A 144,179-nucleotide genomic window follows, 5' to 3' on the forward strand; every position below is an offset into this window, starting at 1 on the left:
CCTGCATACATTTTTTGTTTGATAAAAATGTAACTAATTTATAAGCAAGAGCTCTCGTCTTCTCCAAAATGAATGGATCGGGCTACGCAATCGCAAAAGTCTCTTTCAATTCGGACACTGCTATTCTTTGAGAAAGAGAATAGAGGCTTTTCGAATTTGAGCTTTCGGTTCTGATCGGCAGGATGGTATAAAAGAGGTTGTTCAAATGCTTCTGTTTCTGGGGTCAGGAAAATAAGAAGTGAGAAGCGTAGGAAAGTAAGAAATGAGAAGGGTAGGAATGCGAGAACTGTAGGAGTGGGATAATGAGTCGTCTGAGTCAACTCCAGGGCTTCTCCAGGCAGGGCCTGCCAAGCTGCGCGTTCGGCTGCTAGGCAACCATGCCTCCTTCGGGAGGGTGAAGGACCCCGAATGTAGGAGTCTAAATCGCTGCCTCTGTTTCACTCACGGTACCCTCTCGAAATTAATCAACTATGTAGCCTTTAAACGTACACTCTTCTTTCTTTGCATTCATCTTTCGTGAAGCCATAGCTGAGGCTTGTTTGCGGTGTTTTTTCTTTTTCCTGTTCTCGGGCGTGATGCAGGCGCCGCCCTGGGAAGGCCCCCTGCCCCAGCGCGTTGCCTGGCAGAGCCCGCCCCCGCCCGTTTCTCGTCCCCGCCCTACCTGGTGACTGTCGACTTCTGCTGGCCTCTCCTCCGGCTCTACGGGCTTGGAAATGGAGCCACTGCTCCTGGCCTGGAGCTATTTTAGGCGGAGGAAATTCCAGCTCTGTGCGGATTTGTGCACGCAGATGCTGGAGAAGTCCCCTTATGACCAGGTACCGGCCGGACCCGTTAGTCCAGTGGATCGCAGCGAGGACGCTGGGGGCTATCGGGCATCTTCCGGCCCTGGTGTGGGGGGTTCGGAGAGGAAGACCCAAGGCGAGAATGACCGTAGGACCTGCAAGGGTCTCTGGAACAAGACGGAGCCCTGGCTGCTGTGTTCTGGGTGGCTCACGACTGCCCTGCTAATGACCGTCCCCTTTTCAAATTTAAGCAGCCCCTTCAAGTGTCCCTAAATCTGAGTTTGCTGCGGAACTTTGATAATTCATTTATACCATGGATATGGATGGGCTCGTAAGCTTGTTGGGTGTAAATTATTAACTTCTAAAGGTTTTATGTATAAAGTCTTATAATTCCCTAACCGCTCTTAAAATCGACATCTGCCTTGTTTCTTTCGGATCAAACGTGTGATCCTCCCACCTTATCTTTTAGGCAGTTGTCCAAAAGCAAAGGAGCCTATGATTGTGGGACCTTGGGTGCAACTTGAGGCAAATATGAGAGTTAGAGGGTTGTGATTCGATGAGGGGCCAAGATACGTTATGATTAAAGGAATGGTCTGGGCAAGGGAAGCGATAATTGGGGGGTGAGGAATGGGAAGGAGAGGAACTGGAAAGAAAGTCTCCCTGGAAGAGGGATTGATGGAATTGGTTTAGACGAGAACTTAGGTAAACTGAAGTAGAATTGTGTATAGTGAGTGAAAAAGATCATGTATTATTTGTATGAGAGCTCAGTTTGACCCTTTGGAAGGGACAAAAGAGAAAATTGGAGAATAGGGGTAGAGTAGAAAACAGGTGAATCATTGGCGATTTGTTAGTGATTCTAGTAAATGCAGAATGTACCTACTTGGTTCTAGTTCCGCAGCTTTTCCTCTAGTGGTCTTGCCTTGGAGATAGAAAAAAAGAAGAGTTGAGGGGAGTTAAAGAAGCAAAGCATGAATGAGAATACTCTTAGCTAGGATCTGCCTTAGCTCCCAGGAAATGGATCAAGGAATACCTGTTGAGGTGAACATTTCGTCCTTTGGATAGCATATCCACCCTAGAAATCCCGTGTTAGCTGGCGATAATGCTAAGCTAGAATCTGTTCCTGTTAGTCAGTAGGATTTAGGATGAATTCTTTCCTGTAGAGAAGCATGTTTCAAAGTGTGTTCTTAGGCCCAGTAGTTCGTTAGAAAAATATTTCAGTATCAAATAGGTTTGGGAACCGTGACATAATAGTGACCCCTTTACATTTGTACAACAAATTTTGTTAAGAACCTAGGAGGTACCAAACAGTGTCTAGACAGAGTAGCTTGCAGGAATTTTACGTGCTCCTTCCATATTTCCATTGAGTTACAGTAGTTTCCAGTCTGCTGCACAGAACACTAGTCCCAAGAGCTGCTCAGTTAAAGAAAGTGTCCTCATTAAATGCATTTGGGAAATGTGTATACCCTTTTTAGAGATTCAGTGTGTATACAGAGCATACAGAAATCTGAGAAGTTCTGAAGGGAGAAATATGTGTAATTTTGATTAATCCAATAGTTTGGAAATTTTGGGGGGGATAGGAGGGCCATGGGGACAAATACATCTCCTTTCTTAGCATCCTAGGGAGATGTTGCCAATTTGGGAAACACTGTTATAGGCAAGGAAGCAGTATCTGTTTTGTTTACTTGTTTTTGTTTTGTTCACAATCTTCATTATAACATAAACACAAAATTTCTCATTTTTGCCACTTTCATGTGTACTGTTCAGTGATATTAATTACATTCAAAATATTGTGCTAATATCATGACTATTATCAAAAAATTATTTATTACTCCAAAGAGAAACTCTGGGCCTATTAAGCAGCCATCTCTCCACTTTCTAACCCCTATCTCTCTACCTTCTAACCCCTGGTAACCTGTAATCCCTTTGTGTCTGGCTTATTTCATTCAACAAAATGTTTTCAGGGTTCACCCATGTTACAGTATATTCCAGAACTCTGTTCCCTGTTATGGGTGAATAATATCCCATTGCGTGAATATACCACCTTTTGTCTATCCTTTCATCTACCGATGGACACTTGAGTTGCTTCTACCTTTTGGCTACTGTGCATATTGCTGCCATGAACACTGGTGTACAAATACCTGGTCAACTTCCTGTTTTCAGTTCTTTTGGGTATGTACTGGAAGTGGGATTGTTGGGTCATATGGTAGTTCTATGGTTATGTTTTTGAGGACCACTAGGCAGTTTTCCACAGTAGCTACACCATTTTACATTCCCACAGCAGTGTTTTTATTAATGACTAAGACCCTATAATCTTGAGTCTGTCGTGAGTCAATACTTCACATATGAGTTGAGATTTGGTTTGTGCTAGATACTGGGATGGGCACTTTATATATATTAAATTCAGTGACCTTTTGTTGAGTGCTTATTATATGCTAGTTATAAGTTCTGTAAAGTACATGTATTTCTAATGCTTAGAATAATCTTGCAAAGTAGGTGACAAAAATAATAGCTAATGTTTATTGAGCATTTACTATTTGTCAAGCTTGGATTGGAGGGTTTTAATTGTTGTTTTTTCATTTAATCCTTAACTATCTGTAGAAGTTGGTACTTCTATTTTCCTGGTTTTACATGAGGCACAAGGTATAGTAAATCGTCCAAAGTTGCATAGTTAGCATACCCATTCTCTTTATCTATACTGTACTACTTCTTTGGCTGTTATATAACTCAGTTTTCAAAACTGTATTTTTGTACTTTTTCTAATACATTATCCCATCTTCTGTGATTTTTTTCAAGGTTTTTTCTAAGTGTTAAAAAATTCTGACATGTAGTCCACATTCTTGGATAAAAGACTCTGAGAAGTCCTGAAGTAAAGAAATCTGCCTAATTTTTATTAATGTAGTAGGTCTGAAATTTATTTGACCACTGGATCCTTTTTTGAGGGTTATAGGATGCAGATCTCTCTCTTTTTATTCTGGTGAGAGTGTTTGTGGTTAAGAAGGGGTCATAGAGGAGACGTTCTTGACTCCTTTCCTTTTTTTTTTTTTTACCTAAACAAGTACTTTGTATAAAATCTGCCAAAACAGCAAGCAACTAAACAAGGTAAGAACTTGAGTCCTTTTATTTGGCCTTTTGTACAGTTCCCATTAGACCTTACTTGCCCTCTTGGAAGAGTAAGACTTGTTATAAAGTGTGTTTCGTGAAAATAATAATGAAGGAAAAAACTCCAGGATCATAGTGGCTAATACTGCTGTTGGTTTGCCATTGATATAGTTAAGATTGTTATGATAGTAGGCCTGGTGAGGTCCTAGCCTATTCCATTGCCCTATTTATTGTGAATTAAAAATAATACTTTGTAGTATGATATATCATTAATTCCAATACCATAGAATTTTTAAAGTGTTACTGTTCTATTGTTATGAAGAGGGGCTGATATGTTTGGCTCCTGCAAATATCAGAGTAGGCCCAGAACAATTAGGACCAGGTCTAGAAGGAATTTATGATATCCTTCTCCTTTCTAATCCTTTTTATTTGTGTTGCTGAGGTAGTTGATTTATGGGGGAAACTATATATATATATATATATATATATATATATTGCCAAAACAATGAGTAGAATTGCAGTGAGAATAGAAGTTTAACTTCCTGTTGCCTTATCAAACTGGGATTTTGATACTTGTATAGGGCACTGAAGAATTTACAACGTTTACCAATGCTAATTATTCTTTAAACCTTTAAAACCAATCTTTAAATACCATGCAATTATCATCCCATGTTTTTCGTAGCACCAGTTTATGTATTTTGTACCCAGTTGTTATTTCATTTTGGAAATATTTCTGAGTATGATTTTCCCCAGCTAGAAGAAATCCTGCCTTTTTTCTTAATTAAAAAAATTTTGTGTTAGAGTGCTTATCCAATTAATGAACAGTTTTAGGTAGTTTAAGGAGATCTCTTTAATTAAAAGTTTGAAAATTCTCTTTTCTTTCCTCTATAATGATAGGTGTGTCTGGTACTCACAGCCCCTGGCATAGAGTCTGGCACACAAGGGGGCTCTCATAGCATATTTTTTGAATGAGTGAACTGATTGTATTCAAATACATGCTTTCTGGCATTGTTCATATATATAGCTCAATTTCCCCTCTGTTGAGGAAGATCATTCTAGTTGCCTGATGATTTATTGCCTCCTACCCACCTCCATTCCTAAATTTCAGCACTGGAGGTTCCTAAAGGTGTCTTTGTACCGTTTACCTATTCAAATAAATGTAATTGTATTATGGGCATTCCTAATTCAATTATTTTTTGTTTGGAGGGTCAGTAGTTTTTTAAAAATTTAAAAAAACTTCCTGGAGAATGTTTCTAGTAGTAATCATCATTGTTACTTTTTTATGGTGCTGCCCTGTTTCAGTGGGGTAGGTTGAATGATGGAGAAACTTGCATCCTCTGAGAAGGTCACAGCCTGAGAAGGTGATCAGAGTGGAGCAGCTGGTCTTCAGTTCCACATTTAGCTGGTTTACTTCCCTGTGCTCCTTTAGTCTCATGGGCTTTATTGTCTACATTTTAAAGTAGACAACTTTTCCTCTACAGCTATTTGAATTATTATTCCTGTGTCACCAAAGTGATTTTAATATGAATGAATGATTTGAAGCTGTGCCTGGACTTAGAAGAACAAGAAAATTAAAATATTTGTTTTGAGTGCCAAATTGATTCATTTTTGCTCTTGAATAGAAAAATAGCTTTTGTTTTTAATAATGTAATTTTTCACTTTTGACTTTATTTTTGTCCCAGATGAGAGCTTCTCTAAAGTGATTTGTTATTTGTTAATCTTCTCAGAGGCTGGTCCAGGGAGCTTCGCAAAGTTAACATTTTGGTCCTTGTCATGGTTAGGTTCCTGTGTCAACTTGGCCAAGTGGTGGTACCTGTTTGTCTGGTTGGGCAAGTGCTGGCCTGTCTGTTGCGATGAGGACATTTCATAGAATTAAATCATGATCTTGTCAGCTACATCCACATCTGATTTGTAATCAGCTGAAGGGGAGTGTCTTCTGCAATGAGTAATGCTTAATCTGATCACTGGAAGCCTTTTAAGGAGGATTCAGAAGAGACAGGCTCTTCCTGTTTGGGCTGGTGAGTCTCTCCTGTGGAGTTCATCCAGACCCTCCATCGGAATTGTTGGCTTCACAGCCTGCCCTGCGGATTTTGGACTCTGCATGCCCACGGTCATGTAGAACACTTTTATAAATTTTATAGTTGCGAGTGTTCCCTGTTGATTCTGTTTCTCTAGAGAATCCTAACTAATACATCTTGGTAACAGGAGTGGTTCTTAAGAAACAGAATCTTAAAAATGGGTTTTTATGAGTGATTTTCTACTCTTACTGGACTCAAAGGCGCTAAGGACTCTGATTCCCATAATCAGAATGACCCTCCCAATCCATGGAGTGAGTTGACAAAAGAGATAGTGAAAATATCACCATTTGATTCTCCTAATGCTTCGCTTGTACAAAGCCAGGCTCTGGAGGAAAATGTTTTTGACACCTTTACAGAGTTTTGTAGAAATAAGAGGTATAGAGATTTTAGCTAGTTGTTGTTAGATACACTGGCTACATTAAGGAGTGAGAATGATGTGATAAGGATGGTCTTAAGGCTTCAAATGAGAAGCTTAAGTGCCGTCTGACATATGTAGACTTTTCTAGGAGTATTCTGAAGGAAAATCTTATTTCCTGTAGCTGTAGACTTGAGATCTCTGAAAATCAGACTCAGAATCTTATTGTTAGAGTAGCAACTTTACAACGTAAACTGAAATCTCAGTGTTGCATAGTGTCTGCCGTTAAAGTGATTGATTGGAAAGGAGTGGGACCCTGAAAAATGGGATGGTGACATATAGATTGATAATGATGTCGGGGGTGAGGTTGAAACCCTAGGTCATGATGAGTCTTCTCTAGATAACCATGTAATAATTTGCCCTGAGGATATAACCGCTCCACCTCCAGCCTGCCTTGAGGAGTTGGCCACCCAACCTCCTCCTGAAGGGGTTAGCCCTAGAGTGATTGATCCTGTTTCAACAGATGAAACTGCAAATGAATGCCCTGAAGCAAATGGCTTGGAAGATATTTCTAATTCTTTTCATGACCCACCCCCACCACCTCTCATTTCTTCCAGAGCTATAACTAGACTAAAGTCCCACCAGGCCCCTAAGGGTGAGGTACAAAGTATCACACATGAGGACGTATGTTATACTCCAAAGAACTGTGTGAGTTTTCCAATTTTATATAGACAGAAATCAGGAGAATATGTGTGGCAATGGATTTTAAGGGTATGGGATAATGATGGAAGAAATATAAGGCTGGATCAGGCTGAATTTATTGGTATGGGCCCACTAAGCAGAGATTCTGCATTCAGTGTTATAGCTTGAGGGGTTAGAAAAGGTATTAACAGTTTGTTTGGATGGTTGGTTGAAACACGAATCAAAAGGTGGTCAACATTACCTGAGGTTGAAATGCCAGAACTGCTCTGGTATAATGCAGATGAGGGGATCCAGAGGCTTAGAGAGATTGGAATGTTAGAGTGGATTTATCATGCAAAGCCTGCTCTTACACCCCAGGAATATCTGTAGGATGCACCTTTTACCAGAACAGTAAGAAATAAATTTGTGAGACTAGCACCATCATCCCTGAAGAGTTCTGTAGTTGCAGTTCTCTGTAGGTCAGATACTACTGTAGGAACTGTTGTCACTGAGCTGGAATCCTTAAACACAATGGGGATGACGGGATCCTGAGTTGGCAGAAGCCAACTTAATCGTGAAAGACAGGGTAGACGTGGCTATTATAATAGCAAACTCAAAGCAGGCGTCAAAATTATATGACTCACAGAGATTTGTGGCATTGGCTAATAAATCATGGGGTACCTAGAAATATAATAGAAGGACAGTCTACTAAATTCTTGTTTGAGCTGTATAAACAAAAGAGTTCTAGGTCAAGTGAACAGAAGGCTAACCTGAATTACAGAAACACAGAGTCACGCCCCATAATGAATTTCCAGACTTGAAACAGTTTACAGACCCAGAGCCCCTTGAATGAAGGGGAGGCCAAATCCCTTTGGGGGAGAACCCTGTTACACTTCCAGAAATTTATACTGTTAATCTTCCTCCAAGCCTTCCCCAAGGAGACCAATGGTCTTTTACCAGGGTAACTGTGCACTGAGGAAAAGGAAATGATCAGATATTTGGGGGATTATTAGGTACTGGTTCAGAAGTGACATTAATTCCAGGGGACCCAAAACATCACTCTGGTCCACCAGTCAGAGTGGGGGCTTATGGAGGCCACCTCAGTGAAATTTCTAGTGTCCAGTGGTGTGGGGCATGTCGAGATATCCCTTCTAAGGTGAAGGATAAGTTGTTGCATCTGGCCCCTCCTACGGCCAAAAAAAGAGGCACAATGCTTAGTTGGTCTCTTTGGATTTTCGTGACAGCATTTTCCTCATGTGGGTGTGCTACTCCGGCCCATTTATTGAGTGACCAGAAAAGGTGCTATTTTTAAGTGGGGACCTGAACAAGAGGTGGCTCTGTGACTGGTCCAGGCTGCTGTACAAGCTGCTCAGCCAGTTGGGCCATATGATCCAGCAGATCCGTTGGTGCTGGAAGTGTCAGTGGCAAATAGAGATGCTGTCTGGAGCCTTAGGTCACAACGCAGACCCTTAGGATTTTGGAGCAAAGCCCTACCGTCTGCTGTAGATAACTACTCTCCTTTTGAGAAACAGCTTTTCACCTGCTACTGGGCCTTAGTAGAGACTGAATGCTTAACCATGAGCCACCAAGTTACCATGAGGCCTGAGTTGCCTATCATGAGCTGGGTGTTGTCTGACCCACCAAACCATAAAGTTGGGCATGCGCAGCAGCACTCTGTTGTAAAATGGAAATGGTATATACAAGATAGAGCGAGAGCAGGTCCTGAAGGCACAAGTAAGTTAATGAGGAAGTGGCCCAAATGCCCATGGTCTCCACTCCTGCCGTATTAGCTTCTCTTTCCCAAACCAGAGCTATGGCCTCTTGGGGAATTCCTTACAGTGAATTGACTGAGGAAGAGAAAACTCGGGCCTGGTTTACAGATGGTTCAGCAGAATATGCAGGTACCACCCAAAAGTGGACAGCTGCAGCACTACATCCCCTTTCTGGATTGTCCTCGAAGGACGGTGGTGAGCAGAAATCCACCCAGTGGGCAGAACTTGGAGCCGCACACCTGGTTGTTCATTTTGTTTGGAAGGAGAACTGGCCAGAGGTGTGTTTGTATACTGACTCATGGGCTGTTGCTAATGGTTTGGCTGGGTGGTCAGGGTCTTGGAAAGACCATAATTGGGAAATTGGTGACAAAGAGGTCTGGGGAAGAAGTTTGTGGATAGACCTTTCTGAGTGGGCTAAAAACATGAACGTATTTGTGTCCCATGTGAATGCACACCAGAGAATGCCTTCAGCAGAGGAAGGTTTTAATAATCAAGTGGGTAAGATGACCCATTCTGTGGATACCAGTCAGCCTCTTTCCTCAGCATCTTCTGTCATTGTCCAAAGGGCTCACGAACAAAGTGGTCATGGGGGTAGGGATGGAAGTTATGCATGGGCTCAGCAACATGACTTCCACTCACCAAGGCTGACTTGGCTATAGCCGCTGCTGAGTGCCCAATCTGCCAGCAGCAGAGACCTACACTCAGCCCCCAATATGGCACCATTCCCTGAGGTGACCAGTCAGCTCCATGGTGGCAGGTTGATTACATTGGACCACTCCCTTCATGGAAGGGGCAGTGATTTGTTCTAACTGGAATAGACACATACTCTGGATATGGGTATGCTTTCCCTGCACTCAATGCTTCTTCCAAAACTACCATCCATGGGCTTACAGAATGCCTTATCCATCGTCATGGTATTCCACACAGTATTGCTTCTGATCAAGGAACACACTTCACAGCAAATGAAGTGTGGGAATGGGCACACGCTCATGGAATTCTCTGGTCTTACCATGTTCCCCATCATCCAGAAGCAGCTGAATTGATAGAACAGTGGAATGGCCTTTTGAAAACTCAATTATGGTGCCAACTAGGTGGCAATACCTTGAAGGGCTGGAGTAATGTTCTCCAGGAAGCTGTATATGCTCTGAATCAGCGTCTGCTGCTGTATGGTACTGTTTCTCCCATAGCCAGGATCCATGGGTCCAGGAACCAAAGAGTGGAAATAGGAGTGAGGCCACTCACTATTACCCCTAGTGATCCACTCGGAAGAGTTTTGCTTTCTGTGCCTGCGACCCTAAGCTTTGCTGGTCTACAGATTTTAGTTCCAAAACGGGGAGTGCTTCCTCCAGGAGAAACAACAACGATTCCATTAAACTGGAATCTAAGACTGCCACCTGGTCACGTTGGGCTACTTATGCCACTGGATCAACAAGCCAAGAAGGGGATTATATTATTGTCTGGGGTGATTGACCCTGACTATCAGGGGGAAGTAGGACTGCAACTACATAATGAGGGTAAAGAAGAGTTTTCTTGGAATATAGGAGATCTCCTAAGGCGTCGTTTAGTACTCCCATGCCCTGTGATTAAAATCAATGGAAAACTGCAACAATCCAATCCAGGCAAAACTACTAAGGGCTCTGAAACTTCAGGAATGAAGGTTTAGGTCACCCCACCAGGCAAAGAACCACGGCCAGCTGAAGTGCTTGCTGAGGGTAAAGAGAACATGGAATGGGTAGTGGAAGAAGGTAGAGATAAATATGAACATTGACCACATGATCAGTTACAGAAACGAGGACTGTAATGCTGTTTTGTTCATGTTATACTATTTGAGTTGTAAGATATCAAGTTTAAGAATGAATATTACCCAAGGATTTGCACCCTATTCTGGAGAGATTTAATGTGTTTCCAGTTATATGCAGAACGGTTGAGTATTGTCAGGTGAAAGAAAAAATGTGTGTTTTATTGTTTTTTTATTTAGAAATTAGTTATGGTTTAAGGTGGTATGTAGAGTTGCCAAGTTGATAATGGGTGGACTGTCATGGTTAGGTTCCTGTGTCAACTTGGCCAAGTGGTGGTACCTGTTTGATTGAGCAAGTGCTGGCCTGTCTGTTGTGATGAAGACATTTTGTAGAATTAAATCATGATCATGTCAGCTACATCCACAGCTGATTACATTTGTAATCAGCCAAAGGGAAGTGTCTTCTGCAATAAGTAATGCTTAATCTGATCACTGGAAGCCTTTTAAGGAGGATTCAGAAGAGACAGACTCTTCCTGTTTGGGCTGGTGAGCCTCTCCTTTGGAGTTCATCCAGACCCTCCATCAGAATTGTCGGCTTCACAGCCTGCCCTGCGGATTTTGGACTCTGTGTTCCAATGGTCACATGAGACACTTTTTTTTTTTTTTATTAATTAAAAAAAGAATTAACAAAACAATTAGAAATCATTCCAATCTACATGTACAATCAGCAATTCTTAATAACATCACATAGTTGCATATTCATCATTTCCTAGTACATTTGCATCGATCCAGAAAAAGAAACAAAAAGACAACAGAATAAGAATTAAAACAATAATAGAAAGAAAAAAAAAACAAAAAAAACAAAAACAAAAAACCTATACCTCACATGCAGCTTCATTCAGTGTTTTAACATAATTGCATTACAATTGGGTAGTATTGTGCTGTCCATTTCTGAGTTTTTATATCCAGTCCCGTTGTACAGTCTGTATCCCTTCAGCTCCAATTATCCCTTCTCTTTTTTTTTTTTTTTTTAATTAACGGAAAAAAAGAAATTAACCCAACATTTAGAGATCATACCATTCTACACGTGCAATCATTAATTCTTAACATCATCACATAGATGCATGATCATCATTTCTTAGTACATTTGCATTGGTTTAGAAGAACTAGCAACATAACCGAAAAAGATATAGAATGTTAATATAGAGAAAAAAATAAAAGTAATAATAGTAAAATCAAAACAAAACAAAACAAAACAAAACAAAAACCTATAGCTCAGATGCAGCTTCATTCAGTGTTTTAACATGATTACTTTACAATTAGGTATTATTGTGCTGTCCATTTTTGAGTTTTTGTATCTAGTCCTGTTGCACAGTCTGTATCCCTTCAGCTTCAATTACCCATTGTCTTACCCTGTTTCTAACTCCTGCTGAACTCTGTTACCAATGACATATTTCAAGTTTATTCTCAAATGTCCGTTCACATCAGTGGGACCATACCGTATTTGTCCTTTAGTTTTTGGCTGGATTCACTCAGCATAATATTCTCTAGGTCCATCCATGTTATTACATGGTTCATAAGTTTATCTTGTCTTAAAGCTGCATAATATTCCATCGTATGTATATACCACAGTTTGTTTAGCCACTCTTCTGTTGATGGAGATTTTGGCTGTTTCCATCTCTTTGCAATTGTAAATAATGCTGCTATAAACATTGGTGTGCAAATGTCCGTTTGTGTCTTTGCCCTTAAGTCCTTTGAGTAGATACCTAGCAATGGTATTGCTGGGTCGTATGGCAATTCTATATTCAGCTTTTTGAGGAACCGCCAAACTGCCTTCCACAGTGGTTGCACCCTTTGACATTCCCACCAACAGTGGATAAGTGTGCCTCTTTCTCCGCATCCTCTCCAGCACTTGTCATACATGAGACACTTTTATATATTTTATATTTGTGAGTGTTCCCTGTTGATCCTGTTTCTCTAGAGAACCCTAACTAATACAGTCCTGGTGTGTTAGCCTATTGGGATGTTCCTGTTTGCTAGCTGCTGGAATGCAACATACCAGAGACAGATTACTTTTGTTTTTTTTATTATTAATTAAAAAATCAACTAACACAACATTTAGAAATCATTCCATTCTACATATACAATCAGTAATTCCCAATATCCTCACATAGATGCATATTCATCATTTCTTAGTACATTTGCATCGATTTAGAAAAAGAAATAAAAAGACAACAGAAAAAGAAATAAAACGATAATAGAGAGAAAGAAATAAAAAAAAAAAAACTATACCTCAGATGCAGCTTCATTCAGTGTTTTAACATAATTACATTACAATTAGGTAGTATTGTGCTGTCCATTTCTGAGTTTTTGTATCCAGTCCTGTTGCACAGTCTGTATCCCTTCAGCTCCAATTACCCATTATCTTACCCTATTTCTATCTCCTGATGGTCTCTGTTGCCAATGACATATTCCAAGTTTATTCTCTAATGTCGGTTCACATCAGTGGGACAATACAGTATTTGTCCTTTAGTTTTTGGCTAGTCTCACTCAGCATAAAGTTCTCTAGGTCCATCCATGTTATTACATACTTCATAAGTTTATTCTGTCTTAAAGCTGCATAATATTCCATCGTATGTATATACCACAGTTTGTTTAGTCACTCGTCTGTTGATGGACATTTTGGCTGTTTCCATCTCTTTGCAATTGTAAATAATGCTGCTATAAACATTGGTGTGCAAATGTCCGTTTGTGTCTTTGCCCTTAAGTCCTCTGAGTAGATACCTAGCAATGGTATTGCTGGGTCGTATGGCAATTCTATATTCAGCTTTTAGAGGAACTGCCAAACTGCCTTCCACAGTGGTTGCACCATTTGACTTCCCACCAACAGTGGATAAGTGTGCCTCTTTCTCCACATCCTCTCCAGCACTTGTCATTTTCTGTTTTGTTGATAATGGCCATTCTGGTGGGTGTGAGATGATATCTCATTGTGGTTTTGACTTGCATTTCTCTAATGGCCAGGGACATTGAGCATCTCTTCATGTGCCTTTTGGCCATTTGTATTTCCTCTTCTGAGAGGTGTCTGTTCAAGTCTTTTTCCCATTTTGTAATTGGATTGGCTGTCTTTTTGTTGTTGAGTTGAACAATCTCTTTATAAATTCTGGATACTAGACCTTTATCTGATATGTCGTTTCCAAATATTGTCTCCCATTGTGTAGGCTGTCTTTCTACTTTCTTGATGAGGTTCTCTGATGCACAAAAGTGTTTGATTTTGAGGAGCTCCCATTTATTTATTTCTTTCTTCAGTGCTCTTGCTTTAGGTTTAAGGCCCATAAAACTGCCTCCAATTGTAAGATTCATAAGATATCTCCCTACATTTTCCTCTAACTGTTTTATGGTCTTAGACCTAATGTTTAGATCTTTGATCCATTTTGAGTTAACTTTTGTATAGGGTGTGAGATACGGGTCCTTTTTCATTCTTTTGCATATGGATATCCAGTTCTCTAGGCACCATTTATTGAAGAGACTGTTCTGTCCCAGGTGAGTTGGCTTGACTGCCTGATCAAAGATCAAATGTCCATAGATGAGAGGGTCTATATCTGAGCACTCTATTCGATTCCATTGGTCGATATACCTATCTTTATGCCAGTACCATGCTGTTTTGACCACTGTGGCTTCACAATATGCCCTAAAGTCTGGCAGCGTGAGACATCCAGCTGCGTTTTTTTCCCTCAAGATACTTTTAGCAATTCGGGACACCCTGCCCTTCCAGATAAATTTGCTTATTGGTTTTTCTATTTCTGAAAAATAAGTTGTTAGGATTTTGGTTGGTATTGCATTGAATCTGTAAATCAATTTAGGTAGAATTGACATCTTAACTATATTTAGTCTTCCAATCCATGAACACGGTATGCCCTTCCATCTATTTAGGTCTTCTGTGATTTCTTTTAACAGTTACTTGTAGTTTTCTTTGTATAGGTCTTTTGTCTCTTTAGTTAAATTTATTCCTAGGTATTTTATTCTTTTAGTTGCAATTGTAAATGGAATTCGTTTCTTGATTTCCCCCTCAGCTTGTTCATTGCTAGTGTGTAGAAACACTACAGATTTTTGAATGTTGACCTTGTAACCTGCCACTTTGCTGTACTCATTTACTAGCTCTAGTAGTTTTGCTGTGGATTTTTCAGGGTTTTCGATGTATAGCATCATATCATCTGCAAACAGTGATAGTTTTACTTCTTCCTTTCCAATTTTGTATGCCTTGTATTTCTTTTTCTTGTCTAATTGCTCTGGCTAGAACTTCCAACATGATGTTGAATAACAGTGGTGATAGTGGACATCCTTGTCTTGTTCCTGATCTTAGGGGGAAAGTTTTCAGTTTTTCCCCATTGAGGATGATATTAGCTGTGGGTTTTTCATATATTCCCTTTATCATTTTAAGGAAGTTCCCTTGTATCCTATCCTTTGAAGTGTTTTCAACAGGAAAGGATGTTGAATCTTGTCAAATGCCTTCTCTGCATCAATTGAGATGATCATGTGATTTTTCTGCTTTGATTTGTTGATATGGTGTATTACATTAATTGATTTTCTTGTGTTGAACCATCCTTGCATACCTGGGATGAATCCTACTTGGTCATGATGTATAATTCTTTTAATGTGTTGCTGGATTCGATTTGCTAGAATTTTATTGAGGATTTTTGCATCTATATTCATTAGAGAGATTGGTCTGTAGTTTTCTTTTTTTTGTAATATCTTTGCCTGGTTTTCGTATGAGGGTGATGTTGGCTTCATAGAATGAATTAGGTAGCTTTCCCTCCACTTCGATTTTTTTGAAGAGTTTGAGCAGGGTTGGTACTAATTCTTTCTGGAATGTTTGGTAGAATTCACATGTGAAGCCATCTGGTCCTGGACTTTTCTTTTTAGGAAGCTTTTGAATGACTGATTCAATTTCTTTACTTGTGATTGGTTTGTTGAGGTCATCTATTTCTTCTTGAGTCAAAGTTGGTTGTTCATGCCTTTCTAGGAACCTGTCCATTTCATCTACATTGTTGTATTTATTAGCATAAAGTTGTTCATAGTATCCTGTTATTACCTCCTTTATTTCTGTGAGGTCAGTGGTTATGTCTCCTCTTCCATTTCTGATCTTATTTATTTGCATCCTTTCTCTTCTTCTTTTTGTCAATCTTGCTAAGGGCCCATCAATCTTGTTGATTTTCTCATAGAACCAACTTCTGGTCTTATTGATTTTCTCTATTGTTTTCATGTTCTCAATTTCATTTATTTCTGCTCTAATGTTTGTTATTTCTTTCCTTTTGCTTGCTTTGGGGTTAGTTTGCTGTTCTATCTTCAGTTCTTCCAAGTGGACAGTTAGTTCCCGAATTTTTGCCCTTTCTTCTTTTTTGATATAGGCATTTAGGGCAATAAATTTCCCTCTTTGCACTGCCTTTGCTGCGTCCCATAGGTTTTGACATGTTGTGTTTTCATTTTCATTTGCCTCGAGATATTTACTATTTTCTCTTGTAATTTCTTCCTTGACCCACTGGTTGTTTAAGAGTGTGTTGTTGAGCCTCCACGTATTTGTGAATTTTCTGGCACTCTGCCTATTGATTTCCAACTTCATTCCTTTATGATCTGAGAAAGTGTTGTGTGTGATTTCAAACTTTTTAAATTTGTTGAGACTTACTTTGTGACCCAGCATATGGTCTATCTTTGAGAATGATCCATGAGCACTTGAGAAAAAGGTGTATCCTGCTGTTGTGGGATGTAATGTCCTGTAAATGTCTGTTAAGTCTAGTTTATTTATTGTAATATTCAAATTCTCTGTTTCTTTATTGATCCTCTGTCTAGATCTTCTGTCCATTGATGAGAGTGGGGAATTGAAGTCTCCAACTATTATGTAGATGTGTCTATTTCCCTTTTCAGTATTTGCAGTGTATTCCTCACGTATTTTGGAGCATTCTGATTCGGTGTGTAAATATTTATGATTGTTATGTCTTCTTGTTTAATTGTTCCTTTTATTAGTAGATAGTATCCTTCTTTGTCTCTTTTAACTGTTTTACATTTGAAGTCTAATTTGTTGGATATTAGTATAGCTACTCCTGCTGTTTTCTGGTTGTTATTTGTATGAAATATCTTTTCCCAACCTTTCACTTTCAACCTATGTTTATCTTTGGGTCTAAGATGTGTTTCCTTTAGACAGCATATAGAAAGATCCTGTTTTTTTAATCCATTCTGCCAGTCTATGTCTTTTGATTGGGAAATTCAGTCCATTAACATTTAGTGTTATTACTGTTTGGGTAATACTTTCCTCTACCGTTTTGCCTTTTGTATTATATATATCATATCTGATTTTCCTTCTTTCTACACTCTTTTCCATACCTCTCTCTTCTGTCTTTTCATATCTGACTCTAGTGCTCCCTTTAGTATTTCTTGCAGAGCTGCTCTCTTGGTCACAAATTCTCTCAGTGACTTTTTGTCTGAAAATGTTTTAATTTCTCCCTCATTTTTGAAGGACAGTTTTCCTGGATATAGAATTCTTGGTTGGCAGTTTTTCTCTTTTAGTAATTTAAATATATCATCCCATTGTCTTCTTGCTTCCATGGTTTCTGCTGAGAAATCTACACATAGTCTTATTGAGTTTCCCTTGTATGTGATGGATTGTTTTTCTCTTGCTGCTTTCAAGATCCTCTCTTTCTCTTTGACCTCTGACATTCTAACTAGTAAGTGTCTTGGAGAATGCCTATTTGGATCTATTCTCTTTGGGGTGCACTGCACTTCTTGGATCTGTAATTTTAGGTCTTTCATAAGAGTTGGGAAATTTTCAGCAATAGTTTCTTCCATAAATTTTTCTCCTCCTTTTCCCTTCTCTTCTCCTTCTGGGACACCCACAACATGTATATTTGTGCGCTTCATATTATCATTCAATTCCCTGAGCCCCTGCTCAAATTTTCCCATTCTTTTCCCTATAGTTTCTGTTTCTTTTTGGATTTCAGATGTTCCATCCTCCAGTTCACTAATTCTAACCTCTGTCTCTTGAAATCTACCATTGTAGGTTTCCATTGTTTTTTTCATCTCTTCTACTGTATCTTTCATTCCCATAAGTTCTGTGATTTGTTTTTTCAGACTTTCCATTTCTTCTTTTTGTTCATCCCTTGCCTTCTTCATGTCCTCCCTCAATTTATTGATTTGGTTTTTGAAGAAGTTTTCCATTTCTGTTCATATATTCAGAATTAGTTGTCTCAGCTCCTGTATCTCATTTGAACTATTGGTTTGTTCCTTTGACTGGGCCATATCTTCAATAATCCTGGTGTGATTTGTTATTTTTTGCTGGCGTCTGGACATTTAATCAGATTTCCCTGAATGTGAGACCCAGCAGGTTGAAAGACTTTCCTGTGAAATCTCTGGGCTCTGCTTTTCTTATCCTGCCCAGTATGTGGCGCTTGTCTGTCTGCCGGTCCCACCAGCAAAAGATGTTGCGGCTCCTTTAACTTTGGAAGGCTCTCCCTGCTGGGTGTGTGGTGGAGACAGAGGAAAGGTTGTAGGCTGGTTTTAATGGCTTCAAATTGTGAAGTCCTGGGATCTGAATTCCTTGAGAGAGGGATTCCACCTGAGTTGCGTTTCACTTCTCCGTGGGGAAGGTTCAGGTGGTAGAGAGCCCTGAAAGCAGCCTGTTTCTGTGTTTGGGGCAGTTGCAACCTGTGTAATCCTGGCGCTGAGTCCAGAGGCAACAAGTCTCCGTAGAAACAGCCGCAGAAGGTTCTGTTTCGCCCCCTTTCCTCTTTTTCAGTTAGCCCAATAGGCGACTTCTGCCTTGATCAGTTTCACCTGAGCTGGGGGCCTATTTTTAGTAGTCAGAATTTGTTTATTAATGCCACTATTGGTGTTTGGTTGGACTCAGTCCCTGCTACTGTTGGAGACTCTTTCCTTTCCCTCTGGGAAGCCGCCTGTGAGGGAGGGGTGCCGGCCGCCGGCCGCCACGGCTTGGGGAACTCGCCTCTCCGAGACTCTCAGTCGGTCCGGGAAGCCGCCCGTGAGGGAGGGGTGCCGGCTGCCGGCCACCGTGGCTTGGGGAACTCGCCTCTCCGAGACTCTCAGCTGTCCGGGAAGCCGCCCATGAGGGAGGGGCGCCGGCCGCCAACTGCCATGGCCCGGGGAAGCACGCGCCGCTCAGGGGACTCACCGCTGCGGAGTCTCGCAGCCAGTCCAGCCGGTCCAGACTGGGGTACGCTGTGTGTCCAGTCTCTGTCGTGGCTCCGGGAGCTGTTCTGTATTGTTTCTGGTTATTTAGTAGTTGTTCTGGAGGAGGAACTAAGACGTGCGCACCTTACTAAGCTGCCATCTTGGCCCCTCCCCCCGATTGGCTTAATAAAAGGGGATTTATTTTGTTAGTTCTTCAGAGGAAAGGCAGCTGACTTTCAACTGATGTTCCTTCTTACATGGGAAGGCACAAGATGGTTTCTGTTGGCCTTCTCTCCAGGCCTCTGTGTTCCAACAACTTTTCCTGTGGTGATTTCTTTCTGCATCTCCAAAGGCCTGGGCTGAGCTGCTTGGGCTGTGCTACGTTGAATTCTCTCATTTAAGCACCAGCCAATTAAGTCAAACATCATTCATTGAAGCAGGCACGCCTCGTTGCTGACTACAGATGTAATCAGCAACAGATGAGGTTCACATACCATTGGCCCATGGCCACAGCAATAGAACTAGGTGCCTTCACCCGGCCAAGTTGACGACTGAATCTAACTACCACATGGGATGACGTCCACTTCCAAGGTTATGGCATTTGCATTCAGGGAAACAATTTCAGGAATACCATTTGGGTGAAGCATCATCAATAACATTTAATTAATGCCTTTTGTTTTCTATTAGGACATCTGGTTTTTGTTTATTTTTTATTTTTGCTGACAGAGATTTTGTGATCTGGTGGAGGTAGGAAGTGAGAGGTAGTCAGCCTGGCTGGAGGAGTATAATGTATTATAAAAAATTGAATAGCTTATTTCCTTAGAGTAATACATTTCTGCTTGGATACAAAAAGACTGAAGGATAAACTGAATATAATAACATGGTGTTTGGTAATGAGGAAGGACACTTGAAGAAGATGGATTCTGAACTACTTTTCCCAGATGTAAAATAGCGAAGGACAGAGGACAGGGCTATTAAGGTTCTGATCTGTTAAGAAGAAAGTAAGAATACCTTCTGAATTTATCATAGTGTTCTTCCTTTTTATAAAACACAGTAAGAATAACCAATTCATAGAGAGGCATTTTATTTTTCTAAGTGTTGTTTACATTACGACTGAGAAAGTGGTTAAAAGTTATGTGATATAAAAGGAAGAATGGCAAAACGATCTTGCACACAGCAATGTGACCCGGAGGGAACGTTGCCTTGTACAGCTCGTGTGGATCATCCTGATTAGTTGTTTAATCTGATTACTGTTTTTTGTGTTCCATATGTCAGATTCATGTCTGTAAAACCAGTTGTGATTTTCTAGCTCCATTATAATTGAACAGTTCATAAAACATGCAGGTTTTTCAGACAGTGAGGTTTTTAAAAGACAATATGCTTTCATTAATGGGGCAGATTCCTGATGGATGGTCAGATTATTAAAATCAGTGATTCTGGGGATGTGAGTGTTAACTGTATATCAGGATGAGGGTATTGGTGGGTCATAACTTTTTAGAAATTTATAACCCTCACCTCCCATCTCTGCTTACAATGGTAGATGCTACAGAGAGCAGATTACTGTAAATGGTTTCATGGTGGAGAAGAGGCTGAAAGCTGCTGGCTTAGATGAAGGATACAGAGCCCTGCCAATGAGTTATATGTTAATATTTGAGACAATGATCTAGTGCTCCAAGCCAAAAAACATAGCTTTCTTGTATGATTATCAAGTTTATCTCCTTCTTAGGGCCATGGAGACTTAATTTTTTAATCCTGTACACTGTGGGGCCATTCATTTTATGAATTAGTATTCCTGCAGAATTATAATTCTACTTGGCTGCTTAGTAACTAATCTCCCTATGTAACCCAGAAGTTAGGATTTAAGGGATGATTATGGTTGTTGAATCATTATACAGATAGTCCTTTTTGCTTTCTGGTATATCAGAGTAATAAAGGGAAATACCTGAAATCTTTGAACTGTAGTCCAGCTACCTTGATCTCTGATGATGATTATGTAGCCTTTTTCTTATGTCCTTGTGATTTTAAAAACCTTTTGACTAACTTTCACTTGTACCCATTTATCCAGTTTATCGACTTTAGAGTCTTGTGATTACTAAAGTCAGCCCCTAATGTTTATTAATGAAAAAAATCTTGGGTCAGCCCAGAACTACCCCAACCCAGTCCTAAAGTTATCTTGATAACTGAAGCTGGATCTATCCAAAATGGGCCCGCCTGACCTGCCCAGTAGCTTAGACTTTAACTTAAAAGTGACCTATACCTAATTATAATACTAAAATCATGCCCAGCATCATAGTACAGCCACCATTTCCTTACTTACGTTCTGTGACTAAACATGTAATCAATCTGTGCATGTTCAATAATTAGATCACCTCCAATTACATCATCTAGAATCATTATGCTCATTATCCTAAAACTTGCCCATCTTTTGATACTGTAAAACTATCAGAATTGCCGCAATTGAGGGAGACAGATATTTGGGCCACTGGGCCATCTAATCTCCTGCTTTGCACCTAGCAATAAACTGTTTCTCCCTCAGAAATCCATTGTCTCAGGAATTGGTCATTTGAGGGCATTGGCAGAAGAATCCACTGCCTTTGCCGCTAACACTAACTTTTAGAAATCCATCTATTTTTCTATTCTCTTACATTTTTTTCCTCCTGGTTATTGCTAAATTCTGATAATTACTTGATTGTTTAAGAGTGGAGTTGGGTAGACTCATTAGCCAGAGTAAGTATTAGTGGCAATTAGGAAGTCACATTCAGAATTATCTGGGGATTTAATTCTCTGAAGTTGTAGCAACAATCTAAGAGGAAGTGATACCCTAGGGAAGAAGGAAGGAAGCAAACTGATGTGAATTGAAGTTGATGCTAATGAGTATTTGCTGATTTGAGGCAGTGCCACTCTACATCCACATGTCCTCTTATCAGTCACTTTGAAGGAGATTCAAGGGGAGTTTTAATTTGATGTGCCGTAACTGGGAGTCAGTTCTGAGCTCTGAAAAGGGAAGTAATAGATAATCTTGTGCTTTTCTGTTCATTATATAAAAATTTTTATGAGAAACTCTGTGACTGATAACTCCTCTTTGAAGGTGTAACCCTCTAATACTTGATTAAATATGAAAGTGTATGTGAAAAAACTTTGAAAATTATGAAATATTCTTAAAAATGCAAGATTTTAGAATTAGCCCTTAAATTTTTCCTATGAAGTGGGTATTACTGCTCCAGTTTGAGAGGAAGACTGAGAATGGAGGTTGTATGACTTGTTTAAGGGCAAGTCAGTGGTGCCCTGAAGAGAATCCACTTCTTCTGACTCTAGGGCTAAGGCTAGGGCTTTTTTCTCCACTGAGCTGATACCTATTGAAGTAGTTTGCTAGACAAAGTCAATTTAACTATGTGGGTAGATTAATTTAAATCAAAGACTATAACTATGACAGACCCAAAGATGATTATTATCATCGGTGGTTACTATTATTTTTAAAATTTTGCCGTATCTCCAATTGAAACATCCCAACCGTTCCTTCATAGTTCTTTTGATGGATCTCTAGAAAAGTTATGTCTAGCTTTGGTCTCCCTACACCCTACTATAGTCTGCTTTCCATCCTTTCTGTGATCTCACATACTCAGCAAAGTGCACACTCTTAAACTAAAGTGTCTAGGTTCAAATGCTTGTTCTATATCTTGACCTTAGAGTTTCCTCACCTGTAAAATGGTTATAACAATATATCTACCTCAAAGAGTGGTTGCAAGGGTTAAGTAGATTAATACATGGCAAGTTATTAGAAATATTGGCTGTTGCTGCCTCAGTCTAACTAGAGATGTTAGCATGTAGGATTCTGTTATTTATATTTTTCTGAAAAGATTGTTGAATATAGTTCATAAATCCCACTTGATATTCCAGAATAATCTCTTTCCCTTTTCTCTGATTCCATTCTTATCTCTATTCTAACTTGCTTTCTGCTTTTCTTTCCTCCTTTATTTATATTTTGTCTGTAACTTGAATATAGCACTTGAACAGATTTATTATAATTTGTTTGATTATGTGCCTCCACCCATAAAATTTGATTTCCTCCAAGGTAGATACCATGTCCTACTTGTCTTTGTATTTTTAGTGCCTGGCAGGGCACCAGGGATGCCAGAAGCATGGTGAATGTTGTAGAATTAAAATCGTCTCTGCTGGTTTAGGCCTTGTCTCTATTTACCTCCACACATCCTCTCACCTATCTACACCTCCTTGCCAACTGGGCATCTCATTTTCCTCTCTGACCACCTCATTTCATGTCATTTCCTTATGCGCTCCTCAGCTGCATGGTAAATCGTAAATGTACTCCCAAGGGGCACACAAATGAGACAGAGTACGAGGGCATTCATCAGTGAAAACAGTCCTCTGAGGCTGAGCTGGCTGTTTCAGTTTGGGCACTGGAGGAATCTTCCTGCCCTTGATACAATAACAAGCATCCAGCTTTTACTAGTATCAGTGGCTTCTGTCTCCTTACCTGTTTTCTTTTCCTTTTTTATCATTGTCTACGATCATCCCTGGTGAACATTTTTTTTCCTTTGCTATATAGAACTTATCTTGTATCACTCCTAAACTTTACCTTTCAGTCCTACTCTATTATTTCCAATACATTTTTTCTCTTAATATTGGCAAGAAAGAGCTTCTGGCTTCTCTCAGCCATCTCTATGACCTTGGACAAATTACTTAACATCTTGGAATTTATTTCCTTGTTTGTAAATAGATAATACTATCTACCTACCTAAGCTGGTTATTAGGAGACTCAGATGACATAATGGGACATATAGACATGTATACCAATAAATCAAAGAAAGAATAGTTGTTGTGATTTAAGGTATAGTAGGGAAAATGGAGGGAAAGAGGTTAAGGGCAAAATGAACAGGAAGGAGTTACTTCTTTCATCTGACACCTCATTTCCTATATCAGTGTGTTTCTCTAAGTATGGACTGTGGAAGCTAGGAAATCTGTACTTTTTTCCAGTCCTTCTTAGACACACTGGAGTCAAAAACCTCTATGTGTTCTCTAATTGTTGTTTTGTGCTCCTTTAGCCAAATCTTTTCTAGATTCCATCCCCTGGGGCCCTCTCTCTCTCTCTCTCTAGCCTAGGCTAGTGTAACCTAGGCTAGCTTTTTCCTCTCATTCCTTCTGTGTGCCTTCTAAATAAATTGCTTATCCTTATATGGTGACTATATGGTTTGCTGATAGCTTGCTCAGATGATATATTCTTGGGAAAAATATTAGGGGAATTCTTTTTGGTTTTAAGAGTGTAATTAAGTAATTAAGAAGGCAAGGATCCCCCCCCCCCCTTTCCTATTTCTTAGTAGTTTCTAATAAAAGCATCCTACAGGTTAAGTACTCAACAGAGGCCACTGACTTTAGAAATGTATATAAATTTGTTAAAAGTCTGATTTTTTTTTTAACCAATGGATTTCTATTTAATAATGAGGCTTTGAGCTGAAAGAAACCCTGAGTTTATCAGTGCTTGACACTAATGTATGTTACATAATCTTTTAATCAAAATTTCTCAGAGGCCATTATACTCAGAATTAATTTCTTATCTTCAGCCACTAATCTTATTATATTTAAATGGAATAGCAGGATTTATATTGTATGGATCTCCCTTCTTCTCCCCAGGCAGTTAATGTTTTAATCCCCATGAATGATTTAACCCCCAGGAACTTGTATTTGAAAAAAAGGAAATATCTCCTTGGGATGGCTGTAAAATTATTTTTAATTTCTTAGATATTGTGTTGTTAAACAAGTAGTTAAGATACCTTCTCTTTGTGCTCTGAATGAGGTTAGATTAGTTAAAATTTTCTAATCACAGAAAAATTAGCACTTTTCAGTATATCTTAATTTTACGAACTATTGAGAGCATTTGTGGAGAAAGATTAAAGTTAATAGTTGGAATTTTATTGAGTGATTGCTGAGTCCACCTACAAATACTTGGTTAGTCTTTAAGATTTCTATTTTAGAAAATGTATTTCTTAAAATTGTTTATTGCCTTCTTAATGCTTTCCAGGAACCAGATCCTGAATTGCCAGTGTCTCAGGTAAAGGTTTAGCTATAACCTCTAGTTTAGAGAATACTTTAATTGCTATTGCATAGTTGTTGCTATAGATTTAAAAAATTGCTACATATCTTACTTGTGGTGTTATAAAATTAGCCATACCTACCAGCTGTTCTTTATCTTCTTATGTAAACTATTATATTTTCAATACTTTTGTGTAGATAGCCTTGAAGAACTAATGCACTTTACTTATTAAGATTTGGAGCTTAAGTATAAATGATAACAACTGACTGGAAGGATGAGAAAAGTCACAAAGGAGGCAAGGGCACCCCTGGGCTTAGAAAGGGAGCCAAGTAATCAGCAGAACCACAGTGTCTGAAAAGTGTGATGGATAGGACAGTATATATAAGTAAAGAGTACCTAACTTTTGGTTTTAACTGACTTTGTTTTAACTGAAAGGGAGGAACCTGCAGCTGTGAGGAAGGAAGGGAGGCTGGCCAGCCCACCATGACTTTCAGGTCAGCTATGGCCATCAATGGGAGGCAGCCAGAAGAACTTGCTTACTAGAGAAGACACAAGAGAACGAGTCGGGAGGGAACCTGGAAGAAAGGAGTTCTGGTTAGGGGTATACCTGGCCAGTGATATTTTTAGCCCAGGAGGATTTCCTTTCAGTCAGAGAATAAGGAGAAAGAGTATGGAAAGCTGTAAATCAGAGAGCCTAAATATTGCCAGATGTTTGTCTTGCCAAGTGAAATATAATTTAAACCACATTTTAAATGTAAATAACTATTTGAACCTCAACTGGGGTTCATGTGAGTAATCATCAAACCTGTTAGAAGAAAGTAATATACAAGGTACCCTTACGGAGGCCTGTATAGTATGAGGCAGACACTGTAAATAGTGAATGACACTCTTGTTCTTTAAAAGATGATATTTATCTTTTAATGTTCATAATTATGATTTATAAGCTGATAGATGTGGTTAAACCATTTATTTTGCATATTACATACAAGTCATTCGAGAAGGATTTAACTTATAAATAGACTAGTGGTGGGTTTTGTTTTCAGTAATTTTGGAAGATTTTAATTAAAATTAAATTCAGCATAATTTGCATTATAGATACCATTTAAAAACTGTAAATGGCATTTAAAAGTTTAAAACTAGTAAGCAACTTCATGAAGAATCCATATTTAATACTACTTCCCTGTTCTGTCATTATAGACTTAATTATTTTAGACCTAGATTAATTTAGAATAAAAGAATAAAAACGGAACAGGCTGACTGGATTCTTTTGAGCTCACCATTCACACTTTTTGAGGTTTCTTCTTTTTGCACATTTTTATAACTTCAAAAGAAAGGAGCTTTACGATAACACTTCAATATTTTGTACCTCAATTTTTTTAAAATTTTTTTATTAATCAAAAAAAAAGAAAAGAAATTAACACATTTAGAAATCATTCCATTCTACACATGCACTCAGTAATTCTTAGTATCATCACATAGATGTATGATCATCATTTCTTAGTACATTTGCATCGATTTAGGAAAAGAACTAGCAAAACAGCAGAAAAAGATATAGAATGTTAATATAGAGAAGAGAATTAAAATAATAATACTAATAAAATATATATATATATATAAAGGAAAAAAAAACAAAAGATACAAACAAACAAACAAAAAACTATATTTCAGGTGCAGCTTCATTCAGTGTTCCAACATAGTTACATTACACTTAGGTATTATTATGCTGTCCATTTTTGAGTTTTTGTATCTAGTCCTGTTGCACAGTCTGTATCCCTTCAGCTCCAATTACCCATTATCTTACCCTGTTTCTAACTCCTGCTGGTCTCTGTTACCAATGATATGTTCCAAGCTGATTCTCGAATGTCGGTTCACATCAGTGGGACCATACAGTATTTGTCCTTTAGTTTTTGGCTAGACTCACTCAGCATAATGTTCTCTAGGTCCATCCATGTTATTACATGCTTCATAAGTTTAGTCTGTCTTAAAGCTGCATAATATTCCATCGTAGGTATACGCCACAGTTTGTTTAGCCACTCATCTGTTGATGGACATTTTGGCTGTTTCCATCTCTTTGCAATTGTAGATAATGCTGCTATAAACACTGGTGTGCAAATGTCCGTCTGTGTCTTTGCCCTTAAGTCCTTCGAGTAGATACCTAGCAGTGGTATTGCTGGGTCGTAATCCATTCTGCCAGTCTATGTCTTTTGATTGGGAAATTCAGTCCATTAACTTTTAGTGTTATTACTGTTTGGATAATATTTTCCTCTACCATTTTGGCTTTTGTATTATATATATCATATCTGATTTTCCTTCTTTCTACACTTTACTCCATACCTCTCTCTTCTGTCTTTTCGTATCTGACTCTAGTGCTCCCTTTAGTATTTCTTGCAGAGCTGGTCTCTTGGTGACAAATTCTCTCAGTGACTTTTTGTCTATAAATGTTTTAATTTCTCCTTCATTTTTGAAGGACAATTTTGCTGGATATAGAAGTCTTGGTTGGCAGTTTTTCTCTTTTAGTAATTTAAATATATCATCCCACTGTCTTCTAGCTTCCATGGTTTCTGCTGAGAAATCTACACATAGTCTTATTGGGTTTCCCTTGTATGTGACAGATTGTTTTTCTCTTGCTGCTTTCAAGATCCTCTCTTTCTCTTTGACCTCTGACATTCTAACTAGTAAGTGTCTTGGAGAACACCTATTTGGGTCTATTCTCTTAGGGATGCGCTGCACTTCTTGAATCTGTAAATTTAGGTCTTTCATAAGAGTTGGGAAATTTTCAGTGATAATTTCTTCCATTAGTTTTTCTCCTCCTTTTCCCTTCTCTTCTCCTTCTGGGACACCCACAACACGTATATTTGTGCGCTTCATATTGTCATTCAGTTCCCTGATCCCCTGCTCAAGTTTTTCCATTCTTTTCCCTATAGTTTCTGTTTCTTTTTGGAATTCAGATGTTCCATCCTCCAGTTCACTAATTGTAGCTTCTGTCTCTTTAGATCTACCATTGTAGGTATCCATGGTTTTTTCCATTTTTTCTTCTTTGTCCTTCACTCCCATAAGTTCTGTGATTTGTTTTTTTGGATTTTCTATTTCTTCTTTTTGTTCAGCCCATGTCTTCTTCATGTCCTCCCTCAATTTATTGATTTGGTTTTTGAAGAGTTTTTCCATTTCTGTTCGTATATTCAGCATTAGTTGTCTCAGCTCCTGTATCTCATTTGAACTATTGGTTTGTTCCTTTGACTGGGCCATATCTTCAATTTTCCGAGCGTCATCCATTATTTTCTGCTGGTGTCTGGGCATTTGATCAGATTTCCCTGGGTGTGGGACCCAGCTGGTTGAAAGGTTTTTCTGTGAAATCTCTGGGCTCTGTTTTTCTTTTCCTGCCCAGTAGGTGGCGCTTGTGGCGCTCGTCTGTCTGCGGGTCCCACCAGTAAAAGATGCTGTGGCTCCTTTAACTTGCCAATCCGAATCTCGCAGTCGGCCCGGGAAACCGCGCATGGAGGGGGTGTCACCGGCTACCGCGGCTTGGGGGAGTGCCGGTCCAAATTGCCCAGCTGGCCTGAGATGCCAAGCGTGGTGGGAGGGCCCCGCTATCCAGTCAGACCGGGGAGCCACGTGCGTGGAGGGGACCCCAGTCGCCAGCCGCTCCGGCTGGGGAAACGCACGCCCCTCGGGTATCTCACCGCAGCGGATTCTCCCTGCCCGTTTAGCTGTTCCAGAATGGGGAACGCTGTCTTTTTGGTCTCTGTCGTGGCTCCAGGAGCTGTTTTGTATTGTTTCTGTTTCTTTAGTTGCTGTTCTGGAGGAGGAACTAAGACCTGCGGGTCTTACTAAGCCGCCATCTTCTCTGGAAGTCCCCCTTGTGTTTGTTTTTCACGTGCGAAAATTTAAATCCTGTATCTCAATTTTTATTTTCAAAGAGTCATGCATAATGTCAAATGTTACTGATTTCTAAATCAGTCTAGACAAACTGTTTTTCTGGTGACCTTATTCTAATAATAGCTTGTCAAAATTGTTGCCTATATGCCTTAAACTACTGGCCTTGCATACTGTATTAAGGGGAACAGAATAATTTAAACAGGTTTAGCTCAGTCAGCAGAGTTTTTACTTATTTTTTAATTTTCATAACTAAAATTGGATTAGCGTTACAGAAGATAGAACAAGTAAGTCAGTATTTTCCTGATGTTAGCTGGCAGGTTAATTTGCTTTAAGAGTAACTCAGTAAGTGAATGAGATGGAATTATGCTTCACAAATAAAAGAGAAAATAGTTGATATCCATGCTTTCTCCTTAAAAAAATTACAAAGCAGATATGTAATCTTATTTGTATCAATTTCACAGTACTTCCAACAGTTAGTGATGCAAATGCGTTTACATACAGAACTAAGTTTTAAAACTGCAACACCCTACTATTTATATAAGTTAAATGTACCTGATAAAACCAATTTATATTTCTATTCAGATTCAAGGGGATGTTTAGAATTACCATGTATGCTTTGTTATGCATTTTATTCTAATCACTGATTAATTTTGAACTTTTCTTTTTTTTACTAAAGCAGGCAGAGGATTTTAGGGCTGTAAAACATACTTGGCTTGTTTCCAAACTAAAAATTCTGTATTTTTTAAAGCCAAAGTCCCATCTGCTGTTTTCATTAAAATCTCAAGAGTTGTTCACATTGCCAGGAGCAGATTTTTTAATAACAATCTGATGTTAAATCAAGCAAGGATATATGATTTTCAGGGTCATTTTTTCATTAGGATAGGAGAAAAGTCAGAAAAGTTAAACTCAAATGCTAGTAAAATATAAAATTGAATACTATTTAAGTAGATTTTATTACAGAGCTTAAAATATCAAAAATTCACACCGTTATTTCTATTTCTTAAGAATAATATGTCAGAAATTGAAACAATCTATTTACCTTTTACAAAAAAGCAAATCCCTATTGGATGAAATTTTTTAAAAGTCCCCATTGGATTTCTGAACTATTTATTCATTTGGTAAGGAAGGAATAATGGTCTTACTTTCCTATGTTTTACTTAGGCTAATAAGGAAATTTTCATGTCCTTAATATTTAAAAGGTTAGTAGGAGAGTGAATGTCAAGAAACATGATACATTGAGCTGTGAGATAATAGTATGGACATGAAAATAGTAAAAATAAAACATTATCATGGATAATTATTCATTGATTGTATAAATGATATTGTAATTATAAAAGCTGATCTTTTAAAAAGTTGACTTTAACTAAGACTCCAAAATCATAGTTCTGAAGCTTCGTTAGCTTCTCATTATAAGGATAAAAATTCATACACCTCACATGACAGGGCCATCACCTGCCCCTGCCTTTTTCCCCAGCCTTTCCTCCACCGCTCCCTCAGCTAACCTGACTCTTGAGCCATACTAAACTATTTGGTGTTTCCAAACATGCTATGAGCCCTCAAGCTAGCTGCCTTTGCCCTCGTGTTCCTTTTACTGGGCACTTGCTCTTGTCTTGGCTATGGGCCAAACTCTTCTTTTCTGCCATTTCTTCTACCCCAGACAGCAAGGTGCCTTTCCTCTGTCCGCCATAGCATAGTGTTCCTGATTTTTGTTAATTACATTTTCCACATCACATTGAAATTCATTTGAGCTAGAACTAGGACTGTGGCTGATTCATCTTTACATTGCAAGGTTCTGGCATGCAGCAGATGCTCAGTAACAATACAGGGTTAGACCAGCTCAGCCCACATCCTGCTTTACTGCAGTCCTACTTTCTGTCCACCAGAGATTGTTGCGCAATTAAGGCCTTTGTGGAAAATTAAGGCCTTCGGATAGTAGCAAGACAATATGAGCATGGAGATTTGAAATAAACCAGGATTGTTTATTTCCAACTTTGAAGTTAAATTGAACCATTAGTCGAAACCAGTGTTGACTTCCTTGACATCTGTGAAAAGCTGTATAGACCTGGCATCTTTCTTGATCCTCTATGAATAAAAACCTCAGATTGTTTCTACACCTGGACAGCTCCCACAATTAGATGCAGTTCCAGTTGCAATTGAGTTCTAAAAACTAAATTAGTGCTTTGGGTCCATATTCTGCTCATTCAGTTGTGTTAAATTCACACATAACATCTGATACATTTTATTATAAGTTAGCTGATCAGAATCCAATAAACCTCATCCAGTAAGGTACAAGCCAAAAAGCCAATCACCTAACCAAATGTAGCTTCACAATAGAAATTGAAATATATTATGAAGGCAGCCTTCTTTAAAACCATAGAATGAAAGCATGAAGCCCCAAATGCTTTTTATTCTTTTCTTTCTAAAATTTTATAACTGCATTTGATCACTTTAGCCCACCAAAGGATCTCTGTTTTCTAGTTCCTATAAAAACCTATTTTCTATTTTACACACTTGTCACCTAGTCACACACTGCTTTGCCTTGGCATTAATTGATTTGTTCAGGGAAGTTAGGATCCATATTTTAATTTCTTCTTTCCTTCTCAGAACCTAGCCCAATGCTATACAATTAAAAGGTTTTCAGTAAGTATGTACTAACTGAATGCATCTCAGATTCTTTACGTCAGGATTTTCTGGACCTCCTATAGCTCTCATCTTTCCTCTGTTGGCTCCTTGGCCTTCAGGCTGCTGCACAGCCAGATCTCCTAATATGCTGACCCTAAACCCTCCCCAGATTCTCCTAGCTGTACTTTCCCTATACTATAAGGTCATTTCTGATGCTGCTGCGTCAATAGTTGCCTTTTCCCCAAATCTCCTACAGGACATCCAGCTTTATAATTTGCTGCTTCTATTCTGTAGAAGCAGAATGGTACATGTTTCTGATAACATAGTCCCACCCACGTTTCAGAAGAAATTTAAATGTGCATATCTTCACATCTAATTTCTTAAGTCAAAGCAAGGCTGATAAGAATATTTTTCAGGTTGGACTTATTAATTACCTTTAAAAATTTTTTTTTCACTTTCTAACAGGTCCTTTACTGGTAGGTGACAAAGCTACCAAGATTGTGTTGATTAGTTGCTGGGAACTGGGAGAAATAGATCTTGGTTCAATTCAGCCAACATATTTGAATACCTATTATGTACAAAAACCATAGGTGTGGAAAATTCAAAAGTGAATAGGTAAAAAAAGCTTGCATGCTGGGGAAGGAGAAGCAAACATATGCCCAAATGATTATAGTGTTTTTAAAATATGGTAAGTGTATGGTATTAGGGTTATAAAGTGAATGTTCTATGAGAAAAGTGAGGGAAATAGATTTAGAGTTGAAGAATCAGTGAAGGCTTTTTAAGAACTTGGCCCTGAAAGAGGAAGGCAGAAAGAGCACTGTGGTTGTAGCTTCATTTATTTATTTTCAAATAATTATTCTAGTCAAATTTTCTCTAAAGATCATCTTCTACTTATGAAAAGAAAGTTAGAAGACTACCAGAAAATTACCGTACTTTTGTTTACTACATTATTGTTATAATGGTTGTTTCTTAATTGATAATGACCTTGCCTTTTTATATTAATTTTTTGGTGTAGCCCTTTAAATTAGCATAATACATTAAGTAATAAATGTACTTAATAAAAAGTTAAACAATAATAAAGGGTGGCTAGCTTCTTTAAGCTGTGTAGTATTAGTCATACTATTTCATATTTTTAAATTTTACCCATGGCTTTTAGGCAGCCTGGATTTTAAAAGCACGGGCGTTAACTGAAATGGTATACGTAGATGAAATCGATTTAGATCAGGAAGGAATTGCAGAAATGATGCTGGATGAAAATGCTATTGCTCAAGTTCCACGTAAGTATTGATTTTTTTTTTTGTTAAGTAATGAAATGCCATTAAGGGGAGGAATACATTAATAGTATACATGAAACAAAACATTTACTTCAAGTTAAGAGTCTTTATTCTGTCTTGTAATACAAAAGCTTTCCTTCCACAATTCATTGTATGAATTGTATGAAACTTAAGGTATGATGTTGTGTAACTCTTTTCCAATAAAAACTGTATTAAACATTTAAAAATATAAAAATGTATTCTGTCTTAATTGCTTATCTAATATAGCAGATTGTTTATCCAGGAGTCTAAACATTAGAAGCATCTGAACAACAGAATGGTTCTAAAGGATTTTTTAAAAGTGATCATTTAAAAACACTACCTCATTGTAATAACTGAAGATTTGCTCTCATGCATGATGTCATGTGATGGGTGATGTGCTGGCCTGTGAGTGGCTATTGGTATTGTCACAGAGGACCAGTCCTCAGGATGCTGGTGTGCTGGTGTAAATGGTATTGAACAATCAGTGTAACATATGATGGTCTTACTGGTAATTTTTTCATTGTGGCAGTTTTCTGTCATTTACTTGTTTTGTAAAGTAATAACTGTTTAAAGCTTCAAGTGGAAATTGAGAAAAAAAATGCATGTTCATGCTTAAATGTCTCTTTTCCCTGTCATTTTGCTCTTTTGGAGTTACAATATCTAAATTTTAGTACTATCATTAACCTAGAACAGGTCAGATCTTAGATATTTTGGGTAAATTATCTTTTATAGGCAGAAGTTTTAATGAAAAATAACTGAAACTACAGGACTGTAATATAGAACATGTTTTGAGGTTTGAAGCATGATAGTCTTGAGTTTAAATCTAGCTCTATTGACAGATTGAATCAGTTATAATTTATTTAACACTAGAAACCTTTGTAAAATAATGCCTACCTTAAAGATTGGTTGTGGAGATTAAATGTGATAATATAAGTAACTTCATAGGTACTTAGTTAAAGTTAATATTGTTCTCAAGTACATTTCCCTAAAATATATTTCCTTTTAGTAATAACTTTTTTTAATTGAAAATTGTGTTAACTGACAGCTTTTACAGATTAATAAAGAGTGTATCAGTTAAACTTGCATTTCATTTTATAGGCCCTGGGACATCTTTGAAACTCGCTGGAACTAATCAGACAGGAGGGCCTAGTCCAGCAGTCAGGTATGTACTTTTATTTCATATCCTCTGCCACTAAATATTGACCAGACTGCATGAGAATCTTTACTGTATAGATACTCTTTTTATTTTAACAATTTAAAATCTTTACAGGCCAATCACTCAAGCTGGAAGACCCATTACAGGTTTCCTTAGGCCGAGCACACAAAGTGGAAGACCAGGCACCATGGAACAGGCCATCAGAACACCTAGAACTGCCTACACAGCTCGCCCCATCACCAGCTCATCCGGAAGATTTGTCCGACTGGGAACGGTAAATTCTGTCAGCTTTACTATAGCCTTGTAGCACCAAAGTAACTTTATATTACGTTATTTTCTACTACTGTTATAGTGGAGAATTATATGAATTAGTTCTAAAGGTGATTCTTTTTACTTATTTTATGTTTATCATTTTTATGCATGTTAAACCCAATTTATCTTTCAAGAGAAAGTTTCATATTTTTTTAGCTCTATCATTTCTCCCCATAGGCTTCTATGCTTACGAATCCTGATGGACCTTTTATAAATTTATCTAGACTGAATTTAACAAAATACGCACAGAAACCTAAATTGGCAAAGGTATGTACTTACAATGATTTTAAATTATGAAGTACTGTTAGAAGGATGCAACATTGCAGGAAATGGATAAAAATTTCTAAAGGAAAGACCATGTCTTGATGAAATGGAAATTCTTTTTGCCTGAAAAAGAACAGTGATTTATAGCAAAAACAGCAAATAGTAGAATATCTGCCTGAAATGGAGCTGAGGAGATCATTTGTTATGTGTGTGTAAGTTTTTTTTCTTTTTCCTCTTGAACTATTCTCAGAAAAATAATTGTCTATTCTTAAAGAATTTTAGGACTGACAAAAGGAAGATAAAATATGTACTCCTTCTAATTAGTTAATTAATCAGGCATCTCCGTAAGAATTACTCAAGCCAGACAATGGCAACTACATTAGTCATTCTAACTACTCAAACCCATTAAATGCTCGTTTAAATTGAAGAGAGAGAAATACACACATAAAAAGACAGGGTGTCCATGATCTTTCTAGCATAAAATAACTTGGGTTGAGCTTGTAATACAGAAGCTTCAGATACAGAAGCACAGGAGCACTTATCTTCTAGAAACTGGTTTAAGCCTCGCCTGAGCTGGAATCTCTAGGAACTATGCATAAAGCTGAGCTCATTCCTTATATCAGTTCTAATGGTGTTTAACATATTTACTAAGTATCAAACATTCTAGGGAAATAAAAAAATGGACACTAGCCATATAGACTTGAAGTTCAAATCAGAAAAATTGCTGCTAGTTGGTAGACAACAGAACTGGTTTTTAATTTTGTGTGTTGAGAACCACTTCGTTAAAAAATCCTTACTACCCCCCACTGCACCCCCACACCTTTGGGAAAGGAAAAGAGAAGGAGTTCCTGCTGAATGCTAGTCATTTTACTTTGTGTGATCCTGTTGTACTCAGTACTTCAGTCAGTGCACAACATCATAGTAGCTCCATGCTTGCATCTGCTCCCACTAGACATGAAGTACACGAAGACCCAGGCCATAAAGTTCTCTTTTTTTTTTTTTTCCAGGTAACACACCATCTAAGAAAATGTAGAATATATTATTTGATGTTGGTTGGAGGGTGGCGGTAGGATAAAAGGCAGTGAGACTTCCCTCCACATTCTGTGATGGGAAATAGCAACCCTTGACACCTAATTAAGTTACTTTTGATAGTCACTTGTAACCATGTTTCCACTAAGTATAAGGGTTTGGATGACTTCAGAAAAACGACTTATTTATTTATATGATGTTTGTTGCTTGCTTGCTTGTTTAATTTTCACAAACAACGGTCCCCCTTCTGCCCTCTCCTTATTCCCTTTGTAGCAACTAATCTCTTTTTAACTCAGCAGATTTGCTATTTTTAGTCTTCTAAGTGATATCATATAATTTTTATACTTAGGTGCCTTGCTTATTTTACTGAACATTATGTTTCCAAGATTCTTACATGTTGCAGTATGTCTCATAACTTCTTTCTTTCTTATGACTGAATAATACTTCATTGTGTGTATGTATCACATTTTGTTTATCCATTCATTTGTTGAAGGACATTTGGATTTTTTTCCTGCTTTTGGCTGTTATAAACAATGCTGCTATGACATTGGTATTCAAGTATCTGTTTCTGACCTTGCTATCACTCTCTTTGGGTATATACCTAGAAGTAGAATCACTGGGTCATGTAATTCTATATTCAACTTTTTGAGGAATTGCCATATTGCTTTCCATAGAGGTGGCACCATTTTGCATTCCCATTGACAATGCACTAGAGAGCCAATTTCTCTGCATCCTTTCACACTTGTTATTTTCCATTTTTTAAATAATAGCCTTCCTTGAGGGTATGACATAGTATCTCACTGTGGGGTTTTTTGGGTGGGGTGCATGATCCAGGAATCAAGCCCGGGTCTCCTGCATGACAGGCGGGCATTCTAACCACTGAACTACCTGTGCACCCTCTCATTGTGGTTTTGATTTGCATTTCTCTAATGGCTTATGATGTTGAGCATCTTTTCATGTGTTATTGGCCATTTTTATATCTTCTGTAGAGAAATGTCTATTGAGCTCCTCTGCCCATTTTTTAATTGGGTTATCTTTTTGTTATTGAGTGGTAGGATTTCTTTACATGTTTGGGTATTAAGCTCTTGTCTGATATATGGCTTAAAACTACTCTTTCCCCTTCTGTAGGTTGTCTTTTCACTTTCTTGAATTTCTTTCCATGCACAAAAGTTTTTAATTTTGATGAGATTAAATTTATCCATCATTTCTTTTGTTGCTCATGTTTTTGGTATCATATATAACAATCCCTTCCAGAAAGAATATTCTGAGTCACTGAGTTACTATGAATACCATATAAATGGAAAAAGCTTTTAAAACTAAGAAAAAGCAAGCAAAAACACCCTGTTATACACTTAAACTCTACTTTGATTCAGAAAGAACATCCAGATTTTCCTGTGTCTAAATTGTCATTATTATAATTACTGTATGTAGAGAGTGTAAAAAACTGGCTGAAGTCGTTTTGATTATGACAAATGTTGGTCTTTAAGATATAAAAATCTACTTTTCATTTGTCTTTTTCTAATAAAATAGCATGTGTAATGTGAAAAATGTTCAATTATGTGAGCTTCTTGGTTAATATCTATAAAAAAAGGTAAAAAGCCATATTTTTCAATGGGTGATTATAACAAATGATGGTTAGACTCTTTATTTATAAATACCAGACATTTAAGAGTATCCTGTTATTTTGCTTAAATTCAGTTGCTGTCACGATAGCCTTTCAATTTTGGTATAATAATAGAGTGCTTTTGTTAAAATAAAATCTAATGTATTTTTGATATTTTTTTCTTCATAGGCTTTGTTTGAATATATTTTTCATCATGAAAATGATGTTAAGACCGTAAGTTTTTAATTTATCTTATTTTCTTTTATTGTAATTTTTTTGACTTTGAGAGTTTAGATTCTGAAATGTTCTATTTCTTACCTTAAAACATATGGAATTATTAAAGATTGGTGAATTACCAATACTTTCAAATCTGCTGTCAGTTTCGGTAGGAAAATTTGTGTCAAAATAGAAGTTATAAGAACTGTGCATGATCCATAAAGTATAGTATATAACTCTTCATTAATGGGCAAGGTATAGATAATTGGAAATACTGTGCAACATGTTTGTGTTAAAACTTGTTCTTTATACTAATAGCATTGCTGACTCTTTTTTTTTTTTTTCCTTTAGTCTGTATTGTGTGTTACAGGTTTATTAATATATGTATTTTTGGCTTCTTAGTATTATTACCTCCTTATTAACATTTTATGTTGGAAAATTTCAAACATTCAAAAGTAGAGAATAATGAGCCCATATCACTCATCATTCAGCTTCAACCATAATCATCTTAGTGTTTTCTTACCAGAAAATTTTAAAGGTTATATGTGTATGACTTTTCAAATTTTTTTCAACTTTTTCATGCTGGCATGCAATTGAGTAGTAAACGTACAAATTTTGCATATCAAATAATTCTGCAGTTTCTAATGATTATATTTACCCCCATTTTCCTTTTAGCTCATAAAGAAAGCTTTATATCCATTTATCAAGTATTCAGCTTGAAAAAAACACCTTCCTTAATTTTGCTTTCTTTGTGCCAACTACTATGCTATGAGAACTCATAAAAATATGATACTTTTTCCTGCCTCTACAAACCATGCAATCTAGTTGAAGAATAAAGTTGACATAAGTAAACCAATTAAAAAACAAGTAATTGCCAAACTGTGAAATTGTAGCTGAATAGCAAGTGGAAAAAAAATTCAGAAGGGGGATAGTAGTAAAAATTCATAAAATAGGTAGGATTTATATGGAAAAGAGGAAAAAGAAATTTAAAGAAAGGGTAAAAACATAAGCAGGTTATGGAATAAGAAATAAATAGGCCTTGACCTCAAAAATGGGAGAATCAGAGGACATTTTAAAGAAAGAGGTGACAGAACTTGATGATGGATTCAATATGGAGAATATAGCAAAGACACAGGCCAACTTTATCTCCTAAGGATATTATGAGAAGAATAATGGTTTTACTAACAGAAATGGGATAATTAGGGAAATCAATTCAGTTTGTAAAAAAGCTTAGTAATTCACTTAGAGGCATATCGAGTTTGAAATCACAAAAGGAGATACTATTGCATGTATTGGAAGATGTGGAGCTAAAATGTTAGAAGGGCCTTGGCCAGAGAAGCAGAATATGTGAGTTACCTATGACAATGAGGTAATAATTGTGATTATATAGGGAAAAGAAGAAACTAAGGATGGGGCAACTGAGAAACCATACACATTTCTGTAAATAGAAATAAGTGCATGACATTTTCACTTGCTATAAAGATAGCCAGAAGCTTTCAGTGTGAATGTATGTAAAAATTATAACCATAATGTCAATAAAAAGAAACCCCCAAAATATGAAATATGAAACTATTTCATAAATGGGTAAAATTTTGTAATTAGCACAGCATCATAAAGCTAAATTTTTGGTTCTTCATTTATTGAAGAGACATTTATTCTTTTATCCAGTATTTTTGGGTTTCTGCAGCATGCCTGGTGCTATTCTTAGCCCAGAGATTACAGAGTGAAGAAAACAGTCTCTGCTTTGCTCTTTTGGACATTATATTTTGGTTGGGCGAGGAATACAGACAATCAAAAGAAAAATAGAAAAATGTCTAAATGGTCATGGTATATGAGTACTATGAAAAAAAAAGCAGATGCAGGAAAGGAGGTTAGGAGTTTAGATAATGAAATGGTGGAGGATGTGGTTTTGGATAGGGTGGGGGCAGTCAGTGAAGTTCACTCTGAAAAGACAATATTTAAATAGAAACCTGAATGAAGGGAGACTGGAGCCATGTAGTTATGTTTAAGGAGAGCATTTCAGTCAGAAAGAACATTAACTGCAAAGGCCCTAAGTTTCAGAAGCACGCTTGGGTTGTTTAAGGAGTAGCAAGGAGACCAGTGTGGCGGAGTGAGGTCTCTGAGGAAGAAGAGTTGTAGGTGATGATGAGTTCAGAAGGTCGTCTGAATTTGTAGGTTCTGATGATTGTGTTTATCAGTAGATTCATCTTGAGGATGTCATTGTACATCTTGGCGTATACACAGTGTGGTCGGGGAATAGGAACCAAATTGAAATACACATAGGATGAATTCCCTGCTTGCCCTAACTGACTTAGATTCTATGGACTCATAGCAGGCTTTATCCTTACATATTAGGTGATTACTATAGAGTGCTTTCATGGTTTGTCATTTATATTGATTTTTTAAAAATTTGGTCTTACCTAAATAAATTTAACAGTGACTTTCAATCTTATCCAGATTCTAGAATATAAAACAGATAAAAATTGGAGCTGCTTTAATTTAAGCAGGGGCAGCAGAATAAGAACGCACTCATTGGGCCTACTCTTTGTTCCCCCACCCCATGAGCTCCTGCTCCTCAAATCCTAGAGCTGCTGGATGGTTCTCAAACCAGTGTACATTTCTGAATTAACCTGGGAAATTTTAACATAATGCATTCTTGGATCTCTGCTAGACTTCCTGATTCAGAATCACCAAGGGCACTGCTAGTAAATCTGTTGTTAATAAACGCTACACTGGTGACACTAATATTCAGCCAGGGTTGGGAATTACTGCTGTAGAATATAGTTTGAAAACCAATGATTAATAGGAGGCCCTAATGCTAGACCTTCTAATGTAGAAGAGAGCTGGGGGAGGATTAGCAGGACTTGCAGGCCAGAGCTACAGACAACAAACTAACAAGGGGAGATGTGTTTCCTGGTTCAATGAAAGAAATCGGTGAATTACATAAGGAAAGGGAAATTTTGGTATTATTTTAGAAAGAAATATTTTGTTTAATGAAATAGATCAGGAGATTCTCAAAGGGAATATAATAAAAAAAATGATTAAAATATAACTGAGTAACATGGAATCGATACAAAGTACTATTGAGAACTAGAGTCCCATTTATGCATTTTGTATTTTCATTGCTAATAATTGTGAGACTTAATACATGAGAAACAGATAATGTCAAGCACAATTTTTGACTCTTTCTGAAATAGATCTTTATATTTCATTAAGACACTGTTGAGAAAATTTGCTTGAAGACATTTAATCAGTGAAGAATTAAAAAAATTTAAACTAGCAAACAGAGGAATATTTCACAGATTTGGCTGGACTTGTGAAGAAAAAGATTTATAAATTCGTAAGTGAACAGAAACAAAATAAAAAATAATAGGACAACAGAGAGAGAAATATTTGCATCAAGCATGATTTAAAGTGAGTGTTTGTCATATATAAATGCTTATTTGAATTTGTTAGGAAAAGATTATCTGAATTTATTAGAAAAAAATGTCATGGAAATGACCCAAATATAAACAGACAATTTACATTAGATAAAATAACAGTATACAAGCATGTTAGAGATGTACCTTTTCACTAATAACATGTATGTAAAATAAACAATCTTGGACCCTACAATTTTACATTCATGAAATTTGAAAAAAATGCTAGGGAAGAATGCAGTAAATTGCTTTACTCATATATTATAGGTTATATTGTGAGTGGCATAATTTTAGATATCACTATGATAATTTGTGCAAGTGGCCATAAAGATATTTATTCACTTTGTTCAAGTAATTTTGCTTGTGAAATTCTTTTTCATGGCACTGATGGAAAGTAAGCCTAATTTTTATCCTTTTTTCTCTTCAAGTTTTTCATTAATAATGTTATAACAATTTTTTCATGTAAAAATTTAGCTATAAATAAGGGACAATAATAAATTTAAATGCTTGTGGTCATATACTGCTCATTATTTCCAACTGCTTACCCTCAAGACAAGACACATGCACACACACTATTTGGTAGAACACACGATGAGCACTTTGCTTTTTTTTTCTTAGTGGAAAGCAACAAATTGTTGATTCCTCTGTTTTCCTTTTTATTCATTGATTCATTTATTGATTTTTTGGTTTATTCCTTAGACAAAGAATTATTGAATGCATTGTATTATTGGGTATTCTTATTGTGACAAGTGCTGGGGGGTCATTACTGAGTAGGACAGATGCCCTGACCCTATTTTCTTCCTCTGTTATGGGCTTGCCACATTATTGTGCTATTATGGATCAGATTGTTCCATTAAAATGTTATTTTAGATTTTACCACAAATCTTATTTTCTGAATGGAAGAAGTATTCAGAAAATGAGCACGAAGAATACATTTAATTTTTTTTAACTTTTATATGTTTTGCAACTTTAATTAGAAAAAGAAAAAAGGAATTTTTTTTAACATGCTTAAAAAATCAAACATTACTTCCGGGTCAAGATGGCGGCTTAACAATGTGCGCATTTTAGTTCATCCTCCAGAACAGCTACTAAATAACCAGAAACAGTACAGAACAGCTCCCACAGCCACGATAGTGACCGGACACACAACGTACCCCAGTCTGGACCAGCTGGACTGGCTGCGAGCACCCCCCAGAACTGTGAGTTCCCAAAGCTGCTGTGACCAGCGCCCCTCCCCCACAGGCCGCTCCCCAGAGGGGAAAGGAAAGTACTTTACTAGCAGCAGGGACTGGGCACAATCAAACGCCAATTGTGGAACTAATTAACAAATTCTGACTACTAAAAATAGGCCCCCAGCTTAGGTGAACCTGGTCAAAGCAGAGATTGCTCATTTTTGCCCTGGCGCAAAGGGGGCAGGACTGACAGAAAAAAGGGGGAAAAAAAAAAGAAGGAAACAGAGGTTTTTGTGGCTGTGTATCTACAAAGGCTTGACTGCCTCTGGATACAGCGGCAGGACTTTTCAGGCTGCAACTGCGCCAGGCATAGGCAGAAGTGAGCTCTTTTGGGGGCTTATCTGGAGCCTGTGCCTTCCCCAGGGGAGAGGTAAAGGCCCACCCAGGTGGAATCCCTCCATCAAGGAATTCAGACACCAGGGCTTGGTAATTTGAAGCCATTAAAACCAGCCTCAACCTCTCCTCTGTCTCCACCATGCCCCCAGCAGGGAGAGTCTGCCAAAGTTAAAGGTACCGCATCATCTTATGCTGGTGGGACCTGCAGTCAGACAAGTGCCACATACTGGGCAGGATAAGAAAAACAGAGTCTTTCAACCTGCTGGGTCTCACCCTCAGGGAAAACCGACACAGGTGACTCTTTCCTCCTGATAGGAGGCCAGTTTGGTCTGGGAAAATCTGGCTGGGGTCTATAATATCTAAGTAGACCCTCCTAAGTGTGTGTGGGGGAAAGGCACCACACAAGCAGGGGAAGAAACAAGAAAACAAGAACTGAAAAATTCTCCTCTGAAAAAAACTTAAGCTAAAGGTCCAGATAAAGTTGAACAGAATGTCAAAGAACAGATAGACAACAAATTCATCCAGCAAGAAAACCCTAGATAAAAGAAGTGAAAGCAATCTCCAAAATAAACTAATTAAGGTAATTAAATGCCTAGACGCCAGCAAAAAATAATAAATCACACTAGGAAAATCGAAGATATGGCCCAGTCAAAGGAACAAACCAACAATTCAAATGACATATAGGAGCTGAAACAATTAATACAGAATGTACGAACAGACATGGAAAACCTCATCAAAATCCAAATCAATGAATTGAGGGAGGATATAAAGAAGGCAAGGAAAGAACAAAAAGAAGAAACTGAAAGTCTGAAAAAACAAATCACAGAACTTATGGGAATGAAAGACACAGTAGAAGAGATGAAAAAAACAATGGAAACCTACAATGGTAGATTTTGAGAGGCAGAACATAGGATTTCTGAACTGGAGGGCAGAACATCTGAAATCCGACAAGAAACAGAAACTATAGGAAAGAAAATGGAAAAATATGAGCAGGGACTCAGGGAATTGAAATATGAAGCGCATGAATACACGTGTTGTGGGTGTCCCAGAAGGAGAAGAGAAGGGAAAAGGAGGAGAAAAACTAATGGAGGAAATTATCACTGAAAATTTCCCAACTCTTATGAAAGACTTAAAATTACAGATCCAAGAAGTGCAGCGCACCCCAAAGAGAATAGATCCAAATAGACATACTCCAAGACATTTAATGATCAGAATGTCAGAGGTCAAAGAGAAAAAGAGGATCTTGAAAGCAGCAAGAGAAAAGCAATCCATCACATACAAGGGAAGCCCAATAAGACTATGCGCAGATCTCTCAGCAGAAATCATGGAGGCGAGAAGACAGTGGGATAATATATTTAAATTATTAAAAGAGAAAAACTGCCAACCAAGAATTCTATATCCAGCAAAACTGTCCTTCAAAAATGAGGGAGAAATGAAAACATTTTCAGACAAAAAATCACTGAGAGAATTTGTGACCAAGAGACCAGCTCTGCAAGAAATACTAAAGGGAACACTAGAGACAGATACGAAGACAGAAGAGAGAGGTGTGGAGAAGAGTGTAGAAAGGAAGACTATGAGTAAAGGTAAAAAGAAGGAAATTAGATATGACATATAAAATCCAGAAGGCAAAATAGTAGAAGAAAGTACTACCCATGCAGTAATTACACTGAATGTTAATGGATTAAACTCTCCAATCAAAAGACATAGTCTGGCAGAATGGATTAAAAAACAGGACCCATCTATATGCTGTCTCTACTCAAAGGACACGAGGCCAAGGACACAAATGGACATTTACACACCAATGTTTATAGCAGTATTATTAACAATTACCAAGAGATGGAAACAGCCAAAATGTCCATCAACAGACAGTTGGCTAAACAAACTGTGACATTTACATAAGATGGAATATTATGCAGCTGTAAGACAGAATAAAGTTATGAAGTATGTAACTACATGAATGGACCTTAAGGACATTATGCTGAGTGTGATTAACTTGAAACAAAAGGACAAATACTGTATGGTCTCACTGATATGAACTGTCATTAGTGAATAAACTTGGAATATTTCGTTGGTAACCAAGACCATCAGGAGATAGAAATAGGGTAAGATATTGGGTAATTGGAGCTGAAGGGATACAGATTGTGCACAGGACTGAATATAAAAACTCAGAAATGGACAGCTTAAAACACTGAATGAAGCTGCATGTGAGAATGATAGAGGGAGGAGGGCTGGGGCATAAATGAAATCACAAAGAAAGATAGATGATAAAGACTGAGATAGTGTAATCTAGGAATGCCTAGAGTGTATAATGATAGTGACTAAATGTACAAATTTTAAAAATGTTTTTGCATGAGGAAGAACAAAAGAATGTCATTACTGCAGTGTGCTGAAAATAGATGGTACTTAATATTTTAAAATTTCAACTTATGTGTGAGACTAAAGCAAAAAATGTTTATTTGATACAAATCTATACTTTGACTAGTGCATCTCCTAATATAACTTATCTATATAGTTGATTGAACACCTTAAGTACATGGAACTTTGTATAGGACATGAGCTTTTGATGGTTTGTCCAGGTGATGCCCTGATGAATCCCAGAGTGATTTGATCAGTGAGTGGAAAAATATTTGCAAAGTCCCCTTTGGGGAATGGTGAGAGCGGGGGAAAACTCAACTTCCCCAAGTTGAATTCTTGATATTCTCACAAGCAGTGTGGACAACCAAAGCTATAGGCTGAGCCCCCAGTCTTGGGGTTTGTTCATATGAAACTTAACCCCACAGGAGATAGGTCAAGCCTACTTAAAATTAAGCCTAAGAGTCACCCCCAAGAGAACCTCTTTTGTTGCTCAGATGTGGCCTCTCTCTCCAGCCAACACAGCAAGCAGACTCACCACCCTCCCCCTGTCTACGTGGGACATGACTACCAGGGCTGTGGATCTTCCTGGCAGCGTGGGACAGAAATCCCAGAATGAGCTGAGATTCAGCATCAAGGGATTGAGAAAAACTCTAGAATGAGCTGGAACCCAGCATCAAGGGATTGAGAAAACCTTCTCGACCAAAAGGGGGAAGAGTGAAATGAGACAAAGTGTCAATGGCTAAGAGATTCCAAACAGAGTCGAGAGGTTATCCTGGAGGTTATTCTTATGCATTAAGTAGATATCACCTTGTTATCCAAGATGTAATGGAGAGGCGGAAGGGAACTGCCTGAAAATGTAGAGCTGTGTTCCAGTAGCCATGTTTCTTGATGATGATTGTATAATGATATAGCTTTCACAATGTGACTGTGTGATTGTAAAAACCTTGTGTCTGATGCTCCTTTTATCTGCCTTGTCAACAGATGAGAGGAATAAAAATAAATAATAGGGGGAACAAATATTAAATTAGATTTAGTTTGAAATGCTAGTGATCAATGAAATGGATCAGTAACGGTATGGTCTGTAAATTTTTTTTTCTGTTTGTTATATTTTTTTGTTGTCTTTTTATTTCTTTTTCTGAATTGATGCTAATGTTCTGAGAAATTATCATGATGATGAATATGCAACTATGTGATAATATTGTGAATTGCTGAGTGTATGTGTTGGGAATGTTTGTTTCTTGTAATTTTTTTTAATTAATAAAAACTTTTTTAAAAATCAGAGATTATTCTATACTACTTACTTTGGTTGGCCCCAAATTTCATTTTAGATGAAGTATTTCAGACAAATATAAAGAATATACTGAAATGGTATTTAAAAGTTAAAAAATAAAGTGGATCCTCTATGGAAAATTGGATTTTTGCCTTTGAGTTCTCCTTTTTTGGAAAGTATGACAAAGCTAAAGTGATCTGTGGGTTGATGAAAATTGAATCTCAACTTCCATATTCTTTTTAATTTCATCATCCTGAAGTTGCCACACTATAATAGTAGTGAAAGGGTGACTGCTTTTTTAAACTTTAGGGATGTTAGCACTATTACTTAGGATATTCATTGTGGCATTCAGTTGAACATATCCACAGAGATATGTAGAATAGATTTCAAGGTTCCCACAATTTATGAACTTTTATAAACTTTTTAATGACATTGATATCTAGATATTGGTTTGATTGTATTATTCACAGATCTTTAAATATAAGTGTATGGTTATTTATTTTTAAAAATTGGGAAAGATTTTAAAGCATTAAAAAGCATTAAAGCTCTTCTTTTACCACTTCCAAATTTAAAAATGTTAATGGCTTTTAATTATAAAACTTATTACTATTCCAGTTTTTTTGTTTTTGTTTTTGGATTGAGTGTCTTTCTAAGTTATTTTCAACATAAATCAGAAACAAAGAATACAATTAATTCAAGTATTTCTCATGAGCGCAGCAACATACAAAAATGACAGAGACGCATGCCAGGCTTCAGGGGACTTTAAGGTCCATTTGAAGTTGTCACAGATGTTTTTGCCCATTATAGCCTCAATTTTCCTATGAAGAATGATCCTTAAAATGTTATTTTTTTTTTTTTACCATTTTTATCCTATATTGATATTTCATATACATTTCCTTAAATGGTTTAACACAAACATATGGGTCCCCTATAGGAAGATTATTTTCAGGACCACATCTGAAAGCAAAGTCTGCAGCCTGTAATAAGTATTCAGTCTAACCTTGGGAAGTTAAAATATGTAAAAAAGAGATTAGAACTGCATCTTTTTTCTGGAAAATTGTTCTGTTTATTAAATGTAAGAGTTGATATAATTTATTTACTGGAAAAGGTCTTTAGGATGATTAAATTAAAATTAATATGTTCAGATATTTACAGTGCATTTCTGAATTGAGCTGATAGGAAATATATTTTCCTGGTGTTTCCAGAGATAGTGGAAATTGAAATTATATTTTTTCCTCCTGTTTTGCTTTAACTTTTATTTCTGGCTGGGGTGGGGTGGGGGCAGGGGTGGATGTGGGGGATAAGAAGATGAAAGTAGTGTGTTGCTTGTTTACTTTGCATAGCTTTCAAGTAGAGATGTTGATTTTTCAACTGCATTTGAGCACCTTTCCTTTATAAATAGTATGCATACTTAGAGGTCTCCCTTGGAGCAAGAGAAGATGGGGAACACAAGGAAGAGTAATTATTCTTGCAGTACGAGATTGAAAGGAACCCATCTGGCATTTATTTAAAAAAAGAGTTAATATAAGGAATGGACACTAATATGGGATGTATTCTGAGATAAGAGAACTGTAAAATCTAAAAGTTACTTTAGCTGAACTGGTGGATATCACAATTATCTTTAACACTAGCTAAAGAATAGACATTTTATAACCTGGAGAGAAAGAATAATAAATATTATAAAAAATGAGAATCCTCTTTTAACTAATAACCCTGAGCTTTTATTCACCAACCTTTAAATACGCTTCTAATTTCTATGAGATTCCAATTTATGTAAGGACTGATTTGCTTTCCCCTTTGTAAAATCGGTTTCTCCTTCTCTGTATAAAATCGTAATCCCTATTTAGTTATCTCTTGTCTGATCTGGAAGGGACAAATTAGAGGACATTGGAGAAATGGGATAAACAAATGAAAACATGAAAGCAAATACAGAGATCTATTTTCAGTCGCCAGCAAAGGAAAGTCTGATCCTTCGAATTACTGAAACGTGAAGTGATGTCAGAATAATGGAAGGATGGTTGTCGAGGATGGTAGTTATTCAGTCCCTCCAACTCCTTTCACCCTTCTTCATGAACATTTTTTAAGACTTTTTAAAATCTGCTTACTTGGTCTTTCTCTGTTTGTCTACATCTCTCTTTAAAATGGAGCCTGCGATTGGACCTTGCTAACACACCAAAGGCTTCCACTCCCACTGAGTTTGGAGGCATTTTGAATCACAAATTTTGAATGTAGAAGATACATTGTGGGAAGAGAGTTTAAAAATTATGAATTTTAAATATCAGTTTTGTACCTCGCATATTAAAATTGTATTCAAATATATTTCACATCTCCTCTTTGATCAATGTTTATATCTCATCTGCTTTCAGCCCTCTGGTCTGGAATTGGTAAATTAGGGAAAATTGGTATGGCCATCTGGAAATATGAACAACTGGAGTTTCTATTTGATTTCTAATGCATGTTTTGATTGATGCTAATTATATGGTTTATTTTATTATTTATTTTTCTAATTAGAAAAGAAAGTCCTAATCTGAAATGAATTGTTTTTTAAGGCTTTGGATTTGGCTGCACTTTCCACAGAGCATTCTCAGTACAAGGACTGGTGGTGGAAAGTGCAGATTGGAAAATGTTACTACAGGTAAAATTATGATTATTTTTGAAGGCCTTAAACATGGCAACAAATTTTAGAGTCTAATTTTGTTGTTGTTGTTAATAGATTTCCTCAAGAAGAAATTAGAATTGTGTTTTTGGCTAACTTGAGACAACTTTTACTTAACACTCATGTGTTAGCAATAAAAACTGATGCCTTTTGAATAACATTTTAGAGCTGCTAGGAGGAAACTTTAGCACTATCAAATTCAATTCTGTTTTTCAAATAAGGAAGCTGAGACCTGAGAGAGGCTGTAATTCGCATAAGAAACTAGTTAGTAAGAGACTTTGGACCAGGACCATGTCCTTTGATTCCCAGTCAGTCCTCTTGGCTGTCAAGTCATTTTTCTTTACACGGATGCCTCACATCTCACAGTTAAGAGATGGCTTGCCCGTACTTTACATTATCTCACAGCACTTGTAGTTTCTATTATTATCCTTTTTTTCCCAGATAAGAAAAATTGAGTCTCAGAAAGATAAAGTGACCTTGCAAATTCAAGTTGCAGAGAAGACTTTGAGCTCAGCTTTGTGACTCCAATTCTCTTATTATTTCCACAATTCCATATTATTTCTCTAGGCACCTGAATATTCCAATGTTAATTCACTTAATGTTTAAACGCATTTTTAAAGTGCATTAACTTCTCCCATTACTGTGCCCTCCTTTTCAAGTAAATCAAAACAACTTGGTATTCTAACATGCTGTATACTTTCCTGTCTCTGCTCTATCTGAAATGTTTCCCTCTCCCCACCATATCTAGCTGTCAAAGTCTTGCCTGTAACTTTTTCCCTGTAACTATCTTGATTCACTCCCTCCTCTGTGCTCTCAAGTACTTTGTTTTTCCTTGGGTTTAAATAACTAAAGTTCTTGTGAACATGTTTTGTTTCAATCTTTGATTACAAGCACCTATGGGCATGATTTTTATTGTATTCATTTTTGCATCACCTTACGATCATGAAATGTGTGTGCATTTGGTGTTGGACAATGTTTTTAGAATTAAATTGGAGAGATACATTTAGCAGCTGGTGGGGAGAGTCTCTACACTGACTCTCTGATACTGGCCTGTGTTCATTAACTTGACTGATGTTTTCACTGTTCCTAGACTTTCTTTATATATGGCACACTTCATTTCCTTTGCACAAGAATTCATGTAGCAAATTACTTTTTGATAGTACAAGAAGAAGTTTCTCTTGAGGATGGAGTAATCAAAAACATATGACCCATCCTTTCCTTCTTCCTTTACTCTGGCTTCCAGGTAGCACAGTTAGTCTGGTTGCTTATTTGTTTTTTCAGTTTGTTTAACCTTCCATCTGCATTATTTTTTTAATCCATTTCTGTTTTTTTAATTGTAATCACCTTTTTAAAATCATTTTTGAAAAGAGGCAAGTTATTAGACAAAAATATGCAGACTCAAAGATAATTAGCATTCCAGAATTCAATGACTGAACTTCAGCTGAGTGTTTAAAATTTGCAAGTTCAGTTGAAGTTCCGTAAATAAATATGCTGTTTTCCAGAACTTCAGAATTCTTTGATAGCATTTTATAAATAATCCTTGTGAATTTAGTGGAACCTTTGAAGAGGTAGGGGCTTCTGCCACATAATGCATCCTCTAAATTTAGGCCAGCTTTTGGGGTCACCTTTAATCCTTTTAATCCCAAATCTTACAACAGCTATTTACTTATCAGCCATTCCAATGCTTGGGACTTAGGTTATGAGAAAAGATCAAAGCTATTCTCTCAGGACTTTAAATGAAATGAACACGATGAAACATTGTTTTGATTTTATTTCACAAGATAAAAGCATTAGCACAAGGTGCTCTTAGATAACTAGGTGTGAGTAGTTATGAGACCCAACAGGTCTATTAAGGACGAGCTGAATGAAAGCTGTGTGTGCTTTAGTAATTGATTTAGCAATAACAAAATGTTTCCTGGGTAAAAGAGATGGGCTGACATCAGCAAAGTCACATTTAGGCAAGAAGCAAATCTTAAATTCATAGGCTATGATAATCAGTATCAGGTACCAAAAAAAAAGATGGGGCGGGGGAGAAAGAGTTCTACACTAATACGGTGGTACAGCTCTATTACTCAAGTTACTGGCAGTTTTTACTTAAATCAAAATAATTTAAGAGTAGCTTTGAAAAATGAGCTTTTGTCTCAAAGCATGCGATATTTTTAAGGAAATGTAATTCTTCAGTTCTCCCAGTAAAATGGAGACTCTTTAAGCATTTATTCGGGTCATTTGCCATATGTCCAGCTGATCATAAGCTCTTTGGGTGGTGACCTGGTCTGACCTGGCTTACTGGCAGCTGTTAGACTTGCCATGACTAGATATCAGACAGACTGTTTGCACATGATTTGGGGGTTAAGTAAATAGTGAATACAGAAGATAGGGAATTTTTCACTAAACTATATAATATAAACAAATGTATGTGAAAGGGAGAGTGTATAGGTGTGTGTGTGTATTGCCATTTTTATTATACACACTTACTCTTACAGATGTAATTTATCTCTACTCATATCCTCAGGGTATGAATAAGAGCAGTAACGTTTATTTTTAAGGCAAATGTCTACTTTTTTCTGGCTATTCTTAGGTTAGGAATGTATCGTGAAGCAGAAAAACAGTTTAAATCAGCCTTGAAGCAGCAAGAAATGGTAGATACATTTCTCTACTTGGCAAAAGTAAGTGACTGTTCTTAATTTGAGTGAAATCTTTCTTCTCAGAATGCATGTTTAAATTCTGGCCCAGGCATGGGGAGAGTTACCAGTTTCTTCAGGAATATTTGGCAAGTTAATATGCTCAGCTTTGACTTATTTTTCTGTGTAAGTGAGAACATAGGGATGGTAACCATTTCAGGAAAAGTGGACTGACATGAAAAGCAAGAAAACTCCTTTGAAAGTGCCCATTAGGATAGAAGAAAATGACACAAGCTTACCACATCCTTAGATAACAGGGCCCAAAGAGACCCGCTTTTCTACAACAAATGTCTCCACTTGGGCAAGTTATAGAGAACTTTTCATGTGTTGGTCTTAGAAAACAATTATAGGACTGTTTTCATGTCTTAATTTCTTGGCTCTGCCATAATAATAAAAACAATGTTTTCCCTTTATTAAGCACCTGTTCAGCATGAGGCGTTGTGTCAGGTCAATTCCAATTGCAGTTTAATTTAACCCTCATAAAACCCTACAAGATAGGTTTTACCATTTTCTTTGTATACTTAAGGGAAGTGAGGCTCAAAGAAGTTAAGTAGGTTTTCCAAGATCACTTGGCTGCTGAGAGCCAACATTCAAAATCTTTGATTCCAGAGTCTACTCATTGGCCTATTGTGCCATCCACAGCTACAGGAGAAGTGAAGGGGCTGCCTAGAATTTTCACTGCTGGGATCAAGTTACTTCTTGACCCTTGCCGAAGCTATTTTAAAAGAAAAACATTTTTTGAAGTTGTGCTTATGATATCATACTGCTATGCTTTTTTTTTATTAGCATGGGTAGGTACCGGGAATCGAACCCGGGTCTCCAGCATGGCAGGTGAGAACTCTGCTTGCTGAGCCACCGTAGCCTACCCCGTATTGCTATGTTTTTAAGAGTTTTTTTAATTAAAAAAATCTAGTAAAGGAGGTTAGAAAGAAGATAAGCCATAAAAGGAAAGTTCCACTATTCCTAAAATGGTAGAAAAATTAACATACAAAAAGAAACAAAATGAAATTTATCCTATCAGTTTACTGTATCAATCTTATTAATATGTTTATAGTAGTTTTCACAAATGTTTGAAACTATGTGGTATCTAAGTTTATCTTCTATATAATATGTATTTAACTTAAATTCTTAAATTTCTGAGCATCTTAGTAAGCTTCTCTGAAAGAGACAGCTTGAAATTCAAGTTCAGGTCATGAGACTCTTATCTCAATTGATAATTTTCTTGCCACACATGCCATGTAACTTGGTTGAAAAACTGTGCTTTTTAAATTATTTTAACTATTGTCAAATTCATGGATTGACCTTTTTTCATTAAGTTGATTTGTTTAAACTCATTTATTGTATAAATGACTGTATAATTAGAGGTAAAACTTGCTTGTTTCCTTTGATATATGAAAGAATGATTGTTATGTGATAGATCAAGCAGATTTTAGGAACAATATGTTTCTTAAAATTTTTAATTGTTTAAAAATATTTGTTAAAAATTTAAGTGATATATTTAATATATTTAGTTGCATTATTTATTATTTGAAAGAAAGCAGTTTAGAACTGTATAAGGTAGAATTTGTCAAGTTTTTATCCATACCTCTCCCTCTAGTCTCAAACTTTTAGCAATAACCACTGTAAATAGTTTTCTGTGTATTTACTTTGGGTCTTTTTTAAAGTACAACCAACTGTTTAGAAAGGAACACAGAATCTAAAATCATGGAGAAAAAATTTCATAGTTATATTTCTACATAAAACCATAATTCCTGTTTGAGAAATTCCATTAAGTGTATGGTTTACCCATGTTAACATTTTAATTGCTAATTAAAGTGGAAGCCTTCAAGCACCAACTTCAAGTCCCTGACCCATACCTCAACACTACTTCCCTTTTATATCAGAAGGAAAAGTGTCCTTCACCAAAACCAATCCCTTCATGAATTTTATATCCCATCCACCACTGCCATCCCTCAGATCTTGTTCCATTGGTCATGACTACTCTGTTGCATCTTCAACTAATTGGTTCCTTAGTGCCACCCTATAGACACCCTCATGTCCATGCTAACTTTAAAAGATCCTTTCTTTTCTAGTTACTGTTCAGACTCTATGACAGACTTCTTGATACAGTAGTCTTTAGTCATCATCTCAGCCTCTTCATTTCTCATTCACCTGCAGTTTGGCTTTTGCCTTAATACTTCATTAACATTGTCCTGATTACCCAATTTGATATACACTTGATGGGTCTCACGGTACCTTGTCTTTTGCAATATACTAGACATGGTTCGTTCCACTTCCTTCTTGAGGCTGTTATTCCTTCATTTTATAGCATTAATTCTCCTCTAATTTTACTTTACCTACTTTTTTTTATTGTTCTCTCACTTTTTCTTTTGTTGATTTATCCTTCTTCTGTTGACCTTCTATTAGTCCTTCCCATGACTGTTTTTGCCTTCCTTTACAGTTATCATATACTCTAAGAAGAGGTTTATCCATTTGAAGGTTTAAAATTACCCACATGTTCTTTTTAGTGTTTATATATATTTACATTTGAGGTAAAATTCACATAAAGTAAAACAGACAGATAATAAGTTATTCAACTCAGTGAGTTCCGATAAACATGTTCATCTGTATAACCACTACTCCACAGAAAGTTCTCTCATGCTTCCTTCCTGTCAAATCCTATACCACATAAGCAGCCACTATTCTGACATCTAGTACCATCTACTTCTTTTGCCTGTTCTTTAGTGTTGTAGAAATGGAATCATGCAGGATGAACTATTTTGTGTCTGGCTTCTTTTGTTCCATAAAATAGTTGGGAAATTTATCCATGTCCAATATTTCAGAAGTTCATTCATTTTTTATTGCCTAGTTATCTTCTATTCTATGAATATGCCATCATTTTATTTGTTTCCATTTTGGACTATAATAAATAAAGCTGCTATAAAATTCCTGTACAAGTCCTTTGTGGACATTTTTCTTTCATGACAAAGCTGAATAAAAATGTTGAGAACAGATATCTTTTCCTTGTTCAATATTCATTGATGAATAATTTTATATTATATTAATTTTATAGCAGCTTTAATAATATTAAAGAAACAAATAAAATGATGGTATATAATTTGATTTGAACTTTCCCTTTAATTTGATTTCTAACACCTCAAGACAAGTGTGACTTTCTTCTTGAGTTCTAGTTGAGTCATGGGGACTGGGAGTGCTCTCAGTGGAAAAGTCATTATAGAGGTGGATCTTACCCAGTATACATCCTTTCTTTTAAGGTTTGAATCCCCTCCTATTTTTGCCTGATTTGTGTTGTTCTCTGGTGCCTTCAAATTGCTGCAATTTTATATTTTATTTATAATTTTTACTTTGGGAAAGGTTCATCTGATATAGACTGCTCTGCTGTTATAAATTGGAAACTACTTTGGTGCTCTCGACTCCCAGATCTGTTTCCCCAGTGCAGATCTTTCATCTCCCTTAGTTTTTCAACATATCTCAATAAACACTGTTGTAGTCCATTCTTTTCTACACACTGTATCCTTTTCCTTTGTCATCTCAGAGAATGATATCCCCATTTATCCACTCACCAAAGCCAGAAATCTCAGTTTTTCCATCTAATCAAACATCAAGACCTATTGATTTTACCTCAGATCTCTTTGAAAATTGCTCAGCCCATTATTGCCTTATTTTGAGACATTATCATCTCTTGCTGTCTTGGCTGTCATCCATTGATTTCTGTTCTCTCAATTCTCTTCTACACATACACAGCCTTTTCTTTTTAATACACAAAATGAACCAGTGGCTCAACTGTTTTTCAATACTCACCTGCTTTTAATAGCGTTTTGTTAATATATAATTTATGTTCCCTGCATTCACCCTTTTTTTTTTTTAAAGGAAAGACAGAGAGAAGGAAGGAAGGATAGAAGGAAGGAAGAAAGGGAAACATTTTTAAACATTTTCTTGTTTTTTATTGTATTCTGTTTCTCCGTTTTTGTTACATGGGCTGGGGCCGGGAATCGAACCGAGGTCCTCCGGCATAGCAGGCAAGCACTTTGCCCGCTGAGCCACCGCGGCCCGCCCTGCATTCACCCTTTTGAAGTGTACAATTCAATGTTTTATTACATTCACGGAATTGTGCAGCCATCAACAAAGGTTCAATTTTTAATATACAAACAAAACTTTCAACATTCTATCACTTATAAGTGTAAAGTTTGAACACTTTAGCATACACTAGCACAAGCCTGTCTGCCTGTCCTCATCTCCTAACATGAAACCCAGTGTATAACCACATGTAATAGTAGTAGCAGGACCTGACCTTTATGTCATTTAATCTTCATGTGGTTGTGGTTAGGATTATCTCCGTTTCCTAGATGTGGAAACAGAGACACAAAGAGGAAAATAGCTTGCTCAAGTACAAACAGCTGGTTACTGTTGCAGCTAGGACTTCAACTCAAGGAGTCTGTCTCAGATGCTTTTTTTCTCCCTGAAAAATGCTCCTTCTCCTTTTATTTTAATAGATTAGCTCCTATTCAATTTTAAAATTCAACAACTTTGTGTAATCTTTTCTGACTAGTTTCCACCTTAACAGGTAGAGCTAGACTTCACTTATCTCTTCTAGAGCACTCATCAGTATGTATTGGAATCGTATGTTTATAAGACTCACTCTTCTCCTGGGTCAGTTTCAAGAGAAGGGACTTTGTTTTATTCACCTCTGTGTTTCTAGAGGATGGTAACATACATGGTGCCTAGTTAAATCTGCAATAAGCGTACTTATTGAAAGAATAAATGATTGCATGCTCCATATATGTCATGTAGGAAAAAAAACTGTGATAGTACTACCGAAAATTAATCTTGCACATTTCTGAAAATTTTACTTTGTGATATTTTGGAGAAAATTCATTACTAACAGTTATAATTATAAATTTGTTATAAAAAAAATACCATTATTTTTCAAAACTAATACATTTTATTGGCATGTATCTTGGTTTTAGGTTTATATCTCTTTGGATCAGCCAATGACTGCTTTAAATCTTTTCAAACAAGGCTTAGATAAGTTTCCAGGAGAAGTAACCCTACTTTGTGGAATTGCCAGAATATATGAGGTAAGGTATATATATATTTTAGCTCTAGGACATTTTATTGTGTTTTTATATTACTAAGATGAATAACTAGACATTAGTAGAAATGCTATTAAAACTACTATGTTTGCTAAAAGTTGCTCATATCAATGAAGCAAAGAATTAACAGTTTCAAATTATTTTGAAACATGAAATCACTGCCTTCTGATTTAACTTACAGTGGTAAGACAGGAAAAAAAAACAGTATCATACTTTCTATTTCTGTTCATAAACACAAAATAAAGTCAGTATCAATACAAATGATAATATAAAGAAAATATATACATTATTATGTCATAGATTCCACAACAAAAGATACTGTGACACACTCTCCCACAGCAAACTAGGACAAGTGGGATTTTAAAAAAATTTTTTTAATTGAGTAGTAACTAATTTTGATTTTTGATGCCATGTACTGTTGTGTGAAAAGCTATAAAACCCAAGTGTTTTCTGTGTCATTCAGCAAAGAAGGGATAAGGGAAACTGCTCTGACAAACTATACCTGCTATGCCATTCTAGAACCAATCCCTATCAACCATCAGTTCCAATGCTCCAAAATTGTTCATTTTTCCCACTCAGCCTCATATCAACTCTAAACTCCCTCTGTATCAGGAGCCTGATTTCCTTTCTTCAACTGATTTCAATTTACCAGAAAACTTTGATTTTCTGTTTTGACATTGATCATAACCCATTCTAAAATTAAAGAAAATGCTTAAAATTTAAAGTGGGCATGAAAACTAGATTACTTCAGTGTTTTGGAAGTTGTAAGGAAACTTTAATTCGAGGTAAGATTCATATTAATCAAAAAGTTAATTCAAACTGGAGAAGTTGTACTGCTTAAGAAACCTCATGATCCCTCCGGGTCCTAACAAGAAGGAGAACAATTTATACAATCGTGATTGTTGAACTGTAGTTTAATATTTCAATACCATTAAAACAAGCAGTTTTAGTGTCTGTATTTAGTCAAATTAAGTTTTTATTATGAAGTATTTCAAATATATAGAAGAGTATAGAAAATGGTAAGAGATGATTATTTGAATTATCTTTCCCTTTATGGAAAGCCTGTTGTTGCATCATACTTTTTCCTTTTTCCATGGTCTGTAAAATCCTATATCAGTTTCCATATAGAATGGCTATGTTTTGGTGCTGTCTATTCTGTTTCTTTGGTCTGCTTGTCTATCACTGCGCCAATATTGTACTTATGAATTATGATAGCTTTATATTACTATCTCCTAGAATGCATTTTTTGTCTTCCTTGTGATTGTCTTGGCTATTGGGGGTCTTTTGCTTATTCTTATACGTTTTAGAGTCATGTTGCCAAATTCCATGAAAAAACACATCAAGATACCCTGCTACCTTTATTGTTGTAATTTTCTAGCAGTGTGCTGGTCTGAAACTGTTATGTACCCTAGAAAAGCCAAGTTTTTCTAATTCGGTCTTGTTGGGCGGGACCTTTTGATTAGATCGTTTCCTTGGAGATGTGACCCCATCCATTCAAAGTGGGTCTTAATCCTTTACTGGAGTCCTTTATGAAAGCTCACAGAGGGAGAGAGCTGAGACAGAAAACGCTTTGAGAGATGCTAAGCTAAGAAATGAAATCCAGAGTTTGCCCTGGAAAAGCTAAGAGAGGATCCACAAATGCTTAGAGAGAGAAATGCCCCGAAGATGCTAAGAGAAGACTTGCAGGACACAGAGAGAAAGTCACTGGAATCAGAAACTGAAAGCAAAGGACCAGAAGCAAGGACCAGCAGACACCTGCTGCATGCCTTCCCAGATAACAGGGGTGTTCCAGATGCCAGCAGCCTTTCTTCAGAGTCCAGGTATTATCTTGTTGATGCCTTAATTCAGACATTTTATGGCTTTATAAATTTGTAAACCTAATAAATTCCCTTTGTAAAAGCCAATGCATTTCAGCAAAAGGGCCCCGCGCCCTAGACCTGTGCACTCCCACAGTCATATCCTCCCTACCGCTCGGTGCTTATGTTCACAGGCACCAATGTAGCACCCCCAACCTGCACCTATACCTGTGCAGCAGTGCATCACTGCATTGTTGTGCCCCACCTTGTGCCCTGCATCTTGTTCCATATCCATTCCGCAAATACAAGGCTTTCGACTACTGAAGGAAATCAACTTCCACAGTAAACCAACCAATATATTTACATGCTGCCAAGACAACAGATCACTTAACATATCATGATGTAGACAGATATAGCCCAGCCTAATGACCAAGTTAAAACACCAGAGAGACACAGATGTTGGCAAAACTAATCAAAGATGTTCACATAACCCTATGTGCTGGTTTGAAAGGATGTATGTACCCTAGAAAAGCCATGTTTTAAGCCTAATCCTATTTTATAAATCTAGCCATTTCTTCTAATCCCTATTCAGTATTGTATGTTTGAATCTGTAATTAGATCATCCCCTGGGAGATGTGACTTAATCAAGAGTGGTTGTTAAACTGGATTAGGTAGAGACGTGTCTCCACCCAATTTGGGTGGGTCTTGATTAGTTTACTGGAATCCTATAAAAAAGGAAACATTTTGGAGAAAGCTAGAGATTCTGAGAGAACAAACGACATAGCCACGAGAAGCAGAGAGTCCACCAGCCAGCGACTTTTGGAAATGAAGAAGGAAAACGCCTCCTGAAGAGCTTCATGAAAGGAAGCCAGGAGAGAAAGCTAGCAGATGATGGTGTGTTTGCCACATGCCTTTCCAGATGAGAGAGAAACCCTGACCCTGTTTGCCATGTGCCTTCTCACTTGAGAGAGAAACCCTGAACTTCATCAGCCTTCTTGAACCAAGGTATCTTTCCCTGGGTGCCTTAGATTGGACATGTCTATAGAACTTGTTTTAATTGGGACATTTTCTGGGCCTTAGAACTGTAAACTAGTAACTTTATTAAATTCCCCTTTTTAAAAGCCATTCCTTTTCTGTTATATTGCATTCCAGCAGCTAGCAAAGTAGAACACCCTACTAAATAAAATAAATGGGGTGACTAATGCAAGGAGATCAAGAAGACACTACAAGAACAAAAAGAGGAATTTGAAAGAATAAATAGAAAACTAGCAGATATCACAGAGATTAAAGATTCTGTAGATCATGGGCTGGCCACAGTGGCTCAGCAGGCAGAGTTCTTGCCTGCCATGCCAGAGACCTGGGTTCAATTCCCGGTACCTGCCCATGTGAAAAAAAAAAAAAAGATTCTGTAGACCAAATAAAAAGCATACAAGAGACACACAATAGCAGATTTGAAGAGGCAGAAGAAAGAATAAGTGCACTAGAGGGCAGGACAACTGATATCAAACACTCAAAACAGCAAATGGAAAAAAAATGGAAGATTTGAATTGGATCTCAAGGAAATGATGGACAAAACAAAGCTCATAAATGTAAGAATCATTGGTGTCCTGGAAGGAGAAGAGACAAGTAAAGGGCTAGGAAGATTAGTTGAGGACATAATGGGGGAAAACTTCCCAACCCTTATAAGAGACATGAATATGCAAGTCAAAGAAGCCCAATGAACTCCAAATAGAATAATCCAAATAGGCCTTCCCAAGACACATATTAATCAGCCTGTCAAATGTTGAAGAGAAGCAGAAAATCCTGAAAGCAGCAAGAGAAAAACAATCTACTACATACAAGGGTAACCACATAAGACTGAGTTCAGACTATTCAGTTGGCACTATGGAAGTGAGAAAGCAGTGGTATGATATATTTAAGATCCTGAAAGAGAAAGACTTCCTGCCAAGAATTCTGTACCCAGCCAAATTGTCCTTCAAAACTGAGGGAGAGATTAAAATTTTCACAGGCAAAAAAATCTTGAAATAATTTGTCAACAAGAGACTGGCCCAACAAGAAGTACTAAAGGGAGTTCTGCCTCCAAAAAAAAGGACAAGAGAGGAGATCTGGAGGCGGGCAGAAAATTGAAGAATAACAGTAAGGATAACTTAAAGGATAAAAAGAGAAAGAAGGAAAGGAGTATATAGAGCTGACAAATAAAACCCAAAACATAAGATGGTGGATTCAAGAAATGCCTTTTCAGTAATAACTTTGAATGTTAACAGACTAAACTTAAGAATTAAAAGATACAGATTGGCAGAATGGATTAAGAAATATAATCCAGCTATATGCTTCTTACAAAAGACTCATCTTAGAAACAAGGATACAAATATGCTTCTTACATATTTGTAAGCATGTTTATTTGAGGATACAAATAAACAAAATCAGAAATAAGAAGGGGTGCATTACCACAGTCCCTGAAGAAATAACAGAAATCATAAGAGGGTACTATGAACCAAGAGAAAGGGGGAGTAGCTATACTAATATAGGATAAAATAGACTTTAAATGCAAAGGCATCATAACAGACAAAAAAGGACACTATATATTAATAAAAGGGACAATTCACCAGGAAGAAATAACAATCATAAATGTTTGTGCTCCCAATCAAGTAACTCCAAATTACATGAGACAGACATTGGCAAAACTGAAGGGAATAATAGATGTTTCAACAATAATAGTAGGAGACTTCAATACACCACTCTCCTCTATAGAAAGATCAACAAGGAAATACAGAAGATGACAACTTGATAAATGAATCAGACCTAACAGACATATATATGTCATTACACCCCAAAACACCAGGATATGCATTCTTCTCTAGTGCTCATGGAACATTCTCCGGGATAGATCATATACTAGGGCCCAAAACAGGTCTATATAAGTTTTAAAGCATTGAAATTATTTCAAGCACTTTCTCTGATCACAGTGGAATGAAACTGGAAATCAATACCCACCAAAGAACAAGAACTTTCACAAATATATGGAGATTAAATAACACACTTCAACAACCAGTGGGTCAGGAATAAATTGATAGAGAAATCAGTAGCTAGCTGGAGATGAATGTAAATGAGAATACAATATATCAGAACTTATAGGATGCAGCAAAATCTGGGCTGAAAGGGTAATTTATTGCCCTAAATACCTATATTAAAAAATAAGAAAGAACAAAAATCAAGGACTTATCTGCTCACCTGGAGGAACTTGAGAAAGAACAGCAAACTAACCCCAAAGCAAATAGAAGAAGAGCAATAACAAAGATTAAAGCAGAGTTAAATGAGAGAACAAATGAACAATAGAAAGAATCAATAAAACCAAAAGTTGGTTCTTTGAGAAAATCAATAAATTGATGGGCCCCTAGCAAGACTGACAAAGAAAAAAAAAAAGGATACAAATTAACAAAATCAGAAATAAGAAGGGGTGCATTACCATAGTCCCTGAAGAAATAACAGAAATCATAAGAGGGTACTATGAACAACTATATGCCAACAAACTAGACAACTTAGATGCAATGGACAAATTCTTGGAAACACACAAACAAGCTACACTGACTCAAGAAGAAACAGAAGATCTCAACAAACTAATCACAAGTAAAGAGATTCCGTCAGTCATCAGAAATCTTCCTACAAAGAAAACCTCAGGGCCAGATGGCTTCATATGGGAATTTTATCAAACATTCCAAAGAGAAGTAACATCAGTCCTGCTCAAACTTTTCCAAAAAATTGAGGAAAAAGGAACACTACTTAACTAATTTTATGAAGGTAATATCATTTTAATATGAAAACCAGGTAAAGATGCTTTAAGAAAGGAAAACTACAGGCCAATCTCCCTAATGAACATACATGCAAAAATTCTCAACAAAATGCTAACAAATCCAATCCAACATCACATTAAAAGAATTATACACCACGACTAAGTTGGGTTTATACCAGGAATGCAAGGATGGTGCAACACAAGAAAACCAATTAATGTAATACAGCACATTAACATATCGAAAGGAAAAAATCACATGATCATCTCGATCGATGCTGAAAAAGCATTCGACAAAGTTCAACTTCCTTTTCTGATAAAAACATTTCAACAGAGAGGAATTAAAGGTAACTTCCTCGTTATGATAAAGGGCATATATGAAAAACTGATAGCTAGCATTGTACTCAATGGAGAGAGACTGAAAGCTTTCCCCCTATGATCGGGAACAAGACAAGGATTTCCACTGTCACCACTATTATTCAGCATTGTACTAGAAGTTCTAGCTAGAGCAATCAGGCAGGACAAAGAAATAAAAGACATCCAAATTGGAAAGGAAGAAGTAAAACTTTCATTATTTGCAGATACTATCCTTGAAAAATCCTGAGAAATTTACAACAAAGTTACTTGAGCTAATAAACAAATTCAGCAAGGTAGCAGAGTATAAAATTCATGTGCAAAAATCAGTAATGTTTCTATACACAAGCAATGACCTCGCTGAGGAGTCAGTTAAGGTAACAATTCTGTTCAAAATAGCAGCTAAAAGAATCAAGTTTATAGGAAGGAACTTAACTAGGGGCATAAGGACTTGTGTGCAGAAAACTACATTACATTGCTAAAAGAAATCAAAGAAGATCTGAATAGGTGGAAAGACATTTCCTGCTTATGATAGAAAGGTTAAATATACTTAAGATGTCAATTCTATGCAAATTGATCTACAGATTCAATGCAGTACCAATCAAAATTCCAACAATCTGCTTTGAAGACTTGGAAAAGCTAGTTACCAAATTCATCTGGAAGGAAAAGAGACCCCGAATAGCTAAAGTCATCCTAAAAAAGATGAATGACATGGGAGGATCAGTACTTCCTGACTTTAAAACTTGTTATAAAGCCACAGTGATCAAAACAGCATGGTACTGGCACAAAGATGGAACCATTGATCAATGGAATCAAATTGAGAGTGCAGAAATAGACCACCTATGGTCAGCTGATTTTTGACAAGGCCCCCAAATCCACTGAACTGGAACAAAATAGTCTTTTCAATGAATGGGCATGGGAACTAGATATCAATGGCCAGAAGATTGAAAGAAGACCCTTACCTTACACCCTAAACAAAAATTAACTCAAAGTGTATCAAACACCTAAATAGAAGAACTAGCGCCATAAAGCTTCTAGAAGACAATGTAGGGAAACATCTTCAAGACCTAGTAATGGAAGGTAGCTTCCTAAATTTTATACCCAAAGCACAAGCAACTAAAGAAAAAATAGATAAATGGGGACTCCTCAAAATCAAATGCTTCTGCACCTCAAAAGACTTTATCAAAAAGTTGAAGAGGCAGCCAACTCATTGGGAGAAAATATTAGGAAATCGCATATTGGAAAAAGATTTGATTTCCTGTATATACAAAGAAATCATACAACTCAACAACAAAAGAACAAACAACCCAATTATAAAATGGGCTAATATGAATAGTCATTTTTCTGAAGAGAAAATACAGTAGGCTCAAAAGCACATGAAGAGATGCTCATTTTCATTGGCTATAAGGGAAATGCAGATCAAGACTACAGTGAGGTACCACCTCACACCTATAAGAATGGCTGCTATTAAACAAACAGGAAGCTATAAATGTTGGAGAGGAGGTGGAGAAATTGGAACACGTATGCAGTGCTGGTGGGAATGTATAATGGTACAGCTGCTATGGAAGACAGTTTGGCAATTCCTTAGGAAACAAAATATCGAGTGGCCCTATGACCCAGCAATACCACTACTTGGTATATACCTATAAGAGCTGAAAGCAGTGACACAAACACATTTGCACACTGATTTTCATAGCAGCATTACTCACAATCCCCAAAAGATGGAAACAATCCAAATATAACAAAATGTGGTATATATATGTGATGGAATGTTATGCAGCAGTAAGACAAAATGAAGTCCTGAAGCACATGACAAGATGGATGAGACTTGAGGACATAATACTGAGTGAAACAAGCCAGACACAAAAGGATAGATACTGTATGACTCTACTTTTATGACCATGGTAAAGGTAAAATTCTAGGCTTATAATACTGAATATAGGGGTCTTAGAGATACCTAGAAGCTAGAAGTGGGTGAACAGTTAGCTAATGAGGTTGAATTCAAATGTAAGGAAATAGATGGAAGTGAAGGTGGTTCTCTAGTGGGTCTATGAGTAATATTACCATGCTGAAGGTGAACATGATTGAAAGGGGTTATATAGACTTATGTGTCCCACTGAATAACACTAGAAATATAAATAAGTTCTTGCAAGAACACTTCAAGGGTATGATTCATATACAAAGAGTTTAAGTCCAGGGTGCAGGGGGAAAACTGCTATTGCATGCTATGAGCTATGTTTGATAGGAAAACATCAGCAGTACCACAGTAATAGCAAGGGTAAATAATTGGGGGAGGGACAAGAGTTAAAGGAAGGTTTAGATTTCCTATGTGGTGAGGGTGTGTTTATTGGTTTTCTTTCTCTTGGGAACAATAAAATCTAAAATTGAGAGTGTTGATAGACTGTGGACTTTGGGCATTATACATGATGCCTAGTGAATGCAGGTGGCTGAAGGATGCACTGACTGAGAAGTGGATTGGCTAATGATGGTGTATACATATGATCGAATATTGTGCTGCTACAAAGCAGAATGAAGTTGTGAGACATGCAACTATGTGAATGACCCTGTGGGACATTTGGTGAGACAAAATAAGCCAGAAATGCAAGAACAATCAGTGTATGGTCTCCTTTAGAAAATGCTTACAAGAAAACAGGGGCCTAGTTTGTAAGCCCTTATAGCAGACACATTTAGTCCAGAGTGGTAATTATTATTTCTGGATTTTGAGAGGATGTTTTATATACCTATAACCTGGTATTTAGAGATAAGAACGAAGCTGATCAGGTTGGGATTAAGGTATTTCAGAACACAGGGGTAAGGAAGACATTGTCTGTATTGTAGAACCACATCTACTCTTTGAGACCAAAGGAAGAAACTTTATTTTGTTGGAACCTAAATTTTCTGTAGCACATTATCTAACTCAACCTGTCTGGATAGCTCATTTGAACAATTGAAACACAGGGAGCCCAGAATAAGAATGAGGGTCTTTAATTCTGTAAAGCTTAATGTAATGCCTGCATACATCCTAGAATATGTTAAGCAGATAATAAAACAGTATTGGCAAAGTCCTTTGAGGAATGGAGGAAAAATGTGGTACTACTAAACTTTACCACTGGGGAAACACCTGATACTGTGTCAAACTTTAGGGACACCCAAATCAATAGGCCAAGCCCTTGATCTTGCAGCTTGCTCTTGTGAAGGTTATGTAGGTAGTGGAGAAACTTAGCCTACTTATAGGTATACCTAGGAGTTACTTCTGGAGGATCTCTTTTGTTGCTCAGATGTGGCCTCACTCTCTCTAAGCCCAACTCTGCAAGTGAAATCATTGCCCTCCCCCCTACCTGGGACATGACATCCAGGAGTGAAATCTCCCTGGCAGCATGGGAGATGATTTCCAGGGATGAGTCCAGCCCTGGTACCTGGGATCAATAATGCCATCCTAACCAAAAGGAGGAAAAGAAGTATAATGAATAGGGTATCAGTGGTTGAGAGAATTCAAATAGAGTCGAGAGGCTACTCTGGAGATCACTCTTATGCAAGCTTCAATTAGATATTACTACCTATCATAACTTGCCAAACCCCAACCAAAGCCACTCCAGCTAATCCTAAAGAATACCTAATGCAATATAGAAGATTCTACAAAGGTTCCATGCACTAGGGTAACTTTCCAGAAGCCTACAAGCTCCAGATGGGTTCCTGGACGAGATAAGTCCTAGAGGGCCCAGCCTCTCCAGAATATCAGCTGGTTCCATTTTCCTACCCCATATTATTGACAGCCCATTCCAAACATGAAAAAGTTAGAATGACCATAGCCCAAATACCCCTAAAGAGTGGGACAGAAAGATCAAAGGTGATGGTGGAGTTATACAGAGAAGGTAGGGTTTAACAAACGAATATGATTGCTTAATCATTAAAAGATATTTCTTTTAGTCTGTAGTATCTTAGAGCAGCTAGAAGTGAAAACATAAAATTGTGAAATTGTAACCCATACCAAAGTCTGCAATCTGTTCTACCGTAATTGTTGTGCTGTGCTTTGAAATTCATTACTTCTTTGTATATATGTTATTTTTCACAAAAAAGAAAAAATGTCTGTTGTGATGAAAGACAAAATTTATTCCTTCTAGCCTCCTATGCTCTGGAGTAGCTAGAAGAAAAAAATCTGAGATGATGGTATAGTAGCCCATGACAAACTCTGGGATCTGTCCTGAACTTCTTGTTGAAGAGTGCTGTGAAAACTATTGCTTTTTTCTTTCTTTGTTTGTATATATGTTATGTTATGCAATAAAAAAAGTTAAAATAATAAAAAAATTTTTTTAAAAAGGCAGATACATATCTGGTATATTGCATTCCAGCAGCTTTAGCAAACTAAAGCAAGCAGTTGCTGATATCTGCTAAGACAAATCTCACCATCTTCTTCATAGCAAGTTGTTCTTGGCACTTTGCCCTTCTGTCTTGATTTTAGGATTGACCTATCAAGAAGAACAACAAAAAACTCCTGCTGGCATGCTGATTGCAATTGCTATATAAATGTTTCCATAAAGATGTTGTGTTGGGGGTCCCCAAGACTACCCCCAAGCCAGGTGATTCACTAGAAGACCTCACAGGATTCAGCATATAGTTGTACTCATACTATGACTTATTACATACAGCAAAAGGATACAAAGCAAAATCAGCAAGGGAAAAGGGCTCCTGGGGCAATATCTGGAGGAACCAAGCACAAACTTCCAGGAGTCCTCTCACAGGGGAGAGAGACAACAGGATGCACTTAATTCCTCCAGCAAGGAGTTGTGACAATACGTGTGAAGTGTCTCCCATTATTAGCGATTCAGTTCCCAAGGCCCTTCTGGAGGCTGAATACCTAAGCATGCTCGGTCTAGCATGGACCAAAATTCCAGACTCCCAGGAGGAAAGCAGAAATTCAGCATACCACACTGTTTATATGATTTAGGCACAGTGAGCCAACTCTTATCGTTTAAGGAATGTTTAATGTCAATGAAGGAAACTGTTTACCAGCCAACTTCTCAGATTCCAGCCAAGGACCAACCTTGCAAGCAGGCCTTCCTAAGGATAGCAGGCTCAGGTCTGCTCTGTTATCTTTTGTTCTACATAAATGTGTTCTTAGGGTAACTATGAATGAAATCTTTTCTTCTTCCTATTATAATTTCTAATTGATTACTTCTGGTGAACAGAAATGCATTCATTTTTTTAGGTTGATTTGATACCAGCAATCTGACTAAATACTTTTCTAGCATTTTGATACCTTATCCATAGAAGGATTTTCTAGGTAAAACCCTCATCATCTGCAAATACTATTTCATTTCTTCACTTCAATTCTTTTACCACTAATTTCTTTTTCATATCTCACTGTTTAGAACTTCCCATGCAATATGTGAACACCTCTGTTCTGTTTTAAATTCTTGAAAATGCAAGGGATGATGTTCTTTAAAAAAATATTTTGTTAAAAAAAGCTTCAAGGGTGCACGGGCGATTCAGCAGTAGAATGCTCATCTTCCATGCAGGAGACCCGGGTTCTATTCCCGGACTGTGCACCCCCACCCCCCCAAAAACAAACAAACGAAAAAACTTGGAATGTATTAATAATCACTGTGTTTGGATGGTGGTCTGTGAGTTATTTCTTGTTTCTTTATACTTTCTGTATTTTTCCGGATTTTCTGTAATTACCATGCATTCCTTTTTAAATGAAAAAACAATAAACATTATTTTTAAATTGCCTAGGAAATGCATTACCCCTTTTGAAATATAATTTTAATAAATGTATAAATAGAGGGCTTTGATCAATTAATGAAAATACTCTATTGATATCTGTTTTTATTGTTGTAGTCCTAAATTGAACATGAAAAATGTTTTGCCAAGAAGTTTGGAAAGGACATAAATCAATTTTTGAAACCAGTGAAATTCATACATAGTGGTGACTTTCCCTATCTAATTTTGTCCTTTAGGCTGTACCCCATTTTAGTTCTTCTGCCGTTCTCTTCTCAGGCAGGAAGTGGTAGCAGAAAGAACTGCCTCTTTAACCTGGTGCCTGGTTGGAAGAATCCTTAGGAAACCTCCCTTATATCCCTGTTGCTATGGCTGGGATAGGGAATGGCTCTGGAATGGATTCTTTTATTAGCTACTTTCTTTCCTTCCCTGTTGTTGAATTGGCCAGAAGATGGAGGCACATATCCTTTCATGGTGTATAGAAGGCATTGTGAGAGAAGTAGAATTTGCGTTTTGCCTCAGGGAAGAAAGAAGTAGAGAAGAAAGCATCCTAGTTGTGGGGACAGGTATTTGTGGCACAAATAGGGTGATCATGGGCAAATCACAGACTTGAAAAAGGTGGATGCAGTATTTCCCCTTAGATTAACATAGTTAATTTCCCTTATGCCAAAACTTGTCATACCAAAGTCAGATTTCTAGTCTGCTCTTTTTCACTTTGTGTGACAATAGACTTAGAGTTAATTAGAAAAGTTGATTCCTTATCATTGCACTCTACATTGCATAAGCCTTCAGAGATTTTTGTTATGTACCTTCATGCTTTTCTCTGGGGGCGCTCTGTGCCTCTTCATCTATATCACTTTCATTTTAGTATTGTATCTTTAAATGTTTCCAATCTTAAAATGAATACACTGTGCTACCCATTGTTTGTTTTGTACAGAAGCTTGTTTGAAATGATTTATCCTTGCTAAATTTCTTTGGTTGTGGCTTTTATTTTATTGAGCATTCTTTTATCCATTGGAAAGAGTTATTTGAAATTTTCTTTGCTAAAAGATATTTGAGGGCGGGCCACGGTGGCTCAGCAGGTAAGAATGCTTGCCTGCCATGCCCAAGGACCCGGGTTCGATTCCAGATGCCTGCCCATGTAAAAAAAAAAAAAAAGATATTTGAAATTAGAAACCTTACCCTAGTGTTTTAGTTTCTTAGGCTGCTCCAGCAGATACCATGAAATGGGTTGGCTTAAACAATGGAATTCATTATTACAGTTTGAGGCTGTGAGAATACCTAAATCAACACATCATCAAGGTGATGCTTTCTTCCCAAAGACTGGCTGCTGGTGATCCTTGGCTCCTTTGCCACATGGCAAGGCACATGATAGCATCTCCTGATCTCTCCCTTCTCTTCTGGTTTTGTTGGTTTCAACTTCTTGCTTCTGTGGCTTTCTCTCTTCTCTCTTTGAATTCACTCTGTTTATAAAGTACTCCAGTAAGAAGTTTAAGAACCATCCTGATGAGATGGGTCACACCTTCACTGAAAACAACTTCATTAAAAGGTCCTCCTTCCAATGGATTCATGCCCAGAGGAATGGATTAACTTTAAAAACATATTTTTCTGGAGTACATACAGCTCCAAACCACCACACCTCAGAAATATTATTCTAGTTCTTTTTAAACTTTACTGTATATGAAAATTACTTTGGGAGTTTGTTAGAAGACGGCCCATCCTCTTCTTACTGATTCAGAAGTCCTGGAAGTGGGGTTTAGGTATTTGTATTTTTAACAAGCTCACTAGGTGATTTTGATGCATAATAAAGTTTGAGAAACACTGTGACATTGATTTCCTTGAGTTACTTTACAATGTTTTTAAATAATAAAAATCTAATTATACTAAGTATTTTGTGAATTGCTTCAAAAATAACCACTATAAAAATCACTTAAATGGTACCAAGTTTATTTATATACTTGAAAAATATTTTAAATCTAAGTTAATAACATTTATTCTAGAACTACTATAATTTAAACAATTCTGATGCAGGAATATGTTAAAAGACCAAAAAAGAGTCTGTATGTGTTCATATGTGAAAGTTTTCAATGTGATAAAGATTGCCTGTTAAGCCAAATGGATTATTGGATTATTTAATAAATAAATAAATAGGACTAGATGGGTAATGATTTCTTATACTAAAAGAATCTGCTGCTGTCACGTGAATCAAAGATTTAAAACTTCAAAACTAAAACCAAGATAGTTCCGGAAAAAAAAAAACAGATAATAAATAAATAAATAATAGTGGGGGTAAAGGGTAAAAAATTGGGGAAATTGAAATACTAGTAGTCAGGAGAGGGAGGGGTAAGGGGTATGAGATGTGTGGGTTTTTTCTTTCTATTTCTTTTTCTGGAGTAATGCAAATGTTCTAAAAATGATTATGGTGATGAATACACAACTATTGTGAGCCAAGTCTTCAGACACAAAGCATCGCTTTGAGGATGTCTTGATTTGGACTTTCTCTTAGCCTCAAAACAGTGAACTGTTAAATTCCTGTTGTTTCAATCAACCCATTGCGTAGTATTTACTTGTACAACCAAGAAAGCTAAAATATATGTTTTGCTTTACTTTATTGATGACTTTGATGAAAATCAATGACAATAGGCTCCAAAGTTAGCTAAAAGAACTGAAAACACAGGAAGCTCCTCTCCTCTGGGCTTGCATGACAGTGATTACTCCTGAAGTGCTCAGCACTTGGGTTAGGTAATCTCTTCCAGAGCTTTTTTCATTAGCTCTCCTACAGACTGCTCTGCTCATTGATACACCAAGACACCACTTCAAATGTAACAGCAGAGCTGTGGACAGGCAGGAAGCCACAATAATCAATAGGGCTCTTTTGAGACAAACAAGCTGTGATTATGGAGAGAGAGAGCCTTAAAAAAAATCTCAAATTCTTGGGCTGGAGGTGAAAACTCGTTCACCAAGTACACCTGGTTCTGTGACCAGAGCCTCAGGTTCAAACCCTGTTCTAACGACAGTGTGAAAAACGCTGCTGGACACTGTTGTTCCTTACAACCATCCAAACTCTCAAAGCAGAGCTGGAGTTCCTGCAACAGCGTCTTTGAACTTGGAGGTTAGCTATAGCTCTGCTCATCAGTAAAAATCTGTTTTCATTTATATTGCCTGCATTAACAATGTGAACTTTAAATAAGTGTTTCTCACACTTTCCAAATAGAATGCTTTTAAAATTAAAAATTCTGTTTGCTTCTAGAAGCTCTCAATATTTATTGATTGAGAAAATATATAATAACCATAACTCTTAAGACTGTAATATCTTCAATAAATTTCTATTGTATTAAAAAATATGCAGAGGAGTGATTTGCGATAAAGTCTATGTCTGAACAAGTCAAAATAAATCTATCAGTAAGTATAAAATAAAAATTCCAGGTGATAAAGCATTGTGTGGTTTCTTGTAATCGATGAAATCTTGATTGATAAAATATTGTGATTAAAATCTAACAAAAACATGTGGGTCCTCCTATGAACAAGTAAGTGGTTCGCACAATAAATGCAAAGTAAGTTGAGCAGCAGGAGATAGCTGTGTGAAGTGAGGGCATTAGAGGAAACTTCATGAAGAATGTGAAGCCTTGAATGTGTATTTGAGAGAGAACATTGATTAACCTTAAATACACTTATGTATGGTTATCTGTATTTTAGAAAGAATATTTAGTAACTGTAGAATGTTTGTTATTTTAAAATTTTCTGTCTATTTCTGTATTTATTTTGGGTTGCTGTCATCTCTTTCCTGGACTCTGGGCTCCCTACTATCATTCTTCCCCACTTTGAAATGCATCCAAGTTATTCTCTTAAAAATACAAATGCAATCATGTTATTCCTCTGCTCTTAACCCTGTAATGGCTTTCCCACAACTTAGGAAAAAAAAAACCTAAAGTTTTTACCATAGCTGACAAAGCCCCTGGCTGCCTCTTTGATCTCCTTTTGTAACACTCTCCCTCTTTCCAGGCTCATGCACCTTTGTATGGTCCTTGATACATGCCAAGTGTGGTCCACCTTAGGCTTGTGCTCCCTTTGCCTGGAATGCTCTTCCCCCAGGTATTCTCAGGTCTTGATCCCACAATTCAGGTTTCTGTTCAAAAGACAGCTCCTCTGAAGTGACTTCTTTGACAACCCTATCTAAAGCAGTACCTTTCCCTTCCCTCTGTCTCCTTCCCCTGCTGTTTTTGTTCACAGCACTTGCCTTTCGTTATATTATATATACTTCATTTGTCTCCCCTATCAGATGTAACCTCTGTGAGGACAGTGACTTTATCTTTTTGTGCATATTGTGTTCCTGGGGCCTAGAACAGAGCCTAGCAAATGCTAGTCTGGCCTGTCAATAAATATTTGTTGAATGAATGGGCTGATGTCAGTCAGAAAAAAAATAATTTCTTGTCCTATATGAATAATAATACTCTTCCATCTTGATGGAGAACAGGAAATGAACAATATTTCATCAGCAGCTGAATACTACAAAGAAGTTTTGAAACAAGACAATACTCATGTGGAAGCCATTGCATGTATTGGAAGCAACCACTTTTATTCTGATCAACCAGAGATTGCTCTCCGGTTTTACAGGTGTGCTTTAAATTCAATTTATAGAACTACTTTCCTGTGAAATATCAGATAGACAGAAGATGGAATGAAAAGGTAGCGAAATCATGTATAGCTCCTGTTTGTATTAAACGAAAAACTCTAACACTCAGACATTCTACAAGCACTAAAGTGACATCCAGTAATTTGGAAACATGAGATGTTTTGCATCTTGCAGAGCCTCACCTGGATAATTGACTGAGTTTTAAATAACATTATTATATAAATTAGCCATTTTGTCATCAACCAAGAACAATTAATAGTTACTTAAAACACTTCTTATCATCACTGACTTCATTAAAGCCAACAAACATAAAGACACTGAGGCTGAAATAGTGAAAAGATTTGCAAAAAGCACTTGGCCCCATGTTCTGAGCCCTGACAAGGACCTGAAATATGATGACCCTTTTGGTGAAGTATTGTCAATTCTTGTCCAAGTATTTTTTCCAGGTCTAAATATTATGTTCACTGATACCCCCTTGAGCACATGCTTTTTCTATCCTACATATGGTTTCTGCAATTAATTTTTAAATTATGATTTTTCTCTCCAGCCTTTGAGTAATATATAAGGAGGGAACGTGCAGCTGTCAAGAGTCTTTTCCAAATATATATTGGCAGCATGAAATATATGTACATATAACTGACTCCTCTCTTTTACCCCCAAAGCAGTTTATGGGGTTTTCAAGGCAACTGAAGGGAATTTTCGTTTGCTTATTGAAACTCCTGTCCTTCCTCTCTTGGGATAAATGGTGCATAGAAGCAACATGGGGATATAAAGCTAAATAACATAGCAATCCAGCTGATGGTTTTGTCTTCCTCCATGAAATGTAACTGGCGGTAGTAGACACAGCTAAACCACAGAATCCAAATAACCTAAAATCATGATCCAATTTACATAAAAACTTAGAGATAAATGCTAAGCACAGTCTTAAAGTTAGATTAGAAGGTGTTAGGAATTTCCATATGTGCACCAAAGCTTTATAAAGCTAAAATGTGTGGGTTTTACTTTATATGACTATTTATTTCTTATTTTGATTCTCTAACAAAACATTTGGGGGAAAAAAGAGAAAAACTTACATAAGTGGTTTCAGACCTTATCTCTGGATATATTTCCTATGACTAATACCGTTACAAAAGACATGGCTTTTGTATTTGCTAAAAAAATTTTATTCATTACTATAGCACTTTCTGTTTGTATTCTCTGGGAGTCTCAAAAATTATAAAGTGAATTCATTTCTAACTTGGTAAAAAATGTACATATGCCTTAAAACTTAAAGTTGGTCTGACACCAGAATTTGTGTACTCTTTTTCAAAAAGGCGACTCCTGCAGATGGGTGTTTATAACTGCCAGCTTTTTAACAATCTGGGGCTCTGTTGCTTCTATGCCCAGCAGTATGATATGACTCTGACCTCATTTGAACGTGCCCTTTCACTGGCCGAAAACGAAGAAGAGACAGCTGATGTCTGGTACAACTTGGGACACATAGCTGTGGTATGTTGCTTCTCTAATTTTTTTTTTCTAGTATGGGTTAGATATAGATTAGACAAGTTAGATGTTATACCTAAGTTAGTCTGAAGAAATTTTCAGGTATTGCAAATCCAATCCAGGTTGATTATGGTCTTATGTAGCAGTTTAAAGATTTCTAGGAGTAATCAGAACTCATTATATATTCCCCACTTAAATCTTCTCTTGCAGAATTCACACTTGACTCCTATAATCAGTACCTGTTGTTTTTTCTATGGCAATGGAAAAGATTTCTATGAGGAAAGAAGGGCAGGAATGGTAGGAGGAAGAGTATGGATGCATGTGAACATATGCTCTTCTTTTTTTTAGGGAATAGGAGATATCAGTTTAGCCCATCAGTGCTTCAGGCTGGCTCTGGTCAACAACAACAGCCACGCTGAGGCCTACAACAACCTGGCTGTGCTGGAGATGAGGAAGGGCCACGTTGAGCAGGTTGGCAAACTAGTTGGGGGTACAGTGGACAATCTACTTTCTTCAAAGAAAAACTTTCATATGTGGCTCTCATTGTATGTTATTTTAAAATCAGCTTCAGAGTCCAACAGTTCTAGGTTTGACTCTCGTCTCTGTCATTAACTAGAGGTATGAGCTTGGACATGTCACTTAACCTTTCTGAGTCCAAAACAGAACACTTGACTTTATTACAAATCTGCTCCTCTCTGTCTTCCCTTCCTTAGTAAATAGTTCCACCATTCACCATCTCCCATCGAATTGCTCAAATAAATGGTAGGAGCCACCTTTGAAACCACTCTTTACTGCCTCCTTCTTACCTCCCTCATGACTCCCCACCCCCACCATCCACAGCAAGCCCTGACAGTTCTTCCTTCAAGCCACATCCTAAGCCTGGCCACTCTTCTCCACTCATGCCACCTTAGTGGCTTGTCTTTGACTTGGAATAAAATCTGGACCTCAAACCATGACCTGTGAGGCCTTGTAGTCTGGCCTCTGGCTCCCCCTCAGATGGCATCTTCTACCCCTCCTTACCCACTGACATCCAGGCAGCAGCCCTGCTGTTCCACAAATATGTGATACTGAATATTACTTCAGGGCTTTTTGAATGTTCTCTCTTTATTCACATCTTGTGATCGTTGTTTCTTTTTGTCATTCATGTCTTGGCTTAAATGCCACCTCTGTAGAAAGGCTGTTTTGAACAACACTCTAAAAGAATCCTCAGAAAAATCCCAGCTCCTGATTTATTTTTCTTCCCAGTATTTATCTTATCAGATATTTTTGTAGTTATTGTAGAATGTACAATGTCAGCTGCATGAAAGCAGGGAACTTATCTGTTTTATAGCTGCTTTATTCTCAGTACCTAAAACAGTTCCTGGCACATGGTAGATACTTAGTAAATATTTGTGGAATGAATGAACGATAGAGAAAATGGGGTAATAATGGTACCGATCTGAGGTATTTTAGTGAGGATTAGCAGATCATGTGTGCAGTTGGCGTAGGAAAAGTGTCGTGTTACACACATGGTAGGTACTTAATAAATAAATAAATTGTATTATTATTATTATTAACATAAAACGTTACAAATGCTAAATACAGCCATATGATATTAAAGGTAATTAAGAGTAGATATTGTTACAGTCCTCACTTTAGAGATGAAGAAACCGAAACTCTGCAAGAGTGAGTACTATGATAAACTTTTAACCAAACTAGGAAAGAAATGTCATGGGATATTTCCTTTATTTCATAGTGTTCCCAAAGTAAATAAGATAGATTCATTTTTTTTTATGATCATTCCATTCTACATATATAATCAGTAATTCACAATATCATCACTTAGTTGCATATTCATCATCATGATCATTTCTTAGAACATTTGTAGCAATTCAGAAAAAAAAAAAACGAAAACAGAAAAAAAATTATACATACCATACCCCTTACCCCTCCCTTTCATTGATCACTAGCTTTTCAAACTAAATTTATTTTAACATTTGTTCCCCCTATTATTTATTTTTATTCTATATGTTCTACTCTTCTGTTGACAAGGTAGATAAAAGGAGCATCAGACACAAGGTTTTCACAATCACACAGTCACATTGTGAAAGCTATATCATTATACAATCATCATCAAGAAACATGGCTACTTGAACACAGCTCTACATTTTCAGGCAGTTCCCTCCAGCCTCTCCCTTACCTCTTGACTAACAAGGTGCTATCTGTTTAATGCATAAGAATAACCTCCAGGATAACCTCTCGACTCTGTTTGGAATCTCTCAGCCATTGACACTTTGTCTCATTTCACTCTTCCCCCTTTTGGTCAAGAAGGTTTTCTCAATCCCTTCATGCTGAGTCTCAGCTCATTCTAGGATTTTTCTCAATCCCTTAATGCTAAGTCTCAGCTCATTCTAGGATTTCTGTCCCACATTGCCAGGAAGGTCCACACCCCTGGGAGTCATGTCCCAGGTAGGCAGGGGGAAGGTGGTGAGTTTGCTTGTTGTGTTGGCTGGAGAGAGAGGCCACATCTGAGCAACAAAAGAGGTTCTCTTCGGGATGACTCTTAGGCCTAATTTTAAGTAGGCTTAACCTATCGTTAGTGGGGTTAAGTTTCATACGAACAAACCCCAAGAGTGGGGGCTCAGCCTATAGCTTTGGTTGCCCACACTGTTTGTGAGAATATCAAGAATTCAACTTGGAGAGGTTGGATTTTCCCCTGTTCTCACCATTCCACAAAGGGGACTTTGCAAATATTTTTTATTCACTGATCAAATCACTCTGGGATTCATCGGGGCATCACTCTGGACAAACCAACAAAATCTCATGTCCTACTCAAGTTTCCATGTACTTACGGTGTTCAATTAAGCTATCTACATAAGTTATATTAGGAAATGTACTAGTCAAAATATGAATTTTGTACCAAATAAACATTTTTTGCTTTAGTCTCACACATTAGTTGAAATTTTAAAATATTAATTACCATCTATTTTCAGCACCTTGCGGTAATGACATTTCTTTGTTCTTCCTCATGCAAAAATATTTTTAAAATTTGTACATTTGGTCACTATCATTATACACTCTAGGCATTCCTAGATTATACCATCTCAATCTTTATTGTCTATCTTTCTTTTGTGATTTCATTTATGCCCCCAGCCCTCCTCCCTCAATCATTCTCACATTCAACTTCATTCAGTGTTTTAATATAATTGTATTACAGCTAGGTAGTATTGTGCTGTCCATTTCTGAGTTTTTATATTCAGTCCTGTTGCACAATCTGTATCCCTTCATCTCCAATTACCCAGTATCTTACCCTATTTCTATCTCCTGGTGGTCTTGTTACCAACAAAATTCTCCACGTTTATTCACTAATGTCAGTTCATATCAGTGAGACCATAGAGTATTTGTCCTTTTGTTTCTGGCTAATCTCACTCAGCATAGTGTCCTTAATGTCCATCCATGTTGTTACATACTTCATAACCTTATTCTGTCTTACAGCTGCATAATATTCCCTCATATGTATATACCACAGCTTGTTTAGCCACTCGTCTGTTGATGGACATTTTGGCTGTTTCCATCTCTTTGCAATTGTAAATAATGCTGCTATAAACATTGGTGTGCAAATGTCCGTTTGTGTCTTTGCCCTTAAGTCCTCTGAGTAGATACCTAGCAATGGTATTGCTGGGTCATATGGCAATTCTATATTTAGCTTTTTGAGGAACCGCCAAACTGCCTTCCACAGTGGATGTACCATCGGACATTCTCACCAACAGTGGATGTGCCTCTTTCTCCACATCCTCTCTAGCACTTGTCATTTTCTGTTTTATTGATAATGGCCATTCTGCTGGGTGTCAGATAATATCTCATTGTGGTTTTGATTTGCATTTCTCTAATAACCAGGGAAATTGAGCATCTCTTCATGTGCCTTTTGGCCATTTGTATTTCCTCTTCTGAGAAGTGTCTGCTCAAGTCTTTTTCCCATTTTGTAATTGGGTTGGCTGTCTTTTTGTTGTTGAGTTGAACAATCTCTTTATAAATTCTGGATACTAGACCCTTATCTGATAAAGCATTTCCAAATATTGTTTCCCATTGTGTAGGCTGCCTTTTTACTTCCTTGATGAAGTTCTTTGATACACAAAAGTGTTTAATTTTGAGGAGTTCCCATTTATTTATTTATTTCTTCAATGCTCTTGCTTTGGGTGTAAGGTCTAGAAAACCGCCTCCAAGTATAAGATTTATAAGATATTTCCCTACATTTTCTTCTAACAGTTTTATGATCTTAGATCTAATGTTTAGGTCTTTGGTCCATTTTGAGTTAACTTTTGTATAGGGTGTGAGATATGGATCCTCTTTCATTCTTTTGCATATGGATATCCAGTTCTCTAGGCACCATTTATTGAAGATACTGTTCTGTCCCAGGTGAGTTGTCTTGACTGCCTGATCAAAGATCAATTGTCCATAGATGAGAGGGTCTATATCTGAACACTCTGTTCAATTCCATTGGTCAATATATCTATCTTCATGCCAGTACCATGCTTTTTGATCACTGTAGCTTCATAATACAGCTTAAAATCAGGTAGTGTGAGACCTCCGACTTCATTTTTTTTTCTCAGCATACTTTTAGCTATTTGGGGCACTTGCCCTTCCAGATAAATTTGGTTATTGGTTTTTCTATTTCTGAAAAGTAAGTTTTGGGGATTTTAATTGGTATTGCATTGAATCTATAAATCAATTTAGGTAGAATTGACATCTTAACTATATTTAGTCTTCCAATCCATGAACACGGTATGCCCTTCCATCTATTTAGGTCTTCTGTGATTTAACAATTTCTTGTAGTTTTCTTTGTATAGGTCTTTTTTCTCTAGTTAAATTTATTCCTAAATATTTTATTCTTTTGGTTGCAATTGTAAATGGAATTCTTTTCTTGATTTCCCCCTCAGATTGTTCATTACTAGTGTATAAAACACTACAGATTTTTGAGTGTTGATCTTGTAACCTGCCACTTTGCTGTACTCATTTATTAGCTCTAATAGTTTTGCTGTGGATTTTTTGGGGTTTTCAACATATAGTATCATATCATCTGCAAACAGTGAGAGTTTTACTTCTTCCTTTCCAATTTTGATGCTTGTATTTCTTTTTCTTGTCTAATTGCTCTGACTAGAACTGCCAACACAATGTTGAATGACAGGGGTGATAGTGGACATCCTTGTCTTGTTCCTGATCTTAGGGGGAAAGTTTTCAGTTTTTCCCCATTGAGGATGATGTTAGCTGTGGGTTTTTCATATATTCCCTTTATCATTTTGAGGAAGTTCCCTTCTATTCCTATCCTTTAAGTGTTTTCAACAGGAAAGAATGTTGAATTTTGTCAGATGCCTTTTCTGCATCAATCGAGATGATCATGTGGTTTTTCTGCTTTGATTTGTTGATATGGTATATTACATTAATTGATTTTCTAATGTTGAACCATCCTTGCATATCTGGGATGAATCCTGCTTGGTCATGATGTATAATTCTTTTAATGTGTTGCTGGATTTGATTTGCTAGAATTATGTTGAGGATTTTTGCATCTGTATTCATTAGAGAGATTGGTCTGTAATTTTCTTATTTTGTAATATCTTTGTCTGGCTTTGGTATGAGGGTGATGTTGGCTTTGTAGAATGAGTTAGATAGCTTCCCTCCTCTTCAATTTTTTTGAAGAGTTTGAGCAGGATTGGTACTAATTCTTGAATGTCTGGTAGAATTCACACGTGAAGCCATCTGGTCCTGGACTTTTCTTTTTGGGGAACTTCTTAATGACTAATTCAATTTCTTTACTTCTGATTGGTTTGTTGATGTCGTTTGTTTCTTCTCGAATCAAAGTTGGTTGTTCATGCCTTTCTAGAAAGTTACCCATTTCATCTAAGTTGTCATATTTATTAGCATAAAGTTGTTCATAGTATCCTGTCCTTACTTCCTTTACTTCTGTGAGGTCAGTGGTTATGTCTCCTCTTCCATCTCTGATCTTATTTATTTGCATCCTCTCTCTTCTTTTTGTCAGTCTTGCTAAGGGTCCATCAATCTTTTTGATTTTCTCATAAAACCAGCTTCTGGTTTTGTTGATTTTTTCAATTGTTTTCATGTTCTCAATTTCATTTATTTCTGCTCTAATCTTCATTATTTCTTTCCTTTTGCTTGCTTTGGGGTTAGTTTGCTGTTCTTTCTCTACTTCTTCCAAGCAGACAGTTAATTCCTCCATTTTTGCCCTTTCTTGTTTTTTGATATAGGCATTTAGGGCAATAAATTTCCCTCTTTGCACTACCTTTGCTGCATCCCATAAATTTTGATATGTTGTGTTTTCATTTTCATTTGCCTCGAGATATTTACTGATTTCTCTTGTAATTTCTTCCTTGACCCACTGGTTGTTTAAGAGTGTCTTGTTGAGCCTCCACATATTTATGAATTTTCTGGCACTATGCCTATTATTGATTTCCAACATCATTCCTTTATGATCTGAGAGAGTGTTTTGCATTATTTCAATCTTTTAAAATTCATTAATACTTGCTTTGTGACCCAGCATATGGTCTATCCTTGAAAATGATCCATGAGCACTTGAGAAAAAGGTTTATACTGCTGTTGTGGGGTGTAATGTTCTATAAATGTCTGTTAAGTCTAGCTCATTTGTTGTATTATTCAAATTCTCTGTTTCTTTATTGATCCTCTGTCTAAATGTTCTGTTCATTGATGAGAGTGGTGAATTGAAGTCTTCACCTATTATGCTCGATGTGTCTGTTTCTCTTTTCAGTGTTTTCAGTGTTAGTTGCATGTATTTTGGAGCATTCTGGCTCGGTGCATAAATGTTTATGATTGTTATGTCTTGTTGAATTGGTCCTTTTATTAATACATAGTGTCCTTCTTTGTCTCTCTTAACTGTTTCAACAAATTGAAGTCTGATTTGTTGGATATTAGTATAGCTACTCCTGCTCCTTTTTGATTGTAATTTGCATGAAATATCTTTTCCCAACCTTTCACTTTCAACCTACGTTTATCCTTGGGTCTAAGATGTGTTTCCTTTAGACAACATATAGATGGGTCCTGTTTGTTAATCCATTCTGCCAGTCTATGTCTTTTGATTGGAAAGTTTAATTCATTTACATTTAGCGTTATTACTGTATGGGTTGCACTTTCTTCTACCGTTTCGCATTTTGGATTTTATATGTCATATCTAATTTTCCTTCTTTATACCTTTACTCGTAGTCTTCATTTCTACACTCTTCTCCACTCCTCTCCCTTCTGTCTTTTCGTATCTGTCTCTAGAGCTCTCTTTAGTATTTCTTGCAGAGCTGGTCTCTTGGTCACAAATTCTCAGTGATTTTTTTTTCTGAAAATGTTTTAATTTCTCCCACAAAAAAGGACAGTTTTGCTGGATATAGAATTCTTGATTGGCAGTTTTTCTCTTTTAGTAATTTAAATATATTATCCCACTGTCTTCTTGCCTCCATGATTTCTGCTGAAAAACCTACACATAGTCTTATTGGGCTTCCCTTGTATGTGATGGATTGCTTTTCTCTTGCTGCTTTCAAGATTCTCTCTTTCTCTTTGACCTCTGACATTCTGATTAGTAAGTTTCTTGGAGTACGTCTATTTGGATCTATTCTCTTTCGGGTACGCTGCACTTCTTGGATCTGTAATTTTAAGTCTTTCATAAGAGTTGGGAAAATTTCAGTGATAATTTCCTCCATTAGTTTTTTCCCTCTTTTTCCCTTCTCTTCTTCTGGGACACCCCCAAAATGTATATTCCTGCACTTCATATTGTCATTCAATTCCCTGAGTCCCTGCTCATATTTTTCCAATTCTTTCCCTAAATTTTCTTTTGCTTGTCAGGTTTCAGATGTTCCATCCTCCAGTTCACTAATCCTATCTTCTGCCTCTCGAAATCTAACATTGTAGGTCTCCATTGTTTTGTCCATCTCTTCTACTGTGCCTTTTATTACCATAAGTTCTGTGATTTGTTTTTTCAGACTTTCGATTTCTTCTTTTTGTTCATTCCTTGCCTTCTTTATATCCTCCCTCAATTCATTGATTTGGTTTTTGATGAGGCTTCCCATGTCTGTTTGTATATTCTGAATTAATTGTTTCAACTCCTGTATCTCATTTGAATTGTGGTTTGTTCCTTTGACTGGGCCATATCTTCAGTTTTCCTAGTGTGATTTGTTATTTTTTGGTGGCATCTGGGCATTTAATTACCTTAATTAGTTTATTCTGGAGAGTGTTTTCACTTCTTTTACCTAGGGTTTTCTTGCTGGATAAATTTGTTGTCTGTCTGTTCTTTCACATTCAGTTCAGCTTTTTCTGGACCTTTAGCTTAGGTTTTGTTTAACAGAGGAGAATTTTTCAGTTCTTGTTTTCTTGTTTCTTGCCCTGCTTGTATGGTGCCTTTCCCACCACCCCCACCCTTAGGAGGGTCTACTTAGATATTATAGAGCCCAGCCAGATTTTCCCAGGCCAAACTGGCCTCCTGTGGGGAGGAGTCACCCGCATCAGTTTTCCCTGAGGGTGAGACCCAGCAGGTTGAAAGACTTTCCTGTGAAGTCTCTGGGCTCTGTTTTTCTTAGCCTGCCCAGTATGACGCACTTGTTTGCCTGCAGGTCCCACCACCACAAGATGATGTGCTACCTTTAACTTTGGCAGACTCTCTCTGCTGGGGGCGTGATGGAGACAGAGGAGAGGTTGTAGGCTGGTTTTAATGGCTTCAAATTACCAAGCCCTGAGTATCTGAATTCCTTAAGGGAGAGATTCCACCTGAGTTGGGCTTCACCCCTCCCCTGCAGAAGGCCCAGGCTCCAGACAAGCCCTCAAACGAGCTTGTTTCTGCCCATGCCTGGGGCATTTGCAGCCTGAGAAGTCCTGCCACTTTGGTATCCAAAGGCAGTCAAGACTTTGTAGAAACACAGTCACAAAAACCTCTGTTTCTTTCTTTTTTTTTTTTTTTTTCCTTTTTCCGTCAGCCTTGCCCCATTGGCACCAGGGCAAAAATGAGCGACCTCTGCTTTGACCATGTTCACCTGTGCTGGGGACCTATTTTTAATTGTTAGAATTTGTTAATTAATTCCATAATTGGCGTTTGGTTGTGCTCAGCCCCTCCTGCTGGTAAAGTCCCCTTCCTTTCCCCTCTGGGAAGCAGTCTGTGGGGAAGGGGCACTGGCCGCTGCAGCTTGGGGAACTCATGGTTCTAGGGGGGCTCGCAGCCAGTCCAGCTGGTCCAGACTGGGGTACGCTGCATGTCCGGTCGCTGATGTGGCTCCAGGAGCTGTTCTGTACTATTCCTGGTTATTTAGTAGCTGTTTTGGAGAACGAACTAAATTGCGCACCTTGCTAAGCCGCCATCTTGGCACCTCCCCTTGGATTCATATTTTATAGACAAAAACCAGTTGTTTAAAATGTGAACCTGGTTTAAACAACTCATTTTAAAATGAGAACCGTAAGAAGCAAGTGCTTCTTGAAATTTTCTCTGTCCTCATATTGATAATTTTCTCTCCTTCCGGCTTATTATATTTTTTCTAGTATAAAATTAGTTTTAAATATTTGGTGAAATGTATCATACTAATCACTTATTATTTAAAATGGATATCCAAAAAAAAAAAAAACCAGATAAAATGAATATCCACCATCTCATGTGAACTGATATCATTGTGCCTTGGATTAGGAAAAACGATATGCAAATGTATCCTAGGGTCATAAATAGAAGCTTTGGATTTAGCTACAAGATGGAGGGGCATTTGGACTCTTGGAATGCTGAATTTGTGGTCTTAACAATGTGTATGTGAGCAATCTCATGTCCTTCAGTGGTGTCCTTTGAGCCTATGGGCAACAAAATATAATGTGAATTTTGTTTTTTGAGTATATTAGAAAACAGAAAGCTTGACATTTTCAGTTTCTGTTTGTTTTGGTTTATTAATGCTGCCAGAATGTAATATATTAGAAACAAACTCGCTTTTACAAAGGGGATTTATTAGGTTACAGATGTACAATTCTAAGTCCATGAAGATGTCCAAATTAAGGCATCAACAAGAGGATACCTTCACTCAAGAAAGGCCAATCACATCTGGGATTTCTCTGTCACATGGGAAGTCATGGTGATGTCTGCTGGCCCTTTTCTCCAAAATGACTCTCTCAGCTCCTGTGGGTCCTACTGATGGGGCTTTTTTCCCTTTCTAAGCATCTGCAGTTCCTCTCTTAGCTCCTCCGGGGCAAACTTGAGATTGCATCTGTTAGCTTAGCATTTCCTGGGGCATTTTCTGTCTCCAAGTGTCCTTGACTTGGTTTCATCTCTCTGCTTTCTATATCAGCCCTCCAAGCATCTGTGCTTTCTCCAAAAGGTCTCCCTCTTATTGGACTCCGACAAGCTAATTAAGATCCACCTTGAATGGACGGGGTCACATTTCCATTTAAACAACTTAATCAAAAGGTCCAGCTCACAACTGGGTGGGTCACATCTCCATGGAAACAACCTAATCAAGAGGTCCTACCCACAATAGATCTTCCCCCACAAGATTGGACTAAAAGAACATGGCTTTTCTGGGGTACATAACAGTTTCAAATCAGTACACTGCTCCACTTAGAAAATTGTTCAGCAGTCTCACAGCCAATGCTTATTCATTCTCCTGCATAGAACTTGGGGTTTTGAGATTTGCTATATATTTTGGTTGTTGTTGCATTAGAGTATAGGTAATTAAAAGTTTACTAATCAAAATGTAGTTCATGCCATGGAATTGTACACTTAAAAGTGGTTAAGATAGCTTTTTATTTTATATATGTTGCTACCATAAAAAAGTTTTTTTTTAAAAGCTTGCTAAATCAGTCACTAAGAGCAAAAACAAGATAAAGAAGACTATTTTTAGCTTCTAGAGGACTATATTTCAGGTTGTATGTGATATTGAAATATAAACTATATAAGAACAGTGCTTCTCAAATAACTTTAAAGCTACTGTAGGCTTCCAATTCTACTTTAAAAATTCAATTTTATTTTCTCTCTCTTTTGAAGCATTTTATTATTAACATAATTTTGGCAAGAGGCAAATAGTTATCTGTATGTTACTAAGTCATTGTATTTCATGAGGAATTTTATAAAGAATATCATCTGTATTTATCATAGGATAGTGTTTAATAAGGCCCTATCCTAGGTAAAGGATTCTTATACAAAAATAAATCACAAGTATAGTGCTGATATCTGCTCATATACCTTTGACTTTTCTTTTTTTTTTTTTTTTACATAGGCAATGGCACTGCTACAGACTGCATCATCTTTAGCACCCCACATGTATGAGCCACATTTTAACTTTGCAATAGTCTCTGATAAGGTACTCTCTTTATTAATTTATCATCTGATTTGTAGTTTTTCTCTTTTGATTAAAAAAAAGCACAGATAAATAAAAAGTCTGTCTTTAACTTCCTGAAATAAATAATTTTTTAAGCACTCTTATTAGATATATATACATCTTCAGTTCAAGAAACAGTTTAATAAATGTTAAAGGAATTTGTCACCAAATATTTATTGAACTTAACGCTGTCATAAATTGCAGGAGACTTCTTTAATGGGCTTTAAGATATGCCATTTAGTTATTGAAGAAATGCTTGCTAACTCCTGGATTGAGAAAGATTTAATAATTGGTTTTTACAGCAAATCCTATACAATATTTGTAGGTCATATTGCCACTAACTCTCTGGCACAATCACTGTGAAAACTATTTTGGTTGTGAACAATGTGGAGAAGTGCAACTGTTACTGCTGTGTTGCAGGTCAGTTAATAGGCAAACCCTAGAAGGACTCGTATCATAAAAGGAAAACAGACAAACAAAAGCCATCTAATAACTTCAGCATCTTTTTTCTCTTCACCATTTCATTAGAATTCATGAGAATATTTGTTAATAATTTTCTGCCCTTTTTCATACCTTGGTATTTCTAGTTTCATAGGCCCATCTACCTGAGAACATTTTATTTGTTTTGCTTTCTGTTTTCTTTTATCAATATGATGCTGGTCTGTAAAGATAACAAAGATAAAATAGAGAATAAAGTAACCTATTAGCAGCCAGTCATAAAGGTTTTACTTGAAACCTTCCTTGAAAAACAGACTCCATGGTGAGTCTGTTTTGAGGATGAGATGGCTAAAAATGCTTGCTGCTGTAAAGTATGAGTTTTGATAGACCAAAAGAAATGATAAAAAAGGTGTTATTTTTCATAGCATGACTCTGAAGTGATCCTCACTCTCATTTCTGTTTTGAACCTACAATGAGCCATTAATAACTAATTTTTGAGCACTTAAGCGCCAGCTGCTATGCTAGATACTGTATTGCCTCCTCTACTTCTCCCAGCATCTCCGCAGCATCGAGTAGCTCTGACCTTTCCCTGTTTATTTTTTCATACAACCAGTGTTTTGGTTATTGAGTCTTACTATGTGCCAGGCACTGTTCCAGGCACAGAGGGTATAGCAATGAGCCAAACAAACAAAAACCTTCATCCTCATGCACTTTATTTTTATTTTTTTTACTCCCCTCATGCACTTTAAATCCTAATGGAGGATTTACCTTATATGGTAGTGCCAGTTCAGAATCATACCAGCTGCCTAAGATGCCCATATTTTTTCCACTATACCGTGTTGCCGCTTAGTTAAACCATAAAGAAGACTTGATTACTTTCTTTCAGGAATATTGTCACATTTTAATAATATTGTACTCAAGTGAGATTTCTTTGAGCAAAAGCTATACTTTCACAAGAAAAAATATGTTAAAGAGAAATGCTGTGATTTAAAAAAGAAAACAATTTATGTTTTAAATACATGTATGTGGTATGAAAAAAACTACCAAAATTGTATTTTCTAGGCTATTTCTGTATCCAAAAACTAAAAAACTCTTTTCCTTTAGAAATGTATGCATGAATCAAAATGTGTTTAAATGGCTTCAATATATATACACTGTATGATTTTCTTCGGGACCAGACTTTTATACAAAGTTAATTGAAAATTAGAGACACCCTTAATAAATCCTTAAAACCACATATCTTACCAAAATTATTCTGTTAGTACCATTTGAAACCACAGAACATGTTATTGTGTTTTAAATAAAATTATTTTTCTTGAGTTTTCTGTCTAAAAGATAATGCCTAGTCACAAAATAATGTCTTTGTCTGTGGTACATTACTAAGAGTTTTCCTAAACTATACACAGCTGGCTGTTTTACAATGCAAATGTCATTTTATGTTTATAATACTATTAATGACAGGGAAATAAAACACAGGTTTATGAATTCATAACTAGATATCTTTAATGGAGGATAAATTATTTATATAATTGGTTATTTTATTTTTCTCATGTATTTTTCAAGATTAAATTATAATTTAGATGAGAAATTATGAAATCAAAGTAATATAATAAACAATTCAACCTTTTAAGAACCCTTTGAATTTCTATAGTATGCAGATAATATGCCTTTAAAAATTTTTTGGAGTCTTATTCTGATATTTTTACAGATTGGGGATCTACAGAGAAGCTATGTTGCTGCTCAGAAGTCTAAAACAGCATTTCCAGATCATGTGGACACACAATATTTAATTAAACAGTTAAAGCAGCACTTTGCTATGCTCTGATTGTTCCTTATCCCAAATATGTTCTTAGTAAGGGCATTATACAAGGGTAAAAGTAGTGTGTTTATGTAATACAAATACCTACACTTGATACATGTAAAGGTGACATAGGGAGTTTAATCCCAAATGTATAATAAAAATTTTATAATAACTTTTTGAGATAAAATTTATAAAATAAGGGCCGGGCACAGTGGCTCACTGGCAGAGTTCTTGCCTGCCATGCCAGAGACCCGGGTCCTATTCCTGGTGCCTGTCCATGTTAAAAAAAAAAAATTATAAAATAAAGTATTTAAGCATTTGTAAGTGGATATGAAACCATCTCTCCCATATTATATGGTAGGTTTTGTTTATAATGTTTATAAAACATTTCAATGAATTTCCTCAAATTTTTATAAATGCATGTTTTGTTTTTGCTGTTCTTAAACTGGCCGTTAGCCATCATGTCGATTAAGAGGTCTGAAATCTGCCTTTAAAACTGAACTTTTAAAACCCAAAGAGTATCTGTTTAGCCTAAGTAGAGACTTAAAGCTTTAAAATTGTATTTAAGGGTGGTGCTACGGTGGCTCGGTGGCAAAATTCTCACCTGCCATGCCGGAGACCCAAGTTCAGTTCCCATGCGAAAAAAAAAATTGTATTTGAAACTATTTTTTATTGAATGCTCTATGAGACATTATATATTTTCTTCTATATTGTCCTTTAAAATAAATATGTAAAGCACTATCATTCTGTTTCTCATGAGTTTTAATTTGTCATCTCTGATAAAACAAGTTTTTCAGAAGTTCAATGATCTTAGAAATCAAATCATTAATTTTATTTGAAATGTACCACAATTTTGTTCTTTCCTGAAAATTTATTTATGGGATATCTCACTGTTAATAAAAGAAAATTAGGATTAGAAATGAAGTCAAAAGCCAGGAGCCCCACTTGCACTCAGTCCCAAAAAGATTAGGTGAATCCCAAAACCATTGTAAATCCAGGAAAGATTTTCAAACTTTATTCTGGTTTATTTAATCGAACTCTCATTAAAGTGTTCACAAGAAAATATTTACAGGGACAGGAGCACATAAACTCATACTTTGGACTTTGGAATCTGTCCATGTTTTCATTTTTTTTAAGTTCATAAAAACTATTTGATATTTATTTGTATTCTGATCAGATTCCGTTCTGTTCTGATAGAGCAAAAAATTTGAATTCAAAGAATTGTAGATTGTTCATGGCTGGAAATAACGTCAGAGAGTAGGTAGATGGATTCTTTGGTCATGCACATGAAGAAGCAAGGCCCAGAGTCACACAGCTGGTTGTGGTAAAGTCATGACTAGAACCCCAGGTCTCCTTCTTCCACTTTATGCTTGACCCTTTCCTGGTTCTGCAGGATATGGTTAGCTCTTGAGAAAATACACCATCAAATTTTTTAATCTGTTTTCAGTATTTGGATTCAAATTTTATAATGTGAATGATTTTCTCAGTGCATTCAAAATAATAGCTAATAATAATGAGTAAAATTTACTGAGGCCATCCTGTGTGCTAGGCATAGTTCTGAGCACTTTATGTGAATTAATTTAATTTCTATTTTGTTCTTTGAAGGGCTTTTATATTATTCCCTTGTTTCTGATGAGAAAACTGAGGCACAAAATTCAAATAACTTGGCTGAGCTGCAGCTAGCAAGTGGCAGAGCTGGATCCAAACCCAAGCAGCATGATGCTGCACATAGGTGCCCCTAACCACTACATTAAATCTCTGTTTCTCCTGTAAATAAAGTTATTATTGTGATTTTAAAATAAACATACACATTAGCAAAGTTCAATATTATGATAAGAAACTATTAGCAGCAAAAAATAAATGAGTCAGTATTGCTGAGGTGTTCAGAAGAGAATTTGTCTTGACTTTATGTTAATTCAATGTGAACACTAACGCAGTGAATGAGTCAGGATGACTAAGGGCAAAACGATGACCTAACACAGCTACATATTATTTATAACAAAATCATTTCTGGACTCCATAATTTCTGGCTTCTGCAGCAGCATTTCTCTAGAAGGAGACTTAGCCATGTCTTAACCAAGAGGTGTTTGATCCAGAGATACAAATTGCTCAACCCAAATTAACATCATTGTACTTGCAACTGATGAAAATGACAACTGGCAAGAAGGCTGCTTGCCCTGAATAATTGCTGAGGTTAGAAGTTCTTCCTCTTCTCTGGAGCAGTTGCTCATGGTAGTAAGCGTCCTGTTTCATTTGGGAACGGTACTTCTCAAGATCAGAGCACCCATCAGGATATAATTTATAGCCTAGAGATAAGAAAAGAAATAAAGATAACACATCACTACACTTTTTAAGTAGTGTAGTAACTGTTAATAGGAGGGATTTCTGTCAAGATCTTTCAGCTGGGATTTGAGTTTAAATTTAAATATTCAGAAAACAGAAATTTTTAAATTACTGTGGTAGGACTTGGAAAGTAATGAACCCACAAAAAAAGTTGTTTTTTTATATATATATGGAGTAAAAAGCTGTTACAGGAGAGCTTTAAATTATAGGAAATAGGTACATTGGAATGTTCCATGGACATGCTCCACATTTCTAAAATGGCCATTTAGGCTCAGATTTTAGAAAAAAAATATTTAGCAATTTGAAAATAATTGCAATTTCACATTCTTTCATATAAATGACATTAGTCTTATTTTGAACTGGAAAAAAATTGTTTTGAGAGATATTGTCATTTCACTTTTTTGACGTTAAAGCCAATTTCTTATATTATTATAATCCTTGAAGACCATACTATTTCTTGCAAGGTCCTTTCCCTTACCTGAATCTAGTTCTGACTACTAAGGAATACTTGTTTGGTAAAGTGGAAATATTGGAATCTCTTGGAAAATGCAATATTATCTTAGAGAAGAAAAGGCTAGACCTAGTCAGACCTTAGGAAAAAATGGTTTCTTTTTCTAACAAGGAAAAGGTACACTGCATTTCAGTGTTTGAAACCAGAGCTGCAATTCTCTCCTGTGTCTTATTCTATCCATACTAGCTCTCACAGCTCCCTCCCCCACACCTGCTCTATCTAATAGCTGCACTTTCTTTCTTCCTACTGGCTCATTGACTCTCTTTTTAAAAATATCAATCTCCCTATAAACCTGCCCCCTTCCTAGTACATCTTCTTTCCTTTGTTACAACATCTTGAAAGAGTGGGTAGCATTTTTTGCCTATTTTCTCACTTTCCTCTTTAATCTGGCTTCTACATTCACCACTCGACTGAAACTGCTCTCATGAAAGTAAACATAGCTCCTACTTAGCAAATCCAGAGGTTACTAAAAAAACTTAATTGAGTTATTGTGGACATTTCATATAAATTGAATTGTACAATATAAGACTAGCTTCCTTCACTTAGCATAATGCTTTCAAGGTTTATCAATCTTGTGAATTTTTAATGCTGAATAACATTACATTGTATGGATATACCACATTTTGTTTACCCAAAAGTGGAAACAACCCTATTGTGAATAATGCTGCTATGAACATTTGTGTACAATTTCTTTGAGAATATATCCAAGGGAATGTACCCTGGAGTAGAGTTGCTGGATTTTTTGGTAGCTTTGCAAGGGACTGCCCCAATGTTTTACAAAAGGGATGTACCATTTTACTAACCCACCATCAGTTTATGAAGGTTCCAACTTCCCCATATCCTCAACAGCATTGGAAATTATCTGTTTTTTTTTTATTCTAGCCATCCTAATGGGCATGAAATAGTATCTCATTGTGGTTTTTATTTGCATTTCCCTGATGGCTAATGATGTTGAACATCTTTTCATATAAATATTGGCCATGTGTTTATCTTCTTTGGAGAAATGTTTATTTGGATTTTTTGCCCATTTTAAAATTGATTTATGTGTATTTTTATTATGAGCTACAAGTATTTTTTATGTATTCAAATCCCTTATCAGATATATAATTAGCAAATATTTTCTCTCTTTCTGTGGGTTGTCTTTTCACTTTCATTATGGTACCCTTTGAAAGACAAAATATTTTAATTTTGAGGAAGTCAAATATATCTGTTTTTTATGTTACTTATGCTTTTTTGTTTTTTATCTAAAAGGGTTTTATGTAACCTAAGGTCACAAAGAATCATTTCTACATTTTCACCTAAATTTTATTACTCACATTTTGTTCTTTGATCCATTTTGGTTAATTTTTGTAAAGTGTGAGATAGGGTTTCAAATTCATTCTTTTGCATGTGTATATTCAAGTGTTCTAACACCATATGTTGAAGACTATTCTTTCTCCCATCGAATTGTCTTAGCACCTTTGTTAAAAATCAATTGACTATAAATATGAAAATTCATTTTTAGACCCTCATTTCTATTCCATTGATTTATCCTTATGCCAGTTCTATACTTGCTTTTTTAGTAAGTTCTGAAAGTGGTAGGTGTGGGCCCTCTAACTTTGTTGTTCTTTGTCAGGATTTTTTAGGTGCATTGAGTCCCTTGACTGTCCATATGAACTTTAGGATCAGCTTGTAAATTTCTGCCAAAAAAAAAAAAGGCATCCAGGATTTTGATACAGATTGTATTTAATCTGTAGATCAATAGGGGGAATGTTGACATCTTACTATTAAGTCTTCTGATCCATGTACACGAACTGTCTTACTGGTTAATTTTTAGTTTTTACCTCACTTAACCTTTCTCCGCATTTGCACTGACCACTCTTTTGAAACTCAATCCTCCTTTGACTTCTTTAGTGCCATCACTTTTTCTGGGTTCCCTCCATATGTCTTAAAGAACTCCTCAGTTCTCATGAAAGACTCCAAATTGGCCAGTAGTTTAGTTCCTTTCATTGACTTGTCCCTTAAATCCTTTTTTTTTGGTAATAATTTATAAATTTTTTTGCATTTACATAGCCATATAACAAGCAAGTGAGTAACTTTGAAATTAACATTGTATTTCAATTTCAAAACATAGCCTATTGAAAATTTCTACTTTGAGAGGAAATATGCAGAGATCTAATAAGCTATTTCAAGACTTGATTAATTACCCTATCATTGCAGTATACATATGTTTCAGAATTTTATACTATTGAACCTTATTGACAAAAAGTATTTTTTTTTCAACAAATATCTGAGTACAACATATACTGTGGAAGGATATTTTTTTAACTATGTGTATCAGTCAGGATTCTGTAGAGAAACAGAACCAACAGGAAATGTCTGTAAATATTAGATTTATAAAGGTGTCTCATGCAACCATGGGGACATAAGAGTCCAAAATCTGTAGGGCAGGCTGCGAACTGGCAGCTCCAAGTGAAGGCCCTCAATGAACTCTCCAGGAGAGGCTAGCTGGCTGAAGCAAGAAAAGAGATTCTCTCTTCTGAATTCTCCTTAGAAGCCTTCTGGTGATTAGACTGTGTTACTCACTGCAGAAGACACTCCACTTAGCCAATTGAAGATATAATCAGCCATGGACTCAACCAATGTGCTCAAGATTTAAGTTCATAAAATATCCTCATAACAATAGATAGGCCAGTGCTTGCTTGACCAGGCAATTGGGCTTCATCACCTGGCAAAGCTGACACATGAACCTGACCATCACAGCCACCCCTTGTCAACTTGGCAGCCATACACATCACCTTAAACCATACTTTATCTCTAAATAGAAAACAATAACAGACACATTCTTTTTTCTTACCTCACAATACTCAATTGCCCTGTGTACAACCAGAAATGCATTAAATCTCTCCAGAATGGGGTGCAAGTCTTTGGGTAATATTCACCTTTTTTTTTTTTTTTTTTTTGGCATGGGCGGGCTCCAGGAATTGAACCCAGGTCTCCAGAAAATATTCACTCTTAAACTTGATCTCTTACCACTTAAATTCTATAACATGAACACTACAACTTATGTTGTCCTTTAAATCTGTTCTTCAGGATTCTATCCTTAACTCTTTTTCTCAATCTTTTTACTCTTCTTGAGTGCACTATTTGTTCAAGGTAGGTTTAACTACCATCCACATGTCAGTAACTCCAAGTCTATTTCAGGTCCATCCTCTCTCCTGATTACAGATCCATATTTCCAACTTTCATTTGGAAACTCCATATGGATATCTCAGAGGTACCTCAAATTCAAAGTAAAAAAAAAGTACTCGCCAATAGCATTTCTAAATCTGCTTCTCTTCCTGTATTCCCATCTCATATATAAGGACTCTGCCCCTAAGGAACTCACAGTCATGATGGGGCATGAAACTATAGAAACTCACCAAAATGAAACAGAGAAAAGATGAAAAATAATTAATAGAGCATCAGTGTGCTGTGGGAAAACTTCAAGCAATCTGATAGAATGATTGAAGTGTTTCCAAATTTGATGGAAACTATAAACCCCCAAATCCAAGAAGCTGAATAAACTGTATACACGAGAAACATAAAACTAAACTAAGACACATCAAGATCATGCTGCTCACAAGCCTCAATGAGAGATAAAAACAAAGTTAAGCTGGCTGGGACTAAGGTAAATCAGAATACAGGGTAAAAGATGATAGTGTATTCACTCTAGACCTTCATCTACTGAATGAGACCAAAGGCAGAGAGATTTATTTTGTCTAGAACCTAAATTTTCTGTAATGCACAATCTAAATCAACCTGTCTGGATAGTTCATTTAAACAACCCAAACTCCTGGAGTCCAGAATAGGAATGAGGCCCTGTAATTCTGTACAGCTTAATGTAATACCTGGATACATCTCAGACTATGGTGGGCTGATAATTAAAAAAATATTGGCAGAGTCCCTTGAGGGTCTGAAGGCAAAAAAATGGAACTATTAAACTTTCTGATCTGGAAAACCCTAGGTACTCTCTCAACCATTGGGACTCCCACGAAAATAAGCAAACCCCTAGATTTTGAGGCTTGTCCTTATGCAACTTATTTCTGTAGTGCAGAAGCTAAGACTACCTATAACAAAGCCTAAGAGTTGCTACTAGGAAACCTCTTTTGTTGCTCAGATGTGGCAATCTCTTTCTCTCTAAGCCAAACTCTGCAAGGAAAATCATTACCTTCTCCCCTTTGTGAGACATGACATTCAAGGGTGAAAGTCTCCCTGACAATGTGAGGCATGACTCCCAAGGATGAGTCTGACCCCAGCATCATGGGAATGACAATGCCTTCCTGAACAAAAGAGGGAAAAGAAGTGTAATAAAACAAGGCATCAGTGGCTAAGAAAGATCAAATATAATCAAGAGGCTATGCTGGAGGCTTACTCTTATGCAAGCTTCAGGTAGATAGTTAATTGCCATGGTCTGCTAAACCCCAACCAACATCACTCTTGTTAACTCTTAAAAAACCCTAGGGCTTTAACTGAGACTGTAAAAAAGTTTCATGCACTAAGTTTGCTTTCCTGGAACCTATAATTCCCAGAGGGTTACTAGGCCAGATAAATCCTGAAACCACCAAGGGACCAGCCTCTCCAAAATTATCAACTAATTGTATCCCCCTCTCCTTTAGTGCTGACATCCTTCCCAACATGAAAAAGTCAGAATGGGCATTACCTGAAGTTAGTTGGAAAGAAGGATCAATGGAGAAGAAGAGTTATAACAGACAAAAAGGATGTAACAAATGAGTATGGCTTCTGGATCACTATATTGATATTTCTTTTAGCCTCCAGTTCTTTTGAGAAGGTAGAAAGAAAAATATGAGAAGTGGAATGCTAACCCATAACAAATGGAAGTCTATTCTGTAATTACTTGTTGAAGTGTACTTTGAAAATTATTGATTTTTTGCATATGTGTTATATTTCACAATAAAAATGCTTTCTTTTTTAAAAAGATCATACTGCTCAAAACCACTGATAAAGAGAAAATCTTATAAGCAGCCAGAGTAGAAATGACATTATATGTACAGAGGAACAAAGATTTGGATGACAGCAGATTTCTTGCTATAAGCAATGCAAGCAAGAAGAGAATGGAGCAGCATTGCCTAAAGCCCTGGAAGAAAAAGAAGAGTCAACCTAGAAGTCTATATACTCAGTGAAATAGCTTTCAAAATCAAAGTTAAAATGAAGACTTTTTCAGATATTCATAAAATGAAAGAATCAATCACCTGCAGACCCTCATTATAAGAAATGTTAAGGAAATATTTTAGAGAGAAGTAAAATGATAGCTGATTGTAATATGGATCTATACAAAGGAATGAAGAGCACCAGAAATGGCAACTATGTGGTTAAGTATTTTACGTATGTTCTTATTTCTTATTATTTAAGTCTCACTAAAAGTCAGGTGACTATTTAAACAATAGTAATATCAATGTAGTTTGGAGTAGAAGTAAAATGTATGACAACAAAAGCACAAAGAATAGGACAGGAGAAATGTAAGTACGCTATTTTTATTTTTTATTTTTTTGCATGAACAGGTACCGGCAATCAAACCCAGGTCTCCGGCATAGCAGGTGAGAATTCTACCACTGAGCCACTGTCTCCCTGCCCATGGAAGCATGCTATTTTAAGCTTCTTATGCTATCCATACATAGAGTTGAATACACGAGCTGGTAGACTGTGATTAGTTAAAGATGTATACTACAAACTTTAACCAATTATTAAAATGACAAAAGAAAGAGTTATAGCTTAAGTTACAGATTGGAACATGTCCCCCACAACAATGTCTAGTATAGATGAACCCATTTGTATGCAGGATCTTTGCAGTTGTTAATATTTAGGGTGAGATTAAACTGAAGCAGGATGGACTTTAATCCAGTATGACTGGAGTCCTTATAAATGGAGGAAATTAGGACAGTCAGTAGAAGACAGAAGGAGAAAAAGATGGCCATGTGATGGGTGCAGAGATTGATTGTTGACCAATAGCTACACCAGAATGCTACAGATTTCAGAGAAAGAATGGCCCTGGCTACACCTTGCTTTTGGACTTCTAACCTCCCAAACTATGAGACAACAAACTCCTGTTGTTTAAACCGAGTCTAGGGGTATTTGTTATGCAGTCCTGGCAAACTTAGACAGTATATAAGCTATCAAAGAAAACCTTTTGTTTTACATTTGAAATAACAAAAAGGAAGCAGAAGAGGAGGAGAAATGGGACAAAGAATAGATAGAACAAATTGAAAACAACAGTATGGCAGATTTAAACCTAACTATATCGATAACTATATTAAACATAAATATTCTATACTAAATTTAATTACCCCAATTAAAAGGCTGAGATTGTGAAATTGGATTAAAAAAATAAGATCCAGATGCCTGCTACCTTCAGGAAACAAACTTTAAATAATAAAGATATGAATAGGGTAAAAGTTAATGTATAGGAAAAATACATATCACGATAATACAAATGGAAAATAAGTTGGGACGCTATATTATCAGACAAAGAAGATTTCAGAGCAAAGAAAATTACTAAGAATAAAAAAGGTCATTTGATGGTGATAAAGGGGTCAATTTACCAAGAAGACATATGAACTATAACTGTTTATGTACCTAATAATAGAACCGCAAAGTATATAAAATAAAAGCTGATAGAAATGCAAGGACAAATAGACAAATCCACAGTTATAGTAGGGAATTTAAATAGATCCCATTAAATAATTGATAGACTAAGTAGACAGAAAATCTGTAAGTTAGTATCAGACCTGAACAACAGTATCAACCAAGTTGACCTAATTAACATTTATAGAACACTCTGCCCAACAGCTGCCCTTTGCAGCTGGAATATTTAGGAATATCTTTCTCTGAAATCTGTAGCATTCTGGTGTAGCTATTGGTCAACAATCAATCTCTGCACCCATCACATGGCCATCTTTTTCTCCTTCTGTCTTCTACTGACTGTCCTAATTTCCTCCATTTATAAGGACTCCAGTCATACTGGATTAAAGTCCATCCTGCTTCAGTTTTATGACCTATTCTAGGCCATAAAACAAGTCTCAAAAAATTTTCAAAAGATTCAAGTCATACAATATATACCATCTGACCACAATGCAGGTAAATTAGAAATCAGTAGCCGAAAGTTATCCAAAGAAAACTCAAATATTTGGAAATGAAATAACACACTTCTAAATAACACATGGGTCAAAAAATAAAACAAAAGGGAAGGTAGAAAGTGTGTTGCATTGAAGGAAAATGAAGACACAACATACCAACATTCGTCATGACCTGCTATAGCTGTACTTAGAGGGAAATTTTTAGTACTATACACTTAGGTCAGAAAAGTAAGATCTCAGATTAATGGCCTCAGCTTCTATTCTAAAAAACAAGAAAAAGAAGACCAAATTAAACTCAAAGTAAGCATAAAAAAAGAAATGATAAAGATCTGAGTAGAAATTGATGGAATTAAAATCAGAAGAGCAATGGAGACTATTGATGAAACCAAAAGCTGATTCTTTAAGGAGATCAATAAAACAGATAAATCTCTAGTCAGACTGATCAGGAAGAAAAGAGAGACCACACAAATCACCAATATCAGAAAAGCAATTCTATTATCACTAGATTCTATAAATACTAAAGAGATAATAAGGGAATAATATAAACAATTTTGTGTCAGTTACGTAAATTATTCTTCAACAAATGTGTTTTTAAAAATACAAATATCACAGTTAACCCTGAAGTACAGTTCTATGAAAGTTTAGGAGCCATATACGTATATTTTAAATGAACAAGCAATGAGAGCATATGTGAGAAATCACAATCACTGGATGAACCGTCTCACCTGAGTGGATTGGTAGTATTTTGAAGACCTGAGAGGAGGGCATGGAGAGGTATTCCAGCCAAGCTAAAGGGTCAACGTATTTGGGAACCATTAGAATTTGCATTTGTCTGGATGGAAGCTGGGAAATAACGGCTAGAGTACACTGGTCATGAAAACTAACTGGCAGGGGAGGGAAAGCCTAGAATATAGAGAGTTTTGAATCCTAAATTAACAAGTTTAAGTTTTACTTGAAGGTTAAAGTAGAAGGAGAATTTTCTAAAAATTGATCTGGAGGAAATGTTTCAGATCAGGTGCAGAATACAAAGTTGGATAGATATTTTTAATCCAGTTTTCTGTAAAGAGTGTGAAAAATGAACACAATTACATTAGATTAAATATAAATTTTTCTAAACTACATAGCATATGTAACCAATCAGATAATTCATGCCACACTTCTTGGTTACACCCTTTCCCATCTGTGCTAAAAAAGCATAAAAATTTGCCTAGATGATCACCACAGCACATGTAGAAAACTATTGACTCTCACAGATGGTGCTTCATTAATTATGTTGCACAACAAATAGTTTTCTTAACAAAGTTGCTATCTTTTTTTATAAATCCAGTACTACTATTTACGTGGCAGTTTTATATTTTACGAAACAAGGATTTTGTGGAAAGAAAAACATTAATGTTTACCTCCAGACCACAGTTTTCTCTATTGTAATATTTGTTAAAACATTAGAATCCGTGTCTCCGGGGAGATTGAGGTAATTCTAAAGCATCCTGAAGTTTAAGAAGCACTTTATTCTATAGTTTCTGAGGGCACTTCCACCTCTGAATTCCTCAAAAGACACATACTGTCAGAGCTCCCTGAAGAAGAAATAGATAACCCAAACAGCTCTGTATCTATTAAAGTGGCTGCATAGTAATACAACTTTCAAATTCTCCCAAAGCAAAAAGCCATGAGGCAGGGAAGGGGAAGGGGTGGGAGTCTTCTCAAATAGTGATAACCGAAAACATCAGCCTTTATTCACCAAGGATGTCAAATGCAGTTTGATTCAATAGATATTTGCTGGTCATCAGACGTGTGTAGAGAATTACTGGGTGCACATAGATTATAAAACTACAGTCTCTCTTCTCCAGGAGCACAAGCTCTCATGAGAAGAGGCCACCTGGGCATATCACCCAGCTCCAGTGGAAGATGGCCTAGGTTCCTTAAGAGAGAGGAACCACCCTTTGGTTTCTAATGCTTTGTCTTGTTCCTTTATGTGGGCCATAATTTCCCGTTTCTTTGTATGTTTTGTAATCCTTTGTTGCAACCAGGCCATTTTGATAGTTTAATGTGTTATCTCTGGAATTTAGATACTGAGGCATCTGTTCTTAAGCTTATAGCCAGGTACTGTTATAAGACAGAGATTTCCTTCAATGCCAGGAGCTCACAAAAAAGAATACACTCTGCTCCTCAGAGTTTATCTCCTTGACAGTTGTGCCAGTATTCTCCTTCAGAGGTGATCTATATAATGAGTTTAGAGAAGAGCCTGAGGCAAAAGCATAAGGATTCTGCTATCTTTCCTGCACATGCATCTTGTCCTGGCATGTGCTGCGGCCTTATAAATTCCCATTTATACAGATACAAATGTTTCTTGAGGATGAAACTTTATCCTCAAGGTCCTAGGTGCCACATTGTATGTCCCACAGTCAACTATCCTTTATCCTTTGATCTCTGTGAGCCATATTTATACTCAGGGCAAGTTCTGGGATGGTGAGCTTGCAATGAGTGTCCTGGTTCAGCCCTTCAAGCTGCCATCTTTTTGGCAAACACATGCATGCACCCAGCATGTCCATGAGGGTTACTCTCCTCCTTCCAGAAGCAGGACAAGGGACCGGCACTGGGAGCACAGCCAGCTATGCACTGAACCAGTGTGGGGACGGGGGAAGGGAAAGGAAAGGTACCATAAGGAGGCTTTCCTATCGTGTTTAAGTTGATCTTTTCTTGATTTGGCACTCGCCCTGTTACAGCCACCCTAAATGTTTTCCACAGTTATAAGAAAGATGCTTCTGTCAGTTCTTGCTGGTTGCTCAAAGCTTCTAGGTGGGATGGAGCCCTGGAACATGTTGCTCCACCATCTTGAGTGGGATGGGACCCCAGGCAACCCTTGGGGAATCTCATAAAATATTTATGAATAGAGGTGGTGTCATGCTCAGGTTTATGTGTCAACTTGGCCAAGTGGTGGTATCTGTTTGTCTGGTTGGACAAGTGCTGGCCTGGCCTGTCTGTGGTGATGAGGACATTTCATAGAATTAAATCATGACCATGTCAGCTGCATCTGAAGCTGATTCCATTTGTAATCAGCCAGGGGGAGTGTCTTCTGCAATGAGTGATGCTTAACCTAATCATTGGAAGCCTTTTACGGAGGATTCAGAAGTGACACACTCTCTTCCTGCTTCGGCCGGTGAGCCTCTCCTGTGGAGTTTGTCCAGATCCTCCATTGGAATTGTCAGCTTCACAGCCTGCCCTGCAGATTTTGGACTCTGCATTCCTATGGTTGTGTGAGGCACTTTTATGAATTTTGTATTTGCGAGTGTTCCCTGTTGATTCTGTTTCTCTAGAGAACCCTAACTAATACATCGTGGTAACAGGAGTGGTTCTTAAGAAACAGAATCTTAAAAATGGGTTTTTATGAGTGGTTTTCTACTCTGACTGGACTCAAAGGCACTAAGGACTCTGATTCCCATAATCAGAATGACACTCCTAATCCATGGAGTAAGCTGGCAAAAGAGATAGTCAAAATTTCACCATTCAACTCTCCTAATTCTTCACTTGTACGAAGCCAGGCTCTGGGGGATAATGTTTCTGACACCTTTACGGAGTTTTGCGGAAATAAGAGGTACAGAGATGTTGGCTAGTTGTTGTTAGATACACTGGATACATTAAGGAGTGAAGGGGATGGGCTTATGGCTTCAAATGAGAAACTTAAGTGCCATCTGACAGATGTAGAAGTTTCTGTGAGTATCCTGAAGGAAAATCTTATTTCCTGTAGCTGTAGACTTGAGATCTCTGAAAACCAGACTCAGAATCTTATTGTTAGAGTAGAAACTTTACAACGTAAACTGAAATCTCAATGTTGCATGGTGTCTGCCATTAAAGTGAGGGCATTGATTGGAAAGGAGTAGGACCCTGAAAAATGGGATGGTGACATATAGATTGATAATGATGTCGGGGGTGAGGTTGAAATCCTAGGTCATGCTGAGTCTTCTCTAGATAACCCTGTAATAGTCTGTCCTGAGAACATACCCACCCCACCTCCAGCCTGCCTTGAGGAGTTGGCCACCCAACCTCCTCCTGAAGGGATTAGCTCTAGAGTGATTGATCCTGTTTCACCAGATGAAACTTCAAATGAAGGCCCTGAAGCAAATGGCTTGGAAGATATTTCTAATTCTTTTCATGACCCACCCGTACCATGCCTCATTTCTTCCAGACCTAAAACTAGACTAAAGTCCCAACAAGCCCCTAAAGGTGAGGTATCACACATGAGGAGGTATATTATATTCCAAAAGAACTTTGGAATTTTTCCAAATTTATACAGACAGAAATCAGGAGAATATGTGCGGCAATGGATTTTAAGTGTGTGGGATAATGGTGGGAGGAATATAAGGCTGAATTTATTGATATGGGCCCACTAAGAAGAGATTCTGCACTCGTTGTTATAGCTCAAGGGATTGAAAAAGGGATGGTTGGTTGAAACATGGATCAAAAGATGGCCAACATTACCTGAGGTTGAAATGCCAGAACTGCCCTGGTATAATGCAGATGAGAGGATCCAGAGGCTTAGAGAGATTGGAATGTTAGAGTGGATTTATTATGCAAAGCCTGCTCTTACACCCCAGGAATATCTGTAGGATGCACCTTTTACCAGAACAGTGAGAAATAAATTTGTGAGGCTAGCACCATCATCCCTGAAGAGCTTTGTGGTTGCACTTTTCTGTAGGTCACATACTACTGTGGGAACTGTTGTCACTGAGCTGGAATCCTTAAACACAATGGGGATGATGGGATCCCGAGTTGGCAGAAGCCAGGTGGCAGCACTTACTCGCCAAAGACAAGGTAGATGTGGCTATTATAATAGACAGCAAACTCAAAGCAGGAGTCAAAATTATATGATTCGCAGAGATTTGTGGCATTGCCTAGTAAATCATGGGGTACCTAGAAATACAATAGAAGGGCAGTCTACTAAATTCTTGTTTGAGCTGTATAAACAAAAGAGTTCTAAGTCAGTGAACAGAAGGCTAACTTGAATTACAAAAACACAGAGTCATGGCCCCTTAATCAATTTCCAGACTTGAGACAGTTTACAGACCCAGAGCCCCTTGAATGAAGGGGAGGCCAAGTCCCTTTGGGGGAGAACCCTGTTACACTGCCAGAAATTTACACTGATAATCTTCCTCCAAGCCTTCCCCAAGGAGACCAACGGCCTTTTACCAGGTTAACTTTGCACTGGGGAAAAGGAAGTGATCAGATATTTCGGGGATTATTAGGCACTAGTTCAGAAGTGACATTAATTCCAGGGGATCCAAAAGGTCACTCTGGTCCACCAGTCACAGTGGGGGCTTATGGAGACCAGGTGATCAATGAGCTTTAGCTCAGGTCCATCTCACAGTGGGTCCAGTGGGCCCCCGGACCCATTCTGTAGTTATTTCTCCAGTTCCAGAATGTATAATTGGAATAGACACACTTAGCAACTGGCAAAATCCCCACATTGGCTCTCTAACTCATGCAGTGAGGGCTATTATGGTGCGAAAGGCCAAGTGGAACCACTAGAACTGCCCCTACCTAGCAAAATAGTAAATCAGAAGCAATACCAGATTCCTGGAGGGATTGCAGAGATTACTGCCACTCTTAAGGACTTGAAGGATGCAGGGGTGGTGATTCCTACCACATCCCCATTCAACTCTCCTATTTGGCCTGTGCAGAAAACAGATGGGACTTGGAGGATGACAATGGATTATTGAAAGCTCAACCAGGTGGTAACTCCAATTGCAGCTGCTGTTCCAGATGTGGTATCATTGCTTGAGCAAATCAATACATCCCCTGGTACCTGGTATGCAGCTATTGATCTGGCAAGTGCTTTTTTCTCAATAGCTATTAGTAAGGACCACCAGAAACAGTTTGCTTTCAGCTGGCAAGGTCAACAATATACTTCCACTGTCCTACCTTAGGGGTATATCAACTCTCCAGCCCTATGTCATAATCTTGTCTTCAGGGAACTTGATCGTTTCTCTCTCCCACAAGACATCACACTGGTCCATTATATTGATGATATCATATTGATTGGACCTAGTGAGCAAGACGTAACTACTCTAGACTTACTGGTAAGGCATTTGTGTGTCAGAGGATGGAAGATAAATCCAACAAAAATACAGGGGCCTTCCACTTCAGTGAAATCTCTAGGTGTCCAGTGGTGGGGTTTATCAAGATATCCCTTCTAAGATGAAGTTACTGCATCTGGCCCCTCCTATGGCCAAAAAAGAGGCACAATGCCTAGTTTGTCTTTTTGGATTTTAGCGACAACATATTCCTCATTTGGGTGTGCTACTCCAGCCCATTTATCGAGTGACCATAAATGCTGCTAATTTTGAGAGGGGTCCTGAACAAGAGGAGGCTCTGCGACAGGTCCAGGCTGCTGTACAAGCTGCTATGTCACTTGGGTCATATGATCCAGCAGATCCAATGGTGTTGAAGTGTCAATGGCAAGTAGAGATGCCGTCTGGAGCCTTTGGAAGGCCCCTATAGGAGAATCACAACACAGACCCTTAGGAGCAAAGCCTTACCATCTGCTGCAGATAACTACTCTTCTTTTGAGAAACAACTTTTGGCCTGCTACTGGGCCTTAGTAGAGACTGAACACTTAACCATGGGCTACCAAGTTACCATGAGACCTGAGTTGCTTATCATGAGCTGGCTGTTGTCTGATCCACCAAGCCATAAAGTTGGGCATACGTAGCAGCACTCTACTGTAAAATGGAAACGGTATATACAAGATAGGACCGGAGCAGGTCCTGAAGGCACAAGTAAGTTACACGAGGAAGTGGCCCAAATGCCCATGGTCTCCACTCCTGCCACATTACCTTCTCTTTCCCAGACCAGAGCTATGGCCTCTTGAGGAGTTCCTTACAGTGAATTGACTGAGGAAGAGAAAACTTGGGCCTGGTTTACAGATGGTTCAGCAGGATATGCAGGTACCACCCGAAAGTGGACAGCTGCAGCACTACAACCCCTTTCTGGATTGTCCTTGAAGGACAGTGGTGAGGGGAACTCCTCCCAGTGGGTAGAACTTCAAGCAGTGCACCTGGTTGTTCATTTTGCTTGGAAGGAAAACTGGCCAGAGGTGCATTTGTATACTGACTCATGGGCTGTTGCTAATGGTTTGGCTGGATGGTCAGGGACTTGGAAAGACCATAATTGGGAAATTGTTGACAAAGAGGTCTGGGGAAGAAGTTTGTGGATAGACCTTTCTGAGTGGGCAAAAAACATGAGCATATTTGTGTCCCATGTGAATGCCCACAGGAGGGTGACTTCAGCAGAGGAAGGTTTTAGTAATCAAGTGGATAAGATGACCCATTCTGTGGATACCAGTCAGCCCCTTTCCCCAGCAACTTCTGTCATTGCTCAAAGGGCTCACGAACGAAGTGGTCATGGTGGTCGGGATGGAGGTTATGCATGGGCTCAGCAACATGGACTTCCACTCACCAAGGCTGACTTGGCTACAGCCACTGCTGAGTCTGCCAGATTGGTACCATTACCTCAGCCCCCAATATGGTACCATTCCTCGAGGTGAACAGCCAGCTACTTGGTGGCAGGTTGATTACATTGGACCACTCCCTTCATGGAAGAGGCAGTGATTTGTCCTAACTGGAATAGACACATACTCCGGATAAGGGGTTGTTTTCCCTGCACGCAATGCTTCTGCCAAAACTACCATCTGTGGGCTTACAGAATGCCTTATCCATCGTCATGGTATTCCACACAGCATTGCTTCTAATCAAGGAACACATTTCACAGAAAATGAAGTGTGGGAATGGGCATATGCTCATGGAATTCTCTGGTCTTACCATGTTCCCCATCATCCAGAAGCAGCTGAATTAATAGAACAGTGGAATGGCCTTTTGAAAACTCAATTACAGTGCCAACTAGGTGAAATACCTTGAAGGGCTGGGGTAATGTTCTCCAGGAAGCTGTATATGCTCTGAATCAGCATCCACTGTATGGTGCTGTTTCTCCCATAGCCAGGATCCATGGGTCCAGGAACCAAGGGTGGAAATGGGAGTGGGTCCCCTCACTATTACCCCTAGTGATCCACTAGGAAAATTTTTGCTTCCTGTCCCTGCAACCCTGAGCTCTGCTGGTCTACAGGTTTTAGTTCCAGAAGGGGGAGTTCTTCCACCAGAAGAAACAACAATGATTCCATTGAACTGGAATCTAAGACTGCTACCTGGTCACTTTGGGCTACTTATGCCCCTGGATCAACAAGCCAAGAAGGGGATTACTTTATTGTCTGAGGTGATTGACCCTGTTTGTCAGGGGGAAGTAGGACTGCAACTACACAATGGAGGTAAAGAAGAGTTTTCTTGGAATATAGGAGATTCCCTAGGGCGTCTTTTAGTACTACCATGCCCTGTGATTAAAATCAATGGAAAACTGCAACAACCTAATCCAGGCAGGACTACCAATGGCTCTGAAACTTCAGGAATGAAGGTTTGGGTCACCTCACCAGGCAAAGAACCATGGCCAGCTGAAGTGCTTGCTGAGGGTAAAGGGAACATGGAATGGGTAATGGAAGAAGGTAGTGATAAATATGAACTTCGACCACATGATCAGTTACAGAAATGAGGACTGTAATGCTGTTTTGTTCAAGTTATACTATTTAAGTTGTAAGATATCAAGTTTAAGAATGGATATTACCCAAGGATTTGCACCCTATTCTGGAGAGATTTAATGTGTTTCCAGTTATATGCAGGGCAATTGAGAATTATTAGGTGAAAGAAAAAATGAATGTTTTATTGTTTTTTATTTAGAAATTAGGTATGGTTCAAGATGTTATGTATAGCTGCCAAGTTGACAGGGTGGACAGTCATGGTCAGGTTCATGTGTGAACTTGGCCAAGTGGTGGTACCTGTTTGTCTGGTTGGGCAAGTGCTGGCCTATCTGTGGCAATGAGGACATTTCATAGAATTAAGTCATGATCATGTCAGTTGCATCCACAGTTGATTCCATTTTTAATCAGCTGAGGGGAGTGCCTTCGGCAATGAGTGATGTTTAATCTAATCACTGGAAGCCTTTTAAGGCAGATTCAGAAGAGACAGGCTCTCTTCCTGCTTTGGCTGGTGAGCCTCTCCTGTGGAGTTTGTCCAGACCCTCCATCGGAATCATCAGCTTCACAGCCTGCCCTGTGGATTTTGGACTCTGCATTCTCATGGTTATGTGAGACCCCTTGTGGTAGTTAAGTTCAGACGTCAACTTGGCCAGATGAAGGCACCTAGTTCTGTTGCTGTGGACATGAGCCAATCATACGTGAACTTCTTCTGTTGCTGATTACATCTGCAGTTGGCTAGGAGGCGTGCCTGCTGTGATGAATGATGTTTGACTTAATTGGCTGATGCTTAAATGAGAGAGCGCACGATAGCACAGCCCAAGCAGCTCAGCATACCTCATCTCAGTACTCGCAGCTCAGCCCAGGCCTTTGGAGATACAGAAAGAAATCACTCTGGGGAAAGTTGTTTGAACCTAGAGGCCTGGAGAGAAGGCCATCAGAGATCACCCTGTGCCTTCCCATGTAAGGAAGAACCTCAGTTGAAAGTTAACTGCCTTTCCTCTGAAGAATTAACGAAATAAATCCCCTTTTATTAAAAGCCAATCCATCTCTGGTGTATTGCATTCTGGCAGTTAGCAAACTGGAACACACTTTTATAAATTTTATATTATTTATAATATAAATAATTGTTTCCTGTTGATTCTGTTTCTCTAGAGAACCCTAATATAGGTGGTAAGAGGGAACATCATAATATGAAGCAATTATATATTAAGTACCTACTGCATGTAATATTTACTACTCTAGAAGTTAATTATTATGCCTCCCATTTTCCTGGCGATAACCTCAGAAAGGTTCATGACTTGCCCAGGGTTGCACAGATAGTCAAAGGCATCGTTGGGAAACTTAGCATCTTGACCTGCTATCTTCTTTTAGCCTGGTAAGAACAGATAAACAGTGGTAAAGGTAGGAGGCCTGGCCACAGCTCCCCACAAGTTTGATGACCAATGAACTGTGAACTGTGAAGCTCTTGCATAAGATTGGGTCTTGGTATATCCATGAGTTCTATAGGATATGAATCCACACATATTCATTTCTGATCCTCCCAGCAACCCTGTGGAGCTAGCAGTCAAGCAATTCACATCCCCTACTTTACAGAGAAGAAAAAATAAACAAAATTCAGAGCTAACATAATACACCTGTGGTCACACAAATGATAGGAAACAGACAGCAACACGTCTTCTGTTCTTCACCACACCAGAACATTTTTACTTTCCATAGTACACAGCCTGGTAAGAACAGAAAAAACAGCTAAAAAGCTGAATTTTTCAAACTTGCAAGGCAAGGGAGACCTGTGTTGGGAATATAATCACCTCAGACATTACTGAATAGGTCTTGTCTACATTCCACTGAGGAAGCATAGAGGATGTTCACCAGTTCTAAAGAAACCAGTTCTAAAGAAAGCCTAGTTGGACCGAATAGTAATGGAGCTGCATAATATACTCTGCCTTCGGACCTGTCTCAGCTGACAGGTCATATTCTGATTTTATAGTCCCTGAAATGGTTACAAAACTTTCTCAAGGGCAAAACTTTCTTAAGGACTTCCATTAAAAAGAACACATTTTCTTGGTACCACCCCTGAAACTGATTTCACAGAACAAGGTTTCTTAGTTTTATATTCTTGAAGCTCAAACACAAGCAACTTTTCCAGGTTGACTACAATGCTTACTAACAGATGCTTTTCAGATTTATTGCTTGGATGCTAGCTGAGAAACTCTGAGGCGTCAGGGTATTCCCCAAGAGATCCACTCTAAGTGTGAAATATGAAGTCAGAGTGTCCTGTTCTTTTTCAATCTTTAAAATTTTCCCATGAATCTTGTCAACCCCAAAACAAATCTATATGTGTTCCAATATGAAAATAATATATTCCTTTCATCTTCAAAAAAAAGCAACTCTTCCAAGTATAGGACTTTATTTTAGCCTGTTAGTGCCCAGCAGTACCCACTCCTTATTCATCCATCATCTTAGCTCTCAGTAAAAGAATTAAGCGGGTAAGGTTTGCCTTGCTTTGTGCTGCCCCTTCCCACCTCTCCTTCTGGTCCCCAGGTTCTCAGGGTTCTCCCCTGCCCTGCTCAGCGATGTTGTCTGTTCTGGATCCTTCTCTCCCCTCATCAAAATCTGTCCATTCTATCTCCTTTCCTGAAGATTATGCCGAATTTCTGTCTAATGTGGATGGTTTTGTGTTTCTCTCTCTTAAATAATAATGTATTTTTACATGGGATTTCAGGAACTGTGGCAGACTTACATGGGACAAGTTTTGGGGCAAGAGGAGCCTCAGGGCATCTCTCGACTCACAGCATGAAAGCAACTGCCTGGGCAGGGACACTGCTCTTGTAACTTCAAGGTGGGCCTCCATGGGAACAGGTGGTAAAGTTATCATTACAGAAAGTCAGACAGCTTTAGATCCTGTTTATTCAAATATCTTTTTTTGAGTCTTCACCATGGGGTTGCTTGCAGCTATTCTTGGGGTGAAGGTGGGTTTTCAAATCTGATGAAAGCATATGACAGTGGGACTCAAAGAAAGGTCAGCCTAAATAAATCCATCTTGGTCTGCAGACATCTAGGAGACCAGAAAATGGTGGCTGTATTTGGTTTAATCTTCTGGTTGCTTGCTGAGATTTGGATCTGTTTCTAGTACGTCCTGTTAAAATTCTCAGCATCTCTTCTCCCATGAGTAAAAAGGTATTAATTACATTTTCAAAGCTGTAAATTCAACTCAATGCTTTGGAAGGTAGTGGGAGGATGAATAAGTGTTTGGAGACACTTCCCGTGCTGGCTTTGCTTACACATTCGTTGTGTGCCCACGTAGGGCCACCAAGATTACACACTTGGATTCTGTGGGGTTTTGTTTTGTTTTCTGCATGTGTGGTGTGTGAGTATGTGTAGTGTGTGCGTGTGTGTGTGTGTGTAGGTGAATGTATAGTGAGGGGATCATATACTTTTTTTTTTAATTAATTTGGAGATCCTAAAGTTGCCATATGGGTATAGCAAGTTTTTGGAACGTTACTTTTTGGGAAATCAAAATCTATTTGCTTTTAATACAGAGACCATCTTTACAGTGATGTACCATATTAGCGTCATCAATTGACTACTGGGAATGGACACATTTTTGTCTGCTCCCTGTCCACAGGTACTGTTTAACAGCATGAGCCTTCCCCCCAGCTGCTGCTATAGCTAATGGAACTGGAGTAGCAAATTCATTTCCTGAGACTAACCTGGTTCTCTTATGTGGTGGTGTATTACTTAAACTGCGTGGTAGTCCAAGTGGTCCTGGAGAAGAGATAGAGAGCATTCCCTTCAGCTTCTCTCTACTGGTTCGCAAGTTTTACAATCTCTTTCATTGTTTTGTTGTTTTAAGTAGTTACTCCTAATATTTGAAATATTTAAGTCTACATTTAATTTAGTATTTCTGCCCTTCCTCACAGAATTCAAAGACCTCCAATCTTACATATTAATATGGTCTCGTCTTTGATTTCACTTTGTTTCTGTATCTCACGAAGTAGTCATTCACTACTATTGTTGCTAATCTTAGTTTCGATTTGCCTATATGATTGCCACTTTCTTTGCTTGCACTTCTTTCTTGACACTATTGGCACCTGCTTATAAATGCACCTTCCATTCCTCACTCAGCCCCCAAAGACCATTTCAACATATGATAAACTTCTTGTTATAGCCTTGTGCCTGGATCTTTTATTTTTTTCCCTAGTCTACCTTTTCTCTTTCAAATGTGGCCTTTTGAGAATCCTATCCTTGCACAGGGTTCTCAGTTTTCAACTCCCTGCATGACCATTTATATTCAAACTCCTTGATTTCCAATGCCCCTAACCAAGCTCCACCCCCAGCAGTCATCTCTGAGAGTCACAATTCTGTCTTTTTCATCCTTTTGAAATGGCCTTTACTTTTTTGTGGGAACAGCTGAACATTTAAAAGGATGTTTGTTATGTTTCATCCTTCCTTTGTAGCAGGAGAGTGGTTTGGTTTTCTTTTCCTCAATATTTGAATTCTCTGGAGTGTGTTTCTTAATTTCCAAAGAATTAAGGGATTTTTTTTTTTGGTCAGTTATTAATTAACTCATTTGAACCTTATCAGACTAGGATTAGAGAAGGTATCTTATATAACCTCTATTTTGTGAATTTTCTAAGGTTTTCTTTGGAGCCAAATACATGATTAGTTTTGGTATGTGTTTCTTAGGCATTAAAAAGTATATAATGTTTATATGAGGGATGTCAGATTTTTTCTTTCTCTAAAGCACAAAATTTTATTATTCTATTTATCTATGTTATTACTACCTTCTGTTTTTGTTCTATTAAGTTTGTCAGATTCTGAAAGCATTCTGAGTAAGTATTAAATGAAACGATATGTGTATGTATGTAAAACATCTAACTAACGTTTTACTATTGAGCCAGTGTGAGCTCAATCTTCTCTTCCCCTTTCTTTTCCCACCCCTCAAGATGGTCCATTCCATGGTGACATGGTACAAAATCCAGAGCAGTGTTTTCTTGGCTCTAATGAATTTTATTTGGGCAATCTCCCAGTTCTGGAGGCTAGAAGTCTGAAATCAAGATGTCAGTAGGGTCATGATCCCTCTGAAGGTTCTAGGGAAGAATCCTTCCTTGCTCTTCCAGCTTCTGATGGCTACATGTAATCCTTGGCCTTCTTTAGTTTGTAGCTGTATCACTCCAACCTCTGCATCTGTCGTTACAAAACCTTCTTTCTTGTGCATCTGTGTATCCTCTCCCCTTCTTATAAGAACATATTCAATGGATTTAGAGCCCACTCTAATCCAGTATGTTTTAACTAATTACATCTGCAAGCAACTTATTTCCAAATAGATCACATTCTGAGGTTTGGGATGGACATGAATGTTTGGGGACACTATTTGTGGTAGGTCAATTATGTAAACCCAACAAAAGGCATGTTCTTAATCTTAATTCCTGTTCCTATGGGTATGAATCCATTGTAAATAGGCTCTTAAGAAGGTGTTATTTTTAGTTAAGTATGGCCAGCTGAATCAGGATGGGTCTTAATCCGTATTTCTGGATGTCTTATAAAGAGGAGAAACCAGAAGCCAGAGGTCAGAGAAGGCCACATGGGAAGCAGCTGGAAGTTAGTAGAAATTGGAAAATCAGACACAAGGAGAAAAAGATCTCCATGTGACAGGAGGCAGAGATGAAAGCCAAGGAACCTCAAGGAGTCCAGCAAGCCAGAAGCAAAATAAAAATCCTGAGTGCAGTTTACTTCTGAAACATACCATAGTTAAACCATATGTTCTCTACACAGTTGTAACACTCTTCTGAGGCAATGATAATTAAAGAGAATTGGATGTTTTTAACCTCTGTGGATGACATTCCTATGCATTATTAGTCCATTCTTTGCATGAGTGAATAAAAGAGTGAATTAGATTAAATATTTATGTGAATATGAATAAATATTTAGGTCTTAGGATTGTCATTCTAACAGCAATAAAAATTATACAGAATATTTAATATAGAAATATTGAGTTTAATGTATACTGAAATAATTATCTGTGATTATACTGAACATTTTTTTGTTTTGTTTTGTTTTTTTTTTTTGCTGAAGTCCTGGTATCGACTTGTTTTGCTATTATTTTAAACAACTCACTCCATTGGACCTTATTCCCTAAATGAAAACAAAACAAATTTTAAAAAAGCCAAAATAAAGGTTGAAACATGCTTGTGGAAGTGAAACCCAATCTAAAAAACAAATAAAACCTGAATGACAAAGATCTTCTAATCACAGAGAATGGTCAAACAGTCTCAAGTTAATGTCAGCATGATAAAACTCCAGTTACAAACAAAAATAATTGAATTCTGCCAAGGTTGACAATCAGAACCTGTGGCTGTAAATAACAGGAATGGAGGGTCCCTTTTCTAACCCAAAATTCCATGATTCAATTTTTTTTTGTCTTTTAAAACCATAATTTTGTCTGTAAGGTATAACTGACCCGTAAAGTTGGTGTTTTTCAAGGGATTACTAGCAACAGATTTAATTTGATTCCATTAGATAATTCAAGTCTATCCACTTCTCTGCAACTCTATATAATAATAGATGTTATGACTTTATCTCCCACACCAAAATTTGTATACACATACCCTTAAGACAAAGTAACATAGGTTTTCATAAAACCTATTATTACTCCTAATCACAAGGACCTAGAGACCAGGAGATAAAAAAATCCTTTTCTTACACAGCCTCAAAATCAAATTAGGAGATTGGATTTTCCAATGAGAATGGGAGTGTTCTCCCTAAAATAATTATTTCAAGTTTTCTGAATAAGCAATGCCTATTTTAATATAAACCAGGCTAGAATTAACTTTCCTTTGCCTCTCTGTGCATATGTTTGATATTCAAGTATTAGTAACTTCATATCAGCTATTTTAATAAGCTCCGGAAGACACCCATTCTTGAGTATTCCAGGTATTCTAGCATAAAGGAAATACAGACGAGAAAATTGAAGCCATGGTAACTAGCCCCTGGGGATATAGGTAAGTAGCAGCCAAGACCTACTCCTAAATCAGCTAACAGTCATTGACACATCATCAAACCTGTACTCATAGAGCTTCACCTTCCTCTGGGGTAGTTATTGGTTACTCCAGGTCACTCAAGGAAAGCTTACTTGGGTGTACCCCTGTTTTTCATAGTGTGGTGTGAAGACCATTTAAATGAGAATCTCTTTGCAGAGGAAGCACTTGTTAAAAATTCAAATTCCTGAGTCCTATACCCAGCCCTACTGACTCAAATTCTGGGGAAGTTTCCGGGAATACTCCTTTTAGTCATGCTCCCTATTTAGTTGGTGCTTGGCCTTAAAAAGACAGCTCGGGCTGTTTTTTAGAAGGGACATCGATTCATAGCTGAGCAATCACCATGACAATCAAAGAGCCCATCACCTGAAGAGTATTCCAAGTGTTTTCACACTTACTGCCTTCTACCTTAAGTGATAGAAGAGAGAGAGAAAAAATTACAAAGATCTGGTCAGTTTGTCATAATTTATTCATTAACACAACCCAAGTCCAGAAACAGTCTGACCTGACAACTTCATCTATCTCGGCCTGAACCCCTCCAGGCAGTATAGTGTGACAGGGTCACAAATCTTTTCCAAAAGACTAGAGCTGTGCCTCCCCCAGAGTGGCCTGGGCAGGGACACACCATCGATCTGCCGCCTGCCAACGTCTGACACGTGAGGTAAGCCCCGAGGGAGCTGCTGTGTGTTAATTCTATTCGTCTCTCACCAGGTACCAGGACCCAGGCATCAGACAGCAAATCTGAAGAGGAAAAACAGAAGATATTCAGAGTAATTTCAGGAAGACAAGGGGTGGGCCACTGTTAGAGCTCTAATATCAAAACAGGAGAAAGAAGCTGAGAGAGAGACAATGAATTTTCCACCTTCCATTTCCTGAGATTGTCTGCAACACATTCTTGATAATTCAGTTTCAAATAAAGTTCAGGTGAGGAGCCTTTGGTTGCCATGGCAACTTCTTAGCTGTGTGCTGCAGCCTAACGCTTCTCTAATTCTCCTTCCCAAGTGCACACAAGGTCGGCAAAGTATATGGAATGCCTATCCCAGACTCCTGGGAACAAAGTTGCATTGCCTGGCTCATGACCAAACTGTCTTTAAAATTCATTGCATTCCTTAAAATAGGAGTGATTTTTTTTTAACATTTAAATAAAATGAGGGCGGGCCACGGTGGTTCAGCAGGCTGACTTGTCTGCCATGCCGGAGACCCGGGTTTGAGTCCTGGTACATGCCCGTGCAAATAATAATAATAATAAAAATAAAATAAAATAAAATGAGGCAAGTTTGTACTCTGGTATACAGAGGTAACTTTATTTTCCCATAACTTGACTTAATTATGGTTTCTACATTTATCCCAATGAGTTAGAGGAAAAATGTAGCCTTGGTCTTTAGGGATCACCCCATTTTCTCGGGGTGTGTGAAGGTTCTTGGGTAGGGGGTTATATAGTGTGAGGGAGTTGGGAGGGGACATCTGGACATGCAGGCTGCCCTGGATACATCCTCCTTTCAATCAAATGGTCGTCTGTGTCCTGCATGTCTTCTGTGGCTCCTGTCGCTCTTGGGATTTTTACTTTGCTGAGATGCTATTGGACATAGATGCAGTACCAGGTATCCTTCTTAGTGTTACAAGGTTCCCGGGGCTCTGTCTACGAGACCAGAGCCTCACTCTCAATCTCTTTCCCCTGAACTTACCAAACTCCCTGCTTTCCTTGGTGTTCATCTCTTTCCTTGGATCCTCTCAACTTTTTTTCTAGTGTGTGGTTAGGGGAGAGTCCTCCCTTCCACGTTTCTTCCAAATGTTTTGTCTACAACCCGCCTTTCTGTTACACAGAGGCTTAAATTTTTGGAAACCCAGGGAGACTTTCCTTGTTTTCTGCACTGAGACCTGAGTTCATCTATTCAACAAGTATTTATTTATTCACCCTCTACTAAATTCTGGGTACCATTCTAGGCTATGTGACATAGTAGGGGACACAATACCCCAAATCCTTGTGATCGTGGGGTCTATAGTCTAGAAGGGGAAGAAAGGTGATAGTCAGTATACATAATAATTAGTAAATTATCTAGTGTGTTAGCAGAGGATACACACCATGGAAAAATAGAACACAAGAAGAGAAGATCGGGAGTATGAAGAAGTAGTAGCATATTGCAGTGTTAAATTGGAAAAGCGACAATGGAGCAAGGACTTAAAGAAGGCCAGGGATATCTTGAGGCAAAGTGTTTCAGGCAGAGGGAACAAGCAAAGGCTCTAAGACAGGAGCGTGCTAGGCGTTGTTCAAGAGTAGCAAGCAGCCTGTACGGTTGGAATTGAGTGAGGGGGACAGTAGTGCAAGGCGAGGTCAAAGATGTGTGTGGGGGTGGGGGTGGTTAAGTAAATGTGTAGGATTTGGGGGATGGAGGTGAGGGCGGAATACTGATAGATTGCATAGCCTCTTGTAAGCCCTTGCAAGAATTTTGCTCTTCTCTAGGGAGATGGTGAACCATTGGAAGGTTTTGATTAAGAACATAATCTGACTTAGGTTCGCTGTGGTTACTGTGATGAGCTTGATAAGGGACAAGCGTGAAAATAGGGAGACAAGTTGGAATCACCGCATTTCTTAGCAGATACTAACTACTCTGTAGAAGATAGTTATTATTGGTAACTGATGTTAGGATCCAGGATAATTCCTTGTGTTCCGGTTAGCTATTTCTCCAGAATTTTGCACATTTTCCCCAACCCTGGCATATACACACCTTTTAAAACTAGGCCCTATCCAGAGGAGGAGTGAGTCTGAGCTTTAAGCAGAGGCCCTGGATTCTGGTCCCAGCTCTTCCCCTCACAGCTATGATATATGGGGAAAGTAATTTAGCCTTTCTCTTGATCATCAGCTTTCTCAACTGTTAAAAAAAGGGGGGGGGGGGCAACATTGAGTTAGAATCTAGAATACCCAAAATTCCTTCTAACTAGAATTTTTTAATTTTACACAGCCTTCTGAGACTTTAAATTTAATACATAATTCATTTTGGGGGAAGCTGGGGTAGAGTTATAAACCTCCTTCACTGCCTCCTGCTTTTTAAATTGTGTTTGGTTAAGTTCCCCCCCCCCCCCCCCCATTGCTAGAGTGGCAGTTATCACAAATCAAGGTTTTATAGCATGTGATAGGTTTTTCAAAAGCTTTGTTCTTGACAAGCTGAGCACCCTTCAGGGACAAGGTAGGCAATCATTTCTACTGGAGCACTTCCTGGGAACATGAGTCATTAAAAAAAAATGCTATATACTAACTTGAGTTTGCAAATTGCCTCACAATTTAATTCAGATAATCTAAACTTCATTAAATCTTGGAGGACATGTCCCATCATATGCTGTTCCAGTTAAGTGTTTGTTTTAAAAGACCTTACCTCTAAGTTCTGCAGCCATTTGTCTCTTATAATTGTTATATATAAGCCCAGATTTTATCTCTGGGGACCTAAAACTTTTGCATTAAATCTCAGCCATTTCTGGGCATATATAAGCATCCATTTTACACAATGAATAGCAACAGCTATTGTTGCTCTGGTTTAAATGAAAGGAATATTGGGAGCTTTGGAGCATGATGAGGTGGGGATGCACTGACATCTTATTATTATCCCAGTTGCTTTTCTTTAACATTCATCCTGAATACAGAAATTTCTGCTCAGGGACCATTCAAAGAGGGGTGGCACCTACCATGTGCTTGGAGGAAAGCTTATCTCTTTATTTCCACTGCTTCAAATCCTTCCAGTTACAATCAAACATCTTGGAATTTTTTTTCTTTTTTTTTTTTTTTTTTTTGCATCTCTTTAGTTTATTAGTTGCTAAGCTAGTCAGCGTTTCTGGTCACAAGCAACAGAAATCAAGTCTGGCTAATGTGAGTGGAAGATGAATATACTGAAAGGCTGTGAGCTGAACCCCAGAAACAATGAGGAAGTAGCTGGAGAGCCAAGCTCAAAGGACAGGCGGGAGCCATGAGAACGTAAGGGTGGCCAAGCCCACAGGGCAGGAATGGCCTGCCCAGGAGGCTGCCGCTGGCATCGCCTTAGGTTCCTGCCCCTTGGACTTGGTCCACCGTGCAGCTGGTCTCCTGTTGCCTCTGAAACCATCTCAAGTAGTCTTTCTCTATTCCTTCATCTCTGCTTCTTCACTTCCAGAGTCAAAGTCCTGGGTGAGCATCTGACTGGGCCACTCTAGATCCCAAGCCCAAGACGTAACTGCCAGGGGGCCGGGAAGGGTAAGTTTTGCCTTCCTTTGGCGTTTTTTAGTGGAGTTTGTGCTTCTGTTTCCCACCTGACTGAGGAGTCCCCTAACTAAGATAGGTGTTATTTGGATAATGGGGCACTATCAGTGTTAAATATTCACTTTATTTAAAAATGCTTAGTTCATTTACTTTCACATTATCCTGGTGAGGTAGGTATTACCCCTACCTTGTGCATGAAAGTCTAGAAGTACAGAGAGGCAAAGAAACTTGCTGGAAGTGACAGAGCTTGGACCTTAGCATATGCTGTTCCCACTGATTGGCATGCTTCCCCTCCTCTCTCCCACCAATTCCCACTAACTCTTCAGATGCCTGCTTTACTATCAATTTCTCATGAAAGCCTGAATTGAATCACCGGTAAGATTAAATCTGATGTTTGAGTCTCGTCTGGGGCTGTATTTCCCCTTTAGAGCCCTATCACATGTGTAATTAAATACATATTTAGTGTTTGTTTTCTCCCCAACCAGATAAAAGCTCCACAAAGGCAGGGACGATTTTTGATCTTTCTGTCTCCCCTGCAATGGTGCCTGGTTCATAATAGGTCTCAATAAATATTTGTTGAAAATTGATTAAAGGAGTGAATAGTTGAATGAATGAAGCAAGTTTGAATCCTCAGGTTCGTAGTTACCACTTAACATAAATCACTGAAATCACAAACTTCTCTGTAAATTGTTATTTTCAAAAATTTGAATTATATTTTCAGCAAATGTCTTGCTACTGCCTCAGATATGCCTACATTTTTGACAAGACAGAAAAAAATCAATATTATCTATTTGGCTCATTTCTATAACTCAAGCATACTTCTGTGTGCCTGGTACATAAGAGGTGCTCAATAATCAATTCCTGAATGAATAAATGAAGAGAATGAGTAGGTTTATAGACTTCCTTCATTTCCCAAACTGCCAATCAGAACAGGGAAGTTTCCAGAAGAGGGAAGAGTTAGAGGCTAGGTCAATCTGAATAGAAAACACTGAGTGTATAGCACTAAGTAGTAAACAGACAGCACTGAGAAAGAGTAGAGAAGGAAAGAGAAATGGAACAGCGGGGGGTGGAGGTGATTCTGGAGAGGTGCAGTGGCAAATGTGGGTAGGAGGGAACTGTATGCCAGAGGAAAAGGGATTGTAATACACGTGGTTCACTAAGATCCCTGCATTTTGGATCCCCTTTATGTCCTTTGAGACATTTGGATAAAGAATGGAATCTTTTTTTATTACTTTGGGTTGTTGAACTGTGCTTTCTGAATGACACCTTCCAGACTGAACCACATGGGTTTCTCAGTTTGAATGGGTTAAATGTAAAATCTAAATTGTCATCTTCCCCACAAAAGAGCTCTTGACTTTATAACAACCCCAACCATCTCCCTAGTTCAGAAGCCTTTGACTTCAGAGTCATATTGGAGTATTGGACTCTTCATTTTCCTTTGATCCCAAAGGCCAATCTGTCTCCGAATCCTTTTGATTCTTTCCAATATTTCTTGGCCCCTTGCTCATCATTGTTAATTATGCAACCTTTATTTAGACCCTAGTGACTTATTACTTGGGTTATATAAAACTCCAAATTGGTCTCCTTGATTCTGGTTTCTTCCTTACCCAATTCATCTTAAACAGTGTTTGCCAAATCCAGATAATGTTTAAAAATGCCTGCAGCAGATCAAACGCATGGTTCCCAGCCTGAGGTTAAGTATGCACCCCTTCCATCAGCCAGCCCTCTGGACCTCCCGGGGCTCAGCCTATAGACCTCACGCTCATTTGCATCCCAGTGCATTTCCTTTTATCTTTGTATGAAAACCTTTCAACAGCTACTCATTCCCTGCAAGAGAAAGTTTCCACTTCTTAGTATGGCACTCAAGGTTTTCCTGACCTATGCCTGCCCACACCTGTCTAGCCTCATTTTTGTCCTCTTCCCCAAAATGCAAAGTGGTTTTATTCTTTATTGTTGATCACATATGCTCCTCTATTCTCTCAGACCATAATGCTCATCCCCATTTTCTTCTTTACAAACTTTTCTTCTTGAAAATCTATCCTTCAAGATTGAACTCATTTATTCAGTCAGTAAGTACTAGGTACGTAATGTACATCACAGACTCTCCTGAAGGAAGTGAGAAGGTCAGACAAGGTTCCCGCTCAAGTTGCATACATTCTGGAGAGAAAAAACCAACAATTAAAGGGAAACAATTAAATGAGGAACCATGGATAATGGTGACTACCATTAAAGAAATGAAACAAGAACAGGTACTACTGAGCAGAGGGATGGGGTGGCCATTTACCCTGGAGTTCAGGGAAGAGTATCTTGGAGGAGAACAGAAGGAAATAGGGGAGAAGATCATTCCAGGCAGAGGGAGCAGCAAGTGCTAAGGCCCCGGGCAGGAGAACTTGATATATTAGAGGAACAGGCCTAGGTAGCTATAAGTGTAGTGAGTGAAGAGAATAGATAAAGTCAGAGAACTGTGAAGGACCAAATCATGGCATCCATGGAAAGTTTAGATATTTTGCTTCCTCTGTTGAACCTTTCCTGACCTTACTCCCTTAGGCAAAATTACTTGTTCCTGAGTGGGTCTGATACTGAGTAAACCTAGCTGACCACCCAGCATTCTCATTTCAGCTTTGCTTGGAGGATCCTTGGCTATTATTTCATATATTCTTAGAAAATGAAATAAGCTCTGTTTCTTTGTTTAAACAATGACACCAACTTAGAGAGTAAACATAAGCAAAATTTGAAAAGGAAATGAGGATTGCATGTTCAGTAGAGAAACTGTCCATATTTGTAAATCTGGGGACTCCAAAGGTTTCCAGATATTGCTTCCCTAAATGTCGAAGTTGTACTCTACTGTGACTTACTGTCCCTAGTGGTCCTCTATTTTTTCCAACTAAATTATAAGCTCCTTGAAGTCAGGTTCTTGGTTTGTAACTGCTTTACCTACACACCTAGACTTCTACCAAGCAGCCAACACATGGCTGCTTTTTCATGGCAGAGGGTTATTAAGTTTAGAATTAATTAAATCCACCTTGAGGACTTTTTATTTACACTGACAGAAAGATTGGTGAAGATGGTGCACAGTGGATAATTGCTGGGCTTCACCACTGCCCACGTGGGGGTAATTTCTCAAGATACAAGTCCCTGCTCTTCCCCAGGTGGAGGCCAGCCTTCCTTTCCCTGTCTCCCATGCAGCTAGCGTGCAGACACGTGATTTTGACTTCTTCAATAAGATGCACCTGTGTGGCACTTTAATTTGGAAGAATGCAATGAATGGCAACAGCTGGTTCCCAGAATCCAATTTCCAGGTGGCGGGGGCAGGAAGGACTCCCGGTTTCAGAAGCAGAGGGAGGGAAGTGTGGCATGCTCGGCCTGGGTCATGGTGGGAGCTGCAGGGCCTGAATCCGGTGGCGGTGGCAGTGACTTTTTGGAACTTGGCTTGCAGGTTGCATGGACTCAGCCTGACTCCTGCTCTCCAGGAATTTCTGTAAGTGACCTAAGATCCTTTAATACATTCCTCTTCTGTGTACACTAAAAGAACACCTCCTATTTCTCTCAACTAAGAACTTTGATGTAGGCAGGTAGAGGAAGCAGAGATGCTTTCAATTAAGTGTTAGGGTTGAAAACCAATCAGGAATTAAAAATACAACCTCTGCTAAATTGTAATTTAAGCCAGTAGGGGGCACAAGTGATGACTTACAAAAATTCACATTGCCCACAACCTCTTGGAGAGTAGAACTATTGGAATATACAGTTTGAGAACAAAAGGCAGGTATTTGACAACCATAAGCTTCTAAAGGTATGCTGATTATATAACACTAATACTGCCATGCTACCTAATGGTATTATATTCTTTTCCTGCATGAGCTGTTTTCCATTCACCTCCATACCCCCAAGCATGCATAGTGCCACACGAGTTTTTCTACATTGAATTTTTGAAAACTGAATGGGGAGATTTTGAACTGCTTGGTAGAGCTTTTATTCTTGTATTGTAAACAGTTCAGTTTTTCAGCCAGCACTATTTTCACAACCTGTTCTTTGTTTTTAGTGTAATCAGAGCAATAAGTATTACCTAGTTCTGCCAATTGGGTTCTAAGGATAAAAGCTAGCTAGCATCAACTCTGGGTTAAGCACCAGTATAAAACTAATCCTTATTTAGTTCTGTCAGTAACCCTATACATTAGGCATTATTGCTTCTATTTTACAAAAGATGAAACTGAGACCAGGGAAGGAATGTTACTTGCCAAAGGATTTGCAGTGTAAAATCAGTGTGGTGGATCACCAAGTGCATTTTAAAAGTAAACAGAGGGTGGGCCACGGTGACTCAGCAGGCAAGAATGCTTGCCTGCCATGCCAGAGGACCCGGGTTCGATTCCTGAGGCCTGCCCATGTTAAAAAAAAAAAAGTAAACAGAAAATAATCAGAGTACATTGTACTTTGTAAGGGCATTATTTTAGTTTTGTTAAATATGTATATTTGAATGTGAGTACCAGGTTATGATGGCAAATATATTTCTTATGTGAATTGCAGTAATGAATATTTGAAGTTAATGATTTTAGTCCAATCCCCTCATTCTACAGATGAAGAGATGGAATTACTCAGTTATTTAGAAGAAAAGAACCAGCAGTGAGGCTCCTTCTAGTCTATGTGCATTCCTAGCTCCATGTTTGGTCTACTTTAAAGAATTGGTATAGAGATTTTAAACAACTCAAAACCATAAACCATTATACAAATGGAAGGTGCATATTCCTATCAATCAGGATTATCACTCTGAAGACAGAAACAGCTGTAGGTATTCAAGAAGAGAGGGATTCAGTAGAGGGATTATGTCACAACATTATTTGAAAAGCAAAAAGCAGGTGGGAGTGATAATGATGTTCTCCAGGGTCCTAAAATACAGCTTCTGCCCCTATGGGCTGGTGGGCCCTGCATTCTCTGCTTCTACTATCTCCCCACCTTCTAGAACCTAATGGAATTTTCAGGCTTCCTCTCTGTGATGGTTGGGTTCTGGTGTCAACTTGGCTGAGTGATGGTGCCCAGGTGTCTGATCAGGCAGACATTGGCCTGACTGTTGCTGCAAGGATATTTTGTTGCTGGTTGATAAACCCAGAGGCTAGTGTATTAAATCATCAGTCAGCTGATTGCATCTGTGGCTGATCACATCTGTGATCAGCTAAGACATGTCCCCCACAACAAGATAATCCAATCAGTTGAAGGCTTTTAAGGAAGCAGAGAGATCTTTTACTGCCTCTTCATCCAGCGAGCCTCTCCTGTGGAGTTCGTCCAGACCCTTCATTTGAACCGCTAGCTTCACAGCCTGCCCTACAGATTTTGGACTCTGCCATTCCCATGGTTGCGTGAGACACCTTTATAAATCACGTATTTACCGATATCTCTCATTGGTTTTATTTCTTTAGAGAACCTTGACTAACACTGTCTTCTACACATGAAGATGGGAATATGGTTGACAACCTCAGACAATCTCCAGTACAATGTTTAAGTCCACTTTCCTCAGTCCATATTGAAGTCATATTAAAAAGCACTGTTTCTCTGGCTCTTGCCCCTTCCACAGTTATGGGTCCTTCAGCTCCCTCTAAAGCAACCCCTGCTTTTCCTAGGGGGTCTCTGGAATATCTCCCTAGTACCTGTAAACACACCACTCTTGGTTCCCAGGTCACAGCTGATGGACTTTTCTTCTTTGAGGCCCTGTTTGGTGGTATGTGCTGCCTGAAAAATTTTGAAGCCAGTGTCTGCCTTGAGAGGGTCCCAAAAGTCTACTCTCTGGTGGCTTTTCCACCAGCCCTGCAGCTAAAGGGTCTGGCACCCACGAAAGCCTCAGATGTTGCCATGATTGGTCGCACCTGCCATCCAAGGTGTTATTGCCATCTTTTACTGGAACTTCCAGTCCCACCATGATGGGCTAGCTGAAGTTGACAGTATCAGCTACTCAGGTGTCTGAGCCACCACTGTATCCTGAAGAAAGGCACTGCTACCACCATCTGCTAAGTCTCTGCACTATCAGGATGCCAAGTCACCATATGGTACTGTCACTGATGTTGTCCCATTGCTATGCTCCATGAATGTGCAGGGTTCAGCTTTAGACAGAAGCACAGACAGCTCTATCCATAGTACCACTAGGGTAGGCAGAGTACATGGGCCCATGCAGCAGTAAGGATCTCTTAGGTGTCGACAGGGAATTGGAAATGAGACAGTTGGCATGGCTATGGGTTTTCTCCAGCCACGTTCAGCAGCTTAGGTACAGGAGTAGAATAGGTGGAGGGTTGTGATTTCACAAGGAATGTATAATGAGTGAGAGAAAGTCAAAGGTGAGGGGTTTTGGGTGTGTGCAAGGAACTCTGAGACCCGTCATGCAAACAGACTCCTGGCACTCCTTCTGGACCCCTGTTCTATATTTTTAAACTCAGATGAACCACTTTAAATGTCACCAGTTCTAATTTCTGTTACATCTGGCTCTACCTTTAAGCCCTGGGTCTGCCTTATAAAGATTTTTTTTTTTGCTTTTAGCCCCAAATATCTCCTTATGAGTAAGGTGAGTCACCAAGCCATTAAGATCCAACTGCAGTGTGAAAAAGATGCCAGGCTTAATTTATGTGCCAACTCATTGAAAACTTGGCCTTCATAGACTGCAATTAGGAGAGAAAGAGCCCACAATCAATCCAACTGGAATAAAGTAGTAGGAGAAGGAGGGGATGGCCAAGAACACTGAGAATAATTATCCATACAAGCCATACCTCTCCGAGGTGCTGACTTTCCTTCCTCTCCTATCTTTTCTGCCAGTGGGAACCCCTACTACTCAGGCTCGGCTTCCAGTTTTGTGGTTCCTCCTTTGAAGCCTTAGCATGTCGTGGGGGTGGGGTCATAACCTAACCTAGTTCCATGCTGTTGTGTAGGGGTTGGGGTGTGTAAGTCTGGAGACCTGTCAAAACCATGGCTTAATGGAACCCCCTCTTATTCTCTTTTCCCCTCTACTTCCAGGATTTTAATCCAAAGCAAAGGAGGCTACAGTGAATGTCAAGCTCAGCCTTCATAAGAAACAAAAAAGGGGAATAATAAAAATAAAACAGGTAGGAAACCCCAAAAGGGTTAGCACACCCACCTACTTGCTGAGTAGGGTGGTTGGAAAGGTTAGTTTGAAGGGCCTGGATGTACTGTTGTTGCAAACGGCACGAATGTTGGGCCTTTTGGAGTGGGTAGCAGGGGACCTCTTCCAGCTTGGCTGCTACTGCCTGGCCCAGGGTCACAGTGGGGCCTTGGAACAATTGCCACATGCTCCTAATGATGGTGCCAAGTCATGATCACCACATTACTGAATTACTGGGTTGAAAGGAACTTAGAGAGGCATTGAACACTGTGGTTAAGAGTATGCCTTATGATTTTGGCCAAAGATGAGTTTCACTACTAGCTCTGATGTTTGCAAGCCATGTGAATACAGGTAAATTGGTTTTCCTCCCTGAGCTCTGTTTTCTCATTGACAAACTGGTGAAAACATTTACTTCATAGACTAAACGAGATAAGGTGGCTGACTTAGAGAGGCTCCAAAAACGTGAAAATTATTATTACCCCAAGTCTTCACTACAAGGTAAGGCCAAAGCTGCAAACCATCGAACCACTGAGGTGGCAAGTAATTAATTGCTATTGATTCTCTTTTTATAGCTTGTCCCTCCTGAGCTCTCAGGTACTGCTGGTTGGATTATATATCAGTAGAACCCTTCAGGGAAGAAAAATGAGAACATTTAGTAAAATTAAGAGTACACCGACCTTACAACACAGCAGTCACACCCCTGGTTGACTATGGCAGAGAAATTCTTGTACAATTCCACAAGGGGACTTGTACAGGTTGATTGTTGTAGGTAGCTGAATGTCTCTCATAGAGAAGTGGATAAGTACCATGTGGTGGGTGCACGTTCTGGAGTACTGGGCAGCAATTAGTAAAAATTACTGAGGTATACATACAGCAACATGGATAGGTCTTAATACAGGATGGAGTTAAAAAAGGAAAAGAAAAAGAAGGTATTATGTGGAGTGAGATCTACCTCATAATACCATTATGTAAATGAAACACATACATCTTAAATGAAATGACTTATTTTACATGGATATATACAAACACGTGTGTGTATGTGCATACATATATATATACATACATATATATATACACACATATCATACATATGAGTAGGTGTTTATCGATAGAGGGAATAGGAGTAGCACATGGAAAAGGGCCAGGTGCAGCTGGGTGGAGATATTGTGCTATAAGTCTGCCAATCCCTGCCCACTGCTATCCTGTAGAGAGCTTGTGCCAGCCTTAGGCCTTTGTTTTGGTTTGCTAAAGCTGCTGAAATGCAATATACTGGAAATGGGTTGACTTTTGCAATGGGGATTTATTAACTTACAATTTACAGTTCTTAGGCCATGAAAAAAAAAATGTTCAGATTAAGGCATTGTGCTGGTTTGAAAGGAAGTATGCCCCCTAAGAAAAGCCATGTTTTGATATCCCATTTCTTAAAGGTAGAATAATCCATATTCAATACTGTATATTTGAAACTGTAATGAGATCATCTCCCTGGTTGATATGATTTAGTCAAGAATGGTTGTTAAATTGGATTAGGGGATGACATGTCTCCACCCATTTGAATGGGTCTTGATTGGTTTCTGAAGTCCTATAAAAGAGGAAACATTTTGGAGAATGAGAGATTCAGAGAGAGCAACACTACGAAGCAGAGAATCCACCAGCCAACAACCTTTGGAGATGAAGAAGGAAAACGCCTCCCGGGGAGCTTCATGAAACCGGAAGCCAGGAGAGAAACCTAGCAGATGATGTCGTACTCGCCATGTGCCCTTCCAGCCAAGAGAGAAGCCCTGACTGTGTTCACCATGTGCCTTCTCACTTGAGAGAGAAACCCTGAACTTCATCGGCCTTCTTGAACCAAGGTATCTTTCCCTGGATGCCTTTGATTGGACATTTCTATAGACTTGTTTTAATTGGGACATTTTCTCGGCCTTAGAACTGTAAACTAGCAACTCATTAAATTCCCCTTTTTAAAAGCCATTCCATTTCTGGTACATTGCATTCCAGCAGCTAGCAAACTAGAACAGGCATCAACAGGACAAGATAGTCTCTGAAAGCAGGATGTCGGCATCTGGGATAGCTCTGTCACGTAGGAAGGCATGTGGCTGGTGTCTGCTGGTCCTTTTCTTCCGGGTTTCACTGCTTTCAGCTTCTGGTTCCAGTGGCTTCCTCTATGGGTCCTGTGGGCCTGTCTTAGCTTCTCTGGGGATTTTCTCTCTGAACTCTTTGGGCTTTTTTCTGTCTTTTGTTGTCATAATGGACTCCACTAAAAGGATTAAGACCTACCTTGAATGGGTTGGGTCACATCTCAATTGAAATAACCTCACCAAAAGCTACCACCCACAATAGATCTGCAATCACAGGAGTGAATTAATAGAACATGGCCTTTTCTGGGGTACATGACAGTTCTAAACCAGCACAGTCCCTGACATGCAAAAAGGAAATAGGAGCTGCAGACAGGCTGCTACGTTTAAGTCCCAAACACGATTTTCACATCATTGTATTTGATTCCTCCACGACAGTCCTAGCTCTGAGCAGAGGTGACTACTCCCACTATGACTGATTTCAAGATTTCCAATGTAAGGTCACCAGTTCTAACTGTTCAGTACTTCCAGAGCGTTCCTACAGTGGTTGTGGCCCACTAAGGGCAGTTGTGAGATAAGAAAGCTAAGCCCAGTCTCCCGTTGTCATCTCTGCACATGGCACCATATATCTTTGATTTTCAATTTAATAGTTGCAGAGAGAAATGAGTTCAACTTGTTTGCTCACCAAAATGAAGCAAACACTTCTGTAGCCAAGTGGATGCCATGTGCTGGCTGTGGGCTTCCTGACAGTCAGTGTTTGGGGAATATCTTGGTTCATGTCTCCTTTAAGTCTAGTCTTGGCATTGGGGAGTCACATGGTCTGAATTGCTAGGGGCTGCTTCTCTTATATCTCACCTTTGCCTGGGAGAGTCCCCTTTTGGGAAGTGAAGCAGGGTTTCCAAGCCAGACCCCATATTAGAAAACAAAGAAGAGACATCTGAAAGTAGTTCCTCCAAATAAGTTCTAAATTCCACTGGGTACCCTTTTATCTCCGCACTATCTCCACATCCAGTTGTATCCCAGTAAATGTTCAACAATTGGCCATTTAGAATTTTTTTTTAAAAGCCCCAGTTTGTAGCATATGCAATTTCTATGGCATAATTACTCCTGCTATGACTGATTTCCAATATAAGGTCACTGAACACAAAGTTGGGAAAAGATGTGCACAATTGACTCTTGTGGGTGGTAGAAGCCTGTTGGTGAAACATGGCACCAGTGTTTCATTGTCCATAATGTGAGGGCAAGTGGCCATGTATCACCCTAATTAGAACTGTGGTACAACTCAGAGAAGCAAAAGGTGCAGGGATGTAAGACTTGATGAATTGGGCAGAGATACATTTCTCTGCATGCAAAAGGAGAAAGATTGGAGAGATCTCTGCAGTGAGTAACCAGGAAGAGAGACTTAGGAAGAGTTAACATTTTAGCTATTTTGGGGTATGTGTGAAGGTGGGAAAGAGGTAAAAAAAATCCTATGTGACAGGAAAAATAACATTAAAAAAGTATTCTGTGGAATGCAATATGAACTCCCCTTTAATGTCCCTTAAGAAATCATCAGTAAAATCTTCAGACTAATTCTTCACTTCTGGTTGTTTGAGTGGATTTGCTTTGGGGGATATAGTGAAGTATTGAGTTCTGCAGTGATGCTGTCATAGGATATAGTCAGAGTCTCTTGTGAGAGGGTAGCCACATCCAAGTCTGTCTAATAATCTCTTATTCATTCAAATAGATAATTTCTAGAAGGTAAACTCCATGAGGGCAAAAACTTTGTCTTTGTGCTCACCACTGTACCGCCAGGTCCTAGAAAATTGTGCAGCACATGGAAGGTACTCTAAATACTGTTTGAATGTTGTTGAGTGGTTCTCTAACATAACATCTCTCTAATGCTCTGATACAGCACTGTCTAATAAAGCTTTCTGCAGTGATGGAAATGTTCTCTATCTGTATTGTTCAATAAGGCAGCCACTAGCCACATGCGGCAATTAAACATTTGAAATGGACTACTGCAATGAATGAACTGAATTTTCAATTTTATGTAACCTTAATTAAATTTAAATGGCTGACTTTGGCCCGTGGCTGCTGTAATGGATTAAACAGCAAGCATCTTGCTTCTCAAGATGTAGTCCATGGACCCACAGTATGGTGTTACCTGGGGGCCGGTTGGGAATGCAGAGTCTCAGATTCTATCTCAGACCTACTGAATAAGAATCTGTGTTCTGTCTCCCTGTGTTTGTATGCATACCAAAATTTGAGAAGCACTGCTCTAACTAATGTTAGCATTTTCACGTATTTTATTTCATTTGATCCTCATAAAAATATCCACATTGTAGGTGTCACTTTTCCCATTTTATAGATGAGGTCACTGAGCCTCCGAAACATAATGCAATCTGCTCAGAGTGGAAAGAAGAGACTGGATTTCCAAACCCACTATTTCTTCTGTCATTTTCTCTCTCCATACTGTTGGGATAGAAGGCAACAGTCTAGACTCAGGCAATTTCAGTGCCACCATTTCTTCCAATACTGTTTTTCAAATGAGATAAGATCACAGCACTTTAGTACTGGAGACATGAGCTACAGATGTGAGCAGTGGCAGAGAGGAGCTGTAGATTGGGTAAGAATTACGGGGGTGGGAAAGGAATTGGCTATTAGCTTTCAGTCTTTTTCAAGTACAGTGGTGTGAAGAGGAATTAAGCTATGATCTAGATTTAGTGTCAAGCTTGTTTTTAATCAGAAAAAGGGGTCCTTTTGTGGCTCAGTGTCTTTCATATACAAAAAGAAAGCTGTGGCTATCTATCTTTTTGTTTGTTATTGAATCATGTGAAAAGGGTTGGAGAGGTTTTTTACCAGGTTTGGAGATTAAATTTTGTTTGGCTTGATTAAAACTTCCCCTTGGAAAGTCCCAGGGCAATGGACAGTGGTTTCAATGATGAACCTCAAATCCGAAAGGTGACAAGGTCTGACACTCCAAATTATAAGGTTCAATTTGCTCTTCAGTAGGTTCTCATGGACGTATCTCTCTGTAGCAAGCTCCAGGTGAATATTCAATAAATAAATTTAATAATGGGAAATGAGTTTCCCAAGCAAAGTCATGGAGTCTGCAATAATGAAGTACTGGTCAGTGACTGAGTTTTCATTATGGTCACATCCTTAGTCAGAGCAATTCTTCCCCTGACCAGCTTATACTATTTCATTGGCCTTGTCTTTGTAGAACTCAAGCCCTCAAGTGAAGAGCTTCATTACAAAAAAATAACAGCTAAAGCTGATGTATGTACCTCTACTTTGCAAACTAGTACTAAAATGAAGCAGCAAAGAAACAAGTGAACAAATAAACAAGAAAAAGTAAAATAAATAATACAATTTAGAGTTATCAACCATGCTTTGAGATAAGAGGCACCTCCTCCTAGACCACCCACCAGATGACCTGCTCCTCCTCTTCTCTTGCATGGAGAATGGCTAGTCCCCTTCCCAGGCAGCTGAGCAGGGAGCCCTGACCTCATTTCTTGACTCACATTTTCAAATATGATCAATACTAGCTTTTCAATAACTCCCACTCCATGCCATCATTTTTTTACTTGGGGATATAGTTCAGGTTTTTATCATTTACCTGGAATTCTGCAATTGCCTTCTAACTACCCCCATCCCAACTCCATTTTTAATTTCACCCCTCATCAATCCATCCTTTCTCCAAAAGAAAAAAAGAGGAAGTTCAGTACTACAGATGATAAATATCACTGTTTCCATCATCCAGCATTATCATATTTATATCAAATCTTTTATAAATTATATTAGTTACAGAGAAAATCTCCTCCTTTATCTACTACCTTATTCCTCTTCCTCCAGAGGCAATTGCTGCCATGAGTTTGTGTATATGGGAGATTGTATGAGTTCTTTACAATAATTTGTTGTCTCCTCACCTTGTTGTGCTTCTCTGGAAGAAGGGCATACTTCCCTAATGACTTTGGATTTGGCCATGTGATTTTCTTCAGTCAAAGGAGTGTGAGCAAATGTGAAATATAACAGATCTGACCAGGCTTTAAAAGTAATCTCATGGTTTAATGTCACCCCTCTGATTTCCCTCTGCCATGATTATAGCATATCTCAGATAGGGCCTACCCCTTCACTGGGTGGTGGGATGAAAAGACACATGATGCTGTGCCCAGCTGAGTCTGGCTAAACCCACCATAATCCAAAAGAGCCTGGCAGATTTAATTAGAGCCATGGTCCACCTGTAGCTCTCATAGAATATGAGTAAAACATAAATGTTTGTTACTATAATACAGTAAAACAGTGAAGTCAAAATACTTATGTTTGTAAAGGTATACAAAATGAACATAAATGTATCTATTGTGTTCATTTTGTGTGTGTGTGTGTGTGTATACATCCACAAGTTCTCTTTGATGGGTGTTCCAAGTTTTATGCAAATGGGGGTATTTTGTATATAATTTTCCACATCTTGAATTTTACTCTCAAGATTTAGTTTTGAGATCTCTCCATGTGTATAAATGTAGTTTATTCCTTTTAACAGCTGACAGAGCAATCTTTATAAATCATGTACTTGGTCATGTCACTTCCCTGTTTAAAACCTTTCAATAACTCCTCATTACCTATGGGACAGAATCCAAATTCCTTTGCCTAGAATCAAATATTCTTCATGATCTAGATTATGCCTATTTCTCCAGATTCTTCTACCACTACTCCCTAGAATCATATATTCTATTAATACTGAACTAACTGAAATTCCCCCAACATGCTATGTCTTTCATATCCGGAGCCATTCCTGCCCATATTTACCTGAAAAACTTCTATACATTCTTTAATACTCTGCTCAGTAGCACTTCCTCTGAGATACTTTTCTTAATATCTTTCTCACAGCACCTGACAGAGTTATTCTTATTCTCTTCTTTTTACTGTTTCTTTGTCTTGTTCATACCTACATTATTGAATTTGTCATGTGTATTGTTTATTTATTTTGCATGTATAATTCTGTCACTGGGTTGTGGGGGCTTTCTGGGTATAGAATATGTCTATTTCACCTTTCTATTTCCAGAAGCTCAAAGAAACACTGGCATTCAAACCCTCAGTGATTGTTTTGAGGTTGAGTGCCTCACTTCCAATAAGCTTTACGATCCCTCTTTTGGCCACACCCACACCTCATAATGTGACATTTCAAACTATGAAACCCAGTTCTCTGACCCTGAACTCCTATTCTTCAGGAAACTTTCCTCTAATACATGGAACCTTTCCCTACATACAGAGCTCACTGGTACCTAGATCCTTCCTTCTTCTCCCAGTCTTTTATCACCTTTCTATTTTTCACTTCTCCTCAATGCACACTATGTCCATAGTTCATTGTTTTAATCTCTTTCTTCCTTTCCCTATACTCTCTTGTCTCTTTGACTTTCTGTCCACATATTTTGGCAAAATCTTGCCCTTGGATAAGTTCAAATACTTGCTCTTCTCCTCCTACTGTTGGTAAGTTGAAGGCTGCTGGAGAAAACCGTGAGGCTTGGTGCATGGACCCTCACCACCACGTGACAACCTTACGTGTTGCTAGTTTCTTCCTGCCCCTCCTTCAGTGGCTATTCCTAACCATTACCTCTCTTCTCAGACTATTTACCCAACTCCTCCTCATATCAGAAAATAACCTTCACCAGGAAATTCAAGGTCACTATGCTAGAATTTCTTCAAATTCCTTCCCTGGAATTTAACACATTTATTTCTCTCTGTGTATCCACATTTTCTTTCTTCCTTTCTGTCAAATGGAAGAGGTGTCCAAGGCTAACACTTCTTATTCATGATTTGAATTCCACCTTGCACCTCCATCAGTCCCTCTCCTCTCATTACTCTTTCTTTTACCTTATGTCAATATGATAAAGTCCCTCCTGTTGTTAATTAAACCTGCCCCCTAGCTACTTTGGGAAACTGCTACTATTCTAACCCTCCTTTCAGATACTTTCTTTGCAAAGCAGTGTATATCTCTTTCTCTGCTTCCTCACTACCCAATCAGATGTCAACTGGCTGCAGTTTGGATTCTATTTCATTGTTCTACTCAAATATTCTTGCTAAGATCTGCAGTGATCTTCCTTTGTCAAATAACACATATGAATCAAAGAGTGCCTGGTCAACCCCATGGGGAGTGACTCAAGCTAGAATCGCCAGTCAGAATTGACCATGTTGGCCAAAATACCCAGGCTTTTTTTCCCCTGCATTGAGCAATCATTGCATGTGGGTGAAGAGGTCATTTCTGAAGGGCTGACAGCTGAAGTCTGTCACCAACAGTATTCCCAGTAGCTGGGGTAACAAGCCCCAACTCACACCAAAGGGGGATCTTGGTGGTACTTCACAGTGTCCACCACAGTCCAGCCTTTGTGCAGTTGGATCTACTCCATATAAATTTTGGAAGCAGCCTCTCCTACAGTTCAGTGGACTTCACTTCCTGGGATAAATCTAGAAGAGGGAGGTTAGTAAGAAGAACTAGAGCCCCTGCCATTGGAGCTGATCTCAGAACCACAACTGACCCTCATCATCTCTCTCCTCTACCATCCATTCCGGATTCCCTTCACTCTTAGCCTGCATCTCTGCTGATCTTTATGGCATAGCTGGTGGAGGGACCCAGACACTCATTTCTGAGGTATCTGAGTCCCTGGCCAACATGTCCTCAGGTTGGGGTTGCTGCCTCATGTCAAAATAGTGCAAGTTCCACCAGGCATCCAAGTGAATCACCTGGGTAGTAAACTGATTCCTGATTGCCCCCACTGTATAACAACAATACCCAAGACAGTTTTGCATGGTAAGTAGCAAGTGAAACTGAGGAAGCTAATACTAAACCATTCCCTGACTCCAGCCTGTTGGATATATCCTATTAATTCTATTTCCTTTCTGTTGTTCAAACTAGGCATATATTTTTTTTAAAATCTGATTATAATTGTACGTATGTGTATATTTTAGTTTCCTAGGCTGGCCAAGCAAATACTATGAAATGGGTCAGGTTAAACAATGGGAATTTATTCACTCACACTCTGAGCCTGGGAAAAAGCCCAAACCATGGTGTCATCAATGTGATGCCTTCTTCCTGAAGACTACGGGTTCTGAGGCTGACTGCCAGCGATTCTTTGTCCTTAGTTTGTCACATGACAAAGCACATGGTGGAATCTTTTGGTCTCCCCTTCTCTTTCAAATTCTATTAATATTCAGCTTCTTGCTTCCTGAGGCTTCTCTCTCTCTCTCTTTCTCTCTCTATATTCATTCCATTTATAAAGGACTCCAGTAAGAGGATTAAGGCCCATCCTGATTGAGGTTACTAACTTGAAGTAACCTTATCAAATGCTCCTACTTACAATGGGTTCATACCCACAGGAATGGATAAAATTTAAGAACATGTTTTTCTGGGGTACATACAGCTTCAAACCACCATAGTGTATGTAAGTATATGTTAATATATGTATATGTGTGTGCATAGCTATAGAAAAGTATAAGGAATCAAATAAAAATCACCTAGAATCCTTCCATCCACAGGGAAATACTGTTAGCCTCTTGGAATCTCTTTCCGACTTCTTTGTCGATATTTCTTTGATATTTTCAGAATGAAAAACTATATATGCATACAAAAATTTGTCATCTCTCCTTTTTTTAATTTAACAGCATGCTATGAATATCTCCCAACCCCTCTCTCTTTACAGTGTATTCAAAATGCAAAAGAATTAGTCTGATTGTGATTACTTCACATTAATAGTCAAAGTCATTTTATTGTAAGAATTCGTTAACTTTGAATTACTTATTTTTAAACAGATTAACCTTTAGAAGGCAAACTGCAACAGGACAAGGCACTACTACTACTACTACTACTAATATCTGGTATAACAAGTGCGTTTTCTTGTTTAACTCAATAGCCTTGTGAATTTGGTGGATATAATAAAGATGCTAAAGGTGAGGAAGTTAAAGCCCAGAGAGATTAGATTACTTGCTAGGGTCACACAACTAGAACCTAGAAAGAAGGCTCAAGTCCATATTTTCTTGATCTCAAATCCCACAGTATTAACTACTATAATTGTTTAACATAAGTTTCCTATGGTGAAGAAAGCCCAGGAGACATAGCCAGCAGAGCATAAAAATCACAGCAACCATCAATGCAGGGATGGGCCAGAACTCCGGTCTGCAGGTTGGTGTAAAAGGATATGGTAGCATTGCAGCTGCAGATCCAAGGGAAGTCCCAGGAACATATAACAGTAGGCAGCAGGAAGTCCCCAGGCTGGGATGGGGCAAAAAACCCAGGTTCTGAGTGAGGAGGTAGAGGAAGGGGATTGAGGAGGAAGAGAGGCAGGAGCCAGAAGTGAGATGTTCAGGATTTTCTTTTCTTTCCCTTTCCTACCCATTCTGGGTTACTTCCTGGTTACATTCTGCTTCGCTTGGACAAGGGGAAGGAAGCTTGTTAGAAAAGCAGGGAGACAAAACAACTGTACAAGACAAAATAGATAACATGTTTACCAAAAGATATGTACAAAAAGTTTCCTAGCAACATTATTTCAAATAGTCCAGAACTGGAAACTATACAAATACCCAGCCAATAGTGTGGATAAATTGTGGTATAATCACACAATGGAATACTATACAGCAATGAGAGTGAACAAACTACAACTTCACGCGATAACATGGATAAATCTTACAAAGGTGATGTTGAGCGAAAACAAACACAAAATCATGCATACTTTAATATTCCATTTATGTAAATTATGAAAACAGTCAACACTATCTTAGGTCATTAGAACTCAGGTGAGCTTGGGGGTAAGGATGTAGTGGCTGGAAGACGTCAGGACAAAAGCTTCTAGGTCATGTTCTTTCTTTCATGAACCAGGATGTAAGTGGTATGAGTATGTTGATTTTGCAAACATTCATCAAGGTGAACACTTGTGATCTGCACACTGTTGTATGCTGATTTGTGAGTTATTTTAAAATATGTACTTTAAAAAGTTCAATCAATTTCTATTTTATCCGAAACTTGAACAGGGATTTATTAGATTAAAAATAAGAAGAGAAGCAGGAGAAAGAAGAAAAATAAGCAAAAGCAGAAGCAACAACAAGATAATTCAAATTACAGCAGAGATGAAAACATTTATTTTCACTCAACTTCCTCTATGGGTAGGACATTTTTTTGGACGTTTCATTTCTACACAGTTAGCCCATAATTGTCCTAGCTCAGTGATCACAAGAGAGTTGGCAAGGAAGAAGCTTCATGCTGTCAAATAATTTACAATTGCTCCAACCTACATTGGAAGTTTCACAGTGATGAGCTGCAGGGAATGGTTCTAAGTAGCTTTGAAGACTTACTGCATTATTTCCATGTAATGCAAATTGACAGGGACTGTAAATTAGGCAGCTAACTAGAAAATTAGGTCTGAAAGCCAGCTTTATTAGCAACCAGGGATCTGGTCTGAAAGCCTTATCTGTTTGTGGCCAGGGCGTGGGTAGGAAGTATATTTTCCAAGCAAGGAATCAGGATGACAGGAAGAACGGGAGGGGATGGGCTGGGGGTGAGGGCAGGGTGACCAAATTTAGAAACCAGGGATTAGATCTGAAGTTAGAAATCTTTCTGGGATTTATCATTCTCTAAGTACTCACTCTTTATGTAGACTTGTTTATTCCTTATAATAAATCTATGAGGTAGGTGCTATTATCATGACCCCACTCACCCCTTTTTAAAAATTAGAGCAGTTGTAGGTTTATAGAACTATCATGCAGAAACAGTTTCCATATACCCCCTCACACACACACACGCACACACACACAGTTTTCCCTATTGTTAAAATTTTGTATGTGTGATACTTTTGTTACAACCGATGAAACAATGTTACCATAATTATACTATTAACTTTAGCCCAATTTTACATTAGGGCTTACTCTTTGTGTTGTACAGTTCTATGGATTTGTGTATATTGATTTATAAACAATCTAAAATTTCCCTCCTTATCCCTTTTCAAATATACAATTCAGTGGTGTTAATTACATTCACAAAGTTGTGCCACCATCACCATCATCCATTGCCAGAATTTTTCTTTCATTCCAAAGAGAAGCTCTATACCAATTGATCAATAACTTCCGTTCCCGTCTTCCTTGGGCCCTGGTAATCTGTATTCTAGTTTCTGATTTTATAAATTTGCATATTCTGCTGATTTCAATAAAGGCAGATCATACATGTTTGTCTTTCTGTGTCTGGCTTATTTCACTCAATACAGTGTCTTCAAGGTTCATTAATGTTATAGCGTGTATCGGAACTTCGTTCATTAATATCCTATTGTGTATATATAGATAGATAGATCGATAGATCATAATTTTTAGCTCCATTAATATGTTGGACAGTTGGGTTGCTTCCACCTTTGGGCAATTGTGAATAATGCTGCTGTGAGCACAGGTGTGCACATATCTGTTCAAGTACCTGCTTTCATTTCTTTTGGGTATACACTAAGACATGGGATTGCTGGGTCATATAGTAATTCTGTATTCAACTTTTTGAGGAATTACCAAACTATTTTCCATGGTATTTTTCAATATCTGCACCATTTTACATTCCCATTAAAAAGGTATGAGTGTTCCTATTTCTGCACATCCTCTTGAACACTTGTAATTTTCAACTATTTTGAAAAGTAGCCATTCTAATGGGTACAAGGTGGTGATTTAGTTTCTTAGATACTAAAACAAATGTCACACAGTGGGTTGGCATCCTCCTTCCATGTTGTTCTAGTTTGCTAGCTGTCGGAATGCAATATACCAGAAACGAATGGCTTTTAAAATGGGGAATTTAATGAGTTGCTAGTTTACAGTTCTAAGGCCGAGAAAAATGTCCCAATTAAAACAAGTCTATAGAAATGTCCAATCAAAGGCATCCAGGGAAAGATACCTTGGTTCAAGAAGGCCAATGAAGTTCAGGGTTTCTCTCTCAAATGAGAAGGCACATGGCGAACACAGTCAGGGCTTCTCTCTCGGCTGGAAGGGCACATGGCGAATATGGTGTCATCTGCTAGCTTTCTCTCCTGACTTCCGGTTTCATGAAGCTCCCTGGGAGGCATTTTCCTTCTTCATCTCTAAAGGTCGCTGGCTGGTGGACTCTGCTTCATGGTGCTGCTCTCTCTCAATCTCCAAAATATTTCCTCTTTTATAGGACTCCAATAAACCAATCAAGACCCACCCAAATGGGTGGAGACATGTTGTCCCTTAATCCAGTTTAACAACCACTCTTGACTAAATCACATCATCCAGGGAGATGATCTGATTACAGTTTCAAACATACAGTATTGAATAGAGATTATTCTACCTTTATGAAATGATATTTTGATAAAAACATGGCTTTTCTAGGGGGCATACTTCCTTTTAAACCAGCACACATGTCCAACTTCCTTTGTGTATAAGGACTTCAGCTATATGGCATCATTTTAGTTTCCTTTTGCTGCTCAAGCAAATATCAGGAAATGGTTTAAGTTGAACAATGGGAATTTATTAGCTCACAGTTTTGACACTAATAGAAAGTCCATATCAAGATGTCAACAAGGCAATGCTTTCTTCCTGAAGTCTGGCATTCTAGGACTGGCTGCTGGTTGTCTTTGGTCCTTGACTCCTCCGTCACATGGCAATGTCATATGGCAATGCACCTAAAGGCCTCTTGTGGCCTCCCTTCTCTTTCCAGTTCCATTGAATTTCAACTTCTTGCTTCCTGTGGCTTTCTTTCTGTCTGTCTGAATTTCATTCTGCCTATAAAGGTTGTTTCCTTCTATTCCTAGTTTAATGAGTGATTTTATCAGGAAGGCGTGCTGGATTTATTAAATGCTTTTTCTGCATCAATTGAGATGATCACATGTTATTTCTCTGTGTTCTGTTAATGTGGTATAATTGATTTTCTTATGTTGAATTATCCATGTATATCTGAGATAAATCCTACTTGATCATAGTATATAATTTTTTAAGGTGTCATTCGATTTGGCTTGCTAGTATTTTGTTGAGGAATTTATCTTTGGCATTTAACATTTTGATTAATATGTGTCTTAGAGTGGGCATGTTAGGACTGATCCTATTCGGGGTTGTGCATCTTGGACATGTATAGTTACAGCTTCTTTTTGTTCATACATACTCTTTCTTATAGCCTTAATTCTTTATCCAAATTTAGTTTATTTAACTAAATTTTCTTTTAGCTTCTTGAATTGATACAGGAGATTTGACTGAACACTTGGATCAGTCATTCCACTATCTGTGTTTCCTCTGGAGTTTTAATTTGTTCCCTTGACTGAGTCATTTCTTCATGTTTCTTTGTGTGGCTTGTGATCTTTTGTTGATATCTTGGCATTTGATAGTTGTGAATGTGCTAACTCTGGGAGTCAGTTTCTTCCTCTTGCCAGGACATTAGTGTATATTGGCTGTGTTTTCAGGCTCTTCTTCAATACTTGGTCCAGTTCATGCTGAAACTTTAGAGCAACCCATGTATAACATTTCAGATTTTTTTTTCAGGTCTTTTTGCACCTGCCTCTTGCACTGGGCATGCACAGTAACTGTTAATATAATCCTATTGTTTGTGACAGTTTCTTCTCTTGGAGAGAATTTTTTCCCCTGTCTTTCTCCTCCAGGAACCTTGTGCTATTCTCTTTGTTTTTATACAAATTTCTCTTTCCGTGGATATGATTTTCTCAATTCCTGTCCTGTGCTCTGGGCTGTCTTTTCAGCTTTGGATCTGCCCTGCCTCATGATGGCTCAATTTACCTTCTTTTGCATGTGCATGTGCCCTTTCTGCCTCCAGTAAATTCCACATTAGGGGATCCTGATCCATGGAGCCAAATGGGCTCAGTGTTCAAAAACACCTGATGTTTTCATTTAGGTGACCAGCACTTAGGGGTCAGGCTGTGTATGTGCACAGCTTGTCATTAGTTCTGCTGTGATTTCAGGGGGACCACTTTTTAGGCTCACATAAACCACACACCAAACATGAGGGCCCTACCTTGGAAGTATGGAGTCTTGGGTTCCCATGTCTGAATGTGTCCCTGACTCAAGGTCGCTGCTGTGGTAGCTCTGTGGCCAGTGACCACAGCAGGATGCTCCCAGGCCAGGGTCTCACTCCTGTGTCTCCAATGGTGTGGAACCAAGTGTGGGAGAGTAGTCCAGACTGGCAGGCCCATGCTGCTCTCCTATCTCTTTATTTTTGCCCATGTGGGCTTTTTTCTCCCTTCAATTCACTTTTGTGGAGTCTTTCTCCAGTCTCTATCATAGTCCAGAATTCAAAAGTTTCACCTGCCTTTTTATTTAGCTGTTTCTGAAAGGAGACTTCCCAGGGATGTCCTATGCTCCATATTGATGACATTACTCCTGTCATGATCCCCTTTTTAAAGTTAAGGAAATGAAGCACAGAGAAATTAAATGACTAGTGTAAGTCTAGACTACGTAGCTTCTAAGTGGCAGAGCCAGAAAACAAACTCAGATAGGCAGGCTCCCAAAGCCTTGTTCTTAACATGAAGCTATGTTGCTTGCCATCAAAATGGTAGTTCCCTCATAATCCCAGAGATGAGAACTTGGTTTTTCACTCTGCTTTCCCCACTGGCAGACTCCAGCAGTGAACCTGGCATCTGCGTGCATGCTCTGATGGGAATATTTTGAAGAAGATTATCCCCTCTCTCTCAGGCCTCTTGTGCTTCAAGTAGCCTTTGTATTGAACTATTACTAACACCTGGCTTCCATCATTGATGGTTTTTCTTTCTTGTTAAGCCCTGTGTTGTGCCCACATGTTCCTTGTAAAAGTAAAGGTACCCCTGCAAGAGGTCTGTAAATCTATACCTGAGTATAAAGTTTCATCTCTCTTTCTGGGAAGGGGAGAATGAGAGCACTTGGAGCCTAGGGTAAAAAGACATCCAAAGAGGGGGGTGTATCTGAAGGCCAAGTTCCCTGGCCTTTCTGTTCTGCCTTGAAAAAGTGGGTTAGTTTCTGATAAAGATCTGTCCATTCATTCCATATGTTTGAATCTTTAATATATGCAAGGCCTCATTCTAGTGCCATGTAGGAAATGATGACTGTGCAATTTCATTTCTCTTTATGTGTTGAAGTTTTTAATTCACCAAGTCCTTTCTTAGTCCTACAGGGTCACAATTATTGTTCCCAATTAGCATGAAGGAAGATGGGTTTAGTAAACATCTGTGAGTTGTTCAGGGTCACACAGATCATGGTGGCAGCTCTGGGATTAGGACCCAGGCTTTCCATTCACAGTAAAGTAGCTGGGGAAGGGAAGGGGAGTAAAATACATGCTTTTAAAATCAAGTATCAGCATGCAAATTGTTGAACTTATGGTGAAAATACCTTAAAGAAGCATCATGAAAGTCAAGATCAGTCTGAGCAGTAAGTGATTGGGGCTCATACTACCCTCTGAAGGGATGAGACTTGTGGGAAGTGATTAGAACATGGTACCTTCCTTCTCTGTGTCTCCACCCCTGGATTTTCTCTTTCTCATAGTAGAACCAAGAAGTGTCTCTGACACCTGTTTAAGTACTCTTTTCCATAAGCATCTCAGCCATCTAAAGGAGATGGTCCAGGACCCTAAGCACTGCCCTGAATTTCTTGGCTGCTGCCAAGTCCAGAGGACCAATTCTTAATAATCCATTCTCAGTTCCAAGTAGCTGATATATCAAGTCCAGCCTGATCCCAGCCTCAATTCTCAGTCAGGGTCACTCAGGTGAATTTTCTCAGTGAAGACACTACAGAGTTCAGGCTATAGACTAGTCATGCCAAAGGGCCACCATCTGAGAAAACACGTTATATTGGGAAAGAAGACATTCATGGTATATATCAGCCAAGGTCACATTTTCCATTTCTGCCTTGGCCAATTATCTTGGCAAGGAGGAACACATCTTTTCTCATAATCACAGACTAGTGGAGAAGCTTGGCTTGTGCAGGAGCATGTGGGCCACAGAATGAGATGGAGGATGGTTCAGCGCACACAGGGGAAAATGTCAAGTGTACATTCTGCTGAAAGTACATCCATAAAAGTCATGGATGCCTCCCTCTGTTCATCTGCTTGGTCACAAGAATGTGGCTCAGCTTGAGTGAGGCCTCATGGAGGGCAGGGGTCATACCTACCTACCTTACTTCATCCTGGAAGAGCTGATTTTGTAGTCTTGTCTTAAGATAACACTCATCTTTGTAGCATCTTAGTGTGGCAAGTGGTGTCAAAAAGAACACAGTCTACACAACATGTCCCTTTGGGTTCAGAAGTCCCAAATGACCGCTTGCTTGGGTCTAGTCTTTGGTGTACAAAGGCTGCAGAATTGAGGCCAGTGCTAATGTTTTCCTTTCCTTACAGCTATTATAGTACCTCAGAAGTGGATCATCTGAGCCTTTTATGAATCATGAAGACCCCTCTGCAAGCAATGGACAGCCTACACCAATGCCAAAGAACCAAGTAAGGGACATCGTTCTTGCTCCCAGAGCAGCTAGGCTTTGCCCATCTCTTCATCTCCCTGTTCTTTTATGTAGTGGGAATACAGTTCTTTGGAATCAGCAGATAAAATAATAGGCTGGAGAAGCATTGTTCAAAGCGACACTTGTGGCATAGAAATGTGAACATGACCCCTTTCTATAAAACCATTGGGATGGTTTCCTGGCTTGGGTGTCTGTAGCTCTGGTTAGTCTTCTAATTTAATGCTCAGAGATGGCTGACCGTCACGTCAGAATCTGTGTTACCAATAGCTTTTTGCTCGAAGCTAAGTACAAGTAACATCCAGGTTAAGGGGAGACAGAGCCTTGGTAGAAAACGAGGTTTAAATAAAAAGCGGAAATAGATACTTTGAGAAAGGGCACTTTATTTTTAGAAAAGAAAAGGAATTGGGAGATGATAATGGTTGCCATGGTAATGGCAGAGCGCTGCATATATTCTATAAGCCCAGCTTTAATCACGATGCAGCGAACAAAACTGATTCCCTGGAGATTCTCTGAGAAAATATAGAGGGAAATAAAAAGGCTGCCCAGAAACAATATCTCACATGAGTCCACCTACCATTTCACTGCCATTTTATAGGTTCCCGACGCCATAGCCTTGTATTAACTTTAAAACTCATTTTAAGGTTTGACACAAAATCCATGTTAAATGAGAGTCTGAATTTCTTTTTTCTTCTTCATTCATAACTATGCTTTAAAAATTAAACTGAGCGCAGCAGACCCAGAAACATGGCTTGGAAACTGTGGTTCTCAATTTAAAGGGGCAGTGCCATAGGAAGCAGTGCTTGAATATTCCCTGGAGGCCTTTGACTTAATCTAAAAGGACAAAATGAATTGGTTGCCAAGATTTAAACAACTGGAGAGTGCACAAAAATATCCAAATTTCTGTCTTCTCTTGGATACTTAAATGATATGACCACCTTGGACCTTCTTTTCCACGTGGCAAAAATCAACCACAGTTCATTCGTCCCCATCACATTCCCTTCTGCCTAATACCCAGTTTGCTTCATCTTTTTATATTGTTTTCTGGCCTCTCATTTGAGTTTGGCACTCCTGTCTAGTATAGCTAAAATCTGCCTTCTAGATAAGTTGTTTTCTTATAACCACTTATAAGTGAATAACTTTAGCATGCAATAGAATCATCTGGAATGTTTGTTAAAACATAGATTTCTGGGTCCCATCCCCAGAGTTTCTGCTTCTGTGGGTTTGGGGTGGAGCTTGAAAATGATCATCTCTAACAATTCCTGGGTAATATTCATGCTCATGGTCCAGAGACCATACTTTGAGAACTGCTGCTCTAGATTAATGGTTCCTAAACTTTTGTTAGCAAAGATTTCTTTCTTGATGATTTCCTCAAAGAAATTTACATTAAATTAAATAAAGTGGGAAATTTTCTTATTCATTAGAGTTCCTCAGAGGAAGAGATTCATATTGGGGAAATACTATGCTCAGGCTACAAAAGGTATTGGCTATCGCTCTCTCTAAGCCCAACTCTGCAAGTAAAAGAATTACCCCCCCACCCCACCCCCAGTATGTGGGACATGATATCCAGGGGTGTGAGTTTCCCTGGCAAAGTGGGACATGACTCTCAGGGATGAGCTTGGCCCTGGCACCATGGTATTGAGAGTGTCTTCCTGACCAAAAAGGGGAAAAGAAATGTAACAAAATAAGGTATCAGTGGCTAACAAAGTTCAAATAGAGTGGAGAGGCTATTCTGGAGGCTACTGATATGCAAGCTTCAGCTAGATATTGCTAATTGCTATGGTTTGTCAAACCCCGACCAATATCATTCCTGTTAAACCTAAAGAATACCCAGGGCTCTATTTGAGATCCTACAAAAGTTGCAAGCACTAAGTTTACTTTTCAGAAACCTGAACCTTCAGATGGCTTCTAGGCCAGAGAAGTCCTGAAACCCAGAGGTACCAGTCTCTCCAAGAACATCAACCAGTTCCATCCCCCTATCCCATATTGTTGACACCACTTTTCAACATGAGCAAAGTTAGAATGGCAAAACCCAAATATCCCTAAAGTTGGGAGAAGGATCAAAGGTGAAGGAGGAGTTATAATAGAGAAATTAGGATTTAATAAATGAGTATGACTACAGAATCATAATATTGATATTGATATTTTCTAACTCAGTGTCTCAGAGCAGCTAGAAAGAAAGACCTGATATTGTGGAATTGTAACCCATATCCAACTTTGAAATCAGTTCTTTAACTATTTGTTAAAATATACTTTGAAGTTTATGGCTTTTATATATATATGTTATATTTCACAACTA

At 38.1% G+C, this 144,179-nt stretch overlaps 1 protein-coding gene across 3 annotated transcripts; it reads left to right on the forward strand.

Moving 5' to 3' along the window:
• Positions 1-628: 628 nt before the first annotated feature.
• Positions 629-88,224, forward strand: TTC8 (tetratricopeptide repeat domain 8). Of its 3 annotated transcripts, XM_077123286.1 has the most exons (15): positions 629-815; positions 24,715-24,744; positions 32,381-32,501; positions 33,618-33,681; positions 33,790-33,949; positions 34,165-34,254; positions 37,073-37,117; positions 48,261-48,346; positions 50,946-51,033; positions 56,016-56,126; positions 72,271-72,410; positions 73,743-73,917; positions 74,260-74,382; positions 85,140-85,223; positions 87,388-88,224. In XM_077123286.1, exons 1-15 carry the CDS (start codon positions 714-716, stop codon positions 87,502-87,504), a joined length of 1,536 nt encoding a protein of 511 aa, XP_076979401.1. In that variant the 5' UTR covers positions 629-713; the 3' UTR covers positions 87,505-88,224. The 3 variants fall into 3 exon arrangements, with proteins under 3 accessions (XP_076979401.1, XP_076979402.1, XP_076979404.1); XM_077123287.1 differs by lacking the exon at positions 24,715-24,744; XM_077123289.1 differs by lacking the exons at positions 629-815; positions 24,715-24,744; positions 32,381-32,501; ... (2 more) ...; positions 34,165-34,254; positions 48,261-48,346 and having other exon boundaries at positions 37,110-37,117.
• The last annotated feature ends 55,955 nt before the right edge of the window (positions 88,225-144,179 follow it).

This window comes from Tamandua tetradactyla, chromosome 12, assembly GCF_023851605.1.
Source record: "Tamandua tetradactyla isolate mTamTet1 chromosome 12, mTamTet1.pri, whole genome shotgun sequence".
Classification (NCBI taxonomy): domain Eukaryota; kingdom Metazoa; phylum Chordata; class Mammalia; order Pilosa; family Myrmecophagidae; genus Tamandua; species Tamandua tetradactyla.

Bases quoted from the DNA above. Each gene is read 5' to 3' on its own strand.
- TTC8 (XM_077123286.1), top strand. From the start codon at position 714: ATGGAGCCACTGCTCCTGGCCTGGAGCTATTTTAGGCGGAGGAAATTC. The intron at 816-24,714 runs GTACCGGCCGGA...AATGCTTTCCAG, and splicing joins AGAAGTCCCCTTATGACCAG to GAACCAGATCCTGAATTGCC. The intron at 33,950-34,164 runs GTAAATTCTGTC...TTCTCCCCATAG, and splicing joins GATTTGTCCGACTGGGAACG to GCTTCTATGCTTACGAATCC.